Source organism: Anopheles maculipalpis, chromosome X, assembly GCF_943734695.1.
Source record: "Anopheles maculipalpis chromosome X, idAnoMacuDA_375_x, whole genome shotgun sequence".
In the NCBI taxonomy this organism is placed as follows: Eukaryota; Metazoa; Arthropoda; class Insecta; order Diptera; family Culicidae; genus Anopheles; species Anopheles maculipalpis.
The window spans coordinates 15,784,800-15,906,695 of record NC_064870.1 but is presented as its reverse complement, the minus strand read 5'-3'; the positions used below and the strand labels follow the sequence as shown (position 1 = coordinate 15,906,695).

Below are 121,896 nucleotides of genomic sequence, written 5' to 3'. Positions count from 1 at the left end.
GAGAACATGACGCGAGCAGTACGATTGAATTTGATAAGATCGTCAAATTGTTAGTTCGTTATCGGGTTTCTGCAGTGCTTTTGTAAGCCGATAGCAATGCATGCTTGTGAATCAATTAACAACAGTATCATACAGAAGAGCGAAACGGCAACATTATCACATATAAAATTGCGATCAAATCAACCATGATTAAACGTTATTAAAGCAATGGTAGGAAATTGTCGCATAAATTAAGTTGTCGGCTCTTCGGATATGTTATCAACAGCAAGCATTGGGCATTAGCAACCTGGGCATTGCAAAAAATCCATCTGAAGTTTGCCTGCAGGGTTCAATCATGCACATAATTTTTGGTTTAAAAAGATATAACGAACTCTTGGTCCAATAATCTAGCTTCGAACGATGAAGGGTACGTGCAAATACACGTAAGCATGTGCGTGCGTGTGCTCTTGGTTGTGATGGGTGCAACGGAACGAAACGAATAAGCACATCGCTGACTAGATTGTGCAGGACATTCACTAAACCCATGCGCCATGTTAGATTTGCCTGCAAACGAAACCTTTGTGAAGATCCCACGTAACAGTATGGGCAGGGGACAACCCGTATGTTGGTCTCTGTTGCTACCATCTCCCAAAACCCCGCTACCAAATACTAAACTCGACACGTTGAGGGAATTTCGCTTCCAAATCCATAAGCCACTTCTGCCGCTGGCTCACTTTCAAAAAATACTGATAAAATATCCTTCCAGCAGCTCACCATTGCTACTCAATCGCAATTGACCACAGCAGGCGCTTCCGATCGAGTGAAGTTAGCTCGGCCAACGCTTCACCACCCGCTGAATCATTGTAGCTTCCTACAGCGCCTTTTTCTTCCTGTTCCTTGACGGTGGTGTCCATTGCCGGTGTCAAGCAGGTACTAGCTGCATCAATACTGTCGTAGAAATCAACACCATCGGATGAGTTGCGAGCCGTTGCGGTGGTGCAGGTCGTGGAGGACGATACCTGGGACGGTGCGTGCCGGGAGGATGATGACTGGTCTGGTGGATGTTCCAGCCGATTCACTTTAAATTCGAACAACTCGTCGCCATTCGTGTACGGGTAGGGTTGTTGCTGGGGGCAATAGAGCAGACAGCTTTGACGATCGTCCGCATCGTCGCTGCCTACGTCGGACGCAATATTGCTACTGAACGCGACACTACCTCCGGACGTCATCGTTGTCATTGCCGCCGTCTTACTGGTCGTAGCGGTGATAGCGATGCTGTTCTCACCACTCACATTCGCGTGTGCTTTATCTGTTCGGCGCTGATGGGCACATGTATTACCGATACCTCCGAACAGCTGCTCCCAGGTTTTCAATATGTTCGGATTAACCTTACCGATGAGCCGGCAGTTTTGCCCGTCATCCTGCTGATTTTCTCTCTGCTCCTTTGTCGATTGGAATGCATGCATCTTCGGCCGTGGCACTATTAACGATTCCTGTCCAGCATTCTTCTCCTCGCCTGTATCGTCCGCCTGTTCGCATGGTACCCGCTTACCGTCACGCTCCACATCTTCATCATCTTCTGAGGCGTCCATCAGCAGGATCGGATGTTTGTAGGCCAGCTCGTCGATCTGCCGCTGCTTCTGATCCTGCAGTACCAGTAAATGCTGACGGTCTGAGCCCATGTGAAATATGGGTGGTGGTATGGCAGGCTGCTGGAACGTGGTTGCGGCACGATTCTTTGCCGCCAGATACTCGGCAATCAGATCCCGTGGTCCATTATTATCACACAACGCTGAGGTAGAGCACGAGGGACGTACGGTGTTGGTGCTGGTTGGCTGCGGCGTGACAGTTCCGGTGGCCGTTTGCGATCGTACCCGGCCAACAGCTTTCAGGGATGACGCATACGTATCCGGTGAGGGAGCAATGCCTGGAAGGGGCGGTGGGGACACGATGCTCACGGTAGGTGGATGGTCCGGGATAGTCAGGGGTGTCAGTGTCGGTTTCGCCAATCGGAATGTGTTGTTTCTTCGAGCCTATCGGGTGTACCGAGACCGGAGGTACACAGGTGCACAAGGAGTATGAAGCGAATGGAAGAATTGAGAAAAAGAGAAAAAAGAAGGAAAGGAAAAGCGAAAAGACAGAATAATGAGTAACTATCGTTAGTTCGTTGCAGGTGGTTATGCTAGAAGTGATTTTGATACGTCTTATTATAATCAAATTTGCTTATGAAAATTACTGCAAATAATAGGATCTTGTTGAAGGTGGATGGTGCAGGGGTGAGGTAATGTTCTCTCTCTCGCTCTCTATACAATATGTTTCCGCTTTTCTTTTCTACTGTACTTCCTTTAGCAGAGATAGTAGAAGTATTGCCGAGTATTTACCGTGAAAAAACCCAATAATAAACAAAAAGCATAAGTAAGAGCAAAAAAGAGCAAACGGACGTGGTGAATATGTTTAGGTAGATGTGTATGTGTAGCCCTCCAACCCCATTGCGCATTATTAATTAGGGTGATGTGAAATAGTGTACATGATATTAGCCAAGTCGTGTTATTAATCAACAACCAATACTAAATTATCATTTAGTTAAGCAATATCGGATGGCTCCTTTTGCCAATCCTCCGACTGTTTTAATGTATATACACTGCGATTTTTTGTTTTTCAGACGAAATTGGCGACGAGGCAATGAAAGTCTTAGCGTAGACATACTACCCTTTTTCATTGATTAGTACAGTTGATATTAATAAATGCATGCAAACACACACACGCACGCAACTAGCATGTAAAAAAGATACCTTTTACGCGCCTGGCCTAATACCTAATCTATGCCATCTTGATACCCTGCCAAATAACCACAAAGCCTATCGGAACCATTACTCTAATGAACGAGATATCGGACATCCGTCTGGAGCAATGTATCGCGTTTAGTAAAGACTACGAAAAAAGTTGCTTGGAAAGAAGAGGAAACTCGTACGTTACACAAGCACACACATCTTTTTTTTGGCACATCAGTAAACCGAAATGGCGTTTAAGTTAATTAAATAAAATAGGAAAAATAACATCAAAAGTATAACAAAAATCTTTCAAAAAGGATAAAGAATCGTAAATAGTAACAACAAAAAATTATAGAAGTGAATAAAATATACTAAGAGCTTTTAATAAAGTCGTTTGATAAGGATGAGTAAGAGATGAGATAGAAATCGTACTAGTGTGATACTTAACAGTGATGAAAAATAAATGCGAGATGTACATGCACACTGAAAACTAAATGAGGGGCATTTATAAACTTATATTCAACATTTTCACACGCACACTTACACACACGCATACACATTTGCTCAAGCATACAACTTTCTAAATCAAACAAACAGAAAATAAAAAATGACGTACGCTAGAGTGAGGGACAGGATGTAGGACAAACAGGAAAAAATGGAGAGCAATTTGAGGGGCTTTTGTGATTTTTTGTACTGATGATTTTAAAAAGGGTAGACTATCAATGGCTGCGGTAAGAATAGGGAAGCTAATCAGCTTTGCTAACTTGGTGTATATTATGTGGTTATGTAGTCTGATTTATGAAATTCAGCTTAAACAGGCCGTGCTGGCCTGTACGTATATGAACAAAAAGGGAATCAAAATTAGAAGCTTTGCGAAGATCGAATAAAGAGCCTGACATACTATGTTTTACTATACATTGTGGTGCCCTACTTCTTGATGGTAACGATGTATATTTTCATAAACATCATTTTGTGATGAATACGATGCCTTACTGTGGGTAGCAATTGCTGGCAACTTTTGAACCATGTTCGATTCATTCACGATTCATTTGTCCTAGAATATATTTTTCCCTATTTGACTCATTTCTAACATTCATATTTAATTTGGCTGATATTAAAGATAAAGAGCAAAACATTAAATATGCTGGTTTCTATACTGCGTTACTGATGACATTTAAGCTGGAGACATGTGTGAATAACGTTTAATTGTAGCGCTACAATACTACCAAGTACATGTGAGGTGATGATGATAAAAAAAAGTCGAAATACAATAACCCAATACATGGGATGCGCACGTGGTGTACAACTGGATTATGAATTATGCACTACACAATCGCAATTGCGATGGATGAAGCTGATATGGAAATGATACTGAACTATTATAGGTCTACAATGTAATGAAAACTAGTACAAGGCCAGAAAAATGAAGAAAAATGAGGACGAAAAGATAACATGAAAAAGATAAGATGTGTGATGAGACTAAGTGAGAGAAATATCATGTATATTTTTATGTATCCATAAAATGTACGAAGCTGCTTATGCCATAAAATGAAAATAGAAGAATTGAACTGAGGAAAATAATCAGATCACAAAATGGTGAAAGTATGCTTCACTAACAACTCTGTACACCGAATCCAGAAAAAAAATGAAAATAGAGAAATAGTGAGAGATTTTTAAAAGATAACGAGAGAGAGAGAGAGAGAAAGAGGGATTTACATAAAGAGAATATGTATAGAAAATAGATAACTGGTGTGAGGATAGAGTAACATTGTCGTGATATAAAAGGAATGGTGGGATGAATGAGGAAAAACAAAACAACAACAAAACTAAACGAAACAATAACAAAATAACAGGACTTACGAAACGAGAAGAAACAGGTAGGTACCACACGCGCTAGAGTAGCAGTAGTAGTGGTTGTTGTGGTAGTAGCACTAGGAGAAGTAGTGGTAGTAGTAGTAGTAGTGGGTAGTAAAAGGTAGTGGTAGTAGTGAGCAGTTGACGAGCAGTTTTGTGAAGTCTGCCGGGCATCCGATGGTTTGAAGCTGGATCGCTGTTTACAGACGCCGCATCCTTAAGATCGCGCTGATCATTCCGTTTTGAAGCCGTGCAGCGGTACTATTGTTTATTGAGTATGGGTCGTCCTCTATATCAGTGGCTACAGGTAACACGTTATTCTTCGAGTGCATCAAGTAGTTCATTGCCAGCAGTTGCCTATTGCTCAATGATTTTTTTCGCCAACATCCTTTGAACTGAATCGCATATCAAAAACTATATCATTCTCCAAATCCGAAATTTCGCGCAGTTGATGACAGTATAGGATTTGGCTTTCTGTTTCAGGATTGATTGGTTAAGCCATATTATGGTAGTCGTTGCTTTGCATGTTGCACGTCCTAACCGTAGTGTTACACTTCCATACATTTAAAATCTTATCGCCAAACAGTTACACCTTATCTTCTTCCAGTTTCATTCCGCGGATATTCTTTCACTCCTGGTGTAAAAAATATGCTATTGTAATTTGCTTTTGTAGACTGCTCTTCGGATGTGATGGCTGTGGTTGCGGGGAACATTTATCGGAGTACTCCGGCTACCTGCCTCGTTAAGACCGCTCTCAGTAAACGTTGGAGTATTAGAAGGATCAACACAACATTTGCAGGCTCAATAAACATGCGCTTAATGACAGTACGCCCTACGCCACAATAAACAGAGAAGGTGAAACCATAGAAACTGCCCTCAATACACGCTGAGATACGCACACCCACACACCATCATTCATATACATACACACGAACACACACAATCTTGCATTTCAACAGAAACAAGGCAACGGAAACGAAAGGTTAAAATTTTTAAAGTTGATGTAAACATTAGACTTCAACTGAATTTCCGGATGACCCACGAGATACAACCGACTCAAGTTGTATAAAGTTTTGTCTAAACTGAAATAAAAATTAGCTATTCTTGAAACAAAGGTAAATGATTTTTTTATATTAATTTACATGTTTTGGTTCCAAATAATCCAATGTTAAAAAAAAGCCGACGCGTTCGACTACGTTGGTGACATCAGGTCACGACTATTTCAAGATACACCCAGTAAGTTCTTTTCGCCTGAAAAACATATATCTCGGGGGTCAACCGTGCAATGAACACTAGAAGGAAAAAAAACAAGGAACGTGCATAGAAATTTAACGGTTTAAGGGAACTATATCAATGAAGACACACAACAACAACAAAACCAAAAAAAAAACAACAAACATAAGAGATTGTCTTTAAGCTCTTTTGTTTTTGGCACCCCTAAAGCCACGTTTGCGTATGTGTGTGAATGTGTGTCTGGTTTTACTCTATGTGCCCTATCTGCACAACCTCTGTTTGTTTGAGGTGCTTGGATGCGTAAAGGTGGACCACAATCGAACGCCTGGAGTATAATTTATAATCATAAGGCTATTCTGAATTTGTATAGCATTATAAACTCTACTCGTGACAAGGGCCCTAGTCTGATCTTTTTTATATAGACAAACTTTGTAGAGATATACAATTTGGAATGTTCCATTAAACTGATGCAAGAATAGGCTACACCTCTTATCTTCGCTGTATAAGTCTTAGTTCATGCATGGAATGCATCGAAACCCCTGAGTGTACTAATGGAAGTACTACATTTACCGGACAAAACTGTCCCCAAAACTATTAAGAATGAGTAAGCGTAAAGGCATGAGGCTACAGCCGAATGATACAGCAGGTGAGATAGAAAAAATTGTACAACCGATACAGAGTGTATTCACTAGTGTTGGGAGAATCTGATCCAAAGAGGAATGAATCCAAAGATTCGTAATTCTTTAAAGAATCATGAATTCATGAATCTCCAAAGATTCGTTGTACTCCTTGTCCCTTCTGTTCTTGTTGTCTTCTTTAAACGTTGCACAAAATTTTTATAGCCGCTTCTGAAATCATCAACCATTTGTTTGGTGGAGGAGGAAGGGGTGGTTGAATTTTATCATTGTTGATAAATCACTAACTAGATGATCGTTATGCTTAAATAATCCGGCAAATGTTACATAACTTAAAAGAAAAGGTTTACTAGTTTGAATTAGCAGTATCGGGCATTGAGGTCCCACCCTCGTCAACCCCACCAAACAAACGGTTGATAATTCAGAAGCGAATATTAAACCATGAACCTTTAATGATTCGTGAATCGTTATACATTATTGATTTTTTCCAGATGCACGAATCTTTACAGTTCCACAAATCTTTTGAGAGTCGTCTGTTGATCAGACTCTTCAATGAAGGTTCATATGTATGACTCTTCTAAAAAGATTCATTAAGCACAACACTAGTATTCACTGTTGCACTACCTTCTATCGACACACGATGCAAAGCCCAAATTTGCCCCAAATTGCAAATGAAATCCAAAAACGCCGACATAGTTGACCGTTGAAACTGAGCCGAGATAGAGAGAGTGTGAGTATCAACAGTAAAATAGAAAATAATGGAGAGAACAAGGAAAACGTAAACAGTGCGCGCGCTGATGGCGCGCACTACGACGACCTCGGCGACGGAAAAACAGGACGTTTGGTGATGATCATGTTGGTGAGTGGTGGTGTTGGTGTTGGTGGTGGTGGTGATGGTGATGGTGTTTGTGATGATGGGTGGTTATGAAGGAGTGGAGCACCACCCTTCGCCGCCGATGTCACTGCCGTCGCCAATTGCTGCGCTGCGAATGTTTTACATCTTCAGCCAGTTCAGCCAACCTCGGTTGCGTACCTTGACGTTGCTGTTGCCGGTTGTCGCGGTGCTGCCGGCTGCCGTCGTCACTGTCGCCGATGCCGACTCATCCGATTGTCCGGTGGATCCAATCGAGGCGGTCGAGGCATTTCGCATTACCCCACCTCCACCGCCGATACTTGCCTTTCGCTCCCCGCTACTGATGCCGCTACCCGGGCTGGAACTAAGCTCCTTCCGGGAGCCGGACTTGCTCAGCTGACCGGTGGTGGCCGCGTGTGTAGACACCTGGGCCGATTGCAACCGGGACAGCGAATCACAGTTCTTTACCTTGCTGGTGAGGTTGTCGCGCTTGGCGCGTGGTTGCGGCGAAGAACAGACCGCTCCACCGTACACCATGATGGACGCCTTCGTGCTGGCTGGCGATGATGGTGGTGCCCCACTAACTGTACCCTTGCCGGCCGACACCGGTATTGAAGAGGAACGGGACTTTTCCAGCGAAGGTGTATCCTTGCTGGTGCGCCAACTTAGTGCAGAATCCGCCCGGTAAAGGCTGCCACTGCTGGTGCTGGTAGTATCGCGCGTACGTGCCATCGGCTGCGGTGGTTGTTGTTGTTGAGGTTGCTGCTGGGACGCCGATTGCTGACCGAACGAGCTCGCATCGGTTGACTTCACGTACAGGCTGCCGGTGCTCTTCGTTAGACTTCGGTTTGACGGCGGCCCAGACGAAGCGCCTCCTCCCAGAGGACGCTGGGTAGGTGCCGTCGGCGTGGTTGGAGTGGGAGTAGCCGAAAAGTTACGGCCAGTCGGTGGCTTCGGTGCAGCCGAACCCTTCGATCCTGGCAACGGTATTTTGGACGGCCGACGGCGGGGGGTTTCTGGGGGCTGTTGTTGCTGCTGCTGGTGATGGTAGTGATGTTGTGGGTTTTGATGTACCAAACGACCACCACCTATACTGTCCCGCTCGGGATGATCCTGAGTCGATTCTGTACTACTGTTCAGTTGCTGATGTTGCACGATATCATCCATCACGACAGGTGTCATAGCCTTCATGGAGGGCGTCGATACCTGTGATGATTGAAGGCGCATTGCCAGCTGTGCTAGATGTTGGTGATGGTGCAGATGGGTAGTACTCGACGAAGATATCATAGTAGAAGCTGGTGGTGGGGATGCTGTACCCATGACCCGCTCTGGACTACCGACAGCCGATGATGGTACTGACTTGTTCGGCGTTTTTGACTCGATCACACGCAGTTGAGCCTTTGTACCTTCGAGTTCGATCGATTTCTCCTTCAGCTAAAATAGAAATCAACACAATACGTTCAGTTGCAGATGATGTTGTACTCTGGTAAACAAAGATCAAAAACTTTTACCTGAAACCGTAGATCATCTATGTCTTCTTTAGACTTTTCTAACTTTTCCTGCAGGAAAGTGCGCGATCCTGTCGCTTGATCCAACCGTTGTCGTAATATCTGTGGGAAGGCAAAATGTCTTATTATTTATACTTCGATCCAAAGTTAATATTTTCTATACTTTCTAAAATTAATCTAACTTCAGCATTTCGGGAAAGTATGTAGAAACGAAAAATCTAAAAGAGAAATCCGCAGTGCATCTTTTAAGCAAAATATCTTTTTAAGTCGCGCCTACACCAATAATGTGTCGCTTGGGGGTGCTTGGCGTTATCGATTGATTGGCTGTATTATTGTCATTTCCATCCATCGTGATCGGCACCTTTCCCGAAACAGGTCGGCAGTATTAAAGGGAAAGTGATGCGATCAAATTATAAGCCACCCACGCTGGATGGCTTTTGATCGGCAGCTTAAATGGATACCATTTAAGATAATACCGATTGAACAAACGTGGATGGGATACAACCAAGGCCAACAAATAAACGAACACCACTGATGGTGCTGAAATTGCTGTCGATTTCTTCGGACTGGAATAGCACTGTCTGTAAAGGGCATGTACCATCAGCACGATAACGAAAAACCAAATCATACACCAACGATCGCATTTTTGTCTTAATGCTTCTCATCTGAACATATCTGGACACATTGGACACTAAAAATGGACCTGCTAGTAAGCCCGATTATTTGTTAACAAATGAAACTCTGGAACACCGATTGAGTTTTCAAAAGATCACTCTTGGGAAATTAAATATGATTGTTTTTTTAACCTAACTCAAATAGCAGGTCCAGGGAATGTAAATTCTATTTACATTCTAGAGAATGTAATTGTACAATTCAGAACTGCTTCCATGTGATGGGAGAAAATATTCTTATGGTGATTCACCAATCGCTAGAAAAGTGGAACGGAAGGAGTCATTGGTCATGGACATAGGCAGAGACACTGTTGTGAAATCGCTGTGAGTCTTATACTAGCGAGGTGGAAATTGTTGATGGAACCATGATATGGAATTGGACCCGTTTTCCTCGGTTAAGAAGCGTTAATCGGTTGACTTTTCATGATGCTCGTTCGATGCCTCCCCATACCGGTAAATTTTTTACTTTTACTTTTATTCTAAAATTATTTGACACTAAAAATATCGTAAAGATAATTTCGTCCATCGCAAAGCTGTGTTGGGGTAAGAGGTGGGAATGATCAGCATTATTATCACTATCGTCGAGTATTCAGCATTGATGTGTTTTCTTAAGTGTGCCTTGGTCAGCGCTCAACATTGTTCGATTAGTGTGACTACAGTGCAGTTCGTATCTTTCGGCATGTACGGTACCTCATTTGTCATTTTGTTTTGCATTTCGTTTTGTTTTTTTTTCTGATTCTTGAAGGACCTTTGATGTATTCTTACATCGAGCATCTCGCACATCTCGAGCAGAACTCCGTTTATTTTATTTTTGAAAGCCATTAAGATTTCGGCCGACTCAGCGAGATGTTCGGAATAGAACACCATTTGTGCAAAATGTTCTTATGCTTTTCGGAGGAAATACCTCCAATTTTGATGGAAACGGTGAAAAAACTTAATTCCGACGCGCAGACTACTTGTCTTGAAACTACTAATCAGGTACACTACTAATCAGCTTTATTCCATTCGTATAGAAATTGTGCTTATACTTTCTGGTCGACACTTTGAGCGAGATCCAAGAAGTTACCAGATCACTGCTATCACAGGTTGGTAGATTTTAATCAATTTGTTCTTCTAATTTGGTTTCCACACATATTGTGCCTACTAACTGTGTCTCAAATTATGCAATGCTCCTCCAGCGCAAAACTAAGATTCTTTCCCTTTTCTTTCTAAACACCGACCACACCCGTGCTAGATATGGTTCTCTCATTACGCATGAGAACCCCTGTTAATAAACGCTATTAGTCAGGCATAGAAAAAAAATCTGTTAGCTACAAACTAAAAAGCCTGATTAACTACTCCGTTAGTACATAGAACAGTGGGTTCGATCGGCACAAAACGGTAATTCGCACCATGTGCGCATTTTTTCTTCTCCCTAGTTCCGTTCTATTTTTTCCAATGCATTCCCGAAGGTGTTGATGTGTTTTTTCGGTTCGTATATCGAACAGAGCAACGGAAATGATGAACGGATGATGTTGCTACTGATCACTGATTTTACAGTGCGTTCTGATTTTCTTGGGGCGATCCGGTGATCGAGGCGATAACGGGGCCGGTCTGCACAAACAGGATCTGGGATCAAATCCTACCTAGAACGTCAATCCCCCTCCCCTAACCCTTCCACTAATCCCACTCTTCCGATCAGCAGATTCCATGCGGCACGGGCACCCTACTTTCACTCCGCTTAGGATCTCCGAGGAGCCAAATCCGCCACTGGTGGTTTTAATAAAATCTGGTGAACCATAAAATCGTTGAATCCAACGAAGAAGTCAGCGCAAGCATTTTTTTTAATCCTATGATTATTTTTTGATAATATCCTTACATAATGAGAGACTTTAAACAAGTCATCCCGCCATCTCTCGTTGGCAGCTATCACCAATTAATCAGCCGTTCGTTCAGCCTAAATTGTCTTGTTAAATTTCACCCATTCACTTTGCCGCGTTCCTCGCCAGCTATCACATCGAAAAGAAAGAAAGCGGCGGGGCCACCATACGAAGAAGCAAGTAAAGATGCCGTGACAAAAAAAAAGGTTACACGACGCGATCATTTACAATTCGTTCCTTTCCGTTAGCGTCTGCCATGGTTCGCGTGGCCTTCGTCACTGTGCCGCACAAATAGCGCCCATCAAATTAGATTGACTAATGGGGTCTTGATTGGAGAAACAAGTAGCAAGACATTAACAGCACTAAAAACGAACGCAAGTAACGATCGAATAATCTCAGACACAATGCCGATGCCGGTGAGGGTGCGCGGCGGTGGACCCATCTATGCGCGCCTATCTGACACGTGTCTTCTTCTCGTTGCGTATTCATTGGTCTGCAATAATTTTTGTGGGACACGAAAAACGAACGATGTTACATTTTTTCTCTCTTCTTTCAATGCATCGGAAACATTTGGCAGGCAGCTAACAATAATGGATAGACCGGGTGGGAACACATGAGAACACACCTCACGATCGTACCCAAAAGCAACCGGATGCGTGTGGCCACGTGTAGTCACGGCCTAATGGGAGCCATTTTTAACAATGTACAATGTAGTCTGTTCATCCTACTACTTTTTGTTGTACGGTTATACCGCGATGCGAACCAACCAAAATGAAGTACGCAATGGTAAATTGTGTGTGTGTGATGAAAGGTGTGACACTCAGCCACTTATACGCCCATACTTGCGAAAATTGAAACCAATAGGTGGAGAGCAGGTAGCATGTTCTTCACGTGGGAATTGAATGTAATTCCCTCTGTCATGTCTGGGGTTGGACAATCAACGTACATCAAGGTTCTAGTTGGAATAATAGATTAATAGGAATAATGCTGCTAATTCGATTATCGCTGAAACGAATTACGTAACATTGTAAAAAAACGAATATAGAAGCGTATACGTTAAAAACGAATGAATCTAATAACCAATATGTAAATTTATTAGATTTCAATAAACAATATTTGCTATCGATAGCTGGATTCCATTTTCATCTTCCAAGTCCTTTTATTGAAACACAACCACACGAGATCTAGTAAAATGATTGAATCATTGAATAGAATAGATTATCTCTCCAGATTCCCTGCACGCACTTGTGTGTTCACCGTCCCCCGGAACACAGCTAGCCACAATATCGCACCCAATACCTTATCGAGACATACAATGAGCTACTCCGCTGGACATTCGGCAAGTCCGACCGGCCACACCTGCGTCTGAGTTTCGCTCGCATTCATGTCACCTCCTGCCCTTGATTGGTAAAGCCGAACAGCGAACAAAGAACCCGTCAGCGCAACAATAGCAGCGGAAGGGACGCGAGCCGGAAGGGCTTCTGACGCGAAAGCGTATTTATATGTGTGTATGCACATTATTCCAAAATCGAGGTTGCTAACCTGCGTACCGAAATGGTTGGTATCCGGCGGGCGCACAACGACCACAAAATTGGGCCGTCCGCGCGCGGCTACTCACTTACTTCGGCACTCCACACTGTTCCAGCGCGTCGGTTGTAGTTGATCCTCCATCAACCGACTTCACAGCTTTCCGTTGCGGCAGACTGGTTGAATCTAGCGGTAACTTTCTTACGCTGCTCAACCAACGAAAGCACCCAACCACCCCCTGGTACGTACGGCAACGTATCTCAACACATGCTGACGTACTTTACTGGTAGGGTGTCAGAATAAAATTATACGCATACCAAAGCGTTAAACAAGACAACAAAAAAACTAGCCAGTGTAAGTAAAACGGTTAAGCTACGCGAACAGAAAACAACAGGTAAGCAAGTGTACGTTTTACGGACAGAATTACATGCAAAATGATTAATTCAGGCCACACATTGCATAACTTTACTGTCGTACTAACCGGAAATGCTTCTAAATCGTTTAACCCTCTTCCAGACAACCGGCTACACGGTTAGTCTAACTGATTTTAAATAATTTTTGCACCGATTTTAAGAATTTGAATGACTTGACTGTATCGGTGTCTTCTGGAACATTTTTATTATATCACATGTCTAATGTGCAATTTTCCGAAATTTGCTTCTAGCAAATAAGAAGCTACAGGCATTTATGTTTCAATAAAAACCGTTACTAAAGAGTCGTCAACGTTATTTATGCATTTTAATTGTGTTTAGGTGTTGTGTCCTATCAATCAGTTTCATTAATTTTGAGAACAATAAATTTGGAAAGAATGTATGTTTCACATTAATGTGAACGGAGTCTTCTGATACAGTTTTTGTTCAAATAAAAACACCTTTAACTTTTTACTTACTCGTAGAAAAATTCTGCAAAAATCAGATTATATCCGTGGTTTGCAGTTCTTTAAACTGTTAGAAACATTTTGTTATCAAATTTTGTAAAAACTTTGAAATCATTTTTTTTTTGCTTCTTCTTTTTGTCTGTAAAAAATCGTGTCGTGTTGAGACAGTTTATTTAATTTAATAGAAAAAAGAAACGTTAACCTAACATTCATCAGAATATTCCATTCATATTGGTTTACGTATAACACAATTATAAGTCTCCAAAGTTGCTGGGTACCCGGGTAGCCCGGTTGCTTCGAATATGAAGTTTTTCTGACGTTAAGAAACAACACTTACCTGATTCTGTACGGTCACCGTCAGCAGGTGGCGTTGCAGCCCGACAATATTCGTCTCGAGCAGAATGGCGGCAATCTTCTGCGAATCGAGCGAGCGCACCCTCTGCACCCAGGGCGCACCAAGGAACCCATCTAACCACCCGAGTGCCCTCGGGTCAACCACGGCACCACCTTCCGCTCCAGCTTCGACCATTGGAAACAATTCAGTACCGGACTGTTCCATATCGTCCTGCATACCCTTGTGGTACCGTGCACTGGTCTTAAGCAGTAGCTGTGGTGATGTTTGCTGCTGTTGCGATACAGTAGGCTGCTGTCGAGCTTTAATTGTCTCGGGTGAACTGTGCAGAGAATGGGATCAGGAGACAAGCAAGATAGATCAGTGTTAAGGCGTGATACAAGATTATTGTAGAAGTTCGATGGGATAATGGGATACACATACCTAGACGCACTTCTATTTACAATTTGCGTATTTGCGAGATCATGTAGTTTGCTGCTCAACTCCTGCTTTTGATTGTTTGCAATCGCGAGCTGCTTTTGCAGGTCACGCATTGTCAGCGTGAGCTTTTCCACCTCGTCCTGCATCTTTGCCGAATGGATACGACCGGCTATCATTTCCGCCTCGTACTCTGACAGCTTGTCCAGCAAACGGTCGCGCTCTTTACGCAGTATTTGTACATTGTGATCCGTACCGTCGGCTAGCGTGCCGCTCCCCGACCGACCACCATGCTGTTGCTGCGGCCCTTCTGCCAGATGCGACCGCTGGAAACTTTTACCGGCAGTAGGCGCACCGGCCGATACCACCACTGTGGTGGAGGTGGTGCTAGTGACTGGCGTGACAGGCACGTTGGCTACCAGCGTGGTCGTACCAGCCGTCGCCACCGTGGCCGTCGCTGCCGGATTGCTATGGTGAATGATGATATTGTTGTCACCGGTTCCACTACCCTGCACATAATGCTGGTGATGATGGTGTTCCGGTGCATGATGACTAATTGCTAAATTGGTTCCCCTAGGTCTCTCCCGCTCCAGATGCTGTTCGACCTCCTCCCGAAGCCGACTACTTTTCCTATGTATCACATCGAGCAGATTCCACAGTTCACCTCCGGCATCCGTCGTCAATCGGTTGGCTGCCGTGGGCAAGATGAGCGTTCCCTGTGAATCACAATCGAGAAAGAACAATAGAGACTCGGATTAAAGTACCAACGGAGCATCGCCGCGTTTCATAATAAATTCATTTTCTCATACCTGCACAGCACCGCTCGTGGAGGATGCCGCACTGTGCGTCTCCTTCGAGGAGGATGTTTCGTTGGAGAAACCCGAATCCTGTATCACACTGCCGTTGTTGCCTTCACCGCTCTTTGGTTCCTTCTTTCCGCTATGGGAGTTGCTACGGCTGCGGATCAGCGAGGACGACGAATGTTGCTGTTGATGATGCGCATGATGATGGGTTAGATCGGACGCATTGGTGTTGCTGGCGGAGGCGCTGGAGGTGGTGGTACCCGCGCTACCACTGCCGCCACTCGTCGATGGTCCCCCATCTCCGGTACCGGGAATGATCGTCGTACTGCTGGTGTTACCGGTATTGCTGATACTACTGCCACCAACAACATCTGCACAGCCTACTTCCTTCTGTGTTAGTTTGCGCCGGATCCGAATTCCCGGCTCCCACTCACGTCTGCGACAAATACCATGAAACGATGATGAAGATATTGGTAAGCACTTTTACACTGTCGGTGGTAGCTAGGTTTAAGCTAAACGATACTTACCGACTCCCCAGGGATGAGGTCGATGGTAGACCGGTAAGGGTGCTGTTCGCCGCTGAGGAAGCCATCTTCGATTTAAGATCGGGAAAGGTTTCAATAACCAGATCACGGAACTCCAGTAGAGCGGCGACTTCATTCTGCAAATCCTGCAAAAAAAAGGAAGCATGCGAATGACGTTATGTTAATGGTGGCTAGTGCAATGTTGGTTCTGCCAAGTTTTATTCATGAGTTAATGTAAGAACATTCTACCGTACTTTAACTTTTGCTTTCACGCACAGCACAACTACTGCGGTGATTTTGATTAAGAGAAAGCGTTCAATTACTTCAAAACTACAAACAACTTACAAACGATCAATTCCGTCTTCAAACTTCGAGTGACTAAAATGCGTTTCTAAGCGCTCCTAGTTGACGAAACAGGGGAGACTTAATCTCCCCTGTTGCAAATCAGAAATGCAAAGACTTTTATTCAGGAATCAGTGCGTTTATCCTTGTCATCCCCTTCCTTCTCATTTGTTCAGTGTTGATCCGTTCGCACCGGCTCTACCATGGAGGTAGAGCAAATCAGAATCAGAGGATCAGAAAGGTGCATCACAGTGAAGCGCAAAAGCTCTGATCCTGGATTACCGGCAAAAAAAAATCAGTTTTATCCAAAAGGGCTTAGTCGGTGTCTCCCGCAGTGGATCCAAAACCGAGAAATAGGGCTTATCATGCATCCTATAAAGGGGTGCATGATGTTTTCTTTATGCCCAAGAATGAACCGCTGGATGTAAGATCGATTACAGCATCGATGTATAAAAAATATCCAGGGGTACTGGACGATTTTCTGTTGCGTGAAGGGTTGGGTACCACATGGAAGACGTTGCATCGACCGATGCTCTGGACGGACAAACCAGCGAAAGGATAAAGGAGGCCACGAACTAGACCATAAACTCCAAAATCGGATACAACCAGGAACCATCGAAATGGAAAAAGGTCAAGACCCCCGCTACCATCAGGACTTCACGCATGTATAACTGATCACAGTATCGAAATGACCGCACACACCCGGGATAAGGCGCACGCTCACGATAACACCCTCGCTACGAACACGACTTTGGCTTTGGATGACGGAATACTACGCAACGAAACAACTGAGCACACCCGGGATATGGTGTCCTTTCACGGCATGGAAAGGAAATGTCTTTCAGCCAAGATAAAAGGTGTATCTTACTTATAAGTTAATTGTAAGCAATACCAGGCCGGTCGTTCCACATGAAAAAAAAAAACTTCGCACGCTAATTAATATTCGATGACTCGAAATTTGTCTCACTTTACTGATTAACGCTTCACTATTCTAAGTGAGGAACTGCGATCGTAAGCCGGAAGCAGATTCGACGTAGGACGGTGGTTTGAAGGCAGTAAAGCACTCGATTAACTTTTCTATGCCTGCGATTGGGTACAATTTGTGCGAGAAAAAACAACCCTCGAATTTCCAGAACAGACGGAAGCGGAAGACTTAAGAATTATATAACACTACTGGCCGCTATATTTTGCTTTTTACCTCTCCAAATGTACATATTATTTTCTCATCGCGTGAAAATAAGTACAGATCGATTGAATTAATATTTGCTTCACAAATCACTGAAAATTTTGATGGAATGAGCCATCTTTTGACACGACACGCAATATGACAGTATCTACTGTCACTAAATTGGGGTAGCTATGGGTTAATGTGATGTCTCGCTATAAATTTGAACAGAACTCTGCAACGATTGAACAATAGGGATAAGGCCTGTGTCACAACTAGATCGTTTTTTTTCGCATGGTTCTGTCAAAATTTTACATAGGATTTTTTGATAGATGACAGAAGCTTCCGGTTTTATCGGAAGATGAAAACAAAACAAAAAATCCGAAAACCATGCGAAAAAATCCAAACGATCGAGTTGTGACACCGGTCTAAATTATTTTGACGTTTTGAAACTTTGCGTTCTTTTATTTGAAATCGTAGATGAAACTCTTTCATTATTAATTATTTGTTATTTTTTACGGGGTAACGTGACCTTTCCATTTTCGGTTTCCGTTAAGTTCACATGTCAAATAAAATGTCAACCAACAGTCACAAAATTGCTCAAAATTGCTCATTTCCATCAAACTAACAAATGTCTCATTTATGTCTTCTCAATCAATGTAAAAAATGTAAAAAAATGGTAAAAAGCTGTGATTTTCGGTAGGAATCATGAAAAATCTGTAGTTCTGTTCACGCTGATTAGGATACACCTGACTACATTCAAATCTTGTATCCAATGTAGTGAAATTTGAATTGAATGTTGTAATTATGATCTCTTTGATCACCTTATTACATTAGCTGTATAAGTGTATTACAAAAAGCAGAGACTTAGATGTACTTAAATGCAAACGAACAAGACTTATTAACTTATGTTAAGAGATATTAAAACTTTGTTAACTCAAAAACTATACGTATTTTTAAAAGAATTTGTACGCTAAATTACTTTGGCGGTCAATATGTTTGGAAAAACGTTTTACAATATATAAAAATAATAAAAAAAAAATCCAGCGAGACGGCTAGAAAATATGTTTGACTTTCTTTTCTAAAAAATTGATCATATTATATGTCAAATGCAAAATGAGCGCTGCAAACTGTTTTAAGAAAATGAATTAAAAATTGATTGTCATACAAAGATACGGATGTATTCTCATGGTAAAACAGTATGTAATACGAATTTCAAACAGTTGCAATTTCAAACAGTTACAAATCTTGTTGTAATCTCTGAAGTAACGGCATCCGTAAAACCATACTTCAAACTTATACTTTTGCTACATTTGTAGAAATCTTTTGTTGTTCAATAGTTCCGTCCAATGCGCAGCGTTAATCACGTTTGAGGCTAATAGGAAGCCAAATGATAAAAATTGCTCCCTTATATAGCGGGAGCACGTACTCTTCTGCACGTGTATGCCACCAGATTTGACACGAGGAACCATGTTAAAGCGATTGGTAATACAATATTACACATCATATACGTTTTCCAATTCTATATCCTCTCCAACTACCACAGAAATGAAGAAAAAAATCCTACCCTGTTGTAATGGTCATCGAAAACATCAAAACTTGCTAGACACCGGATGGTACGGTGCGGAATTACGAAGATGGTAGTTAAAAAAAAAAGTTACCACGTAGGAGTAGAAAGGATCTACCCGTTAAAGGCATTATACTACGGCATTGGCCTACACTGCACACACCCCTCGATTGACCAATGCAACCGACGTGGGTATACGGGCGGAAGATTAGCCACCGTGTCCCAGCTCCGGCAGTGCTGTGCTGCGACGACGATGGTGCGTTGCATCATTCTCCATTTCGCAGGCAGACACGGATCCGTCACATGGGCGCTTATAAGGGTGTTCGCGTGTGCCCGCCCGCAATCATTTGCTCATCATGAACCCATCTTTGCGTGGGGTTATGCCTGTCCACGTTTGTTCTGCAGTTTTAATGCCGGCTGAAGACTACTTTGTTACCTTGTAGGGATGTTTTGCGATTGGCGGTAACGTTCTGTATTGGGAGTTACAGCGACGACTCTGAGGAACTTCAGTTTGGTGTATCGCGTCAAGCATGTTTTAAGTCGGATGATTTTTTAAAGAATGCAACGCAACTCTTCATCAAGCTATTGTAGATGTTCGGCAGTTTTGTATTATTATTTTGTTTTTGTCCGTCCGGGTGGAATTCCAGCTTGGTTTTGTATCGCGTGAAGACCAGCGCTGCTATTGATTATGCCACCAGAGAGCTGGCGTGGTGATGAGGACTGACTATCCAACTACGTCGTATCGACAAGTCTAGTAAGCCATTTACTAGCCTGAAACTTGGTTCTAATTTTAATAGCGTCTTGGCTCGGTCACACCAGCCATCGAATGGCATACGAGACTTGATATGAATGATACCCCGTAGTTGGGCCGTCAGTCCTCACTATGGGGGAACGGTCCGAATGGGATTTGAACCCCAGAAGTATATCGTTCGGCAATGGTAACTTACCTGTAGTGACTTTGTTTGATCAGTGACGTGATGGTAGTGATACGTCTCAGCAGCTGGAGTCCTCAATGGCACATACTCCATACCAGGTCGCGAAACAAGTGAGCACAGGTCACTCTGAAACGGGTCATCAAATAAGAAACATTGGGTCAAATGGAGAGAAGAGTCTGTGACGATATGGAAGGAAGCATTTTTATTCCACGATGCATAATGTTGATGCTTTTTTCAAGGATTTTTGATGCACGGTACCACGGCAGATGCAAGTTGTAAGGCCTCAGTTGCAATAAAGCTGTACCGATCCCTCTCATTTCATTGAACGCTAAATTTAGTTTGGAATTGAACCCACGAAATGTATCTCTATTCGCAATTTTCTTTCTGTCGTTTATCTTCTTTTTGACTCACCGAAATACTAGGTCATACCGGCCATCGAATGACTAGAACTGCCGATACTACGAAGTGGGATAGTTATTCCTCACTACAGGGGAAACGGTCCGGATGAGATTTGAACAACGGTTCTGCCGCGTGAAATCCGGCGCCGTTATCGCCCCTACCATGGTCGTTTGTCCAGATTACATAACGATTGTTAGTTATTGCTTTATGAGCGTTAGACTTGGATGGTGTTTGTATAGTTAATAAATTGGAAATGAAAATCAAAAGAGAAGATTGTTTACTCGACATACTCCGATCGCCGAAGCATTAAGCGAACATTTTTACTGTCCTTTCCTTTGCGACTGCAAACTTAAGTCAGCTTCACTTTCAATGGTTTTCTAAACACGTTCACACAGAGACAGAGACCCACATACACACTTTTACGGGCCACTTTCTGGGATGGAATGGTTCGGGTTTTCACTTTTTCTTACTTTGGTGCACCAAATTCGTCGTACGCTTTTCGGTTAATCAAACTACTACCACTAGCAAGACTTTTTGTTCGAACATCTGCGTAACGTGTAAACCCAGCCAGCCTGTGGTAATAGCATTACATCGCAAGTGAGTTAAAAATGGTGCTCACGTCTGGTGCGACGTATAAAATGAAAGAAGAAAAAAACGCAATCAAATACAAAAAAGAACTAAACACAAAATTAACAACACAAAACTGATTCCAACCATCCGAGAGTACAGCGGACTCTGGCAAACGAGAGCAGAGCGCGAACTGGGGTAAAACCGCAAAAAAACGGGAATCGTGGAAGATTGAAGTGCATGAAGTGTATGGGGAAAATGGTGCAAATCGCTTTTGTCACATCCGATCGGTGACGGTGACTTTCGCTGATGCGGTTACGCGTTTTGCTTTCACGGTTAGTACAACCGTGCAGACGAACAGTGCAGCAGGCGCAAGCGCAACCAATGCGAACGTTACTTGCTGTGTATTAGGTTTTGTTGTGTAGATCTTTTTTTTTCTCCCCCCGTTTCTACAACCTTAAGTCCACCAGCTAGTAGTTCTATGCACCGGGTATGGATGAGGTGGGAAATATCTCATTAAATTATTGGACAAAGCGTTAGGCAAGCCGGGAGGCTGGTACCTGCACAGCGGTGCTTTTATCCGACCCAGTCCCGGTTTCGATTGTTCAAACCGTGTCGTTCGTGACGCTAGGGTGGAGCGGGCAGTAGAAGTGGGTGCAGAGTGACTTTTGAGACGAAGAAAACGGAAAATTGTTCATCGACAAGCGATTGACAGGCCGTCGGGAAAACATCGTGCAGAGAGATTACTGCACAGAGGAGAAGAGTTCAACCGAAACTCATGGTGTAAGCTTTCGGCAGATATCAGAAATTGTACGAGCAAGTTAAAGGGTTTATAGCTTCTAAACATTTCCTACTATAAACATAGATGAAAAAATTAAGTTAATTAAAGACTGACTATCAAGATACGTAATATTGATAAGTCTATTCCCCCGTAGTGAAGACTGACTATCCAACTACGTGGTATCGGCAAGTATATAGCAAGACATTCGATGGCCGGACTTAGAGGTCGTTAAGCCAAGAAGATGATGACTGGCATGATCTTGGAGATTTTTAAGTCGAAGTTTAGGATAAATATTCGCTTTAGCTCTCTTTTTAACTCGGAATCCAGGATCGCAAATTCTTGGATATGCAAACTGATATCATATTGGTCGTTTTTGATCTTCACTGACCAAAAATTGAAACTTTACTAGCCTAGCATAACTAAACACAGATCCAATTTTTTCCACCTGGTACTATGAGTAAGGCGAACCATGCGACGTAACGTAACGGTAACGTCACAAACTGTCATTTACCACGTAACACCCAATCGTAGTAATCGACTGTTTTCCATCCGGTTGCAGAACACACGCCAAGTGCCCAAGAGAGAGGATTCATTGGTTTCGATTTTCTATCTTCAATTTCTGCCAAACCTAAAACCCTTGAGCCCATGCAACTGACCGCCCTCGAGGGTGCGGGTTATGCTTTGTCATTCGGTAACACGAGTTGCGAGGTTTGGTCGGCGGCTGGCCGCATGTACCGCGTGCGAGCTTTCTTTGTTCGTTCCGGCACGCCATACGCTGGAAGGGTTGCATTGCTCAAACCATCGCCATCGTCAAACCAAGCGGTGCGCTTGCCGATCGGCTACAAAACGGCCCTGGCGCCCTTTGTCAACTTCGCCTTCGGGTGGACTGATTAAGCTCGATCGGTCATCGGTGTGTGTGCTGCGGTTTCGATACAGCCAATACCTTAATAAGCGCGGTGTCGTGACACTAATCACTATTCCATTTTCCATCCGCCGGTAGCGACCCCAACGGCCCTGCCTCCCGTTCGGTTGCCTAATAACGTTTCCCTGCCCAACCGCTGACCACTCGACGAAACGTGGCAACAAAAGATCGATCATATCGTACCATCATCTTTAATCATGCTGTTGTCGTCAAGTCCTTCAAGGTTTTAAGACACGATTCTTGCGGAAGCAAATCGATTGTCTTATCGCGCTATACGCGCGTGGCAAAGCCTTGCCGGCTTGAATTACTAAATTACCGGAGGAAACTGAATGCAGATGAAGAATGAATTTGTAATCCATAGTGGCCTGATATCAAAGTTTGCTTAGTTGTCCTTCTCACAGTGACACTGCAGACAACGGGATTGGGCGTTGAATCCCATCCAGATCACCTCTCAGCACACAGACTATCCGGCAGATAACATTAAGTCAAGGAAGCCAGAAATCACAAGTCGAGCTACAGTGTCAAACAAGATGATATAACACAGAACATCGGGAACATCGAAAGATAGGATAATTCCGTTTATTGAACACCTTTGAGCTTGGAGCGTTCCATACATCGGCAGCAAGTTAGGGACAAACCGCGAGGGAATGAATTCCTTATTGACAAAATCTTTGTAAATCCACCAACTAAGGCATTACTAAGATAATTTTTTATTTAGAAACCCCTTAGTAGTGGTTATTAAGGCAATTATCAAAATAGGGTCGGTTTAGTTCCGCCTCTATTTGGAACTCCATTGTGGTGCATGGATGGATAATTTTTTATGAAGGGTTTTCGATTCCAACTCTACCTTTCCTCATCACTGGGCGGCAGGGTGGTGATGCGACAGCGGCACCTATCTTCAAACGGTAGGAGTTAAAAATCCAATCCAACCCGTTCCTCCGTAGTGATAATTTGACTATCCAGCTATGTGGTTTCAACAAGTCTAGTAAGCCATTAAATGACCGGTGGGACCTAGTATGTCATTAAACCAAGAAAAAGAAGATAGCTAGCTCGATTGAGAAGTTTTACTGACATGCAACAATTGGTAAAAATTCTAAAACTCTCTTCAGAGCATATTAGAACAAATTCTAGTAGAATATCTACCTTTTTTTCTGGACAAACTAACCCTTAACACACCAACTCCATTCTCTCCTTAGACCTTGTGGTACACAACAATCAAACTTTCTAATCGCATTTAATCGGCACTCTCACTCACACGCATCATCATCATCTTCAAAGCCCGTCTAATAACTTCCTTCTGCAGAAAAAAAACTTTTCTCACTCACTACTCTATTATTTCTCTCTCTTTCTTTCTCGCTCTCTTTTTGTCTCTCTATCGTCTCTTTCTTTGTCTCTGTCTCTCTCTCTATCTCTCTGGATCCCATTTTCTTTTCTCTTTCTTATTCGAGGAAAGGAAAGCGAACCATAATCACACTGTGCCAACTGGCGTGGTTAATGAGTGGTGGTGCACAGCGGCTTCTACTTTTCGAAAACTAATTGAATTTTATTTAAAAAAAAAAACATACGTTAAAAATTGACTTTTACATTCCTTCTGTTAAGAAAAGCATCAATGGTGAACACTTTTTTAAACTTATTTATTTTTATTTACAATTTTATTATTACGACTTGCCGCCGTATTGTCGGTTTTATTAACTTATAATTTTAATTTTAAATCAGAACGACTGGTAGGAATCAGATTAAATGTAAAATTTTCTTACTATGGTAAAGAAAACTCACCATACCAACATTCGAAATAATCAAGTAACTTTTAAACTTTTTTATAACACACAAAAATTCCATCACTTTTGTTTCTCTACCAAACTCCCTCTTATAGAAGAAAGAATTTTATTGACTCCAAAACTAAAGTCATAGAGGCAAATGTAGTCTCAGAAGCTCAAAAACTTTTTAAATAAACAAAAAATGCTTTCACTTCCTTTTTTTTCCACCGATGATAAACATTTTGCGCATCGTCTCGCATTCAGTTACCAATTTTGCTAAGGCGGAATTATGATTTTTAATGCGATTAAATAATATGAACGAGTAAGCTGCCAGTCTTTTGTTTTTTTCTTGCGTGAGTCTAATCTAGGGGAAAGCCACACAGCGCACAGTAATGGGAGATTTGTAAGAGCGCACCCAGCTTCCTTCCTGGTTCATACGACCGAGAAATCCGTTGCATTACAGTAACATGAGCTGAAAAACAAAACCCTGTAAGGGTTTGTGCGTTGGAAGAGTGCGGAGTGTAAGTGTATGCGGAAAGCTGCTCGAAACTCTGTACATGGGTGGGTGTGAGTGAGTGCTGAATTTTGTACTGCAGTTAAGCAATTTTTAGTAGGAGGATGATGAGCTCCACCGCGCTAGGTTCACGCCTTAGCGAAAATGGTAAATCGACTTGTTTTGTCGATCGATACACAGCATTGAAGTTGAATGCTCGTTTTGCCTACTGCTTCCCTCCATTCACGTTGAGTTTTCTCTCTCTCCCTCTCTTACTCAGCAAGGTTTTTCGTCGCAAGCTAACGCTGTTCAACGAACCTGGTACGCGCCGGCGCAGCCGAGATGCACTATTGCGCCACCGGCTTGGACTTCTTCATTGCACATTTCGATCGGCTGGTGTCCATTGCCCAAGATGTTGCCTGTGCCTACCCCACCCGATTGTACCCTGTGTGCTTTGTTGTTGTTTTTTTCGCGTCTAGTGTGGCTGGTTTAGTACATGTATATGGAGTTTTGTGAGGAGAGGGGACACGTAGGTACAATCGGAGTAGCATTAGAGTAAGAGTAGGATGCAAAGATGAATTTTGCACAATTGAACGATAAACCTAACCTTTCCATTTTTTGTTTCTTGTATTTCCTTCTGCCGTTAAAGTAAAAGTAATTCAATTGCCTCTTGGAAAGTGCGCTTACACAGTGCACATTCGCTTCTTGCACTGCTATTCTAGTTCCAAGTAAGCTCAAAGCAAATACCATAGTAAGATACCAGTAGACAAGATATGACTGTAGGCGGAAGAAGGCCTACCGGGAGAATGAATCATCACCTGGTTTTGTAGGGGTCTTCAACCTAACAGAAAAACGATTTTTTTTCTCTTAGTTAGTAATTTTTTATGCTTTGGAAGTGCTGTTAAAACCTGTTCACAATTGATTTAAAAATATTCAATTGGTTAAAAAATTAATATGTGTAACTAATCTATACAGTATTTTTTTTAATAGTATTCATTGAGCTTCAGAGTTGTGTCACAGCTAACAAAAACATGTTCAAAAAGACATTGACAGCTTCTGGAGATCTCGGATATGGTTAAGCAAGACCACATTGCGCAACTCTACGTTTAACATTTAGACAAGTAAGATTCAGAAGCATGCCCATTGTCTATGCATCGAAATCGCCATAATTGAACACTGATTATCGTTCTTATGCTTGTGTTATAGCGAAAGCAGCGTCGGTCATCACATGACAGGACCGGGAATCAAATCCCATCCGTAGTGAGGGCTGACTATCCAACTACGTAACTTCAATAAGTCGCATAAACCATTTTATCGTCGACATGACCTCGGAGATCGTTTGCCAAAAAAAACCGGATTATAATAATCCTAAAAATCGGAGTATAAACACAATCCTCTAGTTTTTTTTTTTTAAAAGACCTACTATTTTATTGAAATTAATTTTCAAATGAAAATGTTCCTAACAGCAATGCAGAAACAAATACAATAAAACTAAACGAAACTTTGAAATGAAGAAAAAATTGCAGCAAAATATTTAAAACAAATAGTAATCCATCTTATATGAGATTAAATACATAATATATGAGTAAGTGCAAAACTAATGCAAATGATATGGCTACATAGGGAGTAATGCCTAAGTAACCCTGCAGCAGTCCGGACGGTTCCCAGCATAACCATACCACTTATTAAAAGCTAGCGGAATAAGAGAAGCAGTAGATAGAAACCAAGAATTCTTTGACCGGTTTGTTTTTCTTTTTTTTTTGCAGACTCCCCGCGTTCATTTAAAAAGGGAAGCGAACGACCAGGCGCCAACGCATTTAATAACAACAACAACAAAAATGCACACGCAATAAAATCGACGAACGCATCCGCCCGTTGCTTGTGTCGGAAGATGCCGTGCCGTGCCATTTGATTCGTGTGACTCATCCATCCCAAAGCCATACCTACTAGAGCAGGCACGAATATACCCCGTAAAAGGCATCACCAACCAGTCAGCCGGCATCCGTAGAGTAATATGATAAATAGAAGTGAGTTGGTTCGTGGTGACGATCATTTCCTGGACCAGAAGTTCCTTCCTGGGACCCGTACTGTACATTTTTTGTTGACTCGTTCTCAATGCGTAACAATAACACAATTGCTTTTTTTCGTCTTTTTTTGTTATTGTCTACATTGCGTTCATGGCTAAATAATCTCAAGGCCAACAACCGCCACAAGGGGTCTCGCAAACTGGGGCCAATGAAACCGTCATCAACCATCGGAAATATATCACAGCAATCTGTCTTAATATGTATATTATGTACAGATAAAACTTACTTAGTAACGGATTTTTTTTATTCGTTTTAGTTTTGATAAGAATTGTGTGACTAAAAAAAGATCCTTAATTCCTTTAGCGGTTTAAATTGATAAATACGATAATGCAACAAATAATGCGTGATCACGAACCATTTTATTTTTTTATTTTGTTCGGAATACATTAATTCACATACAATAAACTACTAGCAAATAAAGATTAATACAGTTAATCATAGTATGTCAATCAAATGGCATCTCAAAATAGCAAAATAAAAAACCAAATTCATAAACGTTAATGCTGAAAACCGCCAAAGTCTCATCATCATCATCAAACAAAACATGGCTTGGATGCAACCTAATTTTGGACTTTAAAAACAATCATTCCAAAAATATCGTTTTTACAACAACCTTCAAAAACGTGCAACAAAATAAGTTGAGCACGAATTTGAAAGGAGTAGGCCAAAAATTAACAAGGAAAAAAATGTAAGTCCAATATCTATAACTTACGGCGTTGGACAATGTCTGCGCACATATCCACTTACACAATAAGACACAAACACCCAAATATGGTTTCTGTCTGATGCGCCACCTGGGGGCGATTGGCGCGTACCCGTAGAAGTTTGTGCTACTTTGGCGATCTGTTAAATTAAATCGAGACCAACGCCTAAATGCTTGTTTCGTTTGCCAAATGTTATTACTATATATGTGTATGTGTGCATACACACACGTTTGCATTTTTATTTCATAAAATAACATCCCACAGCACAAAACACAGAATGAGGGGTCCGAAAGGGGGAAGAAGGTAGAAAATATCTGTCCAAAAATGGGATTCCTCTCCAATTAGCCAACTCCATACGGAGTTTGTCTGCCGGAATTGCGAAGGCGTCAAAACACCCGGGCGAACCCTGTAGTAGTGTCATTATAATGTGAGTTTTTTTTTTTTGCTAAGAAGAACGGAGGCGACTTTTTACCTTTATCAGACACCTCCGGAACGACATTGACCATATTGCCAAAAATGCTGAGTGTGTGCCTAGAGGAAGAGAATAAAAGCGAAGGTGTCACACCACAACTGTGCTTCCCCTTTCGAAACAAGAAGCTTTCAGTAATCGATGATCCTAATGATTCATATCTAAAACAAAATGTCTAAAATGTTGAAGATAGAATTATAGAAGTAGAATCCGTTTAATTCATTTATATTTGAACAAGCAGTTTGAGAAAGTTTATAAAAGTGAAACATGTTTTCCGTTCAAAGGTTAACCGCATGCGCAAGATAGATGATTTTGCGTTTGAGATCTTCAATGATAGTTTCCAACTATCCCTTCATCGAATGGGACGAAAAGGACAAGTCGATCTTTCTACATAAATGTCCATTTAGCGATCGAGTGAAAGTGAAATTCTATATATTTTTTCATAATGTTTCTTAAAATACTTAACAAAATATTATATATTGGATTCCAAAGGAAAGGAAATTGATTTTCCATACAATTTACACTATTGTAGCTAAAAACAATATTCTATTTAATTCATTCACTCATCAATTTCACGCTGACCAATTGTGAATTGCTCGTGAAAATCTCCGTGGAGCGAAAATCTGTCAAACCGCTCAGGCGGTTTAGAGTTACCGATTTACTCGGACAAGAATTTTGAACCGTTTCACTACGAAATTAGTCAGGCATTTCTGAAAGGAAGTTCTTCGTAAAAAATGGAAAAGCTAAAAATTCATAAATTATTTTGAATTATATAATGGTAATTGCAACAACTGAACCAATTATTTACGTCGATAAGTGGAGGCAATTAAATTTTTGTTAATATTTTTATCATATTTCATTTCCTTGCCAGCGTTATCTTTGATGTTGATTTATTTTGTCTGACGCCCAGCTGATTGAGATCGCTAGATGTTATGTATCAAACTCAAATTGTCATATTTTCCCCGAGTGATTTAATTTTCACGTTTATTCAATCACTACAAGGACTTGAAAATCTTTTAATTCCAGAAGAAAAAAATCAGTTTTTAACATCGTATTGCCCTTTTAGTGGATTTACTCAAGTTAACTTTCAAGTTAGCTTTTTATACGCTGCTTTTGCTTCTTGGTTGTTATTTATTAGTAGTAGATCAAGCTCGCAATAATGATCGAAGTAGCGCTCGGTGCAGATCTCTATGAGCCTTGGAATCATACGCTGTTAAAATTGCGTTGATTTCGGTTTTTTGTCTTAGATCATCATAGGAGCTGTTCAGATTGTCGTTCATCATCTTCTTCATTTTGACTTCAACGACTTCCTAGGACATGCAGTCCATCTGATGGTTTGCTAGAGTTGTTGATACCATGTACATTCGATTGGCAGTGCTCATAACGAGGGAACGGTCTGAATGGGATGTGAGGAACGACGCCATTATCACCTCTACGCCTGGACCGCCCCAAATTATGAAACTCTCTTGACGTTTAGATCAACTAGATGAAAAAATCAAGATGGTGTTGAAAAGCGTGTGCATTATTGTCCTTGAACGTTCGATGGCCGAACAAGTCGATCAGCACGGTCCGATTCTCTCCCTTTGAGAGTATCTTTTTCATGTTCTCTTCACTCTCCAAGGGTTCTTCATGGGAGGGTTATTGTAGCCTCATTTTTCTCTCGTCTACCTACCAGATTTGCAGCACTAAGGTATGCACTCAGTCGAGGTCAACAAGAAGTAATGATGGCGAGGAAAGCTACAGCATGATGCAATTTTTCGCTGTTGGCATTGGATAGTCCACTCGAGGATAGGAACTCGGGAAGTGACAGAACCAATTTTTAAGATTATCGAGCTACAATATGAAGAGACATTTCTTCATGAAAGAGCTAATAATTGAATTGCTTACTACCGTTACCATGCGGTTGGATAGTCAGTCGATAATAAGGGTCCTTACCGTGACAGAAGACTGATACCAATGTCACCTCTACCATCGGACCGTTCCAGATCGAAACTCTAAAAGTATCAAATGGTGAAATTCGGCAAAAACCATTAGTAAACAAACCCAAACTGTATGCAATGTAGATGCACACCGTCACAGAATGTTTACCATTTTGTTCTGTATTTCCATTTCCATCATTTTCCATTGACAACAACGCTAATGGGGTTTTGCAGGTTTTGGAGGTTGTTGCACACTTTGTTGAAGAGTTATTACTCTCGCCTCGTACGAGCCCAGCCGAGTGTCGTGTCATGGTGGGAAAATTGAGAGAAACCAACAACTGAAAACAAAAAACTGTACACATACTGTCGATGGCACTGACCTCGTTGTTGTTGCTTAGTGTTACTGTTGCTGTTCGATTCCTTTTTCTTTAGCACGCCCAGTTACGCTACGCAGAGTATGCGAGTATGGACGATGGGCGAGGCAACTTGCAGCTGGCGGATCGCCGAAAAGTGAGGGAAAACGAAAGAGAATTGATGGAAAGCTCTGATATGGCGAATTGTTAGCAAGCGCCCACGTGTAACAAGGAAATGGGCGCATTTTTGCGTACAAAATGCTTGATTTTCCTTTTATCGCGTTGTTTCTGATGTTGTTATGTTATTTTTTCTTTACTCCTTCTCCTGCCAAATGAACACAAAAAAAAAGGTTGGGAGTATGTGTTAATTTTCTTCCATAGGCCGCAACCACGACCAGGAGAAGCAAGGTCGAGGATGGCGAATGAACCCGAATGTATTAATGGGTGCAACAAAAATGCTGGCAAAACCGAAAAATTCATGCAAATGTGTCGATTGCATTGGTGAACAGGTCGGAAAAGCGGAGGAGAAATTAAAGTCTCTTAGCCCCCCCCCCCCCCACCCCCCCCTCCATCCCGGGGTCATCAAGGTCTTTACATCGAGGTACAAAAGAAAACATAAACACACAAACGAAAGCCACCGCAGAAAAGAAAAACACTAAAACGCAAAGCATAATCGAAAAAGTTTTCGAAAATGATGCCCATAAGCGCGAGTAAAGTGAAATCAGCCAACTGATACCTTGGATAAAGGTTAAATAAAGACACAAACTCGCACACACACACACATGTAACAAGCAAGCGGCGGTAATAAAAAGTGATTTAAAGCTCTCAACTAAGCTAAATTATCCTAGAAAATAATGTGCTCCACTAGGAACAACTAGACAACTAGGACAGCTAGAATAAACAGACCAAACCACAAATGAAATATGATGTCCAACCCTATAATTTAAAGCGTGCATTATTCTTCTCGTCACCATTACTTTGGAAGCGAGACAGAAAACAAAAACCCTTTAATATGTATTTGAAGGTAATGATGGATGAATTGAAAGTGAGTTCCGTATCGGTACCAAGATAAATTGAGAGCTCTTTCATCATGAGTCCTATGATTTTGAGATAAAAGCGTGTGAATCACTAGGAATATGAGAGAAAAACGGTTAACTTAGGCATGAACTGTGGGGTCTATGATGACTTCAGCTTGCTACGCCCTTTGAAGTTTGGCGACTTATATGCTGTTAGAAATCGCATAGGTCTCCTTTTCAAATACCTAAGCTTTATAGACTTCAGCTTTTGCCAGGACGTGTTGTCGTATGTGAGGCCTATAACCATTGGTAAACAGATGAAAAGAATACAGGAAAACTAAACCATGAATCCGAACATCTGACATCATAACAAGGTAATGCAGAGGCTTACTCCACTAGGATTTTCCTGGCAGCAACCCCTAGTACAGCATCTCTGCCCCCGTTCGAGACGATCAATGTTTGGTTCGCATGACCCTCAACTTGGTTGGAGCGGCATATGATTCGGAAATATCATCAGAAGAAGTGATGATGCGATAGAAAACCTATCTGTTGAGCGTTAAAATGAGTTTCGAATGATTTCTTGTCAGCCACAACACCGAGAGGACTGGTCAATCCGTCGGTTTTACGTTAATAAACCAATGTGGATCTTGGTCGAGGAGAGCTAGCTCACAGAACAGTACTCAGGGTAGCTGGCCTAGGAGACAAACAGTGCCTTGAGTTGTCTCAAGACACTGTCTGAGGCATCGTCCTAACAAGAGGCAAGTCCTAACGCTTAAGCACACCAAGGGTCCTTCGAGCCCTACAGACTATCGAGACGATGTGATGCGAAAACGTGAGGCCAGACTCCAGCAATACACCCAAGTCCTTACCAACAAAAACACGGTTAACTTGGACATGCACTAGGGAATAGGTATGTAAAATAGGAGAACAGGAACGGGTAAATAAGATAACATTACATTTAAAGGGGTATAGGGTGAGAAGGTTACTATTACACCGGGAATAAAAGAAGATCTAGGATGGCTTGGAGACGACCACGAAGGAAACAGGGTAGAAAATTTTAAGATCATTTGCATAGCACAGGAAATGATCAAAAGGTTGATAAACAGAAAAATAGCAACTAGGAATACTCCCTTGAGGTACGAAGAAGGTATCGCAAAAGAAAGTTGTAGAGGAAGTACCCCTAAGCATAACACAATAACTGCTGTTACAAAGGAGAGAATCAAATCAGCAAAACAGGAGGGCTTGGACACATCTTTGAGTTCCTAAAGAAGTGTCAAGTTAAATTTAGATCGGTTAAACATTTTTTACTATTGTGACTGTCGCAGATTCGATCTGATTAGTCTGATCAGATTAGATTTATTTTTTCAAACAAATTAAATTTGACTAGATGCTCGACAATAACCAAAACTAATGATCATTCATAGTAAGTTTACCTCATAATTACAGTGAGCTTAGAATTAGAGTATACTAGGAACATGTAGAGGTAATCTGATAACACGGCTCTCAAGAAATAAAACAATCATGTCAAGGTAATCACAATATCTGAGTCCCTATTGACAAAAATGCCTTAATAACCACTACTAAGGGTCTTTTCTTGGAGCGGCCCGGTGGTGTAGGCGACAGCGGCGCCGGTCTTCAAACGACGGGACCGGGGTTCAAATCCCATCCGGACCGTCCCGCCGTAGTGAGGACTGACTAACCAACTACGTGGTATCGGTAAGTCTAGTAAGCCATTTCGACGGCTGGCATGACCTTAGTTAGAGGTCGTTAAACCAAGAAGAAGAAGAAGAAGAAGAAGAAGAAGGGTCTTTTCAATACGAATTTGCCTTAGTAGTGCCTTAGTTGGCGGATTTACAAACATTTTGGCAATTGCAGGGATCTCTACACAGTTCCCTAGCTTGATATTTATTGCTCGCAGTATTCCAATGGGACGGTCCTGCAGTTTAGGCGACCTTACCGACAATTTTCACACGGTAGGACCGAGGTTCAAATCCCATCTGGACCATGTAGATTGCAGTGCCGATCATCTGTCCAACTACGTGGATATCACCAAGTCAAGCAAGCCGTTCGATCGCCGGCGTGACCTGAGAGGTCATTGAGATAAGTAGAAGAAGAAGAAGTATTCGAAAATGTACCTATCGTGGTACAATTTACAGTGACCATTTTGATCCCTAAATTGTCCCCGATTGTTTGATAGAAACCGGTTAATATTTTCAATTTTCTAGACCAGTGTTTGAGTTTCCTTCAAATGAAATGCGTAGCAATATGCTTTTTAATCACTGCATTTACGATAAACTATTTAAAAACGTCAACTCCATTGCGTCGGCGAATTGCACTTACTCTGCGGAAAAGCGTAGCAATCCATTCTACACAGTATGCTTACAGTATGCTTCTATCCGGATGCAACGGATGCAGCGACAGTGAGAGCGAACCGAACCGGTCGGAAAGCGTAACAAACGACGTAATGCGCAGCGCGGCCGTAGGGCCCCTCTGTGCAAGGGCCATAAATAATAACAATTTGAAAAAGAACACACACACACACACAAATGCCCACATCACAACGCCTACCCCGTCCTCTCTCTCTGTCTCACGCTTCCTTCCTTCACACTCACTTTCTTTAAGCGTAACAGCAGCAGCACGAATATAAACAAACCCCCATAACAAGATGCGCACTATTAAATCAAGCGACAGATAATACGATTTCTTCCGGTTATTCTCACCCTTTGTTGGTGTGTGTATTTTCTATTTGTTTTACACAGCTTTAATGCTTTCATTGCACCCAATACCCTTTCACTTACACCGTCTCCACATCGATTACCCATGAACCGACCAAACCACGAGCCAAGAAGCTAGACTGGCGCAATACGCTCAATATGTGGCTTTTTTTTTTTGCTTGACGCCCTGTTGGAGCAGGAGGAGTGGGTGAAAAAAAAATGGAATGTGGTGGGGTTGCGATGTTGGTTAGTTAATGTTTGCTCCACAGGCCATCTCATGCAGGTCTTGCAACGAACAGATAGCGCCATCGTAATGATTCAAACAGCTGAGTGAACAAGTTCTGGATAGTGGAACGGTTGTGCATTCGTCCATGATGACTTCCTATTTTTGTTGATCATCATCTTGTTCCGTCGATCGTGGAATATTTGGAATCACAACATTTCTCTTCCACGATTCACTAATGGCTATGTCAGAAGGGAAATTATTAAACAGCATCACGAATAATTAAGCAGGATCAGACTGATTCGAAACACAGCGAAAAAAGGTCAGTCTTTATTAAATTAATTTTTGATTTTTTAACTCTAATTAAATAAAACAAAAATAAACAATTTACCTACATTTGTCATGATTATAATGACCTTACAGGAATGTTTTAGATCCGTTAAGAACTCTTTGCTGGACAATACGGCGCCAACCGTCATATTTAAAATAAATAAATAAGAACTTTACGCATTCGAAGGCAAGGAATTAAACCAGTTTTTATATGATCTCGTTTAGCTGAAACTTCTAGCCAACTAGTACGTTTCTCTTCTAATAAAATAAATGGTAATCGTATTGACCTATGCCTGCAAAAGCTAGAATTATTAGCACAACATTCCACAGATAGTAAGGTGGTGCTGTTTCAATTCAATTCTGTTTGTATATTGATAAGTTCAAAAATTTCTAATTTTTAATCTTAAAATAATTTTAAGAAAAACGAAACATAAGTAACAATAAGAAAACATCATTAAATGCTATTTCATATTTTCTCCATATAAAAATAATAAATTAAAACACATTTTTAAATGAACCTTTCCCACTATGCAAAACCCATGCAGTTGCAGTTCGGACCAACTCGTAGTAGTGAAATGAGCTGATAAACTCTCTTCCATCGTACGTATGCTGGCAAAGAGGTTACTACCACGTTTGCTCACATTAATTGAACCCAGCGCCGAATTATGATAATTTCACAAATTTTGCTCACAACCGGCTCCTCAATTGTCCATCATTATCATCTTCCATTCTGCTGCAGCCATGTGGGAGCGAAGCGAAAACTCACCATGCCAACCCAACAAAAAAAGCCCCAATAAGTGCTTCAGGTTTCAAGTTGTTTTTTTTTTAGGTAAAAACAACGTTTTCGTACGTTCACTCACTCACTCTTGCACGAAAGAAATGCCACGTGGACGGAAAAATCAAACGAAAGCGCACACAACACGCCCAATAAAATGGCCCCGCTCCCCGTACCGAGGGTGAAGAAAGTTGTGACCTCAAAAAGAAAAGAAAAAGAAATACACACACACACACACCGTACGAAACGCAACATACTTATCGAAATAAAACCGATACGAGCATAAGCGAGGGGACGGGGCACGCTCCAACAACGCGAGACACAACCGAACGCAGAAAACATAGCAATTGCAGCAATACGGCGGCGGCAAAGGCAGTGATAGAAGATCAAGCGCGAAGGAAAGTCTGCACAATAAAGGAGATGGTGAGAAGGGGGGGGGGGGGGGAAACAAAGAGAAGAGCTGCGTATGCGAGCCCCAGCACACAGGAAAGCGAAACAATAGCTACAGAAAACGAGTACGCGGCGTACTGATTTTCGCGTATCAAATGGCCATTGCCCTCGTTTGCAGAGGTGAGAATAGAAGGCGGAAAAATGGTGAGATGCAGCATGAGATGGTTAGAAAATGTGCCGGTAAGCTGAGAGAAGAGGCTTGCTAAAGTTGCTGGAACAGTTTTCGAACAGTGATCACTTCTTCTTTCTTGGTTTACTACCTCAGCAAGATTTCAAACATGGGCTTGCTATTAATTACTGCCTTTCTTGACTTAGATTTATTCATATGCTTGATAGTCGTGCCCTGTGCACGGGGAGACGGTCCGGACGGTCCTACCGTGTGAGGAACAGCCATCATAGAAGCATCTTCATCAACTATCGCTAATCACCTTCCATATTTGAGCGCAATGAGTTCTTTGGCTAGTACTCGTTGAGTTCCCAACTGTTAAGTGGTTGTAGTTAAATAAAGAAAAGATCAGCAATTGATTACGTTGCCCTCATAGTTTGCCCAATAAAATTCTAAATACAAATAGTATATTTCTGCAGAAACTCATGGTGAGGTGAGAAATTGAAACCAGAACGATAGATAACAATATTGTTAATGAATAACGGAAAAAACCAAACCCAAAACCATTTGAGATGCGATAACTGCTTCATATTTCTTCTTCCTACAGAGGAGGTCCACTTTTAATTTTGCTTTACACTTTCTCTCGAGTATCAAACGTTCGCTTTGGATTCTTTTTTTATCATTTTAACCAACTCCTCTCAGCAGAAGAATCAATAATCATTATGGAAAATCAGGAAAGAAGAAATCAGCCCCTAGCCGAAGAAGGCACACAACTTTTCCGTCGGTCAAATTCATTATATGGGTCAAACCAATCAAACGGATCTCGTTTCCACACAAACAAGTGTTGCTGAAGCATCCCCAAAAAAACCTCCGAACGCGAATTTTTTGACAGATGATCGCTAGCGGCAATATGGCGTGCACGAAACAAAAAAAAAAAGAACGCGATCGATCGATCGCAGCTGTACCCCTCCCAGTTCTGGGAGTTCCCTGGGAGTATGTCATTTGGAACAGGTTTTTTTTTATTGCTCTTGACCAACATTGCCATTTTGTTGATTTGTGGTGGTGCTGTCGCTACATTTCGATTCGTTCATGCTTGAAGAAGAGAGAAAAACTATAAAAAAAATACAGCAACATAAAATTATGCTCAACTTTCGCATCGTCCTCGGAAGTTCAAGTTCAACAACATTCACTCTCACAACTGGGTGACTGGCACTTCGAAGAGACTGCTCGGAACATTGGTCGAACGTTAAAATCTTCCCAAATTTACATTTTGCCTGGCGATTTTGTATTGCTCCGCATTTTTATACTTTATTTAAAAAATAAAGTGTCCAGGAGGACTCATTTCAGTTTGCCTGGGTGTCTTCAGTAACTCAAAGGCACAGACCACATGGTCTGTGAGTGTCAGTTTGAACGTTGGAAATTTCGCTTCCAACACACAATGCGCGCGTCCAATTATCGACCAAACGGATGTCGTTTAACGGTGCGAGACGAGACAACGAAACCGAAGTAAGCAAAGATAGATCACCGTTTCCTCTGCACTCCCCTCTCTTGTTTTCTCAAACCCCCCCCCCCCCCCTTCTGTGCAACACAAAACAGATAGACATGCACTGTTGGCTTTTGAAGCTTTTTTACGACTTCCCTTCTCGTGCTCGACTCGCATTTCGCTGCGAGACCGGGAGCGAAAATCGATAGCAAATAAGCTAATTCTAGGTAGAATTGCTGCTGAACGTCTTCCCGCGGGTGGGGGTGAGAACGCCAACACCGGCCGACGAACGCCAGCAGGAACGCATGTGAACTGTTTCATTTAAAACTGTGAACAATCTACTACCGTGAAGGATAAAAAGGGATTGGTAGAGAGCGAAAGAAACACGTTCACTTTACGACAGTCACGTGCGAAAACGCATGCATCCCTGTTTGCATACAGAAATGTACAAATATGTGCATTCATGGAGCAGTGCAAAACGGCGATTGAGTCTATTGAGTTGAGGGAGCGAAACGTGAGCGTCCATACTCCGAGCCACTAGATGGCATCGACTGGATTGATGGTGACTGACAGCTCTAAGGAACGATCGATACATATGTATAATTTCGTAAGGCACAACGCTTCAAATCAAAAAGTTAATATCAACACAAACTTGGAGGCAGGAAATTGTACTATTTCGCAAACACTATACTACGACCCGAAAATGGTAAGACCCGCTTGAAAGCTTATTGCTAGGCTGTTGTTGTAAGGAAAATTGGCGTCCTTGGTCTTAATCGCAACAATTACGATAACTTTGAAATTCACATAATTGACAAGATTGTCAGCTAATGCTGTTCATGAAAAAATAGAAAAATTTAAAGAACTTAATCCAGCGCAAGGGTTGATCGTTCTGATCAAGAAGGTAAAAAAAGATGAAAAGGTCGGTTACATCTTACAGGACATCCGGCTGGAGAAACTACTATTTCGCTATGCCAACTGATCAAACGATTAAGCTAGGACCTAGGACATACTAAGTCTTCATTCCATCCGAACCGTCCCCTCATAGTGAGGACTGACTCACTGATCCATCTACGTGGTTTCAGCAAGTCTAGTAAGCCATTCGTTGACCAGCGTGACCTAGAAGGTCGTTAAGCCATGAAGAACGAAGTTTTCTGCTGAACGCGACCCACGCGTAGTCTAGGTGATACACTGATTGTAATAACTTTTGCCTATACCTTTGATTTGTACAATAAGAATAGATTCCTGTGCGGAAATGAAGCCTCGCATCCACACATACTTGAGAGATCTTGGAACTAAAGAGTGTGGGATTTGGTCCAATATCCTCTTTATTTTCATTTCTTGCCTACTAATACATTACACCAGCTGGCAAAAGACGACAAAAATGAGTAGTTGCATGATTTTGACGCAGAATGTTACATGGACCAGAGACGGAAATTGAAGCATTTTGAACATTCAACAGTAGGCATCGTTACTATCTCAAGGAAGCTTCCAGATAGAAAAAAAACCTCCGGTTCGGCTACGCTTCTCAAAAAGATTGATCCAATTGATCATGCGTCAACAAATGCGGAAAGTTTTACCTCGTATCAATGTCTAAAGATAATAAACATTGTTTGACAGTTGATGTCAGATTACTTGAGCGTAAATGTGAATGCATCAAACTGCATTGAGTGTATGCCATGCTCGCCAGATTGATTAGATAGTTCCAATAGTTTCCTGAGCAGAAATAAAAAACCAACAATTATGATATGAGTTTCACAAGACTGAAATGGAGAATTATCGCCGGAGTAGTCAAAGTTTAAGTTTCCGCGATTTGTGATATGTGTGCCTGACAGAATGTTTGTATATTTGAGATCGGAAGACCAGATTGACAATCTAAAGCTGGCGTTTGACTGCGACTCAGCGTATGTATCACCTAGCTTCTCTAATTTGATAAATCTTCTTTCACTCATAAAACCAGTTTCAGTCAATATTCTGACCCAACTATCTATTCCTTATCATCTGCTAGCGTAAAAAGACACTTTTGCTGAAAGCCTCAGCTTGAAGCGTCGCGCAAAATTCATGGTACCAGAGGCAAAGACATACACCGCCTAGCACAAGCTCACACCAATACCAGAGCAGCAGCATCATTAACCATTGTCGTCGCCGTCGTCGTCGTGTGCTTGGTGTTGCTGTTTGATCGATTTCCGCACACCGCTGTCGCGAGTGGCTTCATTCCAATGTTGTTTGGAAAAGTTCATAAATTTAGAGCACAGGGCACAAGGGAGTTAAATAAAGTGCAGCATAAATCACCTCATACTACACAGGTTGCCCAATATGAGGAGGGGTACAAGGAAAGAAAAACAACAACAACTACATCAGGTTGTTGATCATAGATACATATTGTGCTGGCAACAAACAAAACCCAGTATCCAAATCGTTTATTGGTGGAGAAAAATCGTTCCCTCACCCTGTCAGGAACGGTTTCCGGTTAGGTTAACGTTCTTAAGCTGTCACAATTCCCGCTATTCACATTTATATAGCAAACTATCCTCTTACACATGAAAGAACAAAAAAAAACCCCAAAACTATCGTAATTTTGTTTCAACCCCAACTTGCAATAGTACGCGCCGAGCACCGAAGGCTTCCCAAGCTTAGAAAACACGCAAAACTTACCACGCGATGCAAAAGAACTTCGCCACTGACTGTTCTCAACACAAAGAGGGAAGTTTTAAGCAGCGTTAAGCACTATTGCTTTCCAGCTACGTTCGCCCGCGCTACCCCGCCGATTGTCGGGTAGCAAAATAAACAATCTAATCTCCACCAACCGATTCTCCTGGAGACGCTCCTTTGCGTTCGCGCGCTCCCGCCATCGCGATCGCGTTTTCTTTGCCGAGGCTGGAACAATTTATCTGTTTATGATACAGTTTGCGTATTACGTGTCATATTTCACTGCACCATCATCATCATCCGGTCGATGGTGAGCCGCGTGTGGCAGGGTCGAGAAATTGTGACCTTCGCGTCACCTTCGCAGCGTTCAAACTGCGCTGGGTTCATGCGACTGTTACCGATTGGGGTGACACGGGGTGGTGGGTGGTGGTGAGGAAAGCCATGGGGATGGCATACGATTGTACGATTCTTTACTTAGTATGATAAAATTAATAAAAGACAACTGTGGGAATCATGGTCTGATTTTAAAACAATTGCAATGGAGGTAGCTTTATTTCTTTGCGAATATTGCGCGCTCTTATTGTCTTGCGGTATTGTGCTGAACATGATGGCAAATGCGTCGTTTATCGGTGTGCAAAGAATCAGCTATTTTTAGTATAATTGTTCTTTTTTTGTTTGCTGATTTGCATCATATTTTTAATTTGACTTATTCGTATCCGTCAGATGTAAAACGTCAGATGTCAGAGCACTTAAACATTTCGAGATGCTTGTGAAGGGTGTTACCTTTGTAACTCCAAGCATGAGAAATGTTTTTAGAACATGCATTACAACACTTAACAATATTGCCAGAAACAATATTTGTTCTTGGCCCAACCACTCTGTTAGGTCCATGCCGATCTTAAAGCAAAGGCTTGATAGAAAGTTCAGATAGCTTGCTGCAGATGGAACAATACATATAAGATTCGGGTCACGGGATTAAAAAAATGACCAAAAAAATTTTCGACGCAAACTCTAGAGCTAGCTTACTAACAATTAATTATTACAGATAACTCAAAGTCGCACAATCGTCGATTGTTTACAGATAAGATATCAACGGGCTACATAGCCTTTCGATATTGTCTTTAAAATTAACATTTGACATGATTTAAAAAAGTAACTCTTTTAATGGAGCGTTCGATCTCCAAGCACTATAAAACTCTCCTCACAAGACAATTATTTGAAATTTTTTTTTTTTTATAATTAATTATGACGCTCCAGTGCCGTATTGTCAACACCGCTTGTGCTGAATAAATTTTATAATCATATTGATTTCCTCCTCATTCTTTGCCTTATCCCGGGCATACTCGGTTAATTATTCGAAAATTATTGTACAGTGTGGCATCGTAGAAGTGATACACTTATTCGAAAGCCTTTTTATTGTCTTTTCTGTCACTGTATGTCACATGGGTATATTTTGACAGTTTAGCTTGTTTGTTATTTATGTGCAAAACATACACTTGGTGATCAGTTCAGACTTTTAGTAATCTACAATGGATTCAGCCCGCAAACAAATAAAAATATTGCATTTTGAAGGTTTGTCAACCATTCAGATTAGGCAGAATCTGTCTCATCGCAATTTGAGCCGATTATTACTCGGGAAGAAAGATGGCGCGTGAAATAAACATGAGCCACTTTGCCATGCAATGCAGAAAATTCACGGCTTAACCAGCAAAAACAATGCCGAAAGGGTGACCAGATCTCGCTTGCTGCAGAATGATCGTGTTTATGGAGCATCTATTCGTGATATACCAACCGATAAAAGAGCAGTCGAACGGTATGAAAATGGTTCTTCAAGGCCACTTAAAGCATTCAAAAAACGAAAGCTTTTGCTTGCAACAGGATTCAGCTACAGCCCATAAGGCTTCGGTCGTTCGGGACTGGTACAAGGAGTATTTGCCATGTTTCATCAGCACATCTGAATGGCCTGCTACGTGTGCAGATTTGAATCCGTTGGACTCCACCATATGGGGATACATGCTTGAAAACTTTGGCGGCCTGCAACAATGTCCAAAAGCGTTAACGGACCGTTATCAAGTGCAAAGGCGAAAGATTTGAAATAAAGCAAAAGAAATGTAAGTTCATTACTATTTGTTGTTATTTAACACGGTTTCGAAGAGTGTCGATTTTACTACACAACAAAAAAATGTGTCACTTTAACAATGACACTCTGTAAGTTTGCGGTGCGTGTAGCGAACATTCTATAATACATAATTTCTGTGTTGCTAATTACTACGAGATCAAATGATTGCTCCAATGTTTGACAGATGCCGGCTAAAGTCGTCAGTTTCCAGCCTTAAACACAGTTGACCTCAATGTTTGCCGATATGGACAAATAGCGTTAATTAATAGTGCAAACTTTTGAAGACACATTATTGAGATCTCTGTTGTTTTTTAATAGGTTTCCTCTTGGATGATCCACAACCACATCATTAGTTCTGAGGGAAACGATGCTTGCTCTAACCAACAGTATTGAGGACTTCTGTAATAGTTGTGAGCTTTAAACTACTACAATTGGCTGATTAAGCTGACTTTTTTTACAAGGACACCAATTTAGATTATAAGCAGAAACGAGCACGATTATTGATAACTAGATTTAAAAAAAGGTGCTTGTCGCAGTAGCAAGCTATCTTTGTTTCATATTTGATCTGGATAGATCGTAGATAACTAACAAACAATTGTACGCAACAGTTGATTTGGAAATTAATAAACCAATTCCATTTTAAGCAAACATGTTTCCTGTTTCCCAATGTTGCCAACCAAATTTGCAACTATAACTATGCTGTCTAAATCATTAAAATAAAAACAAAGGTACAGATACCGTAAGCTAAAATACGGTAATGCCCAGAACTGTCATGTTACGCATACGAGCGGAGAAAAAAATCATGGAAGGAAGGAAGAAATAAAACATATAAAACAATCAAACAGCAGGAAAGCGGAAAACAGCGAATAAGGCACAACTTAAAAAACACCGCTAAGGCCAACCCAAGTCTCAAACTTCAACCTTCACACCCAGCCGCGAGGAAGTCAATTATAACTGGAAAAAAGATGGTGGTAAATTTTAATTTATTTCTGTTTTATTTCGTACGGACGCGCGCATTGCAATTGGCCTTTTCTTCCACGCCGGTACGGAACAGCTCTCACTGCTCATCAATCGCTCTGTGCAGCATTGTGGCGTAAGACATTAAAAGCCGGTCAAACGCGGTCAGTGTGGGCTAGAGCTGTAGGATGGAGTTCAGAGGATGGTCCAGTGGTAAAAAGACCTTGCGCAGCTATGATTATCATCCTCGTACATTTATTAACAAGAAGAAAAAACCCAGCAAAATAAAACGGGAAACCTTTCGGACTACGGTTAGCGTTACGGGATTTCAGCGATGGTAGAAGCTTAGTTGCCCGCAACCGGTTCATTTCAGCCGTTATCAATTTGCACTTTACACCCTATTTTTTGTTTGAGTTTTTCCCCCTTGTGCTTTTTTTATAAAAGTAGGAGATGAGGAACGCTGCGTTCCTAGATTAAAATTTGAAGGTTTGTAGAAGAAGAAAAAAAAAACAAATTAATCGTAGAAACGCTTGCGAGATAACAATTTGCACATGCCATATAAAACGTTTGTTATGAATTGTTAACTCATGTAACTTATTGCAACACGACAATACGGCGATAAGCCGTAGTAATATAATATAAATTAAAATAACTTATTGCAACATGTGATGTCAACGAAACTAATCTGTTAATGTGGAAAGGACAAAAGGGCATTAAAAAATTGATCCACCAAGAAGGACCTGCCCATTGCGACATGATATCACCCCATCAACCACGTGTAGTGGAATGCCTAAAAAAAGAATGCCTTGCGCGCACACACGCACACACAAATACTATAAAATGCAAAGACAAAAAAGGAAAAATAAAACCATAACGCTACTCAAATAATGAAACAGACACGTGGCAGTGACGAACATTCCACAACGGGTGCGGACACGCGAACAAAAACACCATGGGTGGTGCCGTGTAATGACGCTTTAACACGAGGACACTCTGAGCGATCTTCTTGTTGCCTCTGCTCGAAAAAGAATGTTCCACACCTTTAGAGTCTGCTAGCAGATGAAGTTCCAGCGTCAGCAATAGGCAATATTAAATAGATTTTTCTAGTTATACTCGCCACGATATCTCGCTTGGAGTTTAAGAACATTTTTATTAGGGAATAGAGTTTTTTGTTATTTAAAAAAATAAAGCAATACGGTCTTGGCTTCTATCGGAACAAAAAAAAAACAATAATATTTTTTATTTTCAAATTGATAAATAGAATGCATCATCAGTAGACAAATACGAAATATCACAAAAACAACACACGCACACAAGAACGAAGATCAGCAGAAAATATAGCTTTCTTGGCAAATTTGTCAGAAAATCGAAAAAACCCCCAGAAAGATCAACGAGAAATGAAATTAATTTTCTTTTTTTATTTGACATTTGACATTTGGCGACTGATGCTGATGGAGAACTTGAGTGTCCCATATACTTCTGCTTCTTGACTTAACGACCTTCTAAGGTCACGCCGGCTACTGACTAACCAACTACGGCCATAGCACGTAGTTGATTAGTCAGTCCGGATGAGATTTGAACTCCGGTCCAGCCGTTTGAAGACCAGCGACTCTGTCGCCTACACCACCGGTCCAGTTGTTTCACGACAGGTTCAGAACAGTTTGCATTGTTCAAAACAGTTTGCAGATTCTTTAGCATTCTGCCAAAACGATCATTTTTGTTGTTAATGAAGTTTACTCAACAAAAATGTACAGATACTCCAGCAATACATATTTTTGTTGTAATGCCAAGACCATCATATAGACAACAATAATATATTTTACAAGATAGAATGCTCCCATCGTGCATCTCCTCTACACAGAAACCGAAAGCCGAGCCATAATAAATCGAACGAACTTAAGGCGTTCGTGCCGATGTGTGCATGTGCAATATTGCTGCATGAGAGGCAGGAAATTGCATCACATTTGCTGAGCTGTTTCTTCATGAGCTGTCTGCGTATTTATGCCAACCGAATTTGATTATCGTTGAATCGTTGGAAGGTTTCTTCTAATGCTAAACGACGAATGTTTAGTTTCGGCAGAGAGCCGTCATAATCAAATTAAAACAAAAAATAAAAAACAGCGTGATTTTGTACATCATACTGTAAGAAATAATGATAGAAAAAAAAGCAAAAGATGCACACGATTTGGTAAAAAATTAAACTAAATATTGCAAAACTACCAAGTTATTCTCTTCAACAGACAAACACAATCATTGATGCACATGCATTCCATATTGAATTGCATTACACTCACACGCACACTGACACACAGTTGCCTCCGTTGTAAAACATGCTGTACCCTCATTTGTACATTCCGATAGCCCATTCTATCTCGATGCGGCGCTTCTATCGTCACTGATCATAAAAGAAATTTCCACTTCTTCCCAACCCCTGCTCACAGCCTTCATTTATTATAATGTCCGGTAAAGGGGCAATTTCCGCGTTCGGTCGTATACACATGTTTATGCTTGCGTGTCACTCACCTCCCTTTCGCCGTGTCAACCGCTTCCACATACCCTCCCCCCACCCACCGGCACAGCCAGCTCCAAAACGGTGGGGGTACCATCCCATCAAGCATATCGGCCACGTTGGGCAGTAGCAAGAGCATAGAATGGCACCCACCCGGCCAATCTGTTGGGTAGCCAGCCTTTTGTGGAATAATTGCAGTTCGTCAACCTCTCTATTCGGTGGGCAAGAAGTTTTATTTGTCGAAGCAGAAGGCACAGAATCAAAACATGATGGAATTGGACCACCGGGCCAGAATAGTTTGCAACTAGCTAGGAGTAAACAGAGCGAGTGTGTGTGTGTGTGTGTGTGTGTGTGTGTGTGTGTGTGTGTGTGTGTGTGTGTGTGTGTGTGTGTGTGTGTGTGTGTGTCTGATATAAGCAAAGATATGCAGAAACCAAATACATATGGAACGATCTGGGCGGTCAAAAGTTTGCGAAACGGAACAACCCGTACAACATATGGGATAATCATTAGCTGCTTCTGCACCGGTACCGGCAAGCGTGACTATGCCGCGGGTTAGAATTAAGACGGCCGGAACCATATGGAACAAGCACGTAAGGATGCGAGGATCAAATCTCCACCCTCTTTCTTGCCACTTCAATGCTACGCCGTGAATAATCATAAACATATGCCGTGAGATAAACCTTCGGTTTTGTTATGACTATAAACATGCGATATTATTATGTTTTACATTGCAGCAGTAAGTGCCGGACAGAAGAAACAAACAGAGGGAAGTTTATTTATAAACCCATCACACATGGTGTTGTTAAAATCGTACGACAGACGAATGAGTAGCTAAAATCGATGTGCAAATAGGTGTTGAATATTTGCATCCAAAGGTCTTTACCTCTTTTTAACCTGCGTAAAAAAAGGTAGGGAAATCTGTTTTACAAATATCTGCCGGTGTGTTTTAACTGCAATTTTACGTTTTTTTTTTTGTCTAGAAGTCTTTACCACATTCGATCCACTTTATCAACTCTTAAATGAGATTTTTTCTTTCCTAAATAATTTAACTACGCTCATTAAGTGGTGTGATTGTAATGCTCTGTGTGTTGTGCTATTTCGTATCGAAAAACTAGCCAAGTGTTAGTCTATTAAAATAGATAAATTAGTATAAATGAATATCAACTCCAGTTAAACCAAATCCAGGAATAGGCTGTTTATCTGGATTATAAGATTTTCGTGCTAAAAGGACATATGATGTCACGTGTTGAATATTGCAAGGTGATCAAAAAACGTGTTGGAGCATAGTAAAATGGAATATGAACAAAACCTTACTGTTTGCTAGTAGATGCACTAACTGGGGTAATAGGTTTCAACGTCCAACTTATCATTCGCGTTGTTTGTCGTTAGGATTTGAGACATTCCAAATTAGACGCAAAAATTTTCAAAGTCACTTGGCATATACTGGGTTGTTTTGGTTAGTGTTTTGAAATCCGTGTGCTACGTTTGATAATTTGATCAATAACACTGAAAAGTATATCAGTTCAGTCAGCTCAGTTGAATGAAATTCAAGAAGAGCCAGTAATGTCAAGCCAAGAGCTCTCCAGATTGTACAGCAAACGAAGAACAAATTGGATGAAATAGAAAATTTATTATAATTCACTGTTTTTCGCGGCCCTCAGCGACCCTACCAAGAAATCTGGAACTACATGGGGGTGATGTACGAATAGGTGACCGCAAATTTGAAGTCGTCCAAAACTTCACCTATCGCGGGTCAAAAGTCAGCACCGAAAACAGCATGGAGACGGAATTTCGCGCTAGTATGCAAGCTTCTACAGCCTGAGGAAACATCTCACCTCAAAAAACCCGGCGCGACGATCGAAGCTGGGACTGTATCGTACCTATGTATAGTCCCAGTACTCACATACGCCTCTGAGACATGGACCCTGTCGAAAACAGACGAAGCCCTCTTAGCCCCGTTGCTCAGAAGAATCGTTGTTCGTCCATGTTATACGCATGGCACCGGACGACCCAACTCAGAAAGTCCTTTTAAGCCGTCCACACGGACAGAGGAGACGTGGTAGGATCAGATTGAGGTGGGAGGATGACGTGGAATCATCCGCCATTAAGGCCGGGATAACGGATTGGCGGACGACGGCACGGGACCGTGAGAGGTTCCGGATTCTGCTGCGGCAGGCCAAGACTGCAAAGCGTTTGTACCACCTGATAATGCTAAATGCCTAAGGTTTTTTGCAGCAATATGACCAGACCGTTCTTGGAGAACAAAAATGTTTATCGTTAACTAAGATTAATGTTAGATATACTCAGAAGCGAGTAAACTAAATCGAAAAATTCAGTGATGGCAGGCAAAGTTTCCGTTAGGCTTACTACCTAAGGTTTACAAGCCAAAAAAGTAAAATACACTGTAGCTGTATCTTGACTGTAAACAATACTTTTAGGCTTTTTAAAATATCGTTTGCGATACGGAGGTAGATATCTTTATTAGTCTTGACATATTCGACGTCGTATCAGTCAATTTCGGCAGATTTTCAGCTCTGTTGTGCGTGAGATGCAACAGCGCATTGGGCTATTGGGAGAGAATTTACAACAAACAAAATTCCCGACAAGTCACCTCAGTTGTACTTCATGGCTTAACGATCTACTGGTTCTGCCGTATGAGGAGCAGCACCAGCAGAATTTGACGTATAGCCTGGACGATGATGTCAATCGTATCAAAACGTTTTCTTTCTACCGGGCATCCTCTATGAGCAATCTAACCAAGTTCCAGCACCGGCTTTAACGGTGCGCGGACTAAGCGGCCGCGAGGACCTCGAGCTGGCATGGGTCTCCGAACTCACAAAGCAACTATCCCTCGGTCAGTAGATTCAATGCGATAAGGGTCACCGCGTTTCCACTTCGCTTCCGAGGGGCTAAATCCGCCACTTCCAAGCTCCTATTTCCTTTACATCAATTCAACACTCGCATTTACTTCTACTTCGTTTTGCTCACTAAAACGCTAAGATATAATTTATGCTTATCTTGAACGATGCGCGAGTTCGGTGCCATTTTCCCTACTTTTCTCTGTATGTGTGTGTGTGTGTGTGTGTGTGTGTGTGTGTGTGTGTGTGTGTGTGTGTGTGTGTGTGTGTGTGTGTGTGTGTGTGTGTGTGTGTGTGTGTGTGTGTGTGTGTGTGTGTGTGTGTGTGTGTGTGTGTGTGTGTGTGTGTGTGTGTGTGTGTGTGTGTGTGTGTGTGTGTGTGTGTGTGTGTGTGTGTGTGTGTGTGTGTGTGTGTGTGTGTGTGTGTGTGTGTGTGTGTGTGTGTGTGTGTGTGTGTGTGTGTGTGTGTGTGTGTGTGTGTGTGTGTGTGTGTGTGTGTGTGTGTGTGTGTGTGTGTGTGTGTGTGTGTGTGTGTGTGTGTGTGTGTGTGTGTGTGTGTGTGTGTGTGTGTGTGTGTGTGTGTGTGTGTGTGTGTCGGCAAAGCAAATAGAAATTAAAGAGTGCGGTACATACGGAAGCGCGAAGTGAAAAAAAAGCAGGAAGGTAACCCATCATCACCGGAAGTGGCGAAGGTGCAAATTGCGGGCTGAATGATTGGTGTGGCTACGCGCCACGAGAAAGCGTACGCGCGAACAAACTAGTGCGGGGCAAGGCAGAAAAATCTGCAAGCTCATTACTGCATGCAGCATAATTTCTTGCACCCCGGTAAGCCACAAAACTTTTATTATGTGCTTCACTGTGTTTATGTGGGTATGCCTGTGTGTTTCTTTTTTGTGTGTGTGTGTGCCTTCTCTTTTCTTTAGAAGCATTTTCTCTACCAGTTCCGAGCTATCTTTCATTTGTTTGCACTTTTTCTTTTGTGGTGTTGTTTTTCTTTCTATTTCTTTAACTATTTTCTAACTTTCGTTCACATACAAATGCCCTCGAATCGAAACGATCGAACTCATCAGCGTCACAAAACCACCCTGCTCACCTTTTCCCCAACAATCTCCCCGGAAGTATGTGCTTGTGCACGGGCAAGTCAGCCGAGCAAAAGCTGGCAGGCCGTTTTTGCCACTTGCCAATTACTGACATTATGCACTTTTGCTTGCCTTTGGAGGAAGGCAAGTTTGGAAATGGAGGGACTCTCTCTCTCCTCTCGGCGTACGCACAGCGCTAATATCTCCGGTGGGAAGGTGCAACGTTCAGTTGAAGTTTATAGACGTCGTACACAAAAAAAGGAACTTCACAAAACGAAATGAAAAGTGATTCCCGTTGGAAAAACTGTTTTTAGAGATTCCAATTAACCTTGCAAAGGGGGGGGGGGGGAGAGAAGAATACTACATGAGGGTTGCAAAACTGGTGACGAAAATGTATACAGCGAAATCTATTGTTACCTGTTACCTTCCTAAGATGGAAACTCTCTCGAAGATGAACATTTTTAACATACATTTCATGTCTCTGTAAGATGGCATTTTCTAAGCTGTACATGAAATTTGAACAAAAATTTTGTATAAATTTCATTTACAGCCTTCTATGATACGCTGCTTTTCCCTGATTTCTATTCTCTAAGCCGGAAACTTCCCTAAGATGACATCCCGCCAAAGTGCACCTTGAAGAGATTTCACTGCACTTGGGTTTGAAAAGAGAAAAAATAATTGCTATCGACAGTACTTATTGAAAAACATGAAAACGACCGTAAACAAAAGAGTTATTATAGATAGAATATTTTTGAATGCAGCGATCGCTAAACCATGGAAGAAAGTAAAGTTATTACTACAATTTACTATTGTTGGTGGTTTCATAAGTTGTGGTGTGTGAATAATATCCGGATGGATGCCCTGATTGTGAACCCAAACACTGACGAATTTATCGATGTTGCCGATGGATGAGAATAGAGCGCTTTAGAGCGCCTTGTATATCCTAAATACAAGATGGGAGAGAAGGGGGGAACTACAGAGGTATTACAGTCTTGAAAACCCTCTACAAGATATTTGATCTCATACTGCAAGGTCTTAGGACTTATCCCATACATAGAAGGGATAGTTGAAAATAGTTCAGATCTTCACCATGCGGCAGATCCCAAGATCTGATAAAATGGCGGAGCAGCAGCTCCTATTTTTCCATCTTTTCATCGACTTCAAGGCCTCAAACGATAGCATAGCCAGGGTCTAGCCACTAGTACGAATGACAATGACCAATGTCACATGCCAGGTTATGGTGGATGGAAAATGCTCGGGGCACTACGCTACCACCAAGAGTCTGCGCCAAGGAGATGGGCTAGCCTTTCTACTCTTCACTCTAGCGCTAGAGACGACCACCCGTCACTCGGAGGTGGAAACTTCGGGGACCATCTTCTACAAGTCAATCCAAATCCTGGCATACGCTGATGACGTAGACATCATTGGTTGTAGGCTCTCCTACGTAGCGGAAGCTTATGTTGTAAGATTAAACGTGTAACGGGACGTAAGGATAGGTGACCGCGGCTTCGATGTTTTCCAAAACTTCACCTATCTCGGGTGAAAAGTCAGCAGGTAAGATGGCGTTCATGCCTCCGCCAGAAAGACCGGAACAACGAACTGGCAGACTACGGCGCTGGAGCGCAAGCGGTTTAGAGAATTTCTGCAGCAAACCAAGCCTGCGAAACGATTGTAGCTCCTGACAAGTAAGTAAGAGCGCCTTCTAAGTCATAAGCCAGAACGAGGTATAAGAATAATTGTTCAAACGTGGTGCACAAAACCCACTTAAGTAGCAAATATAATATGTCCGAAAGAGATTAATGTAAATTAGGAATCGTTATCAGAGCACGTTTTTTAACCTAGAACGCCATACAGGAATTAGATCGGATTGATCAACGGCAGACCAACCGAGAATGGAAAGACGAGGAGAGCACATACATTGCACAACGATTACAAACATTTAAAATGTCTTCTAAATCAGCTAGAAAGCAATGTGATCTCATGGTCCCAGCCAATGTAACAAAAAAAAAAAAGGAAATTATACAAATAATACAAACATATTAGAGTGGACAACTTTAAAAATGTTACTAAAAAGCAATAGCTACAACACTTTTCCATTGAGGAAACTTTACTTCACAGATAAACTTTAATTTAAAGTGATGCAGTTCTCCTTCAAGCGTGCACCAACATCTTTTTTTGTAATCTCGTTAACAATTGAAACTGTGGTTTCAATGAAACGTTTCTGAAGCACCACCCAAAAAAAAAAACCTGAAAAAAAGGTCAACCACATCAACCTCACCTATTAAGAGACACCCCTTGATTAACATAAGGGAATAAAAACGGAACAGCTTCCGATCATGTCCAACTAATGACAGCTTTAACTTCAACGCACCCCGCACAACAAAGCCAAAGCCAAACCTTAGCCAAACATGCGGGGAAAGTAATATAAATCAACAACATGAAAAGAAAAGCGTCATAACGATGCACACATATAGGCGCGTCAACAGTGTATTTATTTATTTATTTTCCCATCATTACTTCCTTCCACCTCAACGGCAGCAACAACAGCAGAAAACCTTCCAAAAGGGCAACCCACAAATCAGATCGGGATGCAAGGTTGGATGGATGAGTAACAACCGTCGCAACAGTGTCGATTTCACTCGTTTCATAATCAGTATACGGGACCGCCAGTCATTACACATTGACGAGCAACGTTTGGGGTTTTTTTTTCTTCTTTCTCGTGCGTTTTGCTTCTCTCAAATCAACACACGCCGAAAAATGGCTACATGAAAATGTATGTTTTAAAAATAAACCATAACATCATCGGCTTCGGCTATGGGCCACGTGAGCAGGAAAAGCTGATGATGGATGTATTAATAACGAGAGGCAGAGAGAGAGAGAAAAAAAAAGAATAAGAGAGATCTACAGAAGTGCATCTTACGATCTTGTAGTTAACGAGCGGTAGAAAATAACAAGACCGCAACGCATTGCACGTTTGTTCGAACTGTTCCAAAAAGGTGACCATAGGCAGTATCCGAAAATTCCAAATTCCCTCAACCTGACTCGTTTTTTCTTCTTTCATCACACCACGCCACCACTATGACGAAGAGGCTATATTATCTCGTCGGAGCGTTTGTTTTTCCTATGTTGCTGCCCGTACTTCCGAGGACGGAAGAGAAAGTGACGTTTGTGCGCCAACCCAGTGGGCAGAGAGACACAACCAAATCAAAACAGACAAACAAGTGCACAACGGCGTGTGTAGTAGTTACTGTAACTGTATCTTTTATTTTGGACATTTTCGGCTGGTGCTGCAAGCGAAGTTTCACAATGAATTGTACCACTAATCGAAGAGCGGTTGTTGTTTTTTTATGTCTTGCGTGTGTTATCGTTTGGAAGCCGGAAACGACATTCAACATTGCACACCATATGTGTTGGTGATTGGAGGTTTGACATATAGTGGGATACAAAATTGTGAATGAATGCTTAGGGAGAAGATTTTCAGCAAATAAAAGAAAGATTTGAGCGTCGGTTAATGCGCAAAATACGACTGTTTATAGCAAAAAGAAAACATTTTAAATTAATGCAAGTACTCTGAGTATCATTAAACCGGAGTGTAAGTGGTACTGGTCTTAACAGCACTTACAATTACAGAGTACAATTACAGAATATACAATGGCGGACCAATCAGAATAATTGTTGTTGTTAAAAATGGTAGCTAAATGAGCCATCATCATTGTATCAATCAGGCTATTCATATTTTTCGCTATTAATCATTTTGATGCAAACATTACCAAACAACGTATGCCAATGCAGGGTTTGTCGGTCCATCCGTAAGTCCGGTGGTAGAGGCGACAGCGGTGTCCAACTTCACACGACAGCACCGGGGTTTAAATTCCAACCGCCCACTACGTTGTAGCAACAAGTCTATTAAAACATTTGATAACCTGCTGGACCAAGTAGTTCGTTATACGAAAAAAAAAATGATCAGCCCATATGGCGGGATGCTAAGGAATAGACGTCGGATACACGGCCAATCGAAATAAGATCAATATATCTTGAAATAACATCTTGAATACCATTAAAATCCCAGGAGTAACATTCTTAAACGACATCAGACTAATGGGAAAGATAAAAGACTGGGATGCAGCAAATGGAAAACTAAAATACCACTCGTGAAACCACAAAAGCCGTCAGCTAAATACAATCCAAAGAGTAAAAATATGTAATATGCATATTCTACCAAAGCTATGGTACTATATCGCTTCCATTTTGCATCTGCTGAATTCGCACATGAGCTAAATTAAGAGTGAAATTATGAGATATGTTTGGAACACACGGAAGCTAAGAGACCTAGCTCCAGTGGTTTGGGACTGCCTGTGCCAGAACTAAAGAAAAAATCGAGAGGAATAACATTTGAGACTTGAACATGTACACCTAGTACCACTTTTGCTAGACGATTTCAATGAACAAAACCACTCACTGCAATGGTAGAGCCCCTGTTAGATTTGTCACTTTTTCTTTGATTTTGAATTTTTGGACTTCATGTTTATGAGAATCGCTGAAGCGATAACGACCCCATCAAGGAGAGATATCAAATCTGATCCAGACCGTTTGCTCGTAGCAATTAATTGTAATTTATAAAAGTTTATAAAATTTATAAATTAAAGTGCTCAACATGAAAGCAACTCACCACCTTAGGCTACAAAACCCTGCAATTCAACGCAATAGAACGTAAACAATCCGAGTTCGATTATTTCAGTAGGGAAGCATAACACACTGGCTACTGCAAATGTATAAACAATAAAAAAAAAAACAAATCAGATCTGTAAGTATGTTTAGTGTTACACACTTTTAAACAATACATCTTTTGATGCGTGAACAAATAACTGATACGAAAAAAAAATTATTTAATCCTATTACGCTAAGCTGTTAGTACCTCCATCTGCACGTTTTTTTGCCGAAATCCATCTGCTTAATATACATTCGGCACGTTCGGAACGCAATGTTGTTTGCTTTACACCAATCAGCTGAGCTGGAAAATTTTGTTAAGCTTCATCAGTCGTGCCTGAAAGTTTATTCCGGCATGGAGAGACAAACGGGAAAAAGCTGAGCAACAATATGTAGACCAAATAAAACATAACCTATCCACGCGTCCTCTACTTAGTTGCATAGTGAAACGTACGAACGAAATTCCTACTCGGGTTACGACACCTTTTTTTATTTTGATAAATTATGCGCCCTGCCTGACAGTACGGCATTGTACCATCATAATTAATTGTAAAAGTAAATAAATTATTCGCCCCTAACAACTGTTGTAGTTGTGTATCAGCAGCGGTAAGTTAGGACTGCCAAAAATTGCAATAAGTATGATTAATTTGGATTTTTAGATGCAGAACAAACAGGTTCGTATTCCTTCAATAAAAATCGATTATATAAAAGTACACCGACCCTTGGTGCTGGACTTTTAGTATTTTGATGAATAGTCAGTTCTGGAAAGAACAGAAAATCCGTATCAATCTCTTCACGGCAGTGTTACGGAAAACGATGAAATTCCTAAATAAGCTTACAACAAGAGCTAGCATGCAGAAGAGTACGGTTAAATCGACTGCGATAACAGTTCGAAGGTAAAAAAAAGATGTATAAAAAAAAAGATGTTATATTAAGAGAGTCCCTTCTGCTTGAAGAGAAAGAAAAATAACAACAGACCTCATATGCTGCTCAACAAGTGAAGCAACCACCATGATGCTGAAGCCATCATACTTAAATAAAATTTAAAAAAATAACTCAGTTAAATAACTTTCACATTTTCACCTCCGAACCGTGTAGCAGAAGGCAGAAGAGCATCTTATTCCGGGGGTATTCGGTTGTAACTCAAGTATCGTGTTAACAAAATCAACAGGATGCGAAAGGGCGACTGTTTTTGTAAACCTGATCGACATAGACTTGCGGAACATATTCAACTCAATTAATTGAATTGAGAAGCATCGCAAGAATAGGCCGTCGTACCTCTTGGCGATGTTGTTCCAATCGCGTAGACAATACATTACTAAACCGATGAACGATTAGTATAGAAGCAATATCTGCAGGTTCAGTACAGCGTTCCGTTCTTAGACCTATGACCTTAGATGTGGCGAACGCTGATCTGTTCCGCCTTCCGCACTAAGGATGAACAGACATAATTGGTTTTGCGGATAACGTGAACTTCAGCTGATCCTGTTGGGGGAGCATGCTTCTTCTTTTTTTTTCTTGCCCTAACGAACTTCTAAGGTCACGCTGGCCATCGAATGGCTTTTACTAGACTTGCTGTTAAACCACGTAGTTGGATATACAGTCCCTCTTAACTACGTCCCGAATGGGATTTGAACCCCAGTCCTGCCGTGTGAAGACCGGCACCGTTGTCTCCTTCACCACCGGAGCTGCAGCCACTGCAGTGTCCCATTCGGTTCTCTATCATTTGTCACACCGAGCGACCTTTTACGTTAAAGTGCGAACGCGCACGGCCATAAATATCGTTCACTTCCGACAGTTTCTGTTTTTGACAACAACGGAAACAACACGCAACAGTACCACGCGCGCAATGTAATGTAGATAAGAAAGGCAGAAGAAAGACAACATCAAAGTCCAGCAACGGAAGCACCAGGCATCGTCGTAGGCCAAAAGGTTTTTTTTAAAGACCCTCAGCATGCTCTGCTCCGCCCTTCCAACTGCTGTTTTTTTTTTTTTGCCAAGCGGTTTGTGGCATAAATTAATTCGATTAGATCGGTATTTACCCGCGAGCGGTCGTCTTCCAGCACCTCGAATACATCCAGTACACTCACCTGCAAGAAGAGAAATCGAATAAAAAGAGAAGAAAGAAAAAAACGTGATTAGAAAGGAATGCACACGTGAGATGGGCGGGAAGGAATTTTTCTTTTGCTTTCGGTACTGTGTGTTTTTTATTTGTATTTTCTTTTTCTTTCCATCAATTTCAGTGCGGCTTCACAAACGAAAAGTCTTGCTGATCGATGATGTCTAACGAAAATGAAATCATAATCACCCCAAAATTGACTGCCGGGATAAAAGGCTGGAGTTAGCCCCCGGAGAGTTTCTGTTTTTTTTTTACAAAAGTTCGCCTTTCCTTCTATTTGCTGGGGGAAATGGTTGGCATCGAAATGATTGTAACATGCTGTGGTACACCACACGTAGCTCCAGAATCGATCAAGGCTAATGATCGATTAATCGAACCAGGGAAGGGGAAAGGTGCCACAACGGTAGATATAGGGGGGGGGGAATGAAGTGAAAGGCATGATTGAAAAAAGGACAATTTAGAAAACAGGGACGTTAATAAATAAATCTTAACAATCAATTTAGTATTGCATAAATTCCAACCCTTCCTTGTAACAGCGTGCCAGAAACTACTCATTTTCTTTTTGGCACCTTTCAACTCTTCCCAAAGCGGATTGCACTTGAACATATTCTCCTAGGAAAGTTGCAATTTGTAGCTTGCTTCAAAGCAATTTCGCCATTGGGAGATTATTTATTGCGCAAGAAATATTCCGCTTCCTAAAAACCCAGTTTACCAGGTGAAGGCTTTTCTATTTTTTTTTTTTTTTGCGCCAGCCTCAACACCCGCTCATGCCAGCATTATTGATCACCATTATCAAGGCGGATTTTATTCCGAGCTTAGCAATAAATTTTAGGCTTTCCACGGTTTTACTGCACACGAGCGAACGTACACAAACATAAATTAAGTTTTGGAGCAGGAAAGAAGCCGGCTACCTAATAGGACGGAAGACTTCAATCGATCACACGATTGTAAGACGGTCCCGGTAAGATCAACTCCCTGGAGTGATCGTTGCCCCGTGTGAGGTAAAAGAATAAAGAATTGGACGCATTTATCAGGGGTAAAGATGTAAGAGGAGAAAGGCACAGCACATGGACTTCGATCAAATAATAATACATGACAATACGGCGGAGAGCCATCATACTCCAATATATTTTGATATATATTTTGAAAGATAATAGAGATGGGCACAGGCTTGTATAGATGTAAATAAATGTTTATATGTCGCTTTGCGTCGTGATAAAAACCCGATCAATTTTAATTAACTCATCTCTGACGTCACTCTTCCTCAATACAAAACAATACGAGAATATGGCATTTTAGACGATTCAAAACGTTAGATTTGTTGTGCTACACGCGAACGCTATCATTACTAAGCTTATTGCAAAGGCAATATCCGGAACACAACCACATCTATACCGATGGATCTGTAGCAGGAAAAAATGCAGGTTGCGAAATCTTTTGGGCGAATGACAAATGTGCCATCAAACTAGCCGACAAGACCAGTATTTTTTCGGCAGAAGCCATTGCCATGATTATTGCTGCAGAAGAAGGAACCAAATCCACCAAACCTAACGCTATATTCACAGATAGCGCCAGTGTCTTGGCTGCCCAAGAACGAGGAAAATCGAAGGACCCCTACATCCAGACTCCAGAAAACCGCCTATCCTCGATGCATGTTACTTTTTGCTGGATCCCTAGCCATTGTGGCATTAAAGGAAATGAAGAAGCTAATAAAGAACATCAGAGAAATCTCTCCCGAAAGGACATGTTGAAATGGGCTGATAAAAGGTTAGAAGAAATATGGCAAGAAGAATGGTGGAAATGAAAAGAAAATAAACTTCGTATCATAAAAAAAATTAGTGGCTCCATACGATAGGAAAAGAAGTAATAATCATGAGCAAGCGATCCTCACCGGGCTTAAGATGGAGGATTCCAGAATCACACACGGCTATCGGGTAAGAAAATCAGACCCTGGAAAATGTAGTTACTGTGGAGTCAATATTACCATCAAGCACATTCTAGCAGACTGTGACGGTTACAATGAGGAAAGAATATTCCACAAAATAGAGAACAACATCGACGAAGTTCTCGCGATTCATGAAGAAAGAGAACGGAACGAGTTGAATTTCCAAAATGCGATAAATTTGTGCAAAGAAATTTAAGGTATCTGTAATGTAATGTTTGTTAATGCAAATAGGCGAATGTCAGCCAATAGGTTCAAAGCCTCTAAAAATGAATAAACAAAAAAATTCTCGTACAATCATTGTAACTGTAAGACCTGCTCAAATAACTAGGATTGGGGTCTATGATGACTTCAACCTGAAAATTAGACAATTTTACAGTCGAACTTAGGCTTAAGTCGAACAGTCATAAGCAGTTAATTTGAAACAAGTAAACACATCCAAAAACGTTTGATATTTTATTTATCGGTTTAACAAATTGGATGCTAAACGCATTTTTTGAAAAATTGATCTGCCGAAAATTTAGTGAGAACTAATTATTCAACTAGGTGGTATCAACAAGTCTTGTCGAGCCATTAGAAGGCCAGAGAGTACGTCTTCATCTTGGCTAGTAGGTCGATAAGCCAAGATGAAGACGTACAGTCATAATTTCAACAGCAAAAGTCTTTTATTTACATTTCTACAGCATCGTTGATATGAGCTGACGTTGCCAAAGAAGTTCAAAGATATTTAAAACGATTTATGGGTTTAGCGCGACAAAAACTAAAGCTTTAGCTGTCATTTTGCATAAAGAGAGAGCAGCATCCTAACCTCGAAACGTCAAAACGCATATAAAAAAATGGCTTATGAACTTACGTCATAGACCCCATTTCTATCAATTTAACTAGATTTAAACAAAAAAGATATCACGTTTTGCCATTAAATTGGTTTTGTGGAGAAGTCAGTTGGTTCACCCACGTTAAAGGCGACGTTGTCTGCTTGTAGGACTAGAATTATTGGAAAGCAAATGAAGCTTTGTCTATCTTTAAATCATTGACAGGACATATTGGCACTTTTTATACATTGTCCTGTGCAAGCTATTTTCTAAGAAGAGTTTTAACACTCAGGATTTTATTGTACTATAGATCAAAGTAGATAAAGTTACTCTTTATTCTTTCTTAATGTTGTCTTTATTAATGTTGTAGTGTGGAATCGTAGAGTATTAAAACACAGAATTTGTACATAAGACTAACTATTGAACTATGGGTGAATAAAAAAAATAAAATAAACTAAAAATTGCATGTTTAAACTCTTCATAGTTAGGTGCTTAAGCAGAAATGAAATAATAACAATACGGCACTGGACCGTCATAATTAATTATAAATAAAAAATAAATAAGAAATGAAATAAAGAAACAGTAAATAATAAATGCTTCATTTTCATGCAGCAGTGATGACACATAACTCTCAATTCTTCGCCTAGTTATATACGTCAATCGAGAACTAGATTCCGTGACAATCGTGTGTTTTTAACGTAACAACTGATTACGTGCCTTTTCACGCAAGTCCACATCAACAACAAATTAAAAACTCTATCATTCTGAAAGTAGTAGTACAACAGTGCAGCGATGCAACCAAACACTCGCTTGTGAGTCTCTCGTCTTTTTATCCCTTAAATGAAGGTAAAATGTCACGTTCTGTTTCGATTGTGCTCGACTAAGCTTTCAATTTAAAGGCAACTCCTCCACGAGTAGCATCTTAACCTTGAAAACCTTAGCATCCAACAATTGCTTGTGCGACTTTCAAAAAACGCTTTTTATTGCACTCGATACATACGCACACTAACACAAACGCTATGTTGGTCGGGAAAATTTTTAGAGCATGCACTTGTTTCTCTTTTCCACTGCTCAGTTTCATATTGTGCAAACCCGAACGCTTCTTCAATTTCGCCCAAACAACAACAACAACAACAAAACTAGTGACACACGCAGTAATGTGACGAGAAACCCCCGAAGCAAACCCAACGACCAATATTTCACCGTCGGAACTTTCCAACGCGACCTCTAACCTTCACTGGTGCGTGATTGAGGGGGGGAGAGACGAAGGGTTGTATCCCGTCATAAAACGAGGTGGTGGCATACAGAGACTGACCCGCTTTTTACTTCTTTTTTTTTTTGTTACTCCAAACTTTTCTCCACGCTTTTCAACTTCCGAAACGAATACAGCCCTCCCAAATCTGATTTTTCGCTTTCCTGTGTCATTCGCTTTCTTTCGTTTCGAAACACGACAAGACGCAAAAGGACAGGGAAAAGTGCCACCTTGTATGTTGCTTTCAAGAAGTTGCACTTGTTGTGTGTGTGTGTCTTATTGGGCGTTTGGAGAAATGTGCACCAACGACGCCATGCGCTCCATTCCATTTATTCCTTGAGCGGGCCTACGGCTCATCCAATCCGTAGCGAGCAGAAAACTTATGTTCCTTTAGATCGCGTGCATGTGTGATATTAATCCACAAAACAGGAAGCACAGGACTAGCCGAACAGGAGTGGAACGTAAAACGAGGGGTTGCGAGAACTTCCGGCAAAGCTTTGCTGCATGCTGATGTGGTGGGTGTTCGGAAATAAGCTCACCTGCACGGACCGATTTGTTCTTGACTCTTTGATATTTTGCAGCAAACAACAAGCACAGGGCCAGGCATAGAATCAAATAAGGAAGAGAACGGATAGGACAAAGCAACTCTGCCAAATTACCCTCCAAAAGTCGTGTAAGAAAATAAAAAAAGGGGGTGAAATTACACTCCCAAATGGGAGTGAAAGCGCTGTATGCTAAACTACAAATCGATAAATAGGTCACAGATACATCCCTGCAACCCTATACTCTACAGAAGGGCAGGTTGTTGCTTTAACGGATTATGTGAAAGGCAATAATGCAATGGATGCATGTCTAATACAGTGAGGACGCTTTTATTCTTCTTCTTGACTTAACGACCTTTTAGGTCACGTCAGCCATCAAAAGACTTTCAAGACTCATCATCGGTAACACGTAGTTGCATTGGCATTCCTCACTCCCGGGGGAACGGTTCGGATGGGATTTGAACCCCTGACCTGCCGTGTTAAGATCGTAACGTTCCTGTTTTAGGATAGTGATGGGTAAATCTTAATTTTTCCGGGAGTCGGATTAATCCGACTCCGAGTCATGACGAAGTAACTCCGCAGTAATTACGCCGGATTAGTCCCGAGTCAAATCCGAATTAATCCGAAATCATCATCTTCGGTATTAATTCCGGATGCAACTCCAACGTGCACTGCTGAATCATTTGCTGTGAATTTGATCACATTTGATCCAAATGTCATTGCTGTCCGTATTTTCCTTTCTGCTTTCTGGTGACCAAAAGAAGACCCATCGATGTGATGGAAAAGTAGAATAAAAATGTACCCTACAGTTGGATGATAAGCCCAACAATATTTAAGTCTGCCAGGCACCTCCGCCTCATGCGTGTTCTTCAAGGGTGTTCTCAAGGGTGTTCTTAAATAAACGAAACGGACGAAACGAAACGAACTTAAATAAACAAATTTGTGTTACAGGATAAATGCTTTTTTTGTTTTTTTTTTTTTTTTTTTGAGAATGCGGAACAGCGGTTTTGAGTTCGGGTTTGAATACGAAGTAAAATCAGGACAACTGAGTAATCCGGAGTAACCTGTGATTGAATATCGTATCGGGGATTACGGTTTACTCCGGAGTAAACTCCGGTTTTTATACATAGCAACCGGAGTGGATTCATTGAGTCCCTCCGGAGTTCCCACCACTAGTCTAGACTTGTCTAGTATATCCTGGAAAACCCTGGGCCATATGTAATACACAAGGGTCGGCAAAGTGAAGACCGCTTGCTGATTTTATCCGACCCGCGAGAAAAAATATTGGTACGAATTCGAAAGAACATAAAAGTTGGTCTCCACCATTTTTTTTTTTTTGTGAATCAATTATTTTACGAATTCTACAACACCTGCCTTAGAGCAGACATTTTTAAGGTAGGCTTATATGCACTAGACCGTATTTAAAAATATGTTCACCATAGTTTGCCGTACGCGCTAAACAGGTCGTTAAGGTCAAAAAGTAACTTTTTATTTGCTCTATATTTGTTTTCACTCACTCGTCGAAATAATACACCGCAACGTAGAGAGATATCAATAATAAAAATAACATTTTAAACGATCAACATTTAATACGACGTCTAGGGGTCACGGAACCTTGCGCAGAACCAACAGAAGCAACAACTCACAGCAACATCAACAATGCACTGCTACCGCTTTCCAATTAGCCATCGATTGGCTATCGTTGCAAACGCGATTCGTTTCCGGTTTAGCACCAAATACGCACACCCACAATCTTCGATTCTTGAGGCATGCGTCGGTGTGCTCGCTCGCTCGCGCTCTTTCACTCGAAAATGGGAAAGGAATGTCCAATGCATGGGTGTGGTAATTCCCTCGTAACAATGTCCCCAAACGGATGCACGGAAGAGGCGTGCGGGGGGAGTGAGTTCGACCTCCGCGAAGGACCATCCATAAGTTGATTAATTAATCGATGGTAAACCATTTTCGCATTCCTCACCGTCACGCGACCATGACGAAAAAGAACGGGAGAAATACATTCCAACCGGATACGCGGGTAAGGCTGGCAAAAGGTAGGGGGACGAGCGAGTAAAATCAATAGCATCGCACTATTGCAATCCACGCACACACACACACACACACAAACACACTCAAGAAAGTGATTAATTTTCCATCTCTACACTTTAGCGTATGAATTTGCGTTACTTTGGCAATTATAAAACAAAGCCAAAACAAATACATTAATAATTATAAATTGATTTGAAAAGAAAACAAACCACTACCGCTGTGCCTTTTTGCCCCTGGTTCATGTAGAAAGGGAAGAGAAAGCAACGCACGTCTCACTCCCTCTCCTATAGCCCCGCTCTTGTAGCGGGAAATGGATTTTTGAAGAATTTGAAATCGAACCGATTTGGGCGGTATTTTTCAATTTCCGGGTGAGATCCACGATCCGGGTGAGTTGGCCACGAATGCGTCCACTACTTTCGTCGCCGCACCAGGCTAACAAACATGCTCTCCTCCCATCCCATCAAATATACCCACCCCAAAGCTCACACACACACATACACCACCACCACCAGAATGCATAAACGTAGTGCAAATGCGTAAGGAAATTAGACAACGGTGCTGAAACGAATGAGGCTCCACCGTAATCATAAGCCAAATTTTTCGTTTTCTCAGACGATTTTGGATTTTCGTTCGAACATGCAGTTTTGGCTTGGTTTCGGTACGCTTTTCTTTTTTCTTGCGAAGATCTTGATCCATGCGGTGTGTCTTTGTGGGTGTGTGAGTGTGCAGCAAACATTAAATTGTTTTAAAACTATGTAAAGAAAGCTATACATGACGTCACAGATCGTTAACATAGAAGAGGAAGATGAAGGAATGTGTTATAGTTATGTTGGCACGGTTTAATGCACACTCTTGCACCAGCGAGGAAGAAAATGCATCATGTAATCACACTTGCTGGAGGATAACAACAATAGCTCAGTTTCAGAAATAGGAAACGAATTGTCCCACACGTTCGTGTACATTTTGTGTTGAGGCTTCTTATCATTCTGATTTAGGTTACAGAAAGGACATCTGACCCATCAGACAGCTCAACTAAGCCTTGGTTTATTCTCATTCTCCACAGTCACTGCACTCGGCGATATGCCAAAGAATTCTAAGTATCAAAGCGGTACCGGGGTGTATAATATTTATTTGAGAAATGCAATAAATCTCGCTGAGAATCTTATAATCATTATAATGAAACAAAAAACCAAAGTTTTCTGATTCATGTACCTGCTCAAACACAAATATTGGGGTCTATGATGGCCAAAGACCTTTTTTTTGTATGTGTTTTGACGATTCGGGACTAAGATGTTTTCTCCATTTTTTTTCACACGACAGAACCGGACCCTTCGTGGTGACGACTGACTATCCAACTACGTGGTGTTAGTAAGTCTAGTAAACCAAAAGTCCCGCGTGTCTTTAGAAGGTCGTTAAGCCAAGAAGAGAAGATACAACGATTTCATCATCTCGATATGCATTTCACACAGCTATACAGCCTTATTTAGGCACGCATTAAATTTAGCACATTAATTCATCTAAAAATGTTTCAAGTTTCTCATGCGTTTAGCAACTAATCTGTCGAATTGGGGACATAAAATGTCAAACGCTTCTGGATCTGTTTATGTCTGTTTTGGCTTGACCGCTTATGATTGCTGGAATGTATGAACGATTTCTTCTAAATTTTTGTGATTTTCAGGTTAAAGTCATCAAAGACTCTATTATTAGCTGCTTTTCATTCTTTTCTCACTTATTGATGATCAAAAGTTTTTTTAAAATTTTATTAATTTTTACTAATAATCGAGCATGCCCGGGGTAAGGCAAAATCTAAGGGGGAAATGTCTAGTGAAATTGGTAATTTGTCAACCCATGTGGTGTTGACCATACGGCAAAGAGCCGTCACACAAAAAATAAATTTTAAAACATGTAATAATGCACAACAGGTTAGAATAAAAGACTATAGGCCTCATTGTGAAACCCTAACGTCTTCTCAAACGTCACGTAATTGTCACTATGGTATTATGACTTTCCGTTTGGCTATCCGTTTGGCTAAATCAGACGTTTAAAAGTCGATGACAGATGTTTGTCGAACGAAAAGGCAAAAATTTGCATTGCCTGAACCAAATGGAAACGCACGTTAGACTGAAAGTTTTCCGTCAGCCAGGTGCAACGGAAAATAAAGTTTGCATTCATAAAAACATGTTTAAGCGTAAATCAGTAGAAAAGTGTATATATTTCACGTGGATATGTTATGACAATCATTTTGCAGTCGTTTTATTGATTTTATTTGGTGGTTCGCAGGAATTATTCTGAAGCAAAAACCACGAGAGTCCACCACGAAAAAATTTCCAATACAAAAAATATATTTTTAAAGTAAACTGATTCATCAGTTACAGATTTTAGTAAAAATTCGCATTTAAGGACAGATTTAATTCGAATGATATCATCTGTGAATGCATGAACTGATCAACCTGTGCATGTGCAATGTATACAAAAATTCGACGAAACATTCGTCGACTCCAACGGGTGACCGTAATACAAATTTGCTTTCCGTTTGGTTAGAGTCTTTCCGTTGGAAAGTTTTCCGTTTGGCTTTGACAATCAGGCCTTATGTCTTCCCAGCCAGGTTTACTTAAACCCGAAAACCTTTTTTTTTTAGCATGATAAATCTAAAGATTTATTCAAATTAATTTTTATTTGTGATTTGCTAACAGTTCTTGAACAATATTCAAGCATAATTTATTTTAATACAGTTTTGAATTAATTTTGATGATTGAAACTGTATGCGAAAGTTTTAAATTCTTTCCTACTACAGCCAGGTATAAAGATAAAACCTTCTTCTCCTTCTAAGAAAGCAAACACACACGAACATAACTTAACTCGCCACTCCGGTCCGGCTTTTTCAACGCCATGCAACGAAAATAAGCTTTCCTGCTGTCGTCAACAATTGACACAGAAGTGACGAAATGGAAAGCGAAAAATTGGCGGAAACTTTTGCGAAATCAAAAACACGAGCTCGGGGTACGAACGGCTGCACAACGGGGGTTGGATGACATGCGGATACATCATCATGCCACACAGCGACATTGATGCTCGCGGGCGCGTAACATAAAGTGGCCAAAGCTTATGTGAACACATCAAATTTGTTGGAACTGTATGTATGTGTATGTGTGTGTATTTGTTTATGTTGTTTTTAATGCAACGACTATCATTTTCACTCTCATTCTCATGTCTTGCACCATCCTATACAAGGCTAAACAAGCCCATCAGCATAAGTGTTGAGGTGAGTTAATTATTTATATGCATCATGCTCGCTGTATGTTACGGTAAACGATTAATTTGACCAGTGTTTTGTATCGTGCAGCCGTGGCATCTGCAGAGATCATCGCCCCGTGCCCATCATGATAGGATCAACCGAGACGCATCAGACGGCTAAAGGAAATGAAACCATCATTACGTGAAACTCTCCTTGGACCAGAAATCGCAAAACCAACAACCTCCAAATCGCGTCTTATCACGTAACGATCACAACCATCGGCGGTTCGCGTGCATCCCCAGCGTCATATCGCCTGTTGGGCTTGGGACGGGACGTTTGTATTGCCACGTCTCTTTCTCTCTTTCTCTCTCGCCCCTGCTGTTGGTCTCAATTTTTCGAACCGCCAGCAAACATTATTGCTGAACCGCAACACGATATTTGGATTGCGCAACGCGGAACGGCCGCCCAGAACAATCTTTGTTGGATTGGGGCGTCGGATGCAATTAACATTACCAGCGGCGTCGAACGATGACGCGAGCGCGAAGCGTTGCGTCTTCGAGACGCACGTTGTCGGTGGCGCACCGATGGACGGCTTCCGGTTATGGCTATTAGTTTGACTGTGCTGCCGATTGCTCTCCCTCCCATCTTCGCATTGCTATTGTCACAAAACGATGTTATTGTTCATTTTAACCACGTACACTTTTAGTGTGCTCGTACAAGTGAGTATATTCATGTGTGTGTGTGTGTGCGAAAATGGGTGGAAAACGATCGCTCATTACGTGGACCAAAAAGTGGATGAAAATAATGTAATTCCACAGTGACAGACAAGCAGGCTGACGGATTACGCCTGCTTGACGCAAACGATGAAAACAATCGAGCGGCCGTGGACTTTAAAAAGGATGTGCAATATTAAAATGAGTCGAAGTGAGTTTATGTCGGAAAATTATTCAATCCAACCTACTTTTTTTTATAAACTGCTGTGCAATTAAAGAGTCACAAAAATTTTGCCGTGTGACCTCTGCTCGCAGCAGGATAGGAAAAAACAACTCCATGCAACCCATGAGTACGAACACGTTATGTAGCCTGACAAAGACGAACGGGTTTCTCTCTGTTTGTCGATTTTCACACTCAACTTCGTTATAAAACGACGAATTATGAAGGGGAAGCTGGAGCATCCTAATGTAATCTATAGATCTCTGTAAATGTACAGCACTAACGACAGTAAGTACAGTACAGTAAAAGTATGTCGTCGATACCAATCAAGCCCAAAAGTCAGAATTGACAACAACATAGATGATATGATAAGCCGTCGACTCCTAATCCAATGTCCCTACATGTCTGATGGAAGCGTCAATGTCATCACTCCATCCAAAGTTGGTTCTACAAAGACTACGGGTTAGACTGCCCGGTGCTATTCGCATGACATGCAGAACCGGAGCTTGGCGAATCTAATTTGTTGCACAGCTCATACAGCACGTTATTGTAACGGCGGCTCAACACACAATAACACCTTTTGAGCATCTTTGTCTTAATCTCAGCTAAGAGCGTACAGTCCACCACTACGGGGAAGCGATCCGAATGGAATTTGAATCCTGCCCAATGTAACTACTGCGACTATTTCGCATCGTCCATCGTGACAGGTATTTTGCGTGCAAAAGTTTCCTCAGACTGCGCAGTGTGACCGACAGCAACTTCGCGAATATCTCAAAACCGGTGTTGTTATCGGCAACCAGATCACCCATCTGCGCATCACCAGCAAATCTAATTTTATTGCCGCTGGTCCTATCATTTGAGTTGTCACCTTGTTCATCTCGAGGCTTCGAGGTTTCTGCTAAATCGAAGGAGAGACCAGTATTTGCAAAGTCTCGGGTTAAAAACAGTAAACCGATGGGTAAGGGTGTTGCTCCTTCTCAATAATCTTGCCTACAATTTGCAGCATTACAAAGAACTTATCAGTGAAAAATTTTGAGTTTCAGTGGTTTTAAAAGCCTCGAGAACGGATTTAATTTACTACTGGCGTTACTATTACTTCTTCTTATTCTTGACTTAACGACCTTACTTATAAGGTCACGCTGACCATCGAATGACTTTCTAAGACTGCTGAAACCACGTAGTTTGATAGTCAAGTCCTCACAACAGAGGAACAGTCCCGGATGGGATTTGAACCCCCGGTCCTGCTGTTTGAAGACCGGCGCCGATGTCGCCTACACCACCGGGCCGTTACTTCTTCTATTACGCTTGAAATGTGTTTGTTTTTCGCACAAAGAACCTGCTGATGTATGATGCAATGTATAGCCAGAGGATTCGGCCTCTCAATACTCAATCTCAATTCCCACACATATTTCTTGCACCATCAATTGTGAGAGATTTTAATTTATCCCAAGACTTTTGAGGGATAATAATTCCTCAGTACCCTCAAAGTTACTACTCACACCTCTTATAAACATAAGCATCTATGCAGTGTCTGTGACATCAGTCACTGGCCGGACTTTGTTGACCGCTGATCTAGAGACAATCTCTGGAGTTATAGATTTTCCGTTTCTGATTCCGTAGAACTTATTTCAGTATAGTTAGTGCTGTGTTCCGGAGAACGGTTTGAAGAGGGATTAGTCCGATCTTGTCGCGTGAAAAGCAGCGAGGTGGACATGCTATTTTCTACATTTTTTCCTTGAAAAAGTAGCTTACTTTGTTCGGCTTAGGCACGTAATATAAATGACATCAAACAGTCTACTCCTATCCAATACGATAAGCAAACAAAAACAAACGCTTTCAGTACGCACACACATAGCTTCATCTGGTACAAAACTCATCGCACAACGTACGCATTTGACAGTTTAGCAGTTGTATAACAATGGCCATTGACGGTGGGTTTCATATGCCCTGCAACACCTCGCATTTCTGCTGTATCATGAAATGTGGCACGCAGAGCAAAGGGTATCATATTACTTCCGCGCTTAGTGACAAAAGAATGCAACAACAACCAAAATAATCAAAACATGCCGATAGCGCACGCGATAATAAAGCCGCCCTTCTACACCCGGCGACCCCATCGTACCAGGTGCAGATGACTTATCACATTGCGAGCCGGAAAGCCACAGCGACACTTTCACATTATGTGTGGTGACTGCGCCACAATCCACCAACACTCACATCGTGCCGGCGAAACATCGAAACACATCGACTCAGCAACACTCGACTCCGAGCCTCGGTCTCTTACGAAGCAAAACAAACCGGAGCAGGGCAGAAGCTGGCACGGTACTGCGTTTTCTGGCTAACCTTTTCGCTACCGTAAAGGTCGCGCACGGTGGTGAATAATTAACATACTAACCTCGCGCACGCTGGCGAAGACACATCAAGATCAAATGTAATACGGGGTCCCATGTTCACACCGCACGTCACTCTCACTGGTCTTTCTTTCTTTTTATTCAATCTTCTTCATCTCTTCTTCTCTTTAAGATGGTAACTTCATGCCCTACTGTAGCTTTGGGAAGCACTGCACTGAAGAAGCGCATCGCGACTCAGCCGACACGACACGGTACGTTCTCTTTTCTTTCTGCCCTTTTGCCTCAATTTTTGCTCATACTAGCGGCACAAGAAAGCTAGCCACCCGCCCCTCCAATGCTGCATACTGTCGTGCTGGAGGTTAAAGAGCAGGAAAATAATTACACCGCACAAGAGAGAAAAAGCTACCAGCGCTTGAAGGGGAACAGGGTATACAACACCTAGCAATAAAGCAACCAAATGAAAGTAAGCCGAAATGCAATCGAGGCTAAAAGAAATATGCTCACGTACACACAAAATGTGACACAAAATAGACAAAAATAGAAAGAAAAAAACAATTCAGCGCTGGAAGAGTGTGCTTGCATGAATGGATATACGACAAAAAGTGGATTTACAACAAAAAGTGGATATACAACAATAGAAAAATGAAAGAAAGTATAACAAATAACCAATGAACAACATAAAATTATAGAACGATCGAAAAAAAAATCATCAAAGAGGAAGATACAAATATATTTTAAAGCTTTCACATTTCAAAAGAGACAAAAAAAACAACACAAAACAATTCAGCGCTGGAAAAGTGCGTTAGAGTAAGATTAAGTGGATAGAAGTTAATAGGATAGTAGAAAAAGTGAAGATTTTATTTAGATGAAGTATGACGGCTTGCGCCATATTATCGAAAAAGTGAATATACAACAAAAGAAAAATGCAAAAAGTATAACAAATAACAATTGAACAACAACAAAATCATAGAACATAGAATCATAGAAAATTACTACTGCTTTTCTACTACTTTCTTTTGCTGATGTGGGCTGGTCTAAACAGGCGTTGCTCTTGGTTTTTTTTTTTTTGTTCGGGGATTAGTTAGGTTAGGTTTAATTTATTTTCGTTTAACATTGTATAGCTCTTTGAGAGCTTCACCTGGATAGCAAAACAATATGCTTGATCTCAATGTGACTGCAACAATGCAAAACTATAGTAAATTATGAAATTTATTTGAGATAAACAATGTTTTTATTCCACAGCTCGTTTAGTTATATTTCCCTTCATAAATGGCATGGGACAACAACAACTTCTTCTTGGCTTAACGACCTACTTGGTCACATCACACCGCCCATCGGATGAGCTTACAAGACTCTACGAGATACCACATAGTTAGATCGTAAGTTCTCGCTACGGAGTGGACGATCGCCGGATGGGATTTGAACCCCGGTGGTGCCGTTTGAAAACTGGCGCCGCTGATTTGCTGCGTACCAACGAATAAGTTCTATTATTGTTTATTGTTTATTGTTTAATAATTGATTCGTCCACCGAGAACGGTTTAACGAGGCAAACACGCTTGCTATGGCTAAGATGCTTTACAAGAATTTACAATAAACGCAGAGAACTTTTAAGTTGGGACATAGACATCGTAAAATCAAACTGACACGAACATTGATTGAAACGCCTAATGGCCTTAAGCGGGGCGTTATACTGTGTTAGCGCGAGCTTCGTGCAAAATTTGTCGGTGTCTTGATACCGGTCGCGGGACAGCAAAAGAAATCCTACTTACTAGTGACGGATCATCAATGGTTTCAAGTAGTAGTCCTGCTATAAAGATATCCTGAGCTCTGTTGCGGCTGACTTCTAACGTTTCTAGGCCCAGAAGAAGACAACGTTGATTGTAGGGTGGTAGTAAGGATCTGTCTGCCCAACCTAGCTTTCTTATGGCGTATCGTGTGAACCTTTTCTGTATTGTCTCAAGTCGTCTTATAGATATAACTGTATAAGGACAAGTCACAATAGAACAGTATTCTAACATCGGGCGAACTAGCGAACAATACAGAGATTTTAGACGTTATGGGTCATTAAAGTCCCTGGTCGATTTAAACAGTATACCTAGTGTTCTATTTGCGCGGTTAATAACGTTGTTATAGTGATGCCTAAAAGTCAACTTATCGTCAATCAAAACGCCTAGGTCACGCATTTCTTTAGTTCTCGCTATCTTGACGCTATTTATCTGATATTCGTACCTAACAGGTGAGCGCGTCCGAGTGAAAGACACCACAAAGCACTTTTCCGTACAAACCGTCAATGAGTTCTGGACGCACCACAGGTTAAAAACAGTAACAGCATGTTGTAGTCTCTCACAGTCGTCAGTAGTTTTTACAGGCATAAACAATTTCACGTCGTCGGCGTATAGAATGTAGGAATCGTCAGGTAACACAGAACACAGATCATTGACAAACAGGAAAAATAGAAGTGGTCCCAGATTGCTTCCTTGTGGAACTCCTGAGGTGCTGGTGAAAGGACGAGAGGTTTTTTGGCCAAATTGAACGCGATATGTGCGGTTGAGGAGGTATGAGCTCAGCCATGCTGTGATTTTGATGGAGAAGCCTAACAAATGGAGCTTACGGAGTAGTATTTCATGGGATATACTATCGAAAGCTGCCCTTAGGTCAGTGTAGATACAGTCCATCTGTATGCCCTGGTCCATACAGTTCGCACACTCGGATACAAATCGCACCAAATTTGTCGAGGTGGAACGCTTGGGCGTAAAGCCGTGTTGTTCCTTCGCAATGGAGCAGGCTGAAGCATGCAGGATCGATTCGCGAACCATTATCTCCAAAACTTTCATGCATGCGCACATGGATTATTTAAACTTACATCCAATCCGATGATGGTTAGAAAGAAGAAATGAGAACTGCTAATAACCTCAAAACAGCCAGAAATTAAATGGAATCTTCACGAAAGTATCAGCTCATCATTCCATCTAAACGATTCCCTGACAGTAAAATTGAATAATCAAGTACAAGTGATAATCACAAAATATTCATGAAAGCCTTACAAAATCGATCAAAACTTTCTAAGAACAAAGTGCTAATGAAGAAGGATGTTTGATAATTTAAACCAGGCTTGCCATTGTTATTCAACAAGCATATCCCCCTTCAAATTAGTTATATCTATGATTATTTACAATTGATTATGACGGTCCAATGCCGTATTGTCAATATCTATGATTAGTTTACCCATTTTTTTTGGCACGTGTTTTGCCGATTTGCGGCTGATAGTGTCATGAGTGTAGCGGGCATAGAAGAAAATTTTAAATCTACTAAGTTTACATCACCTCGAAAAGCTTTCTACACACTCATCTTGCGTTAAACAGTTATTAATCCTAGTTTTCCTATCTATTGCCAATTCCTTCCGGCAGAGTGTGCCTGTTTTTGGTTTTACCGATTCGGGATTGATTTGAATGGTTGATCGATGTCGGCTGAACACATAAACGAACATATTTCAAACTAAAATCATCATAAACGTCAACAAAACATGACTTAAAAAAATTAATCTTATTCCACGCGAAACCTGCTCGTCAGCTCATTAGGCTACCGCATACCTAACGCCATAATCATGATCGAACGACGAACGTGAATCATCCCGATTTTTATACTTTTCAAGCGATACATGGCGTTATGGTGGGCTGTGTTTATAAAACTTTTTGTTTATTTTTTGCTTAATGCTGCTAGGCGCATTCTTTTTTTTGTTGCCTCTGACACACACACAGTTACCTCTAACCGTTGCACATCAACAAAAGAAGAATAAGAAGAAGGAAACAATCAACAAACGAGCCGTGGAAAACGTTATATGTAAGACATAACGTAAGAAACCGTTCAGCGACAATCGGTTCTTGTTCGGACCGGTGCGATTTAAATGTGGAGGTTTGCGTGTTTGTGGTCTTGTTCATGTTTTTCTCTCTCTTTTTTTCCTCGTTTTGTTTTACTTTGAGGGCCAAATATTGAGGAAAGGAAGTCTGCCAAGGTTTCCTTGCAAAGGTGAGCCACGCGCAGGGTCAAACGCGTCACTTAAGTTCCCTCTCGATGGAATTGTGCCGAGCCGTGCCGCAAAAAAAAAAATCAAGCGAAATAGTATTTGCTCACTTGCGTACAATAAAAATGGTAAGTTTTGTTACCATTGCAAGAATACAAAATACAGCAAAAAGGCTTTAGAAAATCTGAGAGCAAATGCGAGAAAAGACCCGGAAGTGGAAAGAAAAAAAGGTCCACAATAGACATCAGTAAAGAATCGGTCGAGATCAATAAGTTATACAAAAAAGCATGCGGTCGAATTGAGTTGATTCGCAAGCCTATCACTAAAATGAGAACACTCAACACGATCTACAATTGTGCCGCAACAAATATCAAGGAAAAACATCTCCTTATGTGCGTAACAAAATAGGGCAAGGTGAGTGGCCTTCCCAAAAGGTAAAGATCCGGATCTGGATGAACTTGACACAGTGCGGAGCCCGATTTCCTTTCAATTTGTCCATTCCTCGTATCATTGAGATCATCCCAAGTTACCTAGAGCTTAAGGTCTCACTTTATTCATGTTAGTTTTGTTCGTTAAAGAAAACGATTTCTAGCAAACACTAAGGACGGATTAAAACTGGCGTAAGGTGAATGGAGTAGACAAATGCACCACGCATGAGTGGATCGTGCAGGAAACATTGAACCGCTAAAAACAGGAACTGCTACGACGAACCGGTACCTAACGAGACCCGTTTACCGGTCCGGCACGAATCCAACCACTCGGCAACCGGTTGGCGCTAGTGCTCCAATATGGGGATGCGCGACCCGGCCACCTGATAATAAAGATGGTCACGTTGATGATTCGCTCCGGCGCTCGCTCTGCTTTAGTGACACACTAAGCAGAAAAGCAAAAGCGCCCTGCACCGATGGAGCGTCACCGTCCCCGGGATTCGGTAGAGTGCCTTGCGGGAGAAAGTGTGAAATAAAAAGGAAAGATAGGGACCGTCATCGGCCTGTAAAACCGATACGACCGGAAGGCGAGGATGGCGAAAATTGTTGCTTACCGGGAAGAAAAAGCTGGTCGACAACATCGGCACTCATAATGCATCGCGAATCTGTTCGCGATTAATTGCATATATGGTGCGGAGGATTTCGAAATAAAACGAGAATGGATGCAGAGAGAGAAAGAGAGAGATGGCGGTGTTTAGCAATAACCTTACCAGCTATACTTGGCGCACTTGACTGCAGTCTCATTAGCGGTGCGCGGCGTCACAAGATGAAAAGGTGGGTAGGAATGGTAAAGACATTAATCAAACGCACAGCGATAATAACAACAACAAAAAGTCCAAAGACTGGAGTCAGGTGAAAGGAAGCTAATGTGACCGATCGGTGATCAGCAAGAAACTCGGTCAGGGGAGCTGCAGGAAGACGAACCCTTACTCTCGTTCGTCATCACTCATTAGCATCTGTGCGTGCATGTGGTGGTGGTGGAAGATCAGTTACCGGGCACAAGTGAAAGTCGGGCCCGTGCTACGGATCACTTCGTCGAGACACTCCGAACTGGATTGATTAATTTTTCAACACCATCTTGAACAGACATTCGATGCTTTTTGTTGTCTTTTTGGTCAGTGTGTGTTTAGCATTAATCACTCGTTTTCTAGACTTCCTACCGGGCATGCAACGCCAACGACACGGTTGAGGAACGGCACCTCACAAGCGTCTTCCCTGTTGACAGGCTTTTAAATTTGTAACGTGCTAGACATGCAAGAACTTCATGTATCAAGAATTTTGCGATGATTTGAAGTTTAAATGTCTGAAGATAGTTGTTTTTGTTTTTGTTTTGCACTAAACCAGAGATGCTGCTTCGAATGACCGGTTGTTTTTTGCAAGGGATCAAGAAGACAGTTAATAGAGGAAGAATAATTAAAAATTCTAAATAATTCAGAACCGGAAACTGTGAAGCAGCTAAGCTTTTGGCTGTCTGTGCAGAGAAACCGCTCAGGTAAGGTACAACATCACGTTCGAATGGATCCTATTAAGTTCTGACTATTCTGAGCAATAGCTTAAGCGTGCTAAAACTAGCTATTCAAGCAAATAGGCAAGGCAGAAAACGAGAGACACAGGTTCTACAGGCAAAACAGGACGATAAAGAATTGGAAAACTCAATATGAGTTCCAAGACTAAGAGTTCCTTTAAAAGAAGGAGTTCCATGCTCCTGCAACTCCAGTCAGAAAGCACTTCATTTTCATGACCAGAACATGCCAACATGAGATAATTCCTAGAAGATTGTTATGAGAACAGGGTTCTCCAACGGTCAAAAGAACTATTTTACGGCACATGGGACTCTTAATATGCCGTGCACAACTAATATCCAGGATGAGTTGCTGCATTAACATCTGCAAATGTAATCAAATCACCTAGCGCATCAGGATTATATCGTCTTGTTATGCAGCATGCATCTGGCTAGTATGTTTTTAAACCAAGAAGATCATGAATATATCGCATCGAGAGGAATGACAGCCTCGAAGTAAACAAAAGAGACACAACCACCGCGCATGTCACAGATCTGCTTTATACTACAGAAACATTCGCTTAGGAGAGGCCTACTTGAAGAAGTTCGCTTGACATACAATCTGAAGTTTTTCTTCGCCCTAGAGTTCTAGAGCCACGAGGAAGGCTCAACGATCTGCTAGGTCACGCAATCCTACTGTCCGGCTCTGGACCTCTTAAACTCCTAGTCCTAGTTAAAAGACTCCTAGCACAGTGAGTTCTTTTTTTTTGACAGCTTCAATGATAATGTTCAAAATTATTAATTTTCGCAGAAAATAGCAAAAGTCAGCTTCAAGGCATCTCGTCAAAAATTGCCATTTTTATGCTTATCGTCTATCCCCACAACCCTCTCTCCATCGTCTAAACACTCCCCCCAATCCGCAAAAAAAAAGAAACACGCACACCTTGAGAACACGCCCAAATCGATCAATTAAAAAAGTGATCGTGCGAAACCTTGCCGGGAGCCGCACAGAGTAATGGGACCCTCGCCAAACCCCGCGTCACGGTCCTCGCGGCCCAAACCGGTGTAACACCGTCGAAGGTTGAACCCGTCCTAAAACACAACCGTACGCAACACATATACACCAAAGCCCGCCGGCGCAACGTACCAGACGCACAGAGGCGCATACGATCGTATTCATGTAATGCGAACGAAAGAAACGAAAAGAAAAATACATTCAGCTTCAACGCACACGCAAACTGCACGGTTCAAATCGCCTACATGAACCAACGATCGTGCTGCAATGGTGGGGTAGCGATTGGTTGAGGAGACTGGAGGGTAGAGAGGGATTCGTACCGCAGACACCATCCATTCAGCGTGGTGCGCAATCAACGATGGCCGCAGAGCATTTGCTATACGTTCGTTTCGGATTGCATGCGACTGGTTTGCAAGCAAAACTTCGAACGAATGAACAAAATAGCAAACCCCCGGTACGTTACCGGATGGTAGTTGTGTTTAAGCACACACACACACACACACTTACAAAGAAGCATATGCAGAACCGTTCAGATAAATCAGATATAACAACCGAGCGGTAGGAAGGTAGCAAACGTTGCGCCTTCGAAGCGCTCGGGATTGGAAATGAGATTTTAATTAGTTCCGTAAAACGAGGCTAGCTAGGGGGAGGGGATGGAGGAGGCGGGGGGGAGGGGGTGGTTAGGCCACCAAAAACGTGGAAGGTAAGAGAAGAAGTAGCAGCACCACCGAGAACAATAAAGGCTACGTGCCCATAGTGCGCGCGATTGGCGATGGTGCGGATGTGCAGTCTACATTACTATCAATGTATTTCCTCTTACGTTTGATTTTCCGCTTGCTTGACGGGTGTATATGTGTGTTTGTGTGAGTTTTTTTTTTTCTTCCTCTTTCCGCCACCAAACCATCCACGATTAACAGAGCAACTGTTGAGGGCTGTACAATAAACTGTTACTACTTCGAACAAAAGACTTCAACGACACACCACGGGACCCGTAAGCGACGAACCCTGTTTTGACGTGGTTCAATGCTGTAAACAACGGCCGAACGTGACGCGCTATTTGTGATTGCGATTCCGATTACCGACTGTCGTTGTTGGCTGCCCCAATACACCCTCCTTATCCTTCCCTTCCTCTCGTCGCCCACTAGAACATTCCACAGCGCGGCTTCTCCATACAGTAGAAAGAATTTGATAAAAGAAACAATTTAAACTGCTTCAACTTCTCCGTCCCTTCCCATGAGTATAGCTTTGTCGTTTCAATTTTTGTTGGATTTGCTTCCCACATCGATAAGCGAATGTACGCACGTTGCTGGTACAAACTCGGAACAAAATGTTAAAACAAAAAACAACAACACACCAAATGACAGCAACGTTACACCGTGCCACCTTCTCGCTTTATCATTTTTGGAAGCTTTCTCTAGAAGGGTAACTAAGCAGCCGCCTAAATGCCCACAAAGAAATCGCCATCCCCTCACAAAACCTCTCCCGGTGAGCGATTGCTGTTGCGATAGGCACCGCGACCGAATGGCACGATTTAAAGCTTAACATCGTTGTGGTGTGGAGGAAGGGGGGGGGGGGGGAGAGGGGTGTGCGGGCGCGCGTCTTGCTTGGCACGAATTATGTGCACTGTCAAGCGTGCACCGGTGACTGCAACGATTCCTTCGGCCAGACATAGAAACAACAACAAAAATCTCTATATAAAATGTAAAATGCCGCACAAACTAACGAACGCTGGCAAACTGTGTGACGACACACGACAGCCTATCAGGTTGCGACACAAGCATAAAAATGCGATTTTTTTTTTGTTCTTCAATCGACTGCACTTCCTCCCAAACACATGCACACACGCATACACATAGCATCATCCTCTTATCGTACGCCGTGGAGCGTTCGATTAGCCCGCCCTATTAAACCACTCAGACACAGACTGTATTCGGTCGTGTTTTTTTTAATTGCCTTTTTTTTATTTGGCTTTTTTAATAATGCGCTCAGTAGATAAGGGGACAGTTTGATTTTTTTTTTCGCTTCCCTATCTCATACTCTCTCTGTCTCTCTCTTCACCCCCAGCTCAATGCTTTATCCACGGATGTAGAGCACAGAGCAACACAGATTCCGATGTTGAAACAGCGGTTGGTTCGGTCGACAGTAGCAGCAAAAGCGCTGCCAAAGCAGACAAAAAGCAAAACCCATCTAAACCACGCCATTAACGACAGAAGCCGAATGATGCAGCCCCGATGTAATTTGTCGCCAGCAATTTAAGGTGGCCCCGTTTTTTACGTTACCCCGCTTATTCCGCAGTCTAATCCATCTCCCGCGGCTGGATGGAAAGCTTCGTCCCCAGTGGTGATTGGTTTTTGTTTTATTCCATTTTGCTTCCTTTTTTTTTGGAAGCTTGCTATAAAAGTGCTCGGATTTATAAATGTGTTGATATACTTATGTATGACGTGACGAAACACGCCAATCGTAGAACGTAAACGAAAACGAGATCGTGCAAGCGTTTTAATTCGATATGGACAACATAACATCACGCAAGCTCAACCCTAATTTGGGCTGCAAGCAGCCAACCAGATGTGCTTGCCATGACTTCTATCTATACGGAATTTATAAGTCAAATTGTTTCCGCCTTGATGCAAAATCAATCACAAGACCTTCCGCATCTCCAACAATCAGTATTTCTATTCAACTACAACTTTGTATCAATTTCTGTAGTCAATTTGTTGTATTGTGCTCTACGTTTATTAAGCAATTTTAGTAATTATTTATTAGCAGCAATGTTTTAAAAATGTTTTCTTCTGCTGAAACTAAAATCTCGAGGGGTCATTGTCCGTTTTCGTTGATTTGAAAGTAGCCGTAAGTTCTGTGCAAAATTTGATCACGCATTACGTTGTTCCAGTACAATATTTAACACTAGAACTACCGGACCAGACATTCCGACTGGTTTTATACCTTTCAAGTGGATTTATTTTCAGTTCTGCCGATGTCTATGCATGACTTTTACACATTCAATAGGATGTTCATTTCTATCAATTAAAAAATTAAAAATCTTATCTAATATTGATATTCAATTACGTCCTGGGTAATTCTACCTTGTTCAGTCATTTTGACTGATGAACAGCGTATTTCAGGGCGAAATTCTCACAAAAAGGTTATTACATATAACCGGCAGACGTCTTCTTTTTGCAATTCCAAAATAAAAAAATAGGGTAACAATTTGATGAGTAACAAAACGGATGCTTTGCTCATTTTGCTGTATACGATACTATACGACTTGTTCTATTTGAAGGTTTTTCAATGCTGGTGTTAGAAACAACCAATCGAATGTGTATTAAGATATGTAATAAGATCAAAAAAAGTATTTTAATTTGTAACCACCAGTCATTTCGACTGGTCGCGGTAGAGTTTTTTTTCCGTAAGAACGACCTGGCCGGCCGTATTGCTTTTGCTTGACACCTCTATGAATACCACACGGTAGTGAGGCTATTCAATCCTCACTACGGGGAGACGACGGTCCCGGATGGGATTTGAACCGCGGTCCTGCCGTTTGAAGACCGGCGACTCTGTCGCTTACACCACCGAGCCGCCCTGGTCACAGTAGAGTTGCGCCAAAATTGCGGTAGTTCTAGTGTTAAACGTGCTGACAATGTTAAAAAGCGGACGGACGCAGATTCACACCCATCAAGCAAAAGAAGAATCGTTAAAGATAATTTAAAAATGATCTTAGTTTTTAAAGATTTATTTTCCTAAGAATAATTTACAACTGAGAGATGTCGTCGCAAAATGCAAAAAAGTCTGCTTTAAGCACGCTTATAATTCCAAAATGATTTCCTATTTTGCTATAACGAACCTCAAAAGTCACTGTACAGTATGGTGATCGTATATAATGATGACTTGTGTGACCGTATTTGACATGACACGAGAATAATTTCTCTTTTCAAGGAATTAATTGATTCTCACTCCATCCCTACACGAGTTCAATTCTTTTAACGACTCTTTTGAGAGTCGTTGGAATTAAACTCACTCTGAAGGAGTTGATAGTTGAATATTCATTACGGCAAGACCGGTGCATGAACCTTGAGAGCATATTTAACGAGAAAGATTTGCTCCAATAAATCAGTCAGCCTTCTACTACTCAAAGGTAACATATGCGAGTTCTTCTTAATCGCCAACACTCCGCAAAAAGGTGACAAAAAATGCAAAAAAGAAATGAGTGAATCTGGATGCGGCCTCTTGACATATGAGTTCTCACAAATTAAAAAGGACAACGGGTATTACAAGGTATTAAATCCCATCCCCGGACACCCCCGGACGTTACCCCGTAGCAGGAAACTGACCATCCAGCTTCGTGGTATCACTACGTCTAGTAAGTCTTCATATGAACCTGAAGGTCGCTAAGCCTAGAAGAGCTTTATTTTAATTCAAAAACAAAAACAAATCTTCCAACAAGTTCTGACATTCTAAAACGTCATGCTAGTTTCATGGTTTCTGTGGATGTTCCACAAATATTGCAGTTAGAAAATTACTTCACGGCACATGAACAAACTTCAAAAATGTGTATGTTTTACAACACAACAGTAAACTTCAACAATTAAACAGAGCAACACTTAACCATAAAGACCACTGTGTGATACGTACAATGTGTCTCAGCAGTGTGCCAATGTTGGAGGCGAAACATTGCACTGCCACGAAGAACGCGGGCACCAGCACCATTGGCACCGTGAATGGTCGAAGGTGGCGTCGGCCAACGGTTGCACCGACGCTACGGCGCAGGACTGTTGTGCGGCTACCGGGCCGCACAGCGAAAGCACCGCCGCCCACCACGAAAGGGCCGACGGGTCAGATGTCGCGCAACTCTTCCTCCTGCACCTTCTGCTCCTGTCGCCGCTACAAGCCTGCGATGCCCAACCGCCACCATTCGCACGGCACGTGGGCACCACATCGGGACCGTTTATACGTTCGTATCGCCTAAACCCGGATAACGCCAAACTGGAGAAGGATCCTTACACTGCTCCCGTGCCACAACGAGCGCTAATACTGAGCTGAGAAACACCACTAGCCGCACCACACCAGAAACGTAACACAATCTTTGCATTTACTATTCGGTTGATCGGAAGGGATGGAAATGCGGATTGATTTTCCAAACGTGGACGAAATATTACACAAATAAGCACATCCACACAGAAAACACTGTTTGTTTAAATAGCAACAAATAACACTAACGCACCACAAAGAAGATAGTTAAATCAATTGGCGAACGACAAAAAACAAACGCGAGTGCGCTCGACAAAACGCGCGTTTCAATTGTCGCCGTAGCACATATGAAACGAAACTGAACGGGTGGTTTTTTGTGGTAAACGTGTGTGTGTGTGTGTGTGCGTGCGTTTTTTTTTTCATAACCCACCACACATTCATTTCATACCGTGCTGGTTTCGTAAAAATAGAGGGACATAGAAAAAAAAGAACACCACTTTAAAGACTTCAGCAACGATGGTGCGAATTGGAGTCCAAAAAAAAAAGCGAAAAGCTCTACTAGAGGCCTCGCACACCATATCCTGACCCGTCATGATGCACACTCACACGTAGAGGTTGCATGCTCGGGAAGTAGGGGGGGTGCACGCGCAGCTGAAAGCATGAAGGTAGATTTTTAAGTAATAATTAACAGCGAACCACCCACATCCCTCACAACCCTGTGTGTGTGTGTGATTGTTGGAGGCTATGCTTGCCATACAGCCGTGTGATGTGCGGCACGTTTCAATCGATTAAAGCACACGCCACACACGCCCGCACGTCAATCGGCGAATGTTGTGACACTGCTGAAATGGCTGCTGGTAACGAAAAAGGATGGTAAGGAAACCTTGGACTACGCGGGCACACTTTTCGCTCGGACCCAAACGACCATCCCCCCCCCCCCCCCCTCAAGTGAAGAAGCGTGAAGAAATTCTACTTCAAGGGCACAACGGGTGGAAGAGTTCATTTTTCGAAGCCATTTTCCAACCTTTCACGAAGACATCCATGACCAAGTCTACCTCTCCCCCAGCTAATCGTGATCAGAGAGTTTCTAGTGGACGGTTTTCTTTACTGTTGTTCGCCTGTAAAATGTGCTCGTAACCACTACAACACCAACGAAACTAAACGGGACAGTAGCGGCACGAGTGAATCGGTTTTGCAGTTATTTGGTGACTAAGGTTAGTCACCATAGACCATTTTATATGGACGAAAACGCTCCAGCGATGGGATTGATGGTACGGGCCGAGAAATGAAATGAGTGCGCCCGTACGTGACTGACGGATGACCGTATCAGTGCGTCAACTTTTGGGTGAAGCGAAAGAAAACGAAAACAGGAACTAAATTTCGAAAATTGAAAAAAAAAAAACTTTGCATCCAAATTGGCAGTTGCGCATCCTCCTGTTGCTGCCTAACCTTCAGAAAAATGATTGTTTTGTTGTCGTTTTTTTGCATGGGAATTGATGGAGGACGTTACTGTACTTCTTTGTACGAAAGCAAGGCAAACGGTTCGTATCGGATTGGAGCATCGTTTTTTTTTCAAAAAGCCTGCACAACCTACAAGGACGCTTGAAAATGTTCGCTTCGGTTCGTGTACCATGAGTTAAAGAACGTAAGCAGAAGCAGAGGGGATGGAAGGGTGAATTTTGACATGAAAGGTGGTAGGAGAGCCTAATTCCACAAAAGAGATGGCAACAACCTTCCACATGAAGTTGTTTTCTTGTTTCTTGTAAGCAAAACTTTATATAGATCTTAAAAAAAACCGTCGTCATCTTTAAAATTATGAATCATTATCTAAAATTCGTCTTTTTCAAAGCACCTTCCACAAACACACACACACATACACATCCATTCGTGTACATACGCACACAACTCAATGATGGAATGCGTTTTCTATGCGGCCGGTTACGGTTGGTTGATGAACTGGAACAACCGATGGGGTTTAGTTGGTAGGCATTAGCGATGGGATGGGAAGGGTGGGAAGGCATTAGGCGGTAACGGTGGAAGGAAACACAGCGCCATGCTTCAGAGTACCGAATCTACCCTTATCAGGGGTATCGCCAATGGCCACAAAAACGCATCAACCGAATCCGACCTTTGCATCCTTCACAATAATACCGAGTCTGCGGTTGCAACAGAAGGCCCCCCTCCACAAAGCGACGGTCTGTTGAAGGTTCACCTTAAGAAAATTTCCGTTACCGTGTCTCATGATGTTAGACGCAAAGGACACAACCTACCATGTACACGAACTGAATTGTTTTAGTCTTGCTTTTTATTTTAGTATTTAAAAATACAGATTGTGCTCGTTTAAAAGTGCATGTTTGGGATGCAACGTAATTTCAGAAGCCTCAGAGACCTATGTCAATAAAATCGTTTGACGTATTCGTTGATTTTTTTTTCATTTGAGGACCCCGTGTCCTTAGCAATCCACCCCTGAGTATAATGCATTTTACATACGGACAAAATATTACAGCAATATCAGTTTAATTGAAATAACTAAGAATCAGCTGGAAGGATACGTTGGTTGGGGCACGGTGATGAGGATGCCAGCACTCATGCCCCACCAAGAAGGTGCTCGTCAGCGACCCGTTCCGCACGAGGCGTAGAGCAGTACAGCGAGCTCGTTGGCTGGATCAAGTGGAGTCTAACCTGTCGGAGATCGGATGCAGCCGTGGATGGAGGACTGCAGCCTTAGACCGAGTTTCCTGGAAACTAATTGGAGACCTGGCCAAGAAGAAGAAGAAGAAGAACCAAGACTCATACAGTCGAGGACGTGTAAATTTCGACTACTGTGTACTGTGAGTTTTATCACTGAGCGAAGAAACTATAAATAATGAGACACTTCCTTACTGTCAGAAAGTCTATACAGGAAGACAATATATTCGAGACATCCGCCTAGACGGTGAAGAAAAGGCGAAGCTACAGAAAACACCGTCCCTGTCTAAGACTATGGCGCTCATAAGAAAATGACTAGGAATGAACGGTTCACGATCAGCGGCTGATCTTGCTATTAGCGGACTGAGCGGTCGCGTGGAGACTCCGACTAGACAGGGACCCCGAGCTGAAGCGCCAAACGAATTGGTTTGTCTCGTAGCCCGACCACTAGCTCATACAAGAGACCTCATCTGAAGAGTTTCGTAGCACAGATCTCTGGCAAAAGGCCCCAGAAGGAGGTTCAAGACCTCGGCCACAGGATGAAGGTTTAATCCATTAAGCTACAACAGCGTCCGGAGAATATAAAGCGGCACAACACGTCGTCGATATGCTTTTTCTTCTTCTTCTTGGCTTAACGATCTCTAAGGTCATGCCGGCCATCGAATGGCTTTCTAGACCTGCCGATACCACGTAGTTGGACAGTCAGTTCTCACTACGAGGGGACGCTTCGGATGGGATTTGAACCCCGGCCATGCCGCTTGAAGACCTGCGCCGCTGTCGCCTACACCACCGGCCCGGCCCCAAAAGACACTACTGTGTTGGATTATTAATAACCAACAACAAGAATACTGAAGTTTAGTTTTCAAATGCAGTGTTTACAATAGATGTACTTCTGTGCCCGAAATATAAAGTGACTTGGCGTATTAATCTTAAATACTTTTTTTTTAGGCCAAATGAAGGTCATTTCCTTCGATCACCTTCGATCACCACCTCTTCTCCCACTTCTCGAAGCAGATGGAAAATGCTCCTGGGATCCTGGGATGCTTCTTTAGTTCCGCTGTCGCTGAGGCTTCTATCTCCTCGATAATATCGAAACGATGTCCCCGAAGCAGACGTTTTAGCTTGTTGAACAGCCAGAAGTCGGCTGGTGCCAAACCTGGCGAATTCGGCCGGTTGCGGAACAATATGGGTGCCAGTTGTGTTCGAAAAACTCCCTCCAAATGTTGGCTGTATGGGAGCAAATCCGGCCGCTTTCGCCGGATGGAGGTTCTCAAAGGCCTCGTAACGTCAACCGACGATTGTTGGCCTCCAAATCCTTGATCTGGAAGACGTGGGCGTCAGTCAGTCAGTCGAGCGATGGATGATTTCCCCGGACGAAACGTGGCAGAACTGTCAAAAACATACATATTGACAAACATAAAATAAAAACAAGGGGCTGCTTTTGGCGCTCGCGAAATTTGACATCCAACGTCACCTTACTTTTCGGACACAGCAGTATTATGAGGACAGAAAAGTTCAGGTTAGTGACGAATGAAATTGTAAAACTCTCTTTATAAACCAATAAACCCCTCATACCCCTTCAGCACTCCCAAAGAAGCCAATTAGCTCATTTTCTAGACGGTTTATGTAAGATCAAAAATAGGAAAGGCAAATCTTCTTCTCCTCGGGTTAATATCATGTAGTTCGAAAATCCTCCCTACTGGGTCCAGATGGAGTTTGATCGACTGTCATTGGGACTGTGGAGTCGACTGTCATTAGGCCACAGTTTATTGAGGAGGCATTCCTGCTGAGGTCTGAAGGATCTCTGCCACAACAGCCATGAGATCTACTAGCGATAAAAACTGCTCTTAAAACACCCGATTGGAATGGTAACGTTAACGAAATACAACGTACCACCCAATTCCTAAAAAAAACCCTTTTTGAGGTCACTTGCAACACCCTGCTACGCATCATATTAGCACCGTAAGCTGCTTTTACTGGCTGTGTGCATCTGCCAGCAGATAACCGGAATAAATTCACACTAAAACATAGCCAAAGTACAGGAGAATAAAGAAGCAAAAGATAAATAAAACAAGTTTGTACTCTATCCAATTCAGGTGTTAAGAAAGCAAAGTAGAAACCAAACAACAACAAAAAAAATTGAAACACCGTTTTTCCGTTACATTTTCATCCCACCGAAAAAAGGAAATCAATCAAAATCCCTCGCACAGTTCAATACGAATTTGTCGGTACCTCAACAATGCCCGCGTTCGAAACGAGTGCAGACTCGTAATGGAATTTTTTGCGCCCCTACGCGCGATTATCAGCTGGTTGTGTGTGTGTGTGTGCACTGTGTACATTTATGCTTAATCCCGATAAATAGTGGAAATTATCTTCTCTGCTTGTTGTGGTTTGTAGGGGGGTTTTTTTTCCTTGCTCGAACTCATTTTCTCCACAGTTGTGCTCGTTCTAGAGCCGGTACGCACCTAAAGCAAACTCATCTGGCACACCGTGCTTGTCGGATGGTGCTGGGGAACACACATTTCCCGCTACCGTAATGGTAATAATAATCGGCTCGGCAGCATCCGGAATTGCCGGCTGTACGATCGGATGCTGCTGCCCGTTCGCGTCTGACCTCGGCTGACCCCGGGAGGGGGGCAACTAATTTTCCAAACGCTTCGGTCTTTACTATCTTGCCACCCGCCCCCCCCGTCTGCTCGAAGCTGGGAAGGAAACAAAACAAATGTTCATTTTTTCCCAAACACCAATGCGGCCACGAACGAGTGGTCGATGCAGTCGGATCTAATTCTGGCCCCTGGCAATGGCTTGACTGCACATCTTCCTGTGCCTGCGGGCGCCATATTGGCCAAAAGGGGTGGCATAGTACGTTGCGCTAATGAAGCCGTCACAGCAGACACAGAACGGGGGCACAACGGGTAGCCGACGGTGTGAAATTTAACACCTTCGTGCAATAGGTTTTCTAAAGAAGCGTTTGTTGATGTTTAGAACGCTGTACAGTTACACACCTTTCCCCGCGGCAGAATCCTCTGTTCATCCGGTAATTTATCATCCGTTCGGAATGGATGCTGGGGTCCAGAGTCCGTTCTCGGGGGTGACGAAAGATTGGTGGGAGATTTTTCTTTAATGGCTGGAAACGTACACTTGCAAGAATAAGAACGAGAAGATTCAGGAACTGAAAAACAAAAAGTTATCAGGAAAGTGTGAAAAACGAAGAACAAACAGATAAAGTACGATTCAATAAATTGTACTTGTCGCACGGTCTGCGCCCACATAAATTGCGTCCTCCGTAGAAAAGGTGCGGAAGTCAAACTGATTTCCCAGATTTAATGTTATTTTAACCGCATGTGTGTAAACATTTCGTGCCTTTCGTGTACTAGCGAGCATGCATTCTGGTGCCGTGACCAGGATTTATCCAACGGCTGATAGGAAAATTTACCTTTTCTCTGTTGCGTATTCTGCTTCCCGCCCCATCCACCGGGAGCGAAGCAGCTCAACGAAACACTCAGCTCAGTGAAACGCTTCAATGGTGGGGGGGGGGGGGCGTTTGCGAAGCTATCGAAGCAAACGAATCCTGCGAATCCGTTTCGTTTCGTACAATTAGCTCGAATGTGGTGTATTGATGAGGTATCAGTATCTGGAACGTTTGCACTATGTTTCTGCTTTTGTTACTAATAAACGCTGCACCAACTGCACCGCTGACACTTTGCTGCTCTTCTCTTGAAAAAACCCCTTGTAAACTGTTACACAAACGCACTAAACACAGCACCAGATATGCGGAAGAGGCCCAGCGCGGGAAGGATCTCGTCCCGTTTGGTTACGGTGCGGCGCCACGTCCTGCGCACGTTCGTTCTGCGTCATATCGTTCGCGCACGCGGGTGTCTTTGCACCACAATAATTCAAACGATTGGTTTTGAGGGTGGAGGAGGTTCCCAAACTACACACTAGAGTGAAATTTTAATACACTTTACAGGAAAAAATTGCATGGAGAGAGAGAGAGAGTGAGAGAGAGAATAAAGAATTTCTATTGTAAGTATCTCCAGCGAGGTGACATTGATTTGGGAAAATCTTGACCATTTAAGGAATGTATCGCAACACGCTTTCCGGAATGTTTCTTTCCTCCACTACCGAACGAAGATTTTCCCATCCAAAATCGTTCGAAGTTCATTATGAAAGTCCTTTTTTCAAGTTTCTCCCACAACTTCCTACGCTTCTACGACTGCCTTTGGTGGGTGTTGGTGGAAAGGTTACACTCATAACCATTCTCCACTTTCGCCACCCAACCCCAAACCCCCCCCCCCTCCCCCCTCTTCACAATGTTCAATCAGGGAAAAATGTAATCATTCCTTCAGCTGTTTTGCAGCTATCGTTATGATCATTGTTACTTCTATTGCAGTACGATTATCATTACCCGCGGTTGCCTTGCTTTCAAAGGCCCGTAGGCGAGGCGAGTGGGTCGTCTTCACCCATTAACCTTTGGTTAAAAATGGCTTACTTTCGGAATAATTCCGCTGACGGTGGATGGAATATGGGGGGGGGGTTGTTTTTCCATTTTTTGCACACCCAAATTCCATCTTTTTTTTTTACACACAAAACCTAATTCGTGCGGCAAGTAGTGGTCGTCGTGGGTTGCACGAAAAAGGTGTGAAGATGAAATTAAGGTAGGAAAGAAAACTTGACGGCTCCATCCAAAGTTTGGCATCAATAGGCTTTCTTAGTTTGACTTTTTTTTCCATTTTTGTGCCTTCGTATCGTTCCTTTGAGGGAGGGATGATAGCAAAAACTCCGGAACTAATCATAAATCATCATCTTGTGCATCGCATATAACTGTTATAGAGCCAAAAAAGCTACAACTCTAACCTCTCTCGACTTTTTTGTACTGTAAAGCAATATTAAATAAGGTTTTTCAGTTAATAAATAAAAACCGTTTGCTATTTTTAATCATTTTCTCCTCCAACATTAGATATAACATTCAATTACTGATTTTAATGAATGTCTTTACTGCAAACTTTGCCAAAATATTCCAATTTTTTCAACTATACTAATATTCACACGACAAACAATATTTTACGTTAATCATACAAAAAGCAATTAAAATATTTTAACTTCTTCTTTTCGTTCTTTTTTGAACGATCTACTAGGGATCTCGCCGACCATTGATTCGGCTTACTAAACTTGAGGTTACCACGTAGGATAGGTGTCAGTCCTCACCCAACGGTGGAACGTTGCGAGATGGGATTTGATGTCGATCCTTGTCGTGTGACGACGATCGGCGTCGCCTCGCCTGCTGATCGTAAATTCATTCGCATGCAATAATCACAAGACGAGCTGTTTCGCTTGGATACCATCCAAATGCAAGAACGGAGCTGCTTGAAGCAGTGCTGACAAGACCTAATATTATTTTATAAATAAATATATAAAACATACACAAACATTGCGAGTGAAAGCACAAAACCACCATACGCGCATAACGTAGGAAACATTAAAAAAAAAAGACACGCACAAAATTTCATCGCTGGTTGATTGTTGCTCCGTTTGATCGTAGAATAAAAGGGCAACTGTGCTGTTTTTTTGTTTTTGTTTTGTTTTTTGGTTGCCGCGGTTGATTGTCGTATTATACCGTGTTTTTGTGTTTGCATTTTCTGTGCCGTTTGCTTGTATATAAAATACTACACTTTCTTTTATTCCGCTTTTAACATGCTTTCTTTTTTCTTTTAATATTTTGTCAGCATTTTCAGAACATATTTCAACCAAAAAAAAAACACACAACCAGCTGCCGACGCACACACACACACACTCACACCATAAAGTAGGATCACTAGCCACACTGCATCGAAGGCAAATTGCATTCAAAAGCGAAAGAGAAGGACCTCAATACGGTTTAATCGTTAATTAAGCCAGCGAGAACAAACACCGCAACGCAGCAAAAAGGGTGCGGGTGAAGGGACCAGGCGGGAGGGGAGGGGGGGGGGGTAGCGAAATGTTGCATAAGATACACACACACCCACACCCACGCACTTCCACATGCAACGGGAAGCGCGAGTAATGGGATGGAAATTTAAGTGCTGAAAAGCGGAAGGAGCCATGCCACACTGCTGAAGAAGCTCCAAAACCGACCGAGCCGTAACGGACACGAGTCAGTTAAGCACGGTTTTCAGCCGCAATGTGTGCTGAATGTGGATGGCAGTGGAAGGGAAGGGGAGAACGATTCGGGAGGAGGATAAAGGGGAACTTATCCGTCCCGTTCACACTATGGCACTGGCCCCACTATGGAAGAGAGGAGGGGGGGGGGGTTCTTTCAAACGGCAGAAGTGGCGAAAAGAAAGGTGAACGAAGGCGCACACACAAACAAAAAACGGAAGTTTTAGCAATTTTGTGCTGTTCTTCTTGCTATTATTTAATTTTGCGTGTTGTGCATTGCTGCACATCATGGTCAAAGAAGAGGGTGTTTGATTAGAAATTATGTCCAAAAAAAACACCTTCCAACAGAATGAACCAAACGGATAGACGTATTTCTATACAGATCATATAAATGTATGCATACAACTGCAAATGGAAACGTTTCCAACGGAAAATCAAACGGGAAAAGTACGTTACGAACCGTGGCCTTCGCCACCGGTGGGAAAGGAAAACAGAAGGGAAAGACATTGTGCCATCTTTCGAACTTTCAAACAATAAAATCCAAAAACAGCATTATAATTGCCACGAGAAGCATGTGCTTATGCTGCGCGATTGGTTTGACTTTTTTTTGTTATGGAGATAAGGATGGATCGTGATCGATCATGGGATTGGGTCACTGTAATGCAGTAATTGTTGGACACGCATCGCGAAAACCGCTGTAGGATGGTAAAACTCTCTCTCTCTCTCTCTCCTCTCTTCTCTATTTCTGCAAATACTTCGTCCTAATGCACTTCATTCGAACTGTCGCTTGTGGCAGAAATTGAAATTCCCAAACGAATAACTCTTAGTAACGAAACAACGCACAACCGCCACGCAAACACCACCATGCATGATATCAAACGATCAACAGCTCTCTCCCCCCCCCCCCCCCGCTCCCCGCCATTGTGATGATCTCGCGTGATGATCGTGCACAATATTACACTGTGAGCACTTTTATTGCACCTGTGCCAGAAATCAACGCTTGCAAACACCAGAAATCAGGCGACAAAAACACACTAAAGGGCTACCACCGTCGTACGCACAAATGATAAGCGGAACAATTTAACGAATGCGATAATTTCGCGTCCAGCAAGCCACGCAACACCCTTTTCCGAAGGGGTTAATACGGGGTGGGGACGGTTTGCTGGGCGGGGAAAGAAGCGGACGCACACACGAGCGCGCGCGCGCACGTACCTCACGTAGACGCGTATTACTCAACTGACGGTTGACGAGCTTCTGAGCGCGGGTGCCTGCAAACAGCCCAACAACCGAACGGCAACCCAATGCGGCACTCAATTCTCTGCGAATGCGCGCATGCCGCATCTCGAGACTCTCTCTCTCTCTCGCTACGGGCGAACAGGCGAGTTCATGTACCTTGGACAAAAAATAGAGATGGGAACGACGCGCTTTTACTAACGGTTGGTTTATATTTTTTACTAAACACTGAGCACATGTAGGATTTTAAAAATAACATTCCTCAGCAACTTAATTTTATGTTACGGTATCCGATAATATTTTCCATATATTTTTTTTTGCCAGATGACCAATTTCAATACATGCTTTATCGAACACAGATATTCAGAACTAATATTTTGGGTATAAAAGAATCCTTGAAGGTTTATCTTAAAATTAAAGGTTTATTTTATTTAGTTAGCTAGTAAGTTAGTATGTAAGTTATTACTAGTTTAGCCTTGGGTGAACCATAAATATATAAATATTAATATTAATAAATCAGCTACCAATATATGGTACTGACGTAGACCGGTAGTATAGCCTATTTTTATGGCTGAACTAAAGGTAACATAGATGCACCCGAGCTATTTTAAAGAATATTTTGCATGCTCCCTTCAAAGCATTACCACCTCGTAAGTCTCCGCCCTCGAATGACTTGTCGAGAGCTTACGGAGCGGTTCACTGCCACTTTTTTGGTGTGCACCAAGCGTTCAACAGGTTTTATCGCTTTTTTCAATTTTCGTAACATGGTAAACCTCTAAAACATAATTGCCAATTTTATCTTGAGCATTAATTTTATCTATTACGATGCACACAAAGTAGGTATGTGCATTTATTACGCACATTCCTCTTCCTTGCCACTTCAAACTCAAGAGAACTTAGCCGGCCATACGCGTAGCTGCCCAGCAAGTTCATCGTACTGAGAGATGTTCTTTTTAAATTAGCATCTACTGTCACTACCAATAAAAAATACATATACGACAATAATTATGTACATTTGCAATAAGCTAAAACTATATTTAACTATATAGACCTATTATGAATGATTCTTAATTTTTAAACATGATAATTTTTATTATCTTCGCCTTCTCCTTTGGCGCTACAGGCTCGAGAGATCTTAACCCTCTACTATTGGTTTTTTATTAACTTTTTACCCCTATTTGGATAGTCTGTAGCGTCTTGAAACGTTGTATGTTGGAAAATACAACGGCACGTGGAAAACGAATTCTTGATTTGGTTTGATTAAAAAAAATTGTTTTGCACCATATGAAATAAAATTCGTTGTCAAAATATATAGGTGTAGCTTCAGCTATATAAGAAAGTCCCAACCATCACTATCCGTGCGCTGTGGAGTCATCAGAGCGCAAACGATCAAGGAAACAATCGGGAGAACAGTTCGGCACTCACACGCTCGCTACAATGGTTGTACCCCACGCACGCATCGAACAGTACCGGTGTCTCACGAGTGCGTAGTTTCACTCAAATGCGTGTTTCTTTTCCTTGCTTCGGTCGCACAATACCGGAACACAGAGCAGAGACTGAGTCATCGGCTGCGTGTCTGGGCGTGCAATTGCAAGATGCACTGGTAAGCTTAAATCTTGCGCCTGTTGATCTGTCGGTACATTTCTGTCTGGGTACGAAAATGGGATGAGGGCTATAAAACTCGATTGTTTGTGCGTTGAGTGGTTCTGGTACCCATGGTACGGTAAACAAAAAGCTACGGCTGATGTAATTTTATTTATTATCTAATAAATATTTCAACAGCCATGCGTAAAAATCTACATACTTCTTTGAATTGCATCAACATATGTGTAAAATGATTTGCTAACAATGTTAACGAAGTTGTACAAACAGATAAGATTCAACTATTATTATCAGTTTGTCGGCAAATGATATATACCCAAACAATCATGTTATTTCATCACATCTCATTCTACAGCTCTTCGCTGTACGTGTACGTGCAGGTATACTTCTTAAATTTATTTATTTTTTGCAAAAGTGAGCCCTCATTTATTTAAAATATGATCCTCCGGATAACTGGCATTAGCTACCAATTTTCTTTCTACTTTCGCTCAATATCTATTCTCTCGCTCTCGAGCAACGAAACCAATACGACACACGGGGCAGTTAATATTTTCCTTGGTCCCAGAGACAAATTATTGTTCCGTGCTCTAATCGTTTGTTTCTGCTTAATGCCATGACAATAATCATGGCAATTGAGCTGTTGGTAGTGGGTTTTTTGATATTTTTTAAATGTTTGAGTATGACGGCTCTATGCCGTCTAGTCCAAATTGTTTGATATTTTAAAATAATTTTAGGGTATTATTTAGAACAATTTTCTTTGGATTTCTTTCTGCTAGGTGCTAAAACAGTAAATTAGTTTAGATTAAGAAGTTGACAGCATTGGTATACTGTTTTCTGTATGATTTCTGAATGTGTGCAAACATCACTCAGGCTTAGCAGTGATGTGACAAAAAATTCGTTCCAAACCTTTAAGGTTCGTTCTGTTCCTTCAAGGGAGCGATCGAACCTAGGTTCAAACAAAATAATAAAGTAGGTTGTTTGCAGATATATTTTCAACTGGCACTCTAACTTATTTGTTCGTGTATAAAGTGTTTTTACAACGCGCAAAACAGCAAAGCAAATTTTAAATACCTTTAAATTGTCATTTAATATTTGGAGGTTTTGCTCTCTACTCTCTAAGGCAATGACCATCGTGAAGTCAAGACGGATAACTACTGCACGATATACATTGTGACACTTTTAATTTTTCGTTGGAGTAGGTTTAAAATAATCCTATTAGGTTCGATTCGTTAATTTCTGTAAAGAATCGAGTTCCGCTCCGTTCCGAAAAAATAGAAACTTTCCCATCACTACTAGAAATGACTACAATATAAATGCGGTCTTCCATTTTCAACCATAAACTAAAATATGCACTATATTTTAATTTTTTTATTCATGTAGGTCGGCCAGGCTGTATTGCTAGTGTCTACTAATTGACCATTAAATAAATAAATTAAAAACAACAACGATTGTGAAATGTTCAGAGAAATGTGTAAAATTTTGCACAATGTTATAAAGGCTTCAAGGTCTTAAAACCTCCGGCGGCACGGTGGAGTAGGCGACAGCGACACCGGCCGTCAAACGGCAGGACCGGGGTTCAAATCCCTTTCAGGCCGTAGTTATGACTGACTTTGACTGACTATCCAACTACGTGGTCTTGACAAGTCTAATAAGCCATTTCGATGGCCGGCGTCACCAAGGATCGGAAGGTGGTTAAAGCAAGAAGAAGTAGAAGGATATCACCAGAACCGTTTCTAAAGGGGTGCTCCCGAAAGTATAAGCACGATTTCTTCTAACAGACGTTTCTAGCAAACAGATGACGTAAAACAGCTGATTCTTAATACGCTTGATTGTTTACATTCAAAGCTATTAGCTAGTGGATTGAAAATATTTTTTTTTAATAACGTCTGTTGAAATGCGAGGCATTTCCGTCAAAAAAAACGCAAAAACATTGTGCACAACTGGTGCTCGACTCCTAACATTTCGCTAAGTCAATTAGCGAAATCGGAAGGACCGCCATCCGGAATGGAATCCAGCTTCGACGATGCGCCGAAAAGTGGCCGAAATCCTGGTCCTTTCGATCAACAGTTCGACCGGGAAACAGCAAAAGCGTTCAAGCAAAGAAACGAAAATTCCATTTACGATGTGACTCAAAAGTTGGGTACATTAAAAAGTAACATCCAACGTGCCAAGGCAAGATTGAATTTGAAAACGTATTAAAAACATAAGAAACCGAAGCGGAGTTCAAAGCAATGCATTAAATATCGGGCTCGGAAGCTGTACGACATGCTGCTGTGTCGCCAATCCTCATGCATCGTGATGGATGATGAGTCGAACGTAAATTTTGACTACAAAACTCAAGCTAGGATGTCGAAGAAGTCGAAAAAGCTATGTTTCTCGCAAAATTCGGAAAAAATCGACGGTGTGGCAAGCCATTTGCGAATACAGGATGATGTCCGAACCGTTTGCGACAACGGCTTTCGACGTTTGCTGTTCATGAAAACATGCTCGTCTAGTGTTGTTTTGGCCGGATTTCGCCTCTGTTCACTATGCCAAAGACACGATCGCATGAAGAACATGAGGCACGGTACGTGCCGAAAGAAATGAATCTTCCGAACTACCCTGAATCCAGACCGATTAAGTTATTTTGGGAGCTAACCAAAGCACACTTGAGAAAGCATTTTAAAGCTGCGGAGTACATCGACAGTTTTAAAAAAACACTGGAAGAAAGTGTCAAAAATCGTTCGGGACAAATCTGTGCTGGACCTGATGGGAAGCGTCAGATCAAAAGTGCGATCATTAGCAAACGTTTGATTTTTTTTTTGCTAAAGAGTAATATAGGGTTACTACAAGTTGCATGCAATGCACTCATACATGCAAGCTTCACAGTCGTGTGTGAACATGGCTGAGTAGGACTAATTGAAAATATTAAAACTATTGGTTTATAAAATCCAAAAAATCTTATTTCAACTTGTTTTAATATAGTTTTAGTAAGAAAATAAACTTTATACATAAATCATGTTTAGTTAATAATTCATCCTACCGGCCTACGCCTAATGGTCACAATATACCGTATTTTTCACACAAACTTGTATGATATGAATCCCGTATCCCGTAACTTGTGGACCTCTTATTTATTACTCTTTAGCCCAGGTCTTTCTTTTTGTCTAATTTCTTAATCGTGCTCATACTTTCGGGGGCAGCCTTTAAAGCCAGATACGTGATATAAATATAGTGAAGAACAGCAAAATAGTACCACTTTAATATTTATTTTATATTTATATATTTATTATTAAGTGGAGCCTCTTTAGTATAAATTTTTTAAAAACAAAAAAAAAACTCCTAGATGACGACTCATTGCCGTATGGTCAGCCAATATTCAAACTATTGTTTTCGATAATGTGTTTAGCCATAACACATTCGCCATCTACATCTTTACTTTCCATATCGATTTTTTTATCGTTCAAAAATGAGCAAATTATTGCGTGACAATTAAAATCGTTATACAGTCTGCAAATTACCATTCTCAAACGTTGACGTTTCGAAATTTTAAATTTATAATTTATTGAATGGATGGTTTATGGATGGCCGTATTGCTGTTGATTTTTTAGTTCGATTTATGAATTGATGAATTATGAGTTTGTGATTTATGAACTTATTTTCCTGTAAAATGGGTTTTACGATACATATTTTCATAAGAATGTCAGAAATCAACTAAAAACCTATTGATTCAAACAATACGGCGACGTGTAGTCATACTTAATGTAATAAAATCCTATTTATTTATTTTTTTTTTTTGTTTCGAGAAGGACGGCCCGGTTTTGCTAAGAACCTATTTATGAATTAATAAAAAAAATCAAATCAAAATTACCCAAAAAAACTAAGCCGATTATTTGACAACACAAGTTTATGTTTGCATTTTTTTTTTAATTTGGCGCACTCATTCAATTGTCCGTCACTGTAAGTCCACTGAACCACCAAAAATTCAGCATGACCTAGCAACGTTGGTTACATGAAAAAGATAAAAATAAGATAGAAATGATATATAAAAAAAAGATAGAAAAATAAGATAGAAAAGCTTTAATAAATAATAATATTTATAATGACAAAAAAATAAATTATACTGACCTAAACGATAGTGACCCACAAGGATTATACTTCTAAATAAAACTACATGAAAACCCGTGCAGTACACGGGTGCAGTGTTTAGAATGCCGCTTATCGCTTGCCTAATTTGAACACGTAGTTCTATTTGCTCGTCGTTAATACATTCGTGCACGGTTAGCACATAGCAACCGGACTGCACCGGAAAGAGAAATTCATTCGCAAGGACCATTTCGCGTATCAAGGATTGCTAATCCTTGACCATCTTTGCCATATGATACGGTTGTATAAAAATGCGTTGGGAAAATGATTTCATTGCTCCTTCTCGCTTGTTTCGCTTATTTTTTCTTCGCGACCACTCCCACTCTTCACGGTCAAACTTAGCAACATTAGGTACAAACAAAAACGCAAAACCTGTGCAATGAGTATTGGAGGTTGTTGTGTACGTTGTGCGCAGAGGCACATCGCCGTCAGTTCACAAATTGCACTTGATCCATCCAAGCATTGATCATTGGTAACGCATTAAAACCAACCACTCGCTACCGACGCAAACCATGGTGCGGAGAGTGGGGCAAGCTTAAGCCTTCTTACTGCATGATTGCCTAAAACGGTGCAGCGATCAGTGATTGTGCAATGCGATCCTAGCGCACCTATCTATCCGACCGCCGGTGATGGAACACAGTGAGGAAAGCAACCGTTAATGTTGTCGGAAAACTGCGTGAAAAATTAGCTACCGATTGGAGAGCATAGGCCGTTCGGTTCGGTGTGATGTGGGGTGCGTTGATGGGGACGAAGCATAAACCCTAATAACCCTACGCATTACCAATAAGGTACCGCAGTAAATCCTTATTCCACACACACGCACACACAAGAGAGAAAGAGAAGGAAAGAGAGAAACAAACGTTGCGTAGCCGTGCTCGATCGGTGTAAAGCGATTAACATGAAGCAACGACGAAAACCTCAAATTAACATCTAAACATTAGAAAACGAAACAATCGAACAACAACAAATCGTGGTCGTGGGGGCCGCATCATCAAGCAATGTTCGACAAACTTGCCAACTGTTCTGCAACACCTACCAACGCCACTGTGGTACGATTGGAGAGAGTTTAACCCTGAACTCCCGTTCGGTTTAACAGAATACACACGGTTATATGAAACATTGTGTGGTTTTGAAGGTAAGCGAAAAATGATTCAATATATACAATCTGCCTTAAAGTTCCCTTTTTTTACATGTTCATATTAATTTTACTTTAAACACAGTGATTTCAGACCAGTTAATGGCGGACTGTGTCACAAAATAACACTTTTTTGCCATAACATAACCCAATTGTGTACTACGGAGCCTAAAATCTACACGCAACATGTCCCTAGAAGTGATGACCGGAGTGATGCCGCTCAAACTACGTTTTGAAATGCTGTCGCTTCGCCTTCTAGTCCGTTATTTAGTATCGAGTCCCTTTGAAGCGCTTCTAGAGACAGGTTCAAAGAGCAAAATCCTCAAGAATTATGAAGATTTTGTTGCCCTACAAGTGCATCCTAGCGCTCCACAGGCATTAAATCGTGCTTTCCTTCCTAAGAACTACAGCTCCCTTTTAACAACAGATTCCTCGATGCGCGAGGAAATTAAGACCATACCTAATGATCTTCGCCCGAGGGTAGTTCCGGGTATTTTCATGAACGAGTATGGTCATTTAGACCAAATAAGCCAGTACTACACTGATGGCTTATCCTCTGAGGAGGGCACTGGCTTCGGTGTTTTAGCGAGTCCACCGAAACATTTTTTAAATTGAGGCAGTCATGTAGTGTTTACACCGCAGAGCTAGCCGCAATCCTTTACGCACTATTGATGACAGTGATCCAATAGTGGCAGTCAGTTTGTCACGATTAGAAGGAATTAATTTCTCAGTTCCAATAGAGGAAAGAATCACCATAAATGAAGTCCGAATGTCCATTAACCATCAAATAATATGAAGACTCCCGGGTTCGATGGGATCTTCAAAATATTGATCAAGCATCTACAGGCCAAGGCACTCTGTCTATCAACAAATCTGTTCAACAGACGTTTTGATTTAGGCTATTTTCCCAGCTCATGAAATTGTACAAAGGTTGTGCCTGTTTTCAAACCCAGGAAAGATTCCACACCCCCAATAAGCTTTCGCCCTATTAGCTTGCTCCTCTCTCTGGGCAAACTCTTTGAGAAAATAGTTCTAATCCGTCTACAAAAGTGGGTGACAGGACTCAATATCCTACGACCTGTGCAATTTGGCTTCCGTTCTGGTCATTCCACTCCATTTCACCAACTTCTAAGACTCAGAAGTTGTGTCGGGCAAAACAAGATGGAATCAAAGTCCACTGCTCTTGTTTTGCTAGATGTTGAAAACGCTGTCGACACTGTTCGGCACGATAGACTCTTATATAAGATGGCGGAATTCAATTTCCCAACTTATATTCTCAAAATCATCAGGAGCTACCTTACATAGAGAACATTCAGGGTTACTTTGCTCTCTGGTCTCTCCAACTCAACCAGTGCCCCAGCGGGCGTCCCCCAGGGAAGTCTTCTGGCTCCGCTGTTGTACAATCTGTACACGACAGATATCCCACCTCTACCCTGCGATGGCCTGCTGTTCCTGTTTGCAGACGACACTGCCATTACGGTTAGAGGTTAGAGATTACTAGTGGAGCTGAGAAGCAGATTGCAGCGGTGTCTTGATGTTCTTCTAAGGTATGCCGCTGACTGGAAAATTGTGATAAATTCTTCAAAAACACACACAATAATTTTTCCCCATCGTTTAAAAAGAAGCCTTACTTCACCTTTGATTTCGGGAGTAAAAATACATGGAACAAATATGCCGTGGGGAACGTCCATTAGATATCTAGGTATTACGATAGATTACAAAATGCTGTTCAGAGGTCATATTGAAACCATCCTCGAAAAAGGGCATTTCGTTTTTGAATGTTTTCTACTCATTGATCTGCCGTAGGTCCCCGCTATCAGTGCCAAATAAAATAACAATTTTCAAGGTAACTATCTTGCCGGCAGGAACGTATTCGGCACCAGTTTGGAACTCATGTGCGAGGACTCACCTCTGCAGACTCCAGGTCATGCTGAACAAAACATTATCAGCAAAATTTCGGGATCGTTGTAGGAATTCTCCTTTCGCGCTTATCCATAGCCTCCACCCATAGCCTTATCCACAGGCGCAATAGCAATAGTTTAGATAGTATATAATAGGGCTAGTTTAATGGATTAGGATAGTTAATAAGTAAGTAGCATTAGTAATAGTAGAGAATAATGTATAAAAAAAGAACCTGCTGGTAACGCATCATCAAAGTCCATGCTCAACATGAGACCTCATATTCACGTCAATAAGGCAAAATTTGAGCATACTGTCAAACGAAATCGTTGGACCCTTATTGTGTATGGATTATGCTCCGAATTCTAAATCATATAAACTTTATACACATATATATGATAGCAGCGAGACCTTCGGACCAATACTTCATCTTCACTGAGAGCCTTAGTGCTATTGAAGCGCTGAGATCCCCGAAGGCTGTTAAGAGTCAGGATTTCCTTACCATTGTGGAATTCCCGGCAATGAGAAGGCAGACTCAGCCCAGGAGTTCCTTCGTTTCTACACAGCAAATTTTGCTGTCTCGCTGGCAGATCATGTGGGAGGCGGATGAACTCGGGCGTTTCCCTGCGCAAGTGTCCCTGCGGCCTTAGTTCGATGGGCTCTATGTAGTGTTTTTTGTAGTGTCATGGGTGATTAGTTGACGGCTCAACAGTACTCGAGGACGGTTGCAACTCTACCGTAAATAGGAGGAAGGTATATTTCACAGTACAGTGTTCTCTACTCCAGTCCAGCCTTGGCCCAACAAGTTTGGCTGCATTGGCGTTGGGTTGAGGTTGTTCGGCGGGTTTATTCTCGAGTCGCTCTAGGTGCTGCGGGATACAACTTGTCGATCACTCTAAGATTGGACACTGGCCAAAGCGAGTTTGGAATTGCACTGCAGGACTGCACCGGAAAACAGTACGCCGACAAATCGTTGTTTGTGCTGTTCTAGACCCGCATACAGTCTAGACCCGCATATCATAGGGTTTTCAAAATAATAGCCACAACGCACCACAATAGCCTAACTGATAGCACTCAACTCTTATCGATAAGAAAACCGCAACAAAACTATCGGATCACCAAATACATCTACCAAAAACAACCAAAATAGACCAAGACATCAACCACCCACTCAACACCCACCCACAACCGAGCATGCCTGGGATAAGGCAAAAAAAACATGCCGCGGTCATCTTTTTTATAAAAACGGTCAATAAAGGCGTGTTGACAATACGGCACATGTCGTTATACTTAAAATAAATAAATTAAATAAATATCGAATTGTACATCTCTCTTGAAAAACAATTAAAAACCACAAGAACAAAAGCTTAGTTTCCATTCGAAACGTTAACCAGACTAAGTATAAAAATTTCCGTTCACTAGAACTCAGCCGGCTATGGGATCGACTTCGCCAATAGACAACTGCGCCATCAAACTTCCTAATCACACCTCCATCTTTTCCGCCGAAACAATAGCCTCCAACGAAGGACTACAGACTGATCGACCAAACGTCATCTTCATCGACAGTGTTAGTGTTCTGGGCGCCCTGGAGCACAGCACCTCCTTAGACCCGCATATTCAGCTCCTAGACTCCATACCTGCGTTCCCGACAATCGTTTTCTGCTGGATTTCGGGTCATTTCGGAATCAACGGAAACGAGAAAGCTGGCCATCTGGCCAACAGAGGTCGTCAAGCAGAAGTGTATAAAAAACTCTTTCCCGCCGAGATGCCATCCGCTTAACCAACACCGTAATATCTTTGGAACTGGAACACCACCTGGCACAATCTAGACTTCAGCAACAAACACCGCTTCATGGGAAGATACTCGAATCATCACCGGGGCCTATCCCGCCTTCGAGTAGGATATACACGACTGACCCATTCCTACATCCTCAGCAAGTCCAGTCCTCCACTCTGCTTCTGTGGCGTTGACATCCTAACCGATAGCCTTGAATACACGACCCAATGCCCAATACCCAATACCCAATTGCCCTGTGAAGACTGACGCCACTACCACTCGGCTACTCTACAACCTTAAAAGGACTTCGCCTGCCATCACTGGCTTTGGCTGACATTGTTTTCTCGTAGGTGGATAGTCAGGTGGATAGGTGGAAAGAGTTCTACCGCCCAAAGAATATCATTTTTCACAACTTTCCACGTGTACCAGACTGCTTTGAAGAACTCAAATCTTTGTATGGCGATGTAGCACCACCTTAGAGCACTGTTACAAGCTGGTATAATGTATTTAATCGTGGCCGACGCTCGCACAATGACGAATGACGTTCGAGATCTAATTGTACGAGATCGTCATGTGACATACCGTCAGATAGAGGCATCTTTGGACATTTCTTCCACCAGCATAAACACACCTGGCCGTAAAACAAAATTGCTGTCGTTGGATTCCGCATTCGCTCAAAAAAGGTTCGTGTCCATTGGTGCTAAGAAATGTTGAAAAAATACGATCATGGTGCTTCAAAAGAAGTTTATAAGATCGTCACATGGATCCACGCGTATGAGCCCGAAACAAAACAACAATCGACCGTGTGCGTCTTCAACCTCGAGCAAAAATCAAACGAAAGTTATCACTTCGAAAGTAATAGTCGCCTGTTTCTTCGGCAGAACTGGTCAAGTGGCAACTGTTCCGCTTGCGGGACGTAGGACGATCAATTCTGAATGATACGCCACAATTTTGTTTGCCAGAATTCTTCGGAGAAAGTCGAAAAACGAACAACAGAAGACGGATCTTTCTTCACCCTAACAATGTGAGCTCTCTCATAGCATCGCAAACCATTGCTTATTTGATCGGTCAAAACGTCGAAATGATTGTTCATCCGCCTTATAGTCCTGATTTAGCACCCAATGACTTCTTTTCATTTGCGCACATCAAGAAAAGAATGCGTGGTCAACGATTTTTGTCCCCAGAAGATGCGGTTGAAGCGTACAAACACCACGTTTTGGATGTATCCGAGTGAAAAAAATCATGCTGAAGAACACTTTGGAAAAGAATAAAACAATTTTGGATGATAAATAAGGGCATTTTCATTATTAGGCCAGAAATATAAATAGCAGCCTGCGTACGTCACCATGTTTTCAACTATTTTCTTCTTCTTGGCTTTGATTTGGGTTTTGAACCCGGTAACCGTCCGTTGTACATCCGTTCCAAGATTATTATATTTAAAACAACTGCCAGTGAACCATTCCAAAGTCACCTCCAAGTTTAGCCTTATCCATTGGCATTCGCTTGAATCGAAGCAAAATATCGTTAACTCGATAGCCTCCAGACAGAGACAAACCGGAAGGCAAACGGTTTCTCTCGTAACGTGTAAAGGGTCAGTCATTTGATACACTCAAAAACGGGAGCGATGTATAAATCAACCGTACAATACAACTGCGCGGTAAAAACTACACGAGACACTTTGTATCTCAACGCCTCAAACCCAGCATTATTACGGGTGTGTAATCCTTGCCATTGCAAATCCAACACGGCTCACCACGGACCCCCGCCAACCATGGCGTACCGCGGCGAACGGCCGCAACCAATGGGTAGGTCACCCTCCCATACCAGTGGCAAACCATTTCACACCCCGCAGTAGTCCACTTCTCAGTGTGTCTGCATTGAAATCCAATTAAAATAACCGAATCGTTGCGCCGTACCGTACTGTGCGGTACGTACAAGCTATCGATTGGGCGACAGCTACTGTACAATCCACGATGTACCGTGCAATCTGCCAAGACGCAACCCGCACAATCGGCTCACAGGCTGATAGATTGACGAGGGACGCGAACCATGGGACGAAATGCATAACAAGCAAAAGGAAGAATCAAAGAAAAAATTTCCGCAATAACAGCTGCGTTGCACCATCGAATGATGTCCATCATTACAAACGCCCCACTCTCTCTATCTCTACCGCCAAAACTAATGTGTGGTCTAATTAATGTTATACCTGTGCAAAAGAAAAACGCAAAAAACGCACACAACGAACGAAAGAAGTGATAGTAGAAGCGCTGGGTGAGGTACACAATGAAGAAGGGCAAATAATTACAAATAAATAAAATATAAAATTTGCAGCTAGCGTACACTGTGTCAAAAAATTTCCAGTACAGTGTAGGCCAAGCCAGAAAAAGAATCATTTGATTAAAAAAAATATTATTATTATTTTCACGCTTCATTCAGTGCTAAATACAGTTCTTTTTGTAAGTGTAAGTGCTTGTAATGCAACATAAAGTTCATCCAATATTTAGAAGAAGAAAAGTTTTTTTTAAGACCAGCCTGGCCGTATTGCTTGATTTATTAATACCACGTAGTGAGGATAGTCAGTCCTTCACTACGCAGGGGACGGTCCGGATGGGATTTGTCCTCCCTGTAAGGACAAAAAATTGTCCTTACAGGGAGCCTCGATTCAAATATTTGTTAGGAAAATAATGCAACAATGGCAAAAGTGACACTAATAGGCTTTGCTAAGTGTTTTCTTCAAAAAACAAATAAAAAAAAGTTTTTTTTTGTAATTTAAATGTTTTCTAAAGAAAAATGACCGTTTCACACATCCAAACCCCAAAGTTGTTCAAAATTGCAAAGGTAATAAATTGCTGGCTACTGCTCGCCTAAGAGGCCACAAAGTTAAGCTCACAAAACTTCGAAAACACATTATCCTACGGGAAATTATGCAAAATCCTAAGTTTAGACACCCCTAAACTTGTGGACAGCCTGACATTGTACACAAATATCAAAGGCCGCCCGCAAACAGAATGTAAATCACGTCCAAATTGTAGGTACATGTACAGAATGAAGGATATATATATATATAGGCTACTCTGCACGAAAGAAGCCGGCCCTAAACTTCTCGATCGAATCGGACGAGTTTCGGCAGATGGTCATAATCACTGACGAAAGCAAATTTAATATTTTGACTTTAATATTATAACTTGCTAGCAAGTGCTGTAAAACTTTGCCATGGATGAAATTTTCAGCTTGTCCAAGACAATGATCCGAAGCATAATTCTAATTCACCCGCAATCTCCGGAATGTCAATTCTATTCAAAAATTTGTAGCATCATTTTGAGCGAAAAATTCGAATACTCCAGATCCAGAATAAAAACCAGCTGGACAGGGTTTCTCATATAAGAACGGAAGAAAATTCTTCTTGTTACTTAAAGTGGATTAACAAAGGGACTTGCTCGATGAAAATGCGATGCAGAGCGTAATTGCAACCAAAGGGTGACATAAACTTGGGATATTAACTTGACCAATCGGTTTCGTTTAACCGTGGTTAATGTCGTGTTACGGAAATTTTTTTGACGTCCATGTTGGAGAAAATTCTTGATAACTCATTTTCATGAATAAAATTATAAATTATTACATTGTTCTTTCATAAAATAATGCTCGCTTAATGATATGTATACATTGTACTACTTTGTGAAATAAATATGACATTTGTTTTGAATGATTGAATATGTTTTAACAATTATTTGTTAACCCTGCCTTTGTTGTACAGACAATTTTTTGGCACAGTGTACGATGCAACGCTAAGTGCGGGTTTCCACTTATCGAGCTCCCATAGTGGGTACCGAACTTGCCGAGAGTCGAACTATGTTTTTTTTTTGTTTTCTTTTGTTACGTTTTCTAACATATAATTTATTTACTTACATTTTATCACCAAAAAACTCGATGAATTGTCAAGGTCGATAGCTCAGTTTTCCACCAGTTGAGAGAAGTAAACAGAGTTCGACAGCCAACAGCTCGACAAGTTGGTGCCCGACCTAAAACTACTGAAGCTCGACCCTGTCTAATCGATCGATTTAAATGTACCGAACTAAGGAGGGTAGTAATGCAGCAAAATGCATTGCGCCTTATGTGACTTTGTGAATTGTGTGAAACTAGAAACCAGCATACGAGGCATATTTTGTCACGGTAAAGACGATATCGATTCCGATAAGATTGTGCAGAAGAAGACAAAGGATATATAACTCCCCCTCTCCCCACACTTCCATCTTCCCATCAATTGGAAAAGGATGCACTGCCCTGCATAAAGCCCTTTCCCATAGTACGGGGTTTGGGTTTGCTTTACCGCTACTGGATTTAGAGATTATCGAAACCATCTAAGTGATAATGCGAGTAATGCTACGTTCCGACACCGGCGTCTTATAGTTCGGGCAACCCATTTTATTATGGTTCATCCTTGTTTCCACTTGGTAGAAAATAAATTAAGCAAACCAAAAAAAAAACAACAAATACTGGCGAAAGAGCATTCCGAATAGCAAATGCAAAGTGCTAAAATGAAACAAAAACAATCTGTCCAGGGTTTCAAGCCCATGTCAGCCACGCTGTTTAAATTAATAACAAAATTTCCAATTATTTTAGAACATCTTCGGATTCAACACTTCTTCTAGACCTTGACGATGGCTAAGTTTATCATACAAAGGTAAGTTCTTGGATTAGATTTTTTATACTGAGCGCTTAACAATTCAAGCGCCTTGAGAAATTAATCTTCCTCTTGGCTGGAAGACCATCTAGGTTACGCCCGGCTATCGAATGGCCTCACTACGGGGAAATGGTCCGGATGAGATTTGAACTCCGGTCCTGTCGTTTGAAGACCGGTGCCGCTGTCGCTTATATAACCGACCCGGTTGTGCCTTATTAAGCTTAAATTAAGCGTAAATGTTGAATGGCGAACCGTTCCAATCGAATCCAAGCAATTGCAAAAATGCAATTGCAAGTTATTTTATCAATTGAAACAGCGCTTCTTCTGATCTAATGTGTGTTTATTCTAATGCTTGTCCGGTAAAACACATAAGAAGGCCTTCTAGAATATTTTGTGCGTAGCACTGTGAGATGTAATGTTTATTTAAAAGGCCACGCGCCACAATAAATTTCAAACTGTCAACAGAAAATCAAAATCGATGCGAAACTGTCAAAATGTAAAATTAAGATTTCAGCTTTTCCTTTTCAAAAAAACGAAACGAAAATTTTGCAAACACGCATGAGAACCGGAAATAATAATTTTTAAATCTCTTGTGGCTCTCGCTTTCGGTGTGGTCAAATCGTTCGATGGCAACGCCGTTCCATCGAAATTTTTGCTGGTAAACCCTGCAATCTTAGTAACAAGTTACACATACTAGCTCGGAATAGCTCATGCGGTCCATCCAATCGACGATGTGGATCGAAATGCTTTAAAGGTTTTTTTTTTTGCAGCATTACGGAAAGATGATAAACTTGGGTGCGATAATCGGGTTACAATCTTTCCCAAAACCACAGCCGAAGGTTGCGGTCGATATTGTCGGTGGGTGACAACAACGGTGACGATGACAACGAAACACCTTACCATCGGAGACTTGCCAACCTCTCGCAATTATTCATTTTGGATTAACGAACTTCTAGGTCGAGCTGGCCATCGAATGGCTTACTAGACTTGCTGATAACTTGAATAATCAGTCCACACTACAGGGGAACGATCCGGTTGGGATTTGAACTCCGGTCCTGCCGTATGAAGACGGGCGAAATTCATCTATTCCATTCCGAATTTTGTGTTTTGTGCACCCCCACCCCGTGCTGTATAAGCAAGGGTTGTGGCAATGGAAATGGATAGGGTAGGATATGATCGCTTGATGCCGGAACAAACCGGTACTTACCTTGCTCAGATAAAGCGGAAGTGATGTGCAGGCGCGCTTGGGCTCATGCTTGTTGATTGTGGCCGGCAAATGTTGGTGGTACCGCGTGAACGCATTCGGATATCGGAACAGTTGCAACCGGTGTTGAGAAACGGGCAGAGGCTGCGCAAATGCACCAGCTGTGGTGACGACCACCGCCTCCGGTGTCGGCGCCAACACCGCCCGTTCCGTCCCTTCCGATCGTTCCAGCCGATGGCGGGAATGCGGGGCAACAACGGTCGAGATGGACGAATCGGACGGTCCGACCGGTGGCACCAGCGGCGGGGTCGAGTATGGTACGGAGTCAAGCGATTGCTCCTGGGGTACGAGCGTCCGGTCGAACTCGTTATCGGACATGGTTCCTCCGTGGTGGCTCTACTGGCTGGTGACATGCTTCACACGGTGCACTCTCATCACAGCCGGCTGCATTTTTGCTGATGTTTGGCCGGACAAGACCAGCCAAACGTCCTTCGCTTCGCAGACAATACTGGGACTTCCTTGCTTCCAGTACAAACGCTGATGGGTTAGGATGATTGCAGGGGTGTTTGATTGCGAAATGTCGCGAGTTTACCTTTTTTTGGGAGGGGGCGGGGGGGCTTTTCGACAGTCCGTGCCCAAATACAGCTATTTTTCGTAGCGTTCACTAAATCACACATCCACCACCACACGTACAATATCACACACAGAGAAACCGCACTATACACTTCACGCTCGGCTAGTCACACTTGGTCATGTTGATGTCCAATTATTTTCGAACTTTACCGCACACCAAGCTACTGTTACTGGACCGTTTTTTGTAGCTCTTTTTGTTGTTGTTGCGAGTGTTATTTTATATTAGGTTCAGTTCAGTTTAGTTTATCGGCAAGATAATTTCCTTTCTTCCATCCTCTCGAATACTTTACAGACTGTCAGCTGCCATCCCGTCCATGGGTGTGTGTGTGTATGTGTGCACATACGTATGTATACGGTACGGTTTAGTGGTTTCGGTTTGTTCGTAGTAATGTTGGCAGCAGCACACATACAAATTAAACTAGATCAACATTGATGTAGTTTTGCAAAGGAAGGCCGACGTCGTGTGGAAGTTTGGATGGAAAATTAAATTGGAAAATCCTTGATTCCATTAACCGCTTGTTTTGTTTTACAATTAGGAAAGGGGCTCATACAGTCACACCACACACACGCACACAAACACACATTAGTGCCAGATATCTTTCACTTCCAGAAGGGATTTTCCACTGGGACAGCTTTACCTTCGGCGTATCTTCCAAACAGGACAGGTGGTTACGGAGGCGCGGTGTTTATTATTCGCTGCTCCACTAGGTACTTTCCTCGCTGCGGACTGATGAGTTAGCAGACGTACATAAAGTGAATGCAATTGTAGCCGATGGGTACCATATCCAGACCGTCTGGCGTTGCTACCATCTGATGTGCGGACGTAGGCCCCGGAAGTGGTGGCACGGGGGTTTACCAATGCAGAGGGATGTGAAACTGTCGTGTGCAAAACTGACGATGCGAAATTTGCCGATTTAGTTTGCTTTATTTTCATTAACACACTTTCCCTTTGCAATTGACTAGCTCGTTCCGACGCGGCACATTATATTAATATAATGCAGATATACCTGGGCAAGCAGTTATCAAATCTCGCGAAACTTCTTTCCTTTCCCTATCAATACGAACAGTGCCACTTACGCTAACTGCAGCCGTGGAAACGGTAAGCAATCGAAAGAAAATTCAAGATTTATTGGTCACTGGCACCTTAACTGCTCGCTCCTGTGGCACCATTTCTAACGGCTGTCACTCGTTTATCCGTATGCTGTCATTCGCACGGATATTCCGAATGCCGGATAATGCAGCATAAACTCGGTGCAAGAAAATAACAAATCAAGCAAAAACATGCAAAATCAAATTTACGATCATAGAAAAAATACGCCATTGTTCATCATATTCCAAATTTAAAAGTGAAGATACAATCGCAGACAAAAAAAAACAACGACCAAACGGACAGAAATAAGACCGACGAACCACGAACGACTTGAGGTTTAAGGTAAGGAGTGAAATTTAAAGAAAAAAAAGAAAAAAAGCCATAGAAGGATATCCAAATCATGGGAGTCAATGATCCCGGACGACGGAGGATCGCTGGATCCTACTACAGTATCTTAGAGGAAGAAAGGACAAAAAACAATAAAAAACTATTTAAAAAATTAACTTATTTAAAAAAAAATAAAAAAGCCATAGAAGGATATCCAAACCCTGGGGGTTAATGACCCCGAAGGAGGGAGGACTGTTGGATCCTACTACAGCATCTCAGAGGAAGAAAAGACAACAAGCAATAAAAAACTATTTGAAAAATTAATAATTTAAAAAACTAAAAAAGGCAAACAAGGATATCCAAATCATGGGGGTCAATAACTTCGGGGGAAGTAGGGAGGATCGCTGGATCCTACTACAGCATCCTAGAGGAAGAAAGGACAATAAACAATAAAAAACTGTTTAAAAAATTTGTAAAAAAATTTAAATACCAAAAAAGGCATACAAGGATATCCAAATCTAGGGGGTCAATGACCCCGGAGCAGGGAGGATCGCTGGATCCTACTACTTTTCTTTCTACTACGAAGAAAGGACAACAAACAATAAAAAACGAAAAAACGAGACTATAGTTAGGGGAATTGCCAGAGAATGAGGAAATACATATATGATAATAGAGAGTGCAACCAAGGAAAAACATTAGCAACGTATAACCTGTTTCTCTTCGCAAAAGCGACGGAAATAGCCATTGGAAACAAACCGCAGCAAACCACGGTACTACGTGATGGAAGAATACTGATAAAAGTCAGAAACAACACGGAGGCAAGAAAGCTAGAAAAAATGAATCTCAATCATGACAAGACGCGACAAGAAAATGAATGTCAATGTATACGACCATGAGGCACTTAACTCATCGAAAGGAGTAGTGAGATGCGATGCATTTGGCGATTGCGATGCAAAATTGGCTTTTACAATGAGCGTGTGGAACAGTACATACCGATGCCAATGAGATGTATGAACTGTATGAGATTTGGGCATACAAAGAAACGATGCAACCGGGAAAAGGTGTGTGCCAAGTGCGGTGAAAACTACCACGAGCTTTGTGTTAAGCCAATCAAATGCACTGAATGTGGCGAACCACATTCAGCCCTAGATAAAGAGTGCCCTGTTTTCGTAGATGAATACGGAATCAAAAAAATACAACTATAAACAGAGTCACTATGAAGGAAGTGCGACGAATCAGAAGAGAAACGGTACCAACAATTCCAAGAGTGTGCACAAACAGACCATATGCAACCATCTCAAAGAAAAACTCACAAAACACAATGAACATCAAATACACAGAAAAAATAAATAAGCCCAAGCAGCAAAACCAAAACGACAGAATATAACAACGGTCACACATAAATTAACCAAATAAAAAATAAAACAGACACAGAAAAAAGAAACAATACAGAACTCAAAAAACAAAATACGGAACACAAAAATCTCGAACGAACAAAATACGAAGCAAATCCATAAACATACAAACAGTACCACACATCTTATAATTCAAAATGAGCAAATTAAAAATCCTCCAATCGAATATACAAAGCATAAACCGCAACAAAGGAGAAATAAATCAAATATTAAGAAGCGAATTGCGTTCCTACAAGAAAAATGGCTAAAACCCATAAAACCCTAAAAAAATATATACCAGGATACAACATAATAAGAAAAGATAGAGCTGATGGATACGGAGGAACCTGCTTTTTAATTTAAAAAATATAAAATATGAAATTCATGACTTCCAAGATCTGACAGAAAACATACAAACAGCACACATAAAACTCATCTTAGAAAACATACACATAATAACAACATATGTAACCCCACAATCAAGTACAATAGACGTAAAAAACACAATTAACAGAATCATACACAGCAGAATCATAACAACAAAATAATCATTATAGGAGACTTTAAAACACACCACAACTACTAGGGTGATGAAAAAATAAATAGTAAAGGAGAGACGATAATGGACGAAATAAAAAACTCTAACCTAATCATAATACCAAACAACACATTCACGCACATACCGACAGACACCAACAAAAGACTTCAATAGGTCTAACCATAACATCAAACGACATGTATAACCTAATCCAAAGAAAAATTAAAGACAAACACATAGGGCGTAGCAATCACAAAATAATAGAAATAACAATAGAAAAAAAGAACAGAACAGGCTATCGTACTCGACGTACTCAATAAAGAAAAAATCATAAAAGACATAAATTTCATAGATACGAAACAAATTAGTACCATTAAACAATTCTCTCACAAAGCCAGACAAATAATAAAAAACAACAAACACAAACCAAACAAATATTGAAATCTTGGTGGAACAACGAAACAAAAGAAGCATTACAAAACAGAAACGCGGCTAGATTAAATTGCAACAACAATAGAAACATAGAAAACGCGATTGAATACAAGAAAAATTCAGCCATACTCAAATTAAGAATAAAAATAAAAAACAGATTAAAAATAAAAAACAAAAAGAAGAACAAAGAACAGAACTTTAAAATATAAAAGTGTGGAATGAGATAATTGTAGGCAAGAAAACCCAGAACCAAGACCGGATAAAATAACATACGATATACTAAAAAAGATCAACCATGGAACATTACAAACAATATTAGAAGAAGGAAACATGATGTGGAAGAAAGGAAGTGTCAAGAAAAACCTTAAAATTATCGATCGGATCGTGTTCATCGAACAGTAAAAGTATACTGAATAGAAAAAGTATACAACAATGTCAAAACAAAAACCAAGATCGAAAAAATGATTGAATCAAATGCTCATAAAAAATTACAAATTGGACAAAAGCTTTCCGTACAAAAAAACAGAACCATAACGTTAGAATGCAACAACACAACTAATCATCTAAAAATAATAATCATAGATTGACTACCACAAGGTGACGGTATGACCCCAACCCTTTTTAACATATATACCAAAGACATACACTACCAATTCAACAACCATAACACAACTTTAATACAATATGCGGACGATTTTGCCATAATAGGTCACGGAATAACTATAAGAACACTAGAAAATAAACAGCAACAAACAAATTTGTTCCAGAAACAAACAAAATTAACCTAATCATAAACACAGAGAAAACCAAATTCATGATATTCAACGAAATAGATAACAGGGCCATATCAACGCTACAAAATAACCCAATCGAAGAAGTGAACACATATAAACATTCAGGTACAACAACAGATAGTAAACTAACATTTAAAAACCACATAGAACACATTAAAATCATTGCAAGCAAAGGACTAAACGTACTCAAAATACTAAGCATAAGAAAAAATAACATTTACCCTGATAAAGCCCTAACCACCTACAAACAAACATTAGAAGCAACTTAGAAGCTGGAAACTCGCTTATAAACAACAATATTAAAAAAACTGGCAACACACTAAACCCAACCATAAACCAAGCTCTTAGAAAAGCGACAGGATGCACGAAAACAACCCCGATTAACACTCTACATGCACTGGCTGCAGAATTACCCTTCGCAATCAGAAATAATTTCATAACAAAAAAAGAACTGCCCAAAAGTATAGTATTCTCAAAACCGATTAGACCACAGGATCAACTACAAAAAAAGAAAAAACATTTCAAGAAACAATCTTTGAAAAACACTATGAAAAATACTCCAATCTATATATAGCCATTAACAATAACATAAATAGCACTATCCAAACAGACACATCACTAGCCAAAGAAATAGAAAAAATTCAAATATTAGCAAAGAAGCAATGAAATAGATAACTCTAGATAAAATCAACAACAACAGCAAAAAACACATTATCTACACAGACGGTAGCATAAACAATGATAAAGCAGGTATAGGAATATACATTACAACAAAAAACCATCACTACTACTACGAATACAACATAACAAACTATTTATCTATAACAACCACAGAAATAATAGCAATAGATGAAGCACTGAAAAGGGCAGAAGAAATGAAACTAGATCAGCCAATAATATACACAGACAGCCTCACCACATGCAATATACTAAAAAACGAAAAAAAAAACGAAAACGTGTTTTTACACGCGTTTAGAATAAATAATTTACAACATCCCAAAAAAAAAACGGATCAAAACTAAAATCAAGTATAATTTGGATACCATCTCACATTGGAATAAGAGGTAAAGCTTCCTATGTGGTCTACTACTAGGTCATTGCAGATGACCTAGAAAAAGGAAACCATATCACAAAATAAGCCAAACAACAAATACAGGTATAAAGATCTGATAAAAATATTCCAAAATGAAATTAAGGAAAAAACTATAGAATGGTACACCACAACCACAAGAGAGAAAAGAAAAAAATCCAGAATTACAAAGTGATTTCAAATTCGAGCCATGGTATAAACACACACTACTCAAAGCACATGAAGTCAAATTAGCAAAAAAATCCTAGCGGAACATGATCAATCAGAATACTGCCTATAAAAAATGGACATAATACAAAATGGTACCTGTGAAATCTGCAACGGACCAAACACCGATTCATACATAAAATTTTTGTATGTCCAAAATACAACAGATAGGAAAACATCACCAAAGAAAATCTCCAAAACGTTTGGCAATTGGTATCAGGTAAAACATTTAAAAGAATATTAGAACACATCAAGAAAAACAACATTGAGTTTTATAGAAAATAACCAAACATACAACACACCATAAATAATCATAAAATCTTCCTTCTAACAAATATAGCTATCCTTTAAATTATTTAATATTTATTTATGTAATTATTCATTCATTTTAAATTATTTATTTATTTATTCACACGCATTAAATTATTTTACAAAAAACAATCCAATAAACACCTGCCAAACTGATATTCAAAAAATAAAAAATTCTTCACACAACCCAAAACAGGATACCACAATAGGCTCACAGAAGTCCCTTTCCTTCCAGATCACAAAGAAAAGTAAAGGAATTCAAAAGAAAAAAAGCGACCTCCTAAAAATACAATAAAGGAACAAAATTATCAAGGTGATAGGAAAATACAAACACAATGATAAAAAGGAAACATCATAGGAAGAGGTCGAGGGTTTTTAAAAAAACTCTTATAGCTATTTGAATTACAAACAACATATATAGAGAATCCAGCAATACGGCCAGGCCGTCCCTCATGAATAAAAAAAAAAAAAAAAAAAAATATAGAGAATATAATGAAGATGAGGTGATGAGGATCCCGGGCTCATCGTCTCTAAACCGAGTTCCGTGTAAACGGATTTGAGACCTAACCATGTCATCAAGCCGTACATAATCCTGAGCAGGCCCAGAAAAAGATAAGATCCTAAGATAAATTGAAAAGTACTTGAAACAATAATTCAATACGAATAAATGAACGTATACAGTATTGCTTCTGAAAGCCGCGGGCCAAGGGAGATTTGAAAACCAAAATTTTAGGTTTTCATAAGTTTTTGTGGAATTTTCCTGCTTTGAAATCGCTTTATGATCCTAACATATAATTATGTGGTTGGTCACAAGTTTACAATAAAAAAATAATTTTTATTGATTACAAATGTCACCACACGGTCCCACTTCCTATCTATGACAAAACTAGAAACGAAAATGAGGCACTGAGCTCTATGTTCCCGGTTCTTTTATATCTATCGCGAAGGGACGAATTATAATCAGGCATTCTTAGCGTGGGGAACGGGACGATCATCAATCTGCAGAGGGGAGCTGGCTTCCGTTGAACTGTTGAAGGAGAATCGGACTCTCAAGAATGCATCTGTTTCCGTAGGGGAGAAGATTGTTCGTTGGCCAATGACTAACGCGATCGCGAGGAGAATTGGACTCTCAGGAATGCATCTGTTTCCGTAGGGGAGAAGATTGTCCATTGGTCGATGACGAGTACGAACGTTCACCATAGGGGCTGGATTCTGATGCACGGATGATACTTGTTGATACTTCCAACTTCCGTAGTGAAGAATTTGTTTCCGTTGATCGACGCGAACGAACGAATAAGAGTCAACGTTGACTACACGTGTAACGTAATTATATACATAAGCTACTTACACGGGGCAGTGGAAAAAATGTAGAAATCACAATTTTGAGATGTTTTACAGATTTGTATCGATTTCGATATTTTAAATATGGAAGCATTGAGCATTGATAGTTTTTAAAAATATTGGATAGTTCATAAAAAGCATTGATAGTTCTTAAAAATATTTAAAAAAAATTGATTTCGATCACCACAAACGAAGTGCAAACGGCGTGTCAAGCAGTATTCGAGCTAAGCTGAAATTCGAAACCCTATTGACAAAATCGATGTAAATCACCGAACCAACGCACTACCAAGGCAAATTTGGGCTTAAGAGTAATAAAGGCCTTTTTAGCTCTTTAGCCAAATTTGGCCTTTATTACTCTTTAACCCAAATTTTTATTGAAAAGAGGCTCAGTAGTGGTGGCTAAAGAGTAATATAGGCCCTCAAGTTGCACGCAGCAAACTCACATGCAAGCTTCACAGTCGTTTGTGAACATGGCTGAGTAGGACATATTGGATTATAAAGTCCAAAAAAATCTTTTTCTCACTAGTTTTAATAAAGTTTTAGTAATTCAATCATCTTTCTAGTCAAATCATGTTTAAATATTATTTTTTCCGTATATTGAGCCATTTAAATTACAAAATATGACTCAGTATAGAAATATTCCAATTACAATATGAACTGTCTCGTTTAAATGATGCAATAAGTTAGTGAAATGTTTTTTATGAATTACTCTTATGCATAAGCTAGCTTTTGCGACGCTTAACAATAATTTCACATAACTTTCCTCATTTTAGTAATGATTTATTTAAATAATATATTTATGTCCTACGCATAATGGTCACAATCTACCGTGATTTTTTACACAAGCTTGCATGAGATGAATCCCATACAACTTGAGGGCCTTTATTACTCTTTAGCCGTAGTGGTTATTAAGGTAATATTGTCAATAGGGAATATGCCGATTTTACCGGTCCGCATTAGCCGCGTACTTCGGGAACAGCCTGTAGCTCATTGTACTAAACTGAATCGAATCTATTTATTCTTTTCGACGCGAATCGTCACGTGGGAGTTTAAATTCAAGATACATATTTTGCTCCCAGCACGCTACTGTAGGGATTGAGATGTGTCAGGAAAATTATCAATTTGAATTGTGTTGGTAGGAGGGAAGCAGGCGCGATTAAATTCTTCTTCTTCTTGGCTTAAGGTCATGCTGGCCATCGAAATGACTTACTAGACATTAAATTAAAAGGCGATTAATCTAAAAGTATTAATAATTATGTAGAATCGTAAACGACTAATTCAAATCAAGTTAGCAATGCGATTTAGAAAGAGATAAAAGATTGCACAATAGGAGAGCAAGACAGAAGCCATGGTAGAGAGCGAAACATGCGAAATTGAGGCGAAAAAGGAGAGCGAAATAAATGTCGGGCGAAAAGAAAGAAAAAACGGCTCAATCTTTGGGCTGTGGGCTTTGTGAAAAATTATTTTAAAAATAGAAGCAAATATGATGAAAAATCACGACAGCCACATTAAACATTAAAATTAAAAACTCACATTTGGTTAATATTCGTATCAGAAATAGCTACAACATCTGTTGACCAAAAATATAAAAAAATATATCAAACCTTCGCCATCTTTCGAGCACTATACGAGCAGTTTTATTTGAATGTGTACGTGACATCGGTTAACGCAAAGAATTCGATCCGGTTAGAGACATACTGATACTTGAACGCAGCGCGTCAATGTGTCTGATGTGAGTATTCTTCCCACATCCCAAGCGTGCACTGAGATGAAACTTAACTCACACTAGACAGCCTGCTACGGCATTTGGCATTCGAGTAGTGGCGCGTTTTCATTTGACGTTTGTGTGGCAGGGGAAATGCCAACGGGATATACGCTCGCCGTAGTGTTGCAAGAAAATCAAGAAACGTGCAGAACAGTCGAGAGGTTGTGTGATGATCTCATAACGGAAGGGCAGCTTTACGTTGAAGGTACTGCGAAATTATATTAACCATTTAGATTCTGTAGTTCACCTTCATTTAGGTACGTTGAACGTTTTCCACTCATCGGTGCGAAAAAGTGTGCGGTGTAGTAGTAGTAAAAGTCAATCGAAAAAGGTGCAAAAGAACATCCGGTCGAATCGCTTAAGGGAAGCGCGACAGAGAAAATTTTCATCGTTGCTGATGTATGGTGTTCGAGAGGAGTTTGGGGGGGGGGGGGGGAATGCTCACTTGCTCTGTCACACTCTGTCGCTGCTCAGATTTTCTTCCTGCTCTCATCTCTCTCTCTCTCTCACACTTGACCGGATTTTGTTCGGCAAGTGAGTATGCGCGAATATCGATGTGTTTGTGTGAGGCCCGTTTGCCCTTCTTGTCTATTTGAAAGCGCACTCTGTGGGAAAGTCAAGTCTCTGCTTGAGTTATAACACTTCGTCCATCAGTTTTGCCAGCTGGTTGAAGGTAGATGTGCTTTCTTGTTTTTTTTATCCATCTCTCTTTCCCTATTTTCCTCTTCTATACGAGCGGGTTGGCAGTCTGTGACAAATTTCATGTAGCTTGCTTTCTGCAAAAACGCGAACATCCGTTTTTTTTTGTTGGTCAAAATCGGTCAGTGTCAGAAATTACATTTTGTTGGTGAAAAAAGCGCAGGTAGTGATGTAAAAACACGGTGAAACGTGTTTACCTTGACTCGTTTCTGTGAAAGCCATTCCGTGGGATCTATCGTTTCCTAATGAACTACCCTTGGGAGTGTGATGGGGGGGGGGGGGGGGGGAATCATTTCTTTGCCATTCTGGCGATGGCCTTTTCTCCCGTCCATGTACCGTCCGTCTTTCCGGTGCATACACGATTTTAAGTTAGCAGGAAGAAGTGCACCCATTCTGTTCAGTGGCGGGTTCACCGCGCGTCACACACACTTTCTCTTCTATCCGTGCAAAAAAAAAGAGTGATTGAAGCCAGGCTGAACGCGGCACCGACAGTGAGGGAACGATTCTGTTGCATTTTCAGCCCATATTTGCGTCTTTGTGTCGCACCCGGCACTTGCTTGGCAGCTGTAATTATTAAGTAAAGTCAAAATTGAAATCGCAAAATGCATACTGCGTGTGTTTGTGTGTCCGCCACAGTCAACGCCATGGGTGGCTTGTGTTGCCAGATTTGCTCTTCTGTGAGTCAATATAACCAATCATCGAGCAAGCCGGATGTGAGCTAAAATTGTTGGATAGGTATATTAAACTCCCGGCAAGGAATCCACCGCATTTTTTGGAAGTTTATGCTTCCTCCAAGCATTGAAGCAAATAAAGCATACCGACATAAATCGGTTTAAAGAAATTGTTCACAAAAAAGAGCCTACAGTTTCCTGTGGAGAAACGAGCCCAGTGTTGTAAATTCACGTGAATTATTCCTTTCCTGCTAGAAACGGCCAAAGGCCGCAACGAGAGAACGTTTTGACGTTTGCTCTTGCTCTTGAGATGCGTGCTCTCTCCCTCTCCTTTCATTGCTGGCATAGTCATTTCTCCATAATTGTTTCCATGTTGTGTGTTTTGTATAGGCGCGTCCCTTTACTGCTCGAAATTTATTTGCCTCACTTTTTTCGTACTACTTCATTAGCATATTTACAAACTATAAAAAGCTGCAGCGAATATTGAAGTGTGAATGGTATGGTAAAAAATGGCTATTTTCAATACCGCTGTAAAGTGCTATTTTCGAGCAAGTGCTCGTTTTTTCTTCTTTTCTTTTTGACATGCTGCGGAACTGTGTGCGTATGTATTGGTGTTGGAAATCGGATTTGCACGTCGCTCACACTCTTCTCTCTCACGCGCGCAGTAGTTCGCTTCGTTGCGTTGTATGTGTAATCCGTCTAGGTGTTGTGCATGTATGTGTTTCTCTGCCTCTTTCAAGCCCAGTCATCGTCGCCATTGGATGCGCGCAGCCATCTTGATAATCTCTTTCGAGACGTTCAGCAGTGTAGAGGCGCACACGGAAAAAAGTTACTTCTCAGTTGTTTCTTACCCCTGTGTAAGCGAAGTTTGTAGATTGAAATATCCTCACACGTTCCGAGTGTAGTGGCCAGTTTGTACCCGTGAAAAAGGAACTTAAAAATCGAAATTTCGTACACGGCTGAACTGTGGCCACCATTCAACCTGTGGGGCTCCACCGAAAAATCCGGCACCCCAGCAGAGCAAAGAAAGGAAAAGGAACACTGGTACCGTTGTAATACCTTTTGGTGTTGAAAGGCAGCGGGCCTTGTAAGTTAGAACAATAGTAGCTGTTTTTCTTTTCTTTTTATTTCGTCCATGTCCGCTATCATTCAGTCTAGTCGAGAGTGTTGGGTACTAAAGGAAAATGAAGATTCCATAGCCCCGGTCGAGTGTAATAGAAAAGCGTAATGTTCGTAACTATTTTAATGGGAACTTCTTCTGTGCATAATAGGGGGGGTGGGAGTAAAATGTTGCATAGAACAAGAAAGTTGGAATATGAAGCGCAATTGTAAGCAGGCTTCATTTGTGCTGTTGGGCTGTGACGGAAAAAAAAGAAGACAGCAATAGTAGGTAACACAAAGCGGCTAGCAATAGCGAGAAAGAGAAAGAGAGGGAGAGAACGAGATAGAGAGCAAGGGAAATGTAGAAGATTATGGTGTGATGTGTCAACGTTTGCTGTTTTATTGACGAAAAATCCATTTTTCCGTTGCCACTTTTATTCATTTCCTCCCAGGTAAAAAACCGCACAAAGCAGGGTAAATTGATTCCACGACGAAAAAAGGCCACAAACTTTTGGGGGAGCCCCAAACACAAAGTAGGCGAAAATGTCGAGCCTAGCCGGGGGAGTGTTGCCGCCCTCAACATTTGTGCTCTCAGCTTAGCTCTTAAAACAGATGAGAAAATTCATCAATTACTTCTACGGTACACGTTTAAAAACGCAAGTGCATGAAGATGGGGCTACACGGTTATGATGTGGTGAATTTCGTAAAAAAAAACTAAGTTCATGCTTACCGCGGATCTCAGTGCCTATAATCTAAGCAAATCAGAAAGATCCAAATGCGCCCTAGAATCTAGCATCTATAACCATTCCGTGTTGTGTGTGTTACGTGTTTGATTTATGAAAAACGACAGATTAGTCTGGGAAAATAGGTTACACTGGGGATTCTGCCAAGAGTAAGGTTATGTTGCCATCCCGTGACGTTCCTTTTCACTGCCTTGGAGATCACGGATGGCTACAAGATTTCCACATCCTCTCCCGGCGTGGTCACAGTGATTTACGGATCTTAACTATTTTATACACACATTATCATCTGCAACATTTAATGGGCAAATATTAATAACCCTCTCCTATAACGATTGATACTACCATAGCTGGGAGTTCGTATACTTCTTTTGTCGATCTCACCTAAACGAAGATTTTGGTTCCATCTTTAATCATGTGTTCGATCAATAATCTAGCTGCTATAAAAATCAATCGTATGTAAAATCCTCTTTGTTAAATAATGTTCATTCAATTGCTGCAAAAAGCTGAGATTATGTTTCTAGATTGCCTAGTAGTGCATACTATTAGGGCCCATAAAAAATTACATATCAACGTCACAGAATGAACTCATGCCACACCGCTCAACGTCTACACATTTAATAGAATTTGTCTCGGAATCTATGAGCAGCATGGACAAGGGCTGTCAAATTGATTGCATTTATTATACTGATCTGAAGGCAGCCTTTAACAGTGTATCTATTAGCAAAGCTCGATAGGCTAGGCATTCCGAATCCTATATTGTCTTG

The 121,896-nt window shown here is 41.4% G+C and overlaps 1 protein-coding gene across 1 annotated transcript; it reads right to left on the bottom strand.

The window, feature by feature from the left end:
• Positions 1 to 757: 757 nt before the first annotated feature.
• LOC126564566 (uncharacterized) lies at positions 758 to 108,410 on the bottom strand. The gene is made up of 10 exons (XM_050221678.1): positions 108,002 to 108,410; positions 56,340 to 56,387; positions 19,885 to 19,998; positions 15,867 to 16,009; positions 15,346 to 15,775; positions 14,543 to 15,252; positions 14,105 to 14,441; positions 8,837 to 8,935; positions 7,506 to 8,759; positions 758 to 2,012 (listed from the first exon to the last, which is right to left on the bottom strand). The coding sequence occupies exons 1-10, from the start codon at positions 108,374 to 108,376 to the stop codon at positions 759 to 761; spliced, it is 4,764 nt and encodes a 1,587-aa protein (XP_050077635.1). The 5' UTR covers positions 108,377 to 108,410; the 3' UTR covers position 758.
• Between the last annotated feature and the right edge of the window lie 13,486 nt (positions 108,411 to 121,896).

Coding starts and splice junctions, on each gene's coding strand:
- LOC126564566 (XM_050221678.1), bottom strand. CDS start 108,376: ATGTCCGATAACGAGTTCGACCGGACGCTCGTACCCCAGGAGCAATCG. Junction 16,010..19,884: donor ATCAAACAAAGTCACTACAG/GTAAGTTACCAT, acceptor TTTTTTTTGCAG/GATTTGCAGAATGAAGTCGC. Junction 8,760..8,836: donor TAGATGATCTACGGTTTCAG/GTAAAAGTTTTT, acceptor TTTCTATTTTAG/CTGAAGGAGAAATCGATCGA.